The 123,301-nt window shown below is 33.9% G+C and overlaps 6 protein-coding genes and 1 long non-coding RNA gene across 9 annotated transcripts in view; 3 read left to right on the top strand and 4 right to left on the bottom strand.

The window, feature by feature from the left end:
• Positions 1–10,179: 10,179 nt before the first annotated feature.
• LOC140045008 (vacuolar protein sorting-associated protein 53 homolog) lies at positions 10,180–32,841 on the top strand. The gene is made up of 20 exons (XM_072089740.1): positions 10,180–10,290; positions 11,383–11,549; positions 12,442–12,522; positions 13,522–13,638; positions 14,627–14,713; positions 15,071–15,186; positions 15,716–15,835; positions 16,523–16,598; positions 16,821–16,888; positions 17,169–17,384; positions 18,548–18,788; positions 18,930–19,021; positions 19,409–19,651; positions 22,707–22,872; positions 23,211–23,293; positions 25,361–25,588; positions 27,746–27,901; positions 28,869–28,920; positions 31,411–31,515; positions 31,927–32,841. Exons 2-20 carry the CDS (start codon positions 11,448–11,450, stop codon positions 32,083–32,085), a joined length of 2,508 nt encoding a protein of 835 aa, XP_071945841.1. The 5' UTR covers positions 10,180–10,290; positions 11,383–11,447; the 3' UTR covers positions 32,086–32,841.
• A 1,349-nt stretch (positions 32,842–34,190) lies between these two features.
• On the bottom strand, positions 34,191–39,779 carry LOC140045007 (3 beta-hydroxysteroid dehydrogenase/Delta 5-->4-isomerase type 4-like). The gene is made up of 4 exons (XM_072089739.1): positions 39,685–39,779; positions 37,022–37,207; positions 36,409–36,573; positions 34,191–36,029 (listed from the first exon to the last, which is right to left on the bottom strand). Exons 2-4 carry the CDS (start codon positions 37,176–37,178, stop codon positions 35,260–35,262), a joined length of 1,092 nt encoding a protein of 363 aa, XP_071945840.1. The 5' UTR covers positions 37,179–37,207; positions 39,685–39,779; the 3' UTR covers positions 34,191–35,259.
• Positions 39,780–39,782: 3 nt separating this feature from the next.
• LOC140045006 (uncharacterized) lies at positions 39,783–49,764 on the top strand. Of its 2 annotated transcripts, none has more exons than XM_072089738.1 (6): positions 39,783–39,966; positions 43,578–43,754; positions 45,342–45,532; positions 45,870–46,062; positions 46,857–46,999; positions 48,659–49,764. In XM_072089738.1, exons 2-6 carry the CDS (start codon positions 43,613–43,615, stop codon positions 49,499–49,501), a joined length of 1,512 nt encoding a protein of 503 aa, XP_071945839.1. In that variant the 5' UTR covers positions 39,783–39,966; positions 43,578–43,612; the 3' UTR covers positions 49,502–49,764. The 2 variants fall into 2 exon arrangements, with proteins under 2 accessions (XP_071945839.1, XP_071945837.1); XM_072089736.1 differs by having other exon boundaries at positions 43,553–43,754.
• Positions 49,765–55,039: 5,275 nt separating this feature from the next.
• LOC140045005 (SH2B adapter protein 2-like) lies at positions 55,040–99,367 on the top strand. Of its 2 annotated transcripts, XM_072089734.1 has the most exons (8): positions 55,040–56,143; positions 86,829–86,930; positions 89,752–89,817; positions 93,841–93,959; positions 94,144–94,235; positions 94,527–94,652; positions 97,549–97,748; positions 98,351–99,367. In XM_072089734.1, exons 1-8 carry the CDS (start codon positions 55,400–55,402, stop codon positions 98,738–98,740), a joined length of 1,839 nt encoding a protein of 612 aa, XP_071945835.1. In that variant the 5' UTR covers positions 55,040–55,399; the 3' UTR covers positions 98,741–99,367. The 2 variants fall into 2 exon arrangements, with proteins under 2 accessions (XP_071945835.1, XP_071945836.1); XM_072089735.1 differs by lacking the exon at positions 89,752–89,817.
• On the bottom strand, positions 74,183–75,778 carry LOC140043277 (piggyBac transposable element-derived protein 4-like). The gene has a single exon (XM_072087778.1). The coding sequence runs from the start codon at positions 75,776–75,778 to the stop codon at positions 74,183–74,185; it is 1,596 nt and encodes a 531-aa protein (XP_071943879.1).
• Positions 76,418–77,498, bottom strand: LOC140045580 (uncharacterized). Its single transcript, XR_011844598.1, has 3 exons — positions 77,469–77,498; positions 76,817–76,924; positions 76,418–76,435 (listed from the first exon to the last, which is right to left on the bottom strand). It is a non-coding gene; the product is annotated as an uncharacterized lncRNA (long non-coding RNA).
• Positions 99,368–104,979: 5,612 nt separating the features above from the next.
• LOC140043683 (glutathione hydrolase 1 proenzyme-like) overlaps positions 104,980–123,301 on the bottom strand; it is a 19,155-nt gene continuing 833 nt past the window's right edge. The window contains exons 3-12 of the mRNA XM_072088186.1: positions 119,741–119,905; positions 119,081–119,316; positions 118,527–118,719; positions 116,135–116,295; positions 115,566–115,730; positions 108,759–108,886; positions 108,255–108,439; positions 107,306–107,546; positions 106,071–106,184; positions 104,980–105,530 (exon numbers count right to left, since the gene is read on the bottom strand). Coding sequence (XP_071944287.1) covers positions 105,384–105,530; positions 106,071–106,184; positions 107,306–107,546; positions 108,255–108,439; positions 108,759–108,886; positions 115,566–115,730; positions 116,135–116,295; positions 118,527–118,719; positions 119,081–119,316; positions 119,741–119,905 — 1,735 coding nt within the window. The 3' untranslated portion in view covers positions 104,980–105,383. The remainder of the gene's footprint in view (positions 105,531–106,070; positions 106,185–107,305; positions 107,547–108,254; positions 108,440–108,758; positions 108,887–115,565; positions 115,731–116,134; positions 116,296–118,526; positions 118,720–119,080; positions 119,317–119,740; positions 119,906–123,301) is intronic.

The following is a 123,301-nucleotide window of genomic DNA, read 5'->3' as shown; positions in this document are numbered from 1 at the left end:
CTTAATAATATGATAAATGACATTTACATAGCAATTTAGCACTGTGTTTTACTCTAACCAATTTGGTTATAGTAAAACACAATGATAAAGAATAGGAAACATTTAATAATATGATATATGACATTCACATAGCAATTTAGCACTGTGTTTTACTATAACCAATTTGGTTAGAGTAAAACACAATGATATAGAATAGGAAACATTTAATAATTTGATAAATGACATTTACATAGCAATTTAGCACTGTGTTTTACTATAACCAATTTGGTTAAAGTAAAACACAATGATAAAGAATAGGAAACACTTAATAATATGATAAATGACATTTACATAGCAATTTAGCACTGTGTTTTACTATAACCAATTTGGTTAAAGTAAAGCAGAATGATAAAGAATAGGAATTTAATAATATGATATATGACATTTACATAGCAATTTAGCACTGTGTTTTACTATAACCAATTTGGTTAGAGTAAAACACAATGATAAAGAATAGGAAATATTTAATAATAATGATTATTTACATAGCAATTTAGCACTGTGTTTTACTATAACCAATTTGGTTATAGTAAAACACAATGATATAGAATAGGAAACATTTAATAATATGATAAATGACATTTACATAGCAATTTATCACTGTGTTTTACTATAACCAATTTGGTTATGGTAAAGCACAATGATATAGAATAGGAAACATTTAATAATATGATAAATGACATTTACATAGCAATTTAGCACTGTGTTTTACTATAACCAATTTGGTTAAAGTAAAACATAATGATAAAGAATAGGAAACATTTAATAATATGATAAATGACATTTACATAGCAATTTATCACTGTGTTTTACTATAACCAATTTGGTTATGGTAAAGCACAATGATATAGAATAGGAAACATTTAATAATAATGATTATTTACATAGCAATTTAGCACCATGTTTTACTATAACCAATTTGGTTATGGTAAAGCACAATGATATAGAATAGGAAACATTTAATAATATGATAAATGTCATTACATAGCAATTTAGCACTGTGTTTTACTATAACCAATTTGGTTAGAGTAAAACACAATGACAAAGAATAGGAAACACTTAATAATATGATAAATGACATTTACATAGCAATTTAGCACTGTGTTTTACTATAACCAATTTGGTTAAAGTAAAGCAGAATGATAAAGAATAGGAATTTAATAATATGATATATGACATTTACATAGCAATTTAGCACTGTGTTTTACTATAACCAATTTGGTTAGAGTAAAACACAATGATAAAGAATAGGAAATATTTAATAATAATGATTATTTACATAGCAATTTAGCACTGTGTTTTACTATAACCAATTTGGTTATAGTAAAACACAATGATATAGAATAGGAAACATTTAATAATAATTATGATAAATGACATTTACATAGCAATTTATCACTGTGTTTTACTATAACCAATTTGGTTATGGTAAAGCACAATGATATAAAATAGGAAACATTTAATAATAATGATTATTTACATAGCAATTTAGCACCATGTTTTACTATAACCAATTTGGTTATGGTAAAGCACAATGATATAGAATAGGAAACATTTAATAATATGATAAATGTCATTACATAGCAATTTAGCACTGTGTTTTACTATAACCAATTTGGTTAGAGTAAAACACAATGACAAAGAATAGGAAACACTTAATAATATGATAAATGACATTTACATAGCAATTTAGCACTGTGTTTTACTATAACCAATTTGGTTAAAGTAAAGCAGAATGATAAAGAATAGGAATTTAATAATATGATATATGAAATTTACATAGCAATTTAGCACTGTGTTTTACTATAACCAATTTGGTTAGAGTAAAACACAATGATAAAGAATAGGAAATATTTAATAATAATGATTATTTACATAGCAATTTAGCACTGTGTTTTACTATAACCAATTTGGTTATAGTAAAACACAATGATATAGAATAGGAAACATTTAATAATATGATAAATGACATTTACATAGCAATTTATCACTGTGTTTTACTATAACCAATTTTGTTATGGTAAAGCACAATGATATAGAATAGGAAACATTTAATAATATGATAAATGACATTTACATAGCAATTTAGCACTGTGTTTTACTATAACCAATTTGGTTAAAGTAAAACATAATGATAAAGAATAGGAAACATTTAATAATATGATAAATGACATTTACATAGCAATTTATCACTGTGTTTTACTATAACCAATTTGGTTATGGTAAAGCACAATGATATAGAATAGGAAACATTTAATAATAATGATTATTTACATAGCAATTTAGCACCATGTTTTACTATAACCAATTTGGTTATGGTAAAGCACAATGATATAGAATAGGAAACATTTAATAATATGATAAATGTCATTACATAGCAATTTAGCACTGTGTTTTACTATAACCAATTTGGTTAGAGTAAAACACAATGACAAAGAATAGGAAACATTTAATAATAAGGATTATTTACATAGCTAGCAATTTAGCACAATGTTTTACTATAACCAATTTGGTTATGGTAAAGCACAATGATATAGAATAGGAAACATTTAATAATATGATAAATGTCATTACATAGCAATTTAGCACTGTGTTTTACTATAACCAATTTGGTTAGAGTAAAACACAATGATAAAGAATAGGAAACATTTAATAACATGATAAATGACATTCACATAGAAATTTAGCACTGTGTTTTACTATAACCAATTTGATTAGAGTAAAGCACAATGATAAAGAATATGAAACATTTAATAATATGATAAATGACATTTACATAGTAATTTATCACTGTGTTTTACTATAACCAATTTGGTTAGAGTAAAACATTTTAACTATGATAAATGATATTTAGCACTGTGCTGGATACAGTAAAACACAAATTAAGAATAGGAAACATATAATAATATGATACATTTACATACAAATTTAGTATTGTGTTTTACTATAGCCAATTTGGTTACAGTAAAACACAATGATAATGAAACATTTATTATATGATATTATTTACATAGCAAAATATTATATTAAACATATCTTATTATCTAAACGTTATGAAAAGAATAGGATACATATAATGTAATAATATAATAAATACAAGTTACATAGTTTATCATCTTGTTTTACAGAACCAATTTGGTGACACAGTTAAACACAGTGATAAAGAATAGATACTGTTTTAGGTTATATAACCCTAACCCTAGTTTGAAGCGACATAATAAATTCATCGCGAAAAAGTACGTATCGTATTTAGAAACTTTTGAAATTTGTTAGATATGTTTAATAGGTTCTTACGTCTATAAAACAAACAAAAAATATAAATTTCACAAAAAATTCGTGATTTTAATAATTTGCATTTCTAAAAATGTACACTTATGAAATACCATACATTTTCCAACAAATTTTTACTTCATTGATGATTCCCAGAAATCAAAATAAAACAAATTATGATATTTCTTTTACATTATAGATGTAAGAACCTATATTGAACATGTACCAAATTTCAAACGTTTTTTAAGACGATACGTATTTTTATCGATGAATTAAGTATGTGATCGCTTCAAACTAGGGTTAGGGTTAAATAACCTAACAGTTCATTCTTTAACACTGTGTTTAACTTTTAACCAAATTGGTTTTAGTACAACACAATGATAAACTATGTACATTTTATTTTTAATATTACATTATAGGATACATATAATGTAATAATAATAAATACAAGTTACATAGTTTATCATCTTGTTTTACAGAACCAATTTGGTTACACAGTTAAACACAATGATAAAGAATAGACACTGTTTTAGGTTATATAACTCTAACCCTAGTTTGAAGCGATCACATACTTAATTCATCGCGAAAAAATACGTATCGTATTCAGAAACATTTGAAATTTGGTAAATATGTTCAATAGGTTCTTACGTCTATAAAACAAACAAAAAATAAAAGTTTCAAGACAAATTCGTGATTTTAATAATTTGCATTTCTAAACATTTACACTTATGAAAGACAATACATTTCCAACACATTTTTACTTCATTGATGATTCTCAGAAATCAAAATAAAACTATTAGGATATTTCTTTTGCATTATAGATGTAAGAACCTATATTGAACATATCTACCAAATATCAAACGTTTTTTAAGACGATACGTATTTTTAGCGATGAATATTAAATAATGTGATCGCTTCAAACTAGGGTTAGGGTTAAATAAACTAAAACAGTTCTATTCTTTATCACTCACTGTGTTTAACTTTTAACCAAAATGGTTATAGTAAAACACAATGATAAACTTATATGTCAATTTTATTTTTCATAACATAAAATGTTTGATATTCTTTATAATATTTAATATTATATTTTAGGCCTACTATTAATGACGTATAAATGCACACTACATCTGAAATAACTTTCTACTTCATTGGCGATTCTTACCAAAAAAAAGAACTAATTTTGTTATGTATATAGAGCAACCTATTATAACATGTCTTGTATGATTTTTATCTCGTTTCAATGACATTTTATACTACAATTCAAATGAAAAAGCATCACAAAAAAATACGTCTGGTATTCAAAAAGTTTCTAAACTCGGTACACAGAAAAAAGGAAATGTTGAAAATAAATGGTCTTTCATAAGTGTGAATTTTTTGAAATGCAAATAATGGAAATCATCGATTTGTCTTGAAATTTATAATTTGTTTTGTCTTATTGAACATATCTATACAAAATGTCAAACGTTTCTGAATACGATACGTTTTTTTTCTCGATGAATTTATAATGTCGCTTCAAACTAGAGGGTAGGGTAGTAACCTAACAAGTATCTATTCTTTATCACTATGTTTAACTGTGTAACCATATTGGTTCTAATAAAAAACAATGATAAACTATGTAAATTGTATGTTTCATATATTACATTTTTGCCAAAAAAAATTATTGGGAATGTCAAATTTCTTTTTCATGACATATATCTACAAATTTCAGAAGCTTTTGAGTACGAGTATTTTACGCGATGTTTTTTTATCCTCATTTTAATATTTTGGTAATGTAATTCACATAAAGTTTTGTATCCAAAAATTGTTTATTCTTGGGTAGAAATGAGGAAATAAATAGTATTCCTGTATAATATAATAATCAATAATAAAGTATTAAAAAAAGTGTTGTGTAAACGAACGTTTTTTACGCTTCGAATTTTCTGTTACATTATGTTTGAATTGAAGCTACAGATATTGAATCATGGACCTATAAATTAGTAATTGATAGGTCCATGATTGAACATATCGTCACTCACCACACATTTTTTGTTTTGTATTTCGAAAGTATTTATTCTAAAGAACAATTGATGCAAACATCAACTGCGTATCTTATTTCATTAATTAATTATATTAATTATAATTTGGCGATTATTCGTCACACGAAGAGTCGAATATCGATTCGTCTCGTCATGGGAAGAAAACGTGCATTGCGCACACTGTTTACGCGCCTCAACAATAAACGGCGAATATGCGATTCGTCACTTATGGAACGCCGTTTTACACAAGTTTTTGGCGATGATAAAAATTGCGTCGATGATGAAATTGCGTCGATGAAAATTGCATCGACGCAATGTAGATTGCGTCGATGCAATGTAGATTGCGTCGACGCAATTTACATTGCGTCGATGAAAATTGCATCGATGAAAATTGCGTCGATGAAAATTGCGTCGATGAAAACTGCATCGATGAAAATTGCGTCGATGAAAACTGCATCGATGAAAATTGATGTGATGAATTTAATTGATTATGAAAATTCCAAATGGTTTTAATTCAATCAATGATGAAAATGACTACTAGTAAAGTAAATGATGATGTTAATAATGATGTTAATAATGTTATTATGTTGCTAAAAATTGACGGTTTCTGAATATTTTGATATGATAAACATGTTTACCGCTTGCGCTAGCGCGCGTTATAGACAAGCGCACAGTGATCGCGCACTAAAACAATGTTGAAATATATGCACTGATTAACATTTTAGTGATTTATTGTCAACACATTTTAGCAATGGATCCATTATTGTCCTTTCGGACACATTATATCTTCTAGCTAATTGCTTCCGTTAATCCACCAGTTCAGTACATAAAATCCAGATGTCCAGCATCCATGACATCATATTCAAATCATACCGGCAGGGAGATCGCAATTTTCATCGATGAAAACTGCATCGATGAAAATTATTATTTTTTTCATCGATGCAGTTTTCATCGATGCAGTTTTCATCGACGCAATTTTCATCGACGCAATTTTCATCACATTAACGCAATTTTCATCACATTAACGCAATTTTCATCGAGGCAATGTTCATCACATCATTACATCAATACTATATTCATCGACGCAATTTTCATCACATCGACGCAATTTTCATTGCATCATCGACGCGATTTTATCATCGCCTAAACTGGCATTCCATACTAATTGCGTGTGATCTGATTGGTGTATTATAAATAAATTCATCGCGATGAATTTTTCAGTAGATGTAATGAGACAGTTCAGTAGATGTAATGACAGTTAATTTAATTGTTCTGCTCTTTTTGTACAAATCTATACTATACTTTATATTATGGATTTTGTAGTACTGTTAAAATTATTAAATCTCTGGAAGTGTGTTTTACGAGTATGTCCGCAAATTTATGCGTTTACGGTTTTAAAATGTGAGTTTTAAATAGCGAACATGATCTTGTTAGGTGCACTACGCACGCAGTATTCCAAAATGTCTTACTAATTGGGAGAAAATCATATTGTATCATATCATATTATATCCATTCTTTAAATTCATATTCTTTATCCAAAACTAAATTGGTATAGTAAAACACAGTGCTAGCAATTTATCATATTATTAAATGTTTCATATTCTTTATCATTGTGTTTTACTCTAATCAAATTGGTATAGTAAAACACAGTGCTAAATTGCTATGTGAATGTCATTTATCATATTTTTAAATGTTTCCTATTCTTTATCATTGTGCTTTACCATAACCAAATTGGTTATAGTAAAACACAGTGCTAAATTGCTATGTAAATGTTATTATCATAATTATTAAATTCCTATTCTTTATCATTGTGTTTTACTCTAACCAAATTGGTTATAGTAAAACACAGTGATAAATTGCTATGTAAATGTAATTTATCATATTATTAAATGTTTCCTATTCTTTATCATTGTGTTTTACTCTAACCAAATTGGTTATAGTAAAACACAGTGATAAATTGCTATGTAAATGTAATTTATCATGTTATTAAATGTTTCCTATTCTTTATCGTTGAGTTTTACTCTAATCAAATTGGTTATAGTAAAACACAGTGCTAAATTGCTATGTAAATGTTATATATCATATTATTAAATGTTTCCTATTCTTTATCATTGTGTTTTACTCTAATCTGATTGGTTATAGTAAAACACAGTGCTAAATTGCTATGTGAATGTCATTTATCATGTTATTAAATGTTTCCTATTCTTTATCATTGTGCTTTACTCTAACCAAATTGGTTATAGTAAAACACAGTGCTAAATTGCTATGTAAATGTCATTTATCATGTTATTAAATGTTTCTTATTCTTTATCATTGTGTTTTACTCTAACCAAATTGGTTATAGTAAAACACAGTGATAAATTGCTATGTAAATGTAATTTATCATGTTATTAAATGTTTCCTATTCTTTATCGTTGTGTTTTACTCTAATCAAATTGGTTATAGTAAAACACAGTGCTAAATTGCTATGTAAATGTTATATATCATATTATTAAATGTTTCCTATTCTTTATCATTGTGTTTTACTCTAATCTGATTGGTTATAGTAAAACACAGTGCTAAATTGCTATGTGAATGTCATTTATCATGTTATTAAATGTTTCCTATTCTTTATCATTGTGCTTTACTCTAACCAAATTGGTTATAGTAAAACACAGTGCTAAATTGCTAAATGTCATTTATCATGTTATTAAATGTTTCTTATTCTTTATCATTGTGTTTTACTCTAACCAAATTGGTTATAGTAAAACACAGTGCTAAATTGCTATGTAAATGTAATTTATCATATTATTAAATTCCTATTCTTTATCATTGTGTTTTACTCTAACCAAATTGGTTATAATTTATTTAATTTCATTTCAAAAGACATTTACCTAAATTGCTATTTAATTATAGTAAAACACTGTGCTAAATTGCTATTGTATTAAGGACGAGTTCCGAGAAGATGTATTCAAAGCTACAACCAATCAGAACAGTGTTAATCAATATAGTCCATGGCTACAGCCAATCAGAAACGTCCAAATCGCAATAACCCCTAGGCTAATAGAAATTATTGGTCCGAGTAGCCTTTTCAACCAGACGTTGCGAGGTTTAAAAAGTAAAACATGATTTACTCGCCAGTTTGGTATAGTCAAAGAATATATATCACAAGAATGAGTATTCCGCGATTTTTGCATGAGAAATTTGTAACAGAGAGCTCCAGTGAGTGATGCCCGCCCTCATAAGGGCGGATGTATACATACTAAATAAGCGTATGTATCTAAAAAGATATCTAAAGTAATTGGCATCCTTTGTAAATTAACACAATTTTTTCCACAACATATCTTACTCTTGTAATATAACACCCTTATACAACCTCATCTTCTTTATTGCAACATTATTTGGGCAGCCGACTACCCATCAAATTTAGAAAAACTTAATAAACAAATTAAACGTGCTGCCCGTATTATTACTTTCTCTCACTATCTCGCCCCTTCCCAACCTTTACTTAAAAAACTCAATATTCTTAGTCTACATGATCTATTTACAACACAAATTGCTTCCTTTATTTTTCAATTCTTTAATACCAAACTCCCTGTGACAATGTCTAATCTATTAAGTCATCATACAAAATCACACAAGTACAATTTACGTATCGACAATAAATTTCAGTATCTTGATGTACCTCCTTTTAGACTGAAAATTTTCGAATATTTTATTTCTGTTTCAGGAACGCGAATCTGGAATGATCTTGATGACAAACTAAAGCATTTTAAATCTCTTTATACTTTTCGTAAAAATTTAAAAAAAAAATATCTTATTTCTTTATACTAATTTTAATATTATTATGATTGTAGTACACTGAAAGTATCTATTTTTATTTCATCGTTTTTATTTATTATTTTATGTAGTAAATTGTATTAGTTTAAATGACGTATGTGTATTGTTTCTGGGGTCTTTCTCGAGACAAGAAACTTGATTTCTTCTAGAGAAGACCCCAAATGATGGCTTATTACTAATGTTTTCATTTATGTACACATCTATATATAATTATTATACTGTATATAATGCCATTGTTGAACAAATAAATGGTTTTTTTTTACTTGATTTAATAGATATTATACATGTCACATTAAATAGAATTATGATAATAGTTTTTGCAATTGCAAACTATTTTATAATACATATTTATTAACAAACTAGTGTACATTCACTTTTACAGACAATTATTTACTAACATGCTAAGTTAGTTCACAAAAAAGGCCTAACACAGCAACACCAAAAATCAACGAATCGTTACTCAGCACGGCCTATTCTTTACCATTGCCCTGTACTACTCTACGCCCGGTAAATTAAGTATTGTTTTTATGATATAAATTAGTATAAAATACATGTTATTAATAGGACAAAATGTTAAAAGTCGTTAACATTTATTTTGTTTTACCAGAAACAAGTTAAATATAGGAATATTATTAAACTATCCTTCGTGAAAACGCGTAAACACTAACACGCCCGGTCACGCTATCGTAGCGCCCGGTTGATAAAGCAAACTGTTTATACGGCAGTTTTTACTAAATAAATTGCATAAAACGAACAATTAAATATCCAAATAGTATTTAACATGATGTTGGCATGTAGTTGATAACATTTTTTATCATGAAAATACTACCGGTGGTCCAGCCTTTGATTAGTGAAACCGTCACAAAAAGTTGTATACATCCCAGATACATCCACACTTATGGCGGCGCACTACCACATGGACAATATTACTGTTACAGGGAAAATCGCGGATTACTCCTTCTTGTGATATATATTCTTTGGTATAGTTTATATACCTGGCTGGCTAGAGTAGTGATGATGAAGAGTAGTGAGGAGAGAGAGGCCGAGAGAGGGTGTATACTTACGGTAATTATTAATAATCGATAACAAACTTGATTGCTACATTAGTTTCCAGCTTTTAAACGGTAACATGAAGTACCGCTAAATTGTAGGTATACTATTATCTCTTTTCTGTATTTGTAAAATATTCGTTTTAGGCCTAGGCCTACAGGACTGTTGGTGTCGACGCTAATTTTTTAGATGATTGGCTAGTAAGGAGCCTAGGCCTAGGCCTACTTACTATACTGATGTGATACTATTTTATGCCAGCCAGGCCTAGCCTAGCTAGCTAGTAGGCTACCTCCTCTACTTACTAGGCTACTAGGCCTATAGGCTACTCCTCCTAGCCTAGCCTAATAGGTAAGCTAGGCTAGGCCTAGCTTAGTTATCCCCTTAGTTAGGCCCTAGCCCAGGCCTACTTAATTACTTACTAGGCTAGCTAGATAGATAGAGGCTAGCCTAGGCCCTACCTAGAGTAAGCTAGGCTCTAGAGATCTAGGCTAGGCCTAGTAAGTAAGGCCTATAGACTAGAGACTAAAGACTAGCCTACCCTACCTCTAGCCTAATAATATAGGCCTAGGCTAGGTAGCTAGTAGTAGGAGCCTAGCTGAATACCTGCCTCTAGCTAGCTAGGCCTAGCCTGTGAGTGTGGGCCTAAATAAAGAGAGCCAGTCAGAAGCTCTGGATGGAGGCCTCGTCACAGTGCATTTTGGCCAAACAAAGGACAAAATATAATATGTTCATTACGGCCAAAAACATGGTGCGCCAATGCTAATGCACTTTTCAATTGTATGACCCACTATACGACCCCCAGGAGAGGTGCACATCGGACAAATGACACACCTCTCCCATCATTTTTCGGGCTCGAGTCTCACTCGGTCCATGGTTCTGGTGGTAGAACAAGTCTTCTCGGATAAGGAAAGGACTATAAACTGTAGGTCCAGTGTACACATCTGGCTCTGTGCACTTTAAATAAATAACCTAGTACATCTGTCGAGATGAATAGGGGGTTACTTACCCCCGGTGTACTACTGTAGTATACGCACAGCCACTGTCACACACACTTATCATAACTGATCATGAGGGCCTCCTTGATTGTAAGCATACTGTTTAGGGTCACCTATAAATAAGGTAAAATAAAATAAATAAAAATAAATGCCTTGTGCAAATCAAAAAATATTTTTAAATTTCTTTTACACAGTTCTTTGGAAGTCATTTACTCAGATAAAAAGTATCGTGCTTAAAAAAAAAGTTGTTTTTTTCAAAATGGCAAATATCATCGAAGATGATGATGTTGACGTTATTGAGGATGACTACATGAACTCTATAATTAACTTACCTCCAGAGGTCCAGCAAGCAATACAACAGGTAACATTTAAATTATCCATATAATATTTATAATGAATTCCCCATTTCAGTTGCTCCTAATTGACTTACAGTAAGATTTTTTATGTGAACATCATAATTTGAATTCAATATATGTACCACAAGGGGAGACAAATGCAAAATCTACAAACCATTATTAAATACTAGAGCAAGGAAGATTTTTTTTACACTAAGACCAATTAATAAATGGAATATAATTTTGTCTGATGAGTTTTCAATGCTCCATAAATGTTTCAAGAATGAACAGGACAAATTTTGGTCACCAAACAATATAAACACTGAATAGTTTCACAATTTTGCCATCCAGGTAAGTACTAAATCTAAATATAGTGCACAGCCTCTCTATATTTTATTTATTTATTTATTTTATTCAGTCGAAACCAACAGCGATAATTACCAGGTTTGATACAAACAAAGCCAGGACTGTTTAGAGCACCTTGATTGGTTCTAACATTGATCAAGGGCTCTGGAAATCACTTTATCAAAACTTAATAATTCAAACTGCATTTAAAATCAGTATTCACTATTTTCAGAATGTATTATCTAAATAAAATTATTATTATATCATAAAAAATGCATAAATTTGTTCGAAATCAGGAGGCGAATCCAAATTGTTCTTTGGTGGTAAGCAGGTGATCTAGAATTGTCTATACTGATAGTAGAATCCTTCCTTTAGGCCACCTCTATGCAGGGGATATGCCATATTTAAGAGACACTTTGTTGTGAAATGAACGTGGGTGTCAATTTCACAATTCAGCCACAATGTACCATTATGAAGGACACCTGAAGGTGTTCCCATAGAGTTCTACTGAAATAACAGTAATTGATAAATCAAGGACAAAAAATAAAACAATAATTTGTTAACTTTCAACAGGTATTACCAAGCAATGATCCGTTGGACAGTCCTGATTTTAATGCTGTAGAATACATTAACACATTATTCCCTACAGAGCAGGTATGTATTGGAATACAGACATTTTGCATAAAGTGTATGGAGGGTCGCATGTATAAGATTAAGATAGAAAATGTATAATTCATTCAGAATTGAGAATTATTCTACAGTTTTAATCATGTACAGTTTAACATCTTTTCATACCATTTTGTATGTTTTAAATTCTTTAAAATGTTAAATAGAGAGTAATACTGAAATATTGTTGCTTAGTGTTAGGTAATTTAATTGTAATCCTTTTTAAATATTCAGTATATTTTACTATATTACTTTAATTATTTTAGGAGTTCTGTGGTAATGTATAATACAAACTGAAGTATTATGTTAATGTTAAAAATGTATTAAAATAATTTTATGTAAGGTTAATTAAAATTGTATCATGTTAGGATAAAATATGACCAGTTTGTTGAACTTTGAATTTGAATACAAACTTAACCTTTTACACACTTGTAATCAAAATATTAAATTGTAAGTAATCCTTTGTTTGAAGTAATTTACCTCCGCCAAGGAGGTATATGTAATCGATCGCATGTGTTTGTTTGTCTGTTTGTTTGTTTGTTAGCAGGATTACGCAAAAAGTAATTACAAGATCTTTACCAAAATAAATATACAGATAGATATGTGGTCAAGGACAATTCCATTAAATTTTGGGACCATGGTCCCAATTCTGGACCACTTTTTAGTATACTTTTTTAGACCTGCTAGTGTTAAAAGATAGAACAGAATTTTTCAAAAGCCGGCGAGCAGTCTTAAAGTAACAAGTAAACTGAAATTGCATTTTCTCGAGAACTACTTGTCCAAAAAACTTCATTTTTGTACAAGAGGCAAGAGTTATAATTTGTAATTTGATTTGATGTGGTGCGAGTAGTTTAAAAAATCTATTCTTTTCAAATTTCACTCGTTTGATTTGTGAATTTTACAGTAGGCGGAGGTATGCACTCTTGGAGTGGCTTTCTAGTTAATAAATAGAATTAATCATCCATCATGATATATATTTTATTTTAGTCTCTTGCTAATATTGATGAAGTAATCAACAAAATGAAAACCAAGATTTATCGGCTAGATGACAACATTCGCACTGTAGTGCGTGGACAAACCAATGCTGGTCAGGATGGTAGAGAGGTATAACATTTTTTTTCTTTTTAATGTAATTTATATGCACTCTGTGAAAACAAGTCTAACTTTAATTGTCTGAATGGTCAAACAATCAAAGTATTACTACTATAGATACAGTCAACCTGTGTTTAACCATCCTTCAAATTTACTTGAAACCTAATCAGAAACAGTGAAATAATAGTAGCCATAGTCCCAGTAATGGAAGCCAGTTGTTTGTGTTTTGTGATCTTATAGAAACCAGTAAACAGTGAAATGAGAGCCAGTTGCTAGGCTAGTAAAACAATGTAATGTTCATGTTTTGTATTGATGAGTTGGAGATGAAATAAGCAAATAGTTTTACTTAGTTTCTTGAGCAATTATGGTTGCCAACATATCTTCCTTGAATCGATACGAATACCCATTGCTACAGTCAGTGTTGAATCAGCAGACTCGATACGAATACCCATTGCTACAGTCAGTGTTGAATCAGCAGACTCGATACGAATACCCATTGCTACAGTCAGTGTTGAATCAGCAGACTCGATACGAATACCCATTGCTACAGTCAGTGTTGAATCAGCAGACTCGATACGAATACCCATTGCTACAGTCAGTGTTGAATCAGCAGACTCGATACGAATACCCATTGCTACAGTCAGTGTTGAATCAGCTGAATGCTTATACGACTTGGCATTATTATGTACAATATGCATTTTGTTTATATGGTGTTTTTACCAGTTATCAATGGTGTATTATTTATTATATTTGTCTCTCCTTGTCTTGACTCAGTTCCACAAATAAATAGAGAGAGCAGATTGCAAATCTATTGATAGCATTACTCATTGGTATTTGATAACCTTATGTCCAGCAGCCCAAAATCTCAGAAGCTTAGGGAATTTAGTAAAAAGAGTTGAGTTAAATCTCTGACACTAGGTAAGAATTGAACCTTGAGAGTGAAAGGCAATCATGCTGACCACCAAGCTACAGCTGTTAATGTTTTTTTTTGTTTTTATAGGCCTTAGCCGAGGCACAAAAAGCTATTCAAGAACTATTCAAGAGAATTAAAGATATTAAAGAAAAAGCAAATAAATCCGAAGAAATGGTAAGTAAATGTTGACCATTAAATAGAGATCTTATATTGGTCCATAGTTTTCGCGATCTATTGATCACATGAAATATATTATTTTGTTAAATCCGAAATACATAAACATGGTAGGTTGTCTCTTGGTCATTCATACCTTCGTTTAAAGATTTGAGATACCAATATATAGTTCAAATTATTAAGGAGCTCTTCCACTTCCATTTACTCACGTTTTAAATGAGATTTTAATTCGAGATAAAGAATGTTTTTTTCAATTATTCATAATACCATTGATGCTTGGTATTTTCAAGATAGGGGTTTTTTAAAGATATAATCAATTTTCTTTGTATATAAAATATACTGTTACTCTTTTTGCAGGTAAAAGAAATAACAAGAGACATAAAACAACTTGACCATGCAAAGCGCCACCTAACAGCATCAATAACCACATTAAATCACCTACACATGCTTGTAGGTGGAGTTGATACTTTAGAGTAAGTAGCAATAGACATCCCTGCTTAAATCAGTAAGGATTCAGTGTTTTTGATACTTTAGAGTAAGTAGCAATAGACATCCCTGCTTAAATCAGTAAGGATTCAGTGTTTTTGTTTTTATACATTTAGTCAGTTGCTGATGACGATGACCATAAGCAAATTCATTCACTATCTATAGATGACATAAATTAAGCAACAATGTTGGGGGTTTTTTCAAGATATAATCAATTTTCTTTGTATACAAAATATACTGTTACTCGTTGGCGCAAATATTTCAGGTTTTCGCCAATTTTTAATGCCCAAAAATTGGTTATTTCCCCCTAAAGATCTGGATGATTTAGGCCTAGGCTAGCTAGGCCTAGATATTTGTCATCTAAGTTCACTGAAATGAAACAACATTTTCCTAAAAATAACATGCTATTTCACAATTAACACTTATGAACAAAAGTGGGTTATTAGATTTTAAGACCAGGAAATTAGTTATTTTACTTAAATAAATGTTGCAACTTTGGATACTTGTATTTTATAGGTCTTTGACAAGAAGAAGGCAATATGCAGATGTTGCCAATCTCTTACAAGGAGTTGTCAATGTTTTAGAACACTTTAATAAGTATATGGCCATTCCTCAAATTCGTCAACTCGCTGATAAGTAAGTTTTAAAGATGTATTGTTCTCCAAGAACATGAAAAATGACGATTAATTAAATCAGACTTTGAATAGGTTATTTTGTAGTTTTAATCAAGTTTATAATCACTTCTATAGAAATTGAAGCAAAAACAAATGATGTTTTCACTTATAAAATAACATAATAAATGGTTAATTTAACCAAAAATCCATTGGCTGGCAGCCAATTTGACCATTTTTTGCTTTAAATTACAGTTTTTTTGGTAAATAATTTTTTTGTTGAAGTGGATAACTATTATTATTATTAAAATGGCATATTCAACAAAAACAAATTTAAAAATTATTTTTCAGGGGGAAAATACATCTTTAATATACTTCAATTCAATATCTCATGATTAATTTTTATTTTTAAAAAAGAGATGCACAGTCAATATTAGAGAAGGGGTAGGTGCGACTAGCTCCAATAAAATCAAATCTTGAAATTCCTAGCACTCCAGTATTTTAAACATTTTTTTTTTAAATAAACTACTTAAAATTACTAATCGGATGTATTCCTCTGCAATCAAATGAATAACGTCAAGATTGATTCAACACTTCCATATTTCTGCTTCAGGTAATTTGCACATATTAACCGTGGGGTAGCACACAATTAGTGTTGATGAAGATCTACAGATATTAGATCATACAGTAATAATTCAAAATCAATTTTTAGAGTAAAGAAAATACAAGGAGAACTTGGTGTGCAGATTTTATCAGATTTTGAAGAAGCATTTGCAAATGCTAGTAAGGTAATTTTACAAGCTCTTTGGTTTCATCCTTACTTTATGTTTATGACTATGAATGTATAGGATTTGATAAGAAGTGTCATTGATTTATGTGAACTGGGAAACCTCCCGGTACTATCGTGACTATGTCTTTCACAGACATGTTGCCAGAGATGTCAAATGTAATGTACTTTCTTAAACTCGGAAATTAACAAGAACTAATTCATGTTCATCATTTCTTTTCAGCCAATTGGAAATCAGAAGCAGCTTACTGAAGCATGTCTTGTTGTCAATGTTTTAGAACCTAAAGTCAAGTAAGTTTAAAATCAGTATTGAACCCTCTGAAACATTCATAATATGTAATGATGTAAAGAGAGCATGCTGGTGCAAAATGAAGCTTTGAGAATCATAGCATAGTTTTGAATCTTGTTGGTAGAAAATAACAAATTACTGTACAAGCTTAGTTGATTATGCTGATAGTCACTTTCTAAATTTAAACTTTAATATATTTTACTCATCTCCTGCTGAAATGCAAGGTAATATAACTGTACTGTCTGTTTGTTATACTAAAAATTAATTAATATTCTATATCAGAAAAGATCTTTTAAAATGGTTTGTGAAGCTCCAACTGTCTGAATACCTTCACTTGTTTCAAGAAAACCAGGACATAGCTTGGCTAGATAAAATAGACAGACGATATGCCTGGATCAAGAGGGCGCTAGTGGAATATGAAGAGAAGTATGGACGGATGTTTCCTGCCGAATGGGAAGTCAGTGAACGAATATGTGTAGAATTTTGTAATATCACAAGGTAAAAATATTAAATTAACTTTATAATGAAATTCATTACATTACAGTACAGTTGATCAATGGAAGGTCGACGATAAATATATTTGAGAAATCAAATATTAATTATTTCAGGATTTTAAAAATTGTACAAAGACATTGTGTGTGTGTTAAGTCTACAGCGGATACTAAGTTGACTAATTTGATCAAGCATGATTTTTATTAATTCAAATGCCATCTTTATGTCAATGGCTACCAGATGTCTTTATGAAGACGGTTACTTGAACCAGTACCAGTTATGTGATATGTCCGTTTTTACAGATGTGTTATTGCAGAGAGGTTAAGGGTATTTTAACCTAATTTAAGGTGACGCACTACATTTTATGTAAAAATAAATACTACATGGACCGTTTGCAATTTTTTCGTCGTTAAACAGTTAAAAATGTGAAAAATAAGTTGATTCTCATAATTTTAGTGGCTGGCTATAAATCTCAACATGCATCGCGCGCGGATTGATATTTTCATATTGTGATGTGATGCACCCACTTCGACCATAAATTTTCAGCGAAAATACCAGGTCTTCCTCAGTTTGCAGTAACAGATTCTGCCAAAAAAACAAAAGACAATTAATTCAGCACGAGACAACATCAGGCCTACAGCTAGCGTACCATGTTCGTATGTTACCGCTTTTTACCAGTTAGGCCTACAAAACTAAGCCTAAATAGGCTAGGCCTAGAAACGTCAGAGAGAACTTTTTGACACGAGCTACTTAGGTAGTGCATTGTTTTTCTCTTTTTATCATAATTAACCTTATAACGCACATTTAAGAAATGACCTGGTTGAATATTTTTAAAGGATTAATTTTACTGGAGCTGGAAAATCACAATTCAATAGAAAAAAACATGATTTTCATGCTCGCAACATTTTTCATGTGCAGGGTATTTTTGACATGCACAAAATGTAGGACATGTAGGTACACAGCATTGATTGCCATGATTTCGTATCATCTCTCAATGCATGGCATGTGAAAAATGTGTGCACCGTTCCAGTCGATTGTGCTACACACGGTTCTACCACTTTCGCTTGCAATTGTGGCACAATGTAATGATTCAAGGCAGAATTTCATCAGTCCTATTTAGTTAATGATATGCTTTGTTTATCATTGGCATATTATCTTTCTTCTTTAAGAGATGAGCTTTCTAAATTAATGCAGAAACGTTCAACAGAGATAGAAGTCAAGTTGTTGCTTTTCTCCATACAAAGAACCACAAACTTTGAGACGTTAATCACCAAAAGATTCTCAGGTACGACACTGCTACCACCAGGAGAGGCAACCTCACCAGTTGATGTCAATGTTCTAGAGGAAACCAAAGAGGATGAGGATGCTGGTGTAGACAATCCATTTGAAGAGGGTCAAATTGAGATGAAGGTCAGTACATAATTCAGTTGTATAATATACCTCCATTAATTTCTTTGGTTTAATGAAATGATATACAGGATAAATATATAAGCATATTGCAAGTATTTAATTTTTATATATACATTAATGAAATATTGTTATTTTCTTTAGACTGCCATGAAAGCACAACAGTCACCATTTCAAGGAATTATTTCTGGATGTTTTGAATCGCATCTTCATATATACATTCAGTCACAAGATCAGTAAGTATACTTAATGGATAAATAATCTTCCCATTGTTTAGATTAAATGTGAGCACCCCAAATTTTTAAACTGGTGTAGTAAAGCTATCACAATAATAAATTGTTATTTTAAAAGATTGTAATGGTAATAATTACTCGGAAACAACACTAAAGTTGTTGCTGCTTTCAGAATACGTACAATTCTATTACATCAAATAGTTTAAATAAATTCAAATTGAAAAAAAAATAGTTATTATAGTAATTAAATATATTTGCATCACAAGATCTGACCTGTGATTATGATATAAAATTCAAGAATGATAAAGTGAACGTTCCAAAACATTTTTGGCCAACCCAAGGGTAAAAGATTTTGAGATAATAGTAAATGCCAGTGTTTTGTTTTTAAAGAAATCTTTCAGAGTTGATTGAAAGGTTTGTAGCCGACTTCAAAACAAATGGTCCGCCTCGAGTAGAGTCGGAACAGGGAGGAGCTATTTTTCCAAGTTGTGCTGACTTGTTTGTTTATTACAAAAAATGCATGGTACAGTGTTCACAACTAAGTACAGGGACACCTTTGCTGTCTCTTACCTCAACATTCCAGAAATACCTGCGTATATATGCCATGAGACTTCTAAGTGGAACTTTACCAAAGTGAGTATTGAATGGTCAATAATTATGTTACCTGTACCATGATAAATTGTAGGTAGTGATACCAAGGCAATCAAACAACAGGATGCTGAGCTCGCTTGCAAAGGCTATCACAACAGACTTTAGTATGTGAATTTATACGTCAAATTCTTTTATTGCTATTTAATTTTACTTTAAAAGGTGATCCTACTGTATGTGTCTGATTTTTACAAATGTGAAGTTTAAATAGGCATATCATTTTTTTAATTGATTTGAGCAAAGTAGCAGTATACGAATCGTATACGTTTAAAACATATACGGTGTATACGGATCGTATACGTTTTCACTATTTACATTATTTCCACTCTGTTGCTAAACAAAGAGTTGGTGTTGTATACGTTTATCATACGGACGTATACGTTGTTTATTCATGATAAAAATGCCGTATACGGAACGTATACAAATTGTATACGAACTACTGTCGCTCCCTGAAGACGATCAAAGGAGTGCGTCATAAAAAAACATACAAACAGTATCTCGTATATTTATAAACCAATATTATAGTTTACATAAAGTAAAATCAATCAATAAAATAACAGTAATGTCCATAAACTGAATTATTTAGTATGTAAGACAGCAAAATGGTCACTCCATTAAAGGCAATCCGGATCACAGTCCCAGTTCTGGACCACTTTTTAAAATTTTCAGACCTGCTAGTCTTAAAAGATAGGACAGAATTTTCAAAAACCGGCGAGCAGTCTTAAAGTAACAAGTAAACTGAAATTGCATTTTCTCGATAACTACTTCATTTTTGTACAAGAGGCAAGAGTTATAATTTGTGATTTATAATTTTAAAACATAATTAGATTTTATTTATAAGTCTTTTAATACGAGTAGTTTTAAAAAACCTATTTCTTTTAAAATTCACCTGTTTGTTGACGTTTCTATTCTATTGTTGTCAACTGATACTATTGTTGGTTGAAAGGTTGGTTACATAACCATTACACCAAATTAGCATACACATGCTTGTAGTGAAATTAGCCTAAATCACACACAGCATTAAGAAGAAATGTTTTTGTGGGAGAATTTTGGAGTGGCTTTCTTGTTTAACTTGTATTTTTGTGATTTTTTACACAATCGCTTACATTTACAACAATAGTACAATGATTTCAATGTCAAATAGTATCCACATTGTTTTAAAGTTAAAAAGTATTAAAGCAAATAGTCATTGTCTAAAAAATAAATGTTTTGCTGTATCAGGAGAACATGATTCAAGTCTGTTTACATCTTTGAGCAACAATACGTACAAATGACAGGTCCGAGGATTGATTGTTAATAAAGGGGAGTTTTAGTTTCCAGCCGGTCTTGAAAGTCTATTGATGCGATTTACTGTGCATGCATTTACATGTAATCTATTGTATGGTATTATTCAGACAATTCCCATGCAATCACTACAACAATTAAATTAAACATTTTAACTAAAAATAGGCTTATATTCAATATAAAGTATAACTGTACTATACAAAAATTAAATGCAAAATTCAGGTTACAAACAATCGCCCACGATTGAGCCAATTCAACTCGCAATCATTTCCCATTAACACTTAATTAGCATATCAATTAGTAGACAAGAACTTTAGATTAATAAACAATGTCTACCAGCAAAAAAAAGAACAATTGGACAAAATGTGAACATCCAATAAACAGGAAAACACATAATAACTGTACTGAATTGTTTTGCATTTCATTACAGTAATAATTTATCAATCATCAACAATATTATTACTAAACTAAACCTAAATACATATTACAAAAAATCAATAATGTTAGACTTGATATGTTGTCTAGAACTTAACGTAAAATGATAAAAATATATTGTTTTGCAAATCGAATTACTTAACATTTTTCATCATCAACAGTATAGTAGCTAGCTTGCTCAGCGGCGATTTTGTTAACAGAAATTAAACAACGCTTGATTTACGCCCAGGATTTACCATGTGTGCTTCGCTTTCTAGTCGAATTCCATTACCGTATCGACAGTTTCACAATCCCTTTTGTGCTATTAATTTATTACGTAAACTATTCAGTACAGATTTGCATGCAGGTATTATTTCGTGATATTTTTTTTTTTTTTGTTGCAAATTACCATCATACATTATTAAATATATACAAAATGAACAATAAAGCATAGTAAATTGAATATTATTATGCAAAAAGTGGGATATTCCCTTTTCGCGTTCGTTCTCGTATATCACGATGCAGCATATGGGTCGTATACGTGTCGTATAGAAATTGTATATGGAGGAACTTGTTTATAAATGATCAAATACGCTCTCGTATACGGTTCGTATATGGCTTTTTTGTAAAGGGCAAATTTCAGATTGAAAATTATATGTACCTTAAAATTTCATTTTGACAATGTTGACATTAAAATGCATAAAACCAGATGATGTGTTTACTCACTTTATTGTTATGTTTCCCTAAACAAGTGCCCCTCATAGTCTCATTAATTCTAGCATTGATTAATTTATATTGAAAGTGGGAAGGGTTTTAGATGAAATCAAACCATTTTGGTACTATCAGTCACATAGATCCTAATGAAATGTTGTGGAAACCAATTGGCTAATGGCAAAGCAATTGAACGTGTATGGGCTGGGCATAATCGTATCAGAAACCAACCTTCCTGTTTGATCTAGGAAAGATAAATTGAGTTGCAGTACGTGTAAATGTATTATAACACACCTGATTGTACTCTTGCAATTTGCTGTCTATAACTGTTTTACTCCGCGTCCAAAGTCGACTGCCTTTTTTAATTACCTAGTTTTCCCTGCCTAGTCTTTATCAATGATTTTCAATGGATACATTTAATATAGGTTTATTTTAAAACAGTAGGTGTGTTATAAAATAGATAATAATTGTTTTTTATTTGTTGAATGGAGAAACTATTTCATTTGATGAAAGATTGACTGGTCTAATTAACTCGGTTTCACCTTGTTAAACACAGCAGTATATCTTTAAACTCATGAAATGTATTCACCATCCAACTCATAAACATTCATTATTTGTATATTATTTTCAGAGCCGTAGTGAATACACCAAGTGTGTCATCTTTGAACATTTCAACATTATTAAAAGAAGGACTTAAAGACTCTTCTACAGAAGTGACAAGATTTACAAGTAAAGAACAGTTCCTGGTTTGTAGCATCTTGTGTACAGCTGAGTACTGTCTTGAAACTACACAACAGGTTAGATAACTTTGAAATTATTAGTATAGTTATTTAGGACACCTCCACACTATCTACTGAAACATATATTTGACACTAAGATCAACCCCTATTCAGTGACACCCCTATTAGGGGACACCTTGTTAGGTCCTAAAAGTGTTTCCTTAATAGAGGCTTTATGTACTGAATTTAAGCATAGAGTGTTTGAGTATTTGAACAAACATCCTTTTTTCCAAAAGTGACCAGCAGCAATAGTAAATTGGCTGAAATACTGTAGCCTAGCTTTTGGGGAAAAAACGAACCCCTGTCAAAATCTTGGCTTCAGGCTTAAATCATTTGTTTGAATGCATTTGTTACAGCTTGAGGGAAAACTAAGAGAGAAGATAAATACTGATCTACGAAACAAAGTGGATCTGACAAATGAGGTTGACCTATTCCACAAGTAAGCATTTTGTTACACCTCCATAAACGAAATACACAAACCAATAAAATAAATGTATATAAATAAAATAGGAAAAAACGACAAACTTTAAAAAATTCTAATGGTCTTCATCTAATATATGTCATTTGGTGATTAATGTCAGGGCTCGATTTTTGAAATTTTACTAGCTAGACCACTGGGCTTGTTCAATGTGAGTTTCACTAGCCCACTGGATGTTTCACTAGTCCGCTTATTGACTAAATCTTACTGGGTATATACCGCACACCTGAATCAAAACTAACTAAACTACTGTAAGTTCTAGTTAGTTTATACAGTAGGCCTATGCTGTAGTTCAAAGGTCAATAACCATACTATCGGCTATTCTTGTACAAAATGTGCCATTAGACTGGATAGAAACACACATGTTTTAAACAATTTAAAACGAAAAAAAAATTCGTAAGACCACAATTTTCAAAGTTATTATATTATTATATTTGACTAATAGTTCAAAGGTCAATAGTTGTAGAATCGGCCATTTTTTGTAAAAACATTTCATTATAATAAATATGAATGTATAGTTTTTGAACAATTTGAGCCCTATTTCGTGTCTCTCCGATTATTGGTTACTGAGATACGATAAATCAAGGTCAAAGGTCAAAATGCCAGAAATAAGACTTGCATCCATTTTTTGAGAAAATGTGTCATTAAAGTGAATATAAAAACATATATTTAAAACATTTTGACACCAAAATTAATTATCTGTGACAAGTGGTTCTCGAGATATAGGGTAATTATAAAAAATGGCCGCCATTTTTAATTATGCAAATTAAGGGCTTAGATGGCCGAATTTCGCCTGGGATCCGCCATATTCGTAATCAGCAAGGTCGAAATATCCTAAATCAAGTGGATCCCAGCTTCTACCCAAAAATGCTTCTTGATTCGTTTTCTAGGCTGTTTTTTCAGAAATGGAACCTGTCTACTACTAGGCCTATAATAAATAATATAGGGCTAGGCCTAGAAATTAAAAACAAAAATTAAGTACCTGTATTTCACAAAGTAATACAAAAAAAATATTAATGACAAGTTACTAAGTATCATTTGAATATTACATCTTAAAAATGTAATTAAGGAAAGGGTATTTGGCTGTGTTTACATACGGCGGTCACACACACGCGATGCTTGCTAGAAGAGCTAGACCAGCTGCTGGGATGGTGAGACTAGAGCACATGTTTTGTCACTAAATTTGGGTAACCAAATTGGTTGATTTTTTTCGGAGAAAAAAATTAATTAAAATTCCAAAGACAGAAGTGAAGCATCTTCCTCTAATTAATAAAAATAGGCCTACTTCTATTAACATTTTTTTTTTATTAACTATATTTTATACATTAAAATTGATTTGTTCAATAAAAGCAACCATTTGGTTGTACTTGTTCTGGCTTAAAAGACTAGTTGAGGCATTTATCTGACACCGCACTGGATACACTGTGAGGTGTAATGGAAGTAAATTGGCACTTGAAAGCAGACAGGGGAATCCCCTTATTGGTGACTTGACACGCTGATTTAAGGAGCGTGATTAGTTGCTCTCCTTCGTTAACGTTAACGAGGAACGTGATTGCGAAGGCGCTCTATAAAAATGATGGACTACAAACAATTAGGCCAGTGGCTAGAGTATTTTAATAATGCATTTTAAAAGTCTAGGCCTAAATATTCTCTAGGCCTAGCCTAATTATTTACACACTAGACACCCGGGCTTGTTGGGTGGAAGATTGACTAACCCAGAGCAGTTTTAACTAGACATTGTACGCCGGACTAGTGAAATATCGAGCCCTGAATGTTTATATTTTCATGAGATGAAGCAAAATGAAAAGGTTTTCATTTTCACTGAAAGAAATTATTTGTTCCACAAACATTCATACATCTAGTTTTAACAGAGGTTAAAACATTTGAAAGCATTGCTCCAATTTCGAATGCCGAGTATAATTATAGATGACGCACACAATAGGTTGATAGAACAGGATCTGTCACCCTAACCTCTTATTGCATGTGTGGTTGGTCACAAATGGTTACACTTTTTTGTTATATTCACAGTGTTATAGCCAACTGTATTCATCTACTGGTACAAGATCTTGAAGCTCTTTGTGAACCTGCCTTGACAGCTATGAACAAAGTCAACTGGTCAGTGGTGGAGGCTGTAGGAGATCAAAGTAGCTATGTCACCGCAGTCACCTCGCATATTAAGCAAGTTCTACCAAACATAAGGGATAATTTAGCATCGGCTAGAAAGTATTTCACACAATTCTGTATTAAATTTGTCAAGTGAGTATTTAACTTGTACATGTATTTATGAATGATCATGCAAATGTGAGAGACATCAAAAACACAATATTGAAAACAATTCAATGAATTACAAATCAAAATTCAATTAAAAAATAGGGTGACTGTATGGTTAATAACAAGGTAGAAGGCTTCACTGTGTTTCCATGCCCTTTTAATTAGGAACTTAGGAAATAGTATCAGCTTGGACCAGGTCCATGGTATCAGCATCAGATAGCTCAAATTGTTTATTTCACTTACCTTTTTATCAGCCGCCTTTTGTTGCTTATTGCAATTTCCTTTTGAGTTCTTCGGTGCTGACGCCACGACGGTAGGTGGCGCTGCGTTGCTAGTCAACCAAAAAATACGTTCAACCTGCCTGTGTGACTTCAAGGTCACCAATGGTTTGGAATAGGCTTATTAAAGTAGTCATTTTAAAACTTTTAAATTTTCAATAATTTTCAATAAAAACAAACTAAAATTTCAAAGGATCAATAAATATTTGTTTTTAATAATCTATTTATTCTTCAACTACAGTTTAGGTTGAAAAAAAAATCAAGCTAAGATACATAATTTGATAGAAACAAATTTATAATGTTTATCAACATAGTAGCGTTGAACAAATTTTTGGTTGCGATAGCAACCATGCAGCTCCATCTATCGTTTATTATTTACTCCTTTTACATATGGTTCCTTGTCTGCCTTTTTTAAAAAAACTTCCTCTCTCATTCTCTTACAGTAATTAAACCATGAAACTATACTTTAAAGGTTCATGATTAAACCTTTTATTTTATTTTTTGATCTAATATCTTCTAATACTATATACTAATGAGTGTGCATTTTTCTTAAGGTTTTATGTATGCTGTACATAATGTGTAGATTATATTTTACTAGTATTGTTGAAATAAAGTTAAAATTCTCAAATTTACAGTGGTATTGAAAATATATATTGTACAGTATCTTATACATTTTAGAAACAAGCCAAACGTCTTTTGCACTTTTTAAAAATAGCTTACATCAGCTGCTGCTGCTGCGGATTTTGTTAAGGGCTTTCGTAAGTCCTTGATTGACACCAAAATGTTTAAGGTGATGAAATTTTGTTTACTGCATTGATCTAGGCACAAAGGAATTCCTTTTGATCTTAAATCCATGTCATCTATAAATTTAATTGTGGGGGCTGTGATGCATCTTACATCAGGGAAACTTTCCAACATCTAAAGACAAAGACTCAAGAACATATGGGTGGGGATTAAAATTCACATACAAACACATTAAAAATAATATCCTAGGTCAATAACTACAAATTAAAAATAAATGTATAATAAGTATATATAAAACAAAATAACCCATCTCTTAATAAACAAATAACTTATTACAAAATCCATCTGAATATTTAAATACTCAGCTGTATAAAGGTATATATAACTAAAACGTATTAAATTGCACTGATGATGTTGTTGTGCGGGACAAACTCAAGTTTATTTTAATGTTTTTAAGTTGTTGAAAGTTCGGCAACCTTAATCACCTTAAACACTTCGCTGTCAATCACAGACTTACGAACGTTGGAAAAGCTCTCGAAAAAATCTGTAAAGCAACAGCTGATTTAAAATATTATAAAAAAAAATAGTATTGTATCGTTTTCATATCAGAGAAAAGAAAATAAAATGTAGAAAATAAAAATGATAGGTAGTATGCTGTAACAGTGCAATACATTATATAAGTAAAAAGTGGATGAAATCAATTAGCTGTAACAGTGCAATACATTATATAAGTAAAAAGTGGATGAAATCAATTAGCTGTAACAGTGCAATACATTATATAAGTAAAAAGTGGATGAAATCAATTATCTGGATGTACATTTCCCAATTGTTCCTAAATCTGTCTAGAAAATAAATTTTAAAAAAAATAGTTTTATGTTTGGTAAAAAATACATTACACCTTTCCACTATTAGATTTGCGTAACAATTTTGAAGTGGCAAGATTTTAAAACAGTACAGTACAGTAGGACGTGTTGCTTAGAATAGAGTGGGTACTAGGTAAACAGAATTTAGACTAAAAGATTTGTACAGTGACCCTCAACTACTTTTACACAACATAACTTGATACAAAAATTCATATTGAAACTTAGATTTATAAATATTTCACTAATTCATTCTACAGCTCCTTCATTCCTCAATTTGTAAACCACTTGTACAGATGTAAACCTATCAGTACAGTTGGAGCTGAACAGTTACTCCTTGATACTCATTCTCTAAAGACAGTTCTACTTGACCTTCCTTCCATTGGGTCACAGGTCGCCAGAAAAGCACCAGCTAGGTAAGTTCAAGCCAATACCCTTTTCTCACTTCATAAATTAATAAACATTTTGATCTTATGATTTATTCCACATTTTTCGTGCCTCTCCTTTAGGCAATTATATTCAAGAGGACGGAAGTATTAGGAAACTGTATTACAGAATTATGGAATTTGTAAACTTGGACTGAGCATGCTCAAACCCCATATAGTCCATGGGATTTAGCTAAAAAATGACCCTGGGATTAATAATACATGTTTGTTGGCCCTGTTAATAGTGTCAACACCAACTTTCTCCTAAGTAAGATGTAAGACCTAATTTAAAATGTATTAATAATCCAAACCTATAATGTATGTATACATAGTCTAATATTTTTTTCTTAAAGTGAATATTTTCAGTAATTTGTATATCTCTGATTAGTGGTTGCTGAGATATGAGAATTCAAGGTCAAAGGTCAATAATGTTAGAAATAGCACTTCTATTCATTTTTGGACAAACTTTTTCATTACAGTGAATATAAAAACATATATTCTAACGATTTTAACACTATAATTAAGTATCTGTGACTAGCGGTTTCCAAGATACATAGTACGTTATTAATGGCGGCCATTTTTAATTATGCAAATTAGGCTACTTCCCGTTGTCGAAAAATGTCCTAACGTTGATAAATGTGTTCAGTAGGGTCTAAAGAACACATTTCATCAAAAAAACCTTTTCTTGCAATTTGTGTGAGTTAAAAGTCTAAATCCCATGGACTAATAGTACATATGGGAGAAGAGAGTCTATGAGATGTATACAGACAGTAGACTTATTCAATAAAAAAAATGTTTTTGTTTTGGCTGTCAACATAGCCATTTATCATATGTTGATAATATTCTTCAGTATTTACTTCAAAACCATTTTTTTTATAATATAATTGGTTTGTGTTCCAAAATATAAAAAAGAATAAACAAATTCAGTTTTGTTAATTTTTTTTGTTTTATCTTTCAGTTTTACCAAGATAGTAGTCAAAGGGATGACAAAAGCAGAAATGATTTTGAAGGTTTAAATGTTTTCAAATCACATTTTTGATCATATATCATTAAAAAAAATAAATAAATAAAAAATAAATAAAAAAAAATAAAATAAATGTTACTTACACTACAAAAATCAAACAAACTGAAAATGTGACTCTTTCTGTCCATTCCTTGTGTGCCAGCAATTTCTCTAATTCGTCAACTTAATGTACTACAGAGAAACACAGATCTCTGGTCAACTAGAAACTCACTCAAAATCCTGAAACAGAGGAGTTTTGCAGTAAAAAGATAGTAAATACTGCTACAGTATGTGTCTACCTTTCAAAATTACGTCCCAGTGCATTTCACCAGAGTGGAGTGCCTTTAACCTGGTGTTTTGAACGTATTTCACCAGAGTGGAGTGCCTTTAACCTGGTGTTTTGAACGCATTCCACCAGAGTGGAGTGCCTTTAACCTGGTGTTTTGAATGCATTTCACCAGAGTGGAGTGTCTTTAACCTGGTGTTTTGAACGCATTCCACCAGAGTGGAGTGCCTTTAACCTGGTGTTTTGAACACATTTCACCAGAGTGGAGTGCCTTTAACCTGGTGTTTTGAACACATTCCACCAGAGTGGAGTGCCTTTAACCTGGTGTTTTAAACACATTCCACCAGAGTGGAGTGCTGTGGAGCCGTGAAATGTGCAAAAAGTCACATTTGTGCAAACAACCACATTTGTGCAAACATTTTACCTTCAAATGTGCAAACAACCACATTTGTGCAAACATTTTACCTTCAAATGTGCAAATCTGTAAAAATGTATAACCTGCAAATGTGCAAACATCACGACGTTAAATGTAAAAACGATCCGTTTTGACGTTAAATGTGCAAATCATTTATTCAGTCAAATTCCTATTACATTTTATATTTTTGGTTCGTAGGTCTTTCAGAGTAGAAATAACAATAGGTAAAAGAGTCTAATAAATTTAAAATGCTCAATATCATAATAACTAGGCTAATTATACTGTTGTATTTTATTATGATCAAAGGCTTTAACCCGTCTAAGTCAAATTCAAGTCGACCCCAAGTCAACTCGCCCACAAGTCAACTCGCCCTGAAGTCAACTCGGCCTCACGTCAACTAGGCCACCTTAAAGTATGAAACGCAAAAAGTGCAAATGAATGGGACAAAATAAGTCTACTGAACAGAAGAAAAATAATAAAAACGAAGTGCGCATGTTATAGGGATGAATATTAGAATGAATATGAATGTTAGTTGACCGATTAGTTTTTGGCCGAGTTGACTTGAGGCCGAGTTGACTTCAGGGCGAGTTGACTTGGGGCCGACTTGAATTTAGCCGAGGCGATTTGGAGCCTTTGATTATAATAAAATACAACAGTATAATTAGTTATGATATTGAACATTTTATTATACTCTTTTTCCTATTGTTATTTCTACTCTGAAAGACCTACGAACCAAAAATATAAAATGGAATAGGAGCTTGGTTGAAGAATGCTTTGCACATTTGTAGAATACCTTTTGCACATTTAACGTCAAAACTGATCGTTTTTACATTTAACGGCGTGATGTTTGCACATTTGCGGGTTATGAATTTTAACAGATTTGCACATTTGAAGGTAAAATGTTTGCACAAATGTGGTTGTTTGCACATTTGAAGGTAAAATGTTTACACAAATGTGGTTGTTTGCACATTTCACGGCTCCACAAGTGCCTTTAACCTGGTGTCTTGAACTCATTCCACCAGAGTGGAGTGCCTTTAACCTGGTGTTTTGAACACATTCCACCAGAGTGGAGTGCCTTTAACCTGGTCTTTTAAACACATTCCACCAGAGTGAAGTGCCTTTAACCTGGTGTTTTAAACACATTCCACCAGAGTGGAGTGCCTTTAACCTGGTGTTTTAAACACATTCCACCAGAGTGGAGTGCCTTTAACCTGGTGTTTTAAACACATTCCACCAGAGTGGAGTGCCTTTAACCTGGTGTTTTAAACACATTCCACCAGAGTGGAGTGCCTTTAACCTGGTGTTTTAAACACATTCCACCAGAGTGGAGTGCCTTTAACCTGGTGTTTTAAACACATTCCACCAGAGTGGAGTGCCTTTAACCTGGTGTTTTAAACACATTCCACCAGAGTGGAGTGCCTTTAACCTGGTGTTTTAAACACATTCCACCAGAGTGGAGTGCCTTTAACCTGGTGTTTTAAACACATTCCACCAGAGTGGAGTGCCTTTAACCTGGTGTTTTAAACTCATTCCACCAGAGTGGAGTGCCTTTAACCTGGTGTCTTGAACTCATTCCACCAGAGTGGAGTGCCTTTAACCTGGTGTTTTGAACTCATTCCACCAGAGTGGAGTGCCTTTAACCTGGTGTTTTAAACTCATTCCACCAGAGTGGAGTGCCTTTAACCTGGTGTTTTAAACTCATTCCACCAGAGTGGAGTGCCTTTAACCTGGTGTTTTGAACTCTGCAGTTTATTATATTCATTCTTATTTTTTCCATTTGTTGTTCATTCATTTAGGTTGTGATGTCTCCAGCTGATCCCATTCAAGCATTTGTTGATAATTACCTTAAATTACTAGATGATACAGATACATCAAATTTCCAAAAAGTTCTTGAGATGAAGGTATGATTGTTGAATTTATCTTATTTTTAACTTCTTTGTTAATCACATAAGGTGTGTTTTTACTGGGGATAGAAAAATATGTTTTAAACAGCTTTTCAGAGTGTGTTTTTATCCAAGTGTTTAGAAATGCGTTTTGTTTTAAACCATGTTTTGTGGTACACCTTATTGCTACAATGCAATTAATTGTGCTATGGTTGTCACCTACACTTACTTCTTTTGCTTTGATATGTACGTAATATCAGTAGGATTATGCAGGGAAATGTAAAATGACATGAGATAATGTCAATTTCCAGTTGCCAAAGTTGTTTAGGTTGTAGTTGATGGAGACAATTTTACTTGTAATCATCCAGTGAGGTCTGGCCTACATTTTAAAAAAAACATTCCAATATTTTTTTGTTTTGGTTTATAAAGGGGCTTAAGAGAAGTGATCAAAACATGATGTTGGAGTTATTTAAAACTAGATTACCATCACAGACAACCACTGGCAGGGGACAGCATGGAGCAACAGCAGTTCGTGAAGAAACTAGCAGAATTAAAAGATTGGAAAAATTGATTAAAAAGAAATTATAAAAAACGTCTCTTAGAATACTGAAATAATAAAACTGGAATTGTTGAAAGAAATTTGTTAAGGAAGTTTCATTGGGTCCTAAATTCTTTCCTGCTAATTGAATCTTTACGGGAAATATTGTTTGAACCAGAAGAGCTTCCGGTTTTTTATATTTGACTCTACTCACTTTACTTTCTCCATTGTCAACTTTTTTTGTTAAACATCTACCAATAAAGTAATTTTGGACAAAAGAGTAAATATTACAGTCGTAATTTGCTTTGCAATTAAAGAATTGAATGTATTTTACAATTTATTATTGTATTCGATTGCAAATCATTCATCATTAAATGTAAATAAAACAACTAAATTGTTTAGTTATATATTTATTATAATGCAGTTAAGTGGTCATATAATATATGTGTATAAGAATTACCAAAATTAGTCTTTCTTAACATAAAACTAACCCTCCCAATATCCCACAATAATAACAAATGAATGGTGAATAATTTCGGACCTATATACCTCTTACCAATTAGGTACAGGGTAACCAGGATACCTGTGAATGTATCATCATGATTGCTAAGGCCAAATAAAGTCCTAATGTCTTAATAATGAAATTAATTGTAGGCCTACAGTATGTATGTGTAATTGATAAGTAATTTATGATTATATTAATAATGCATTAAAAGTTCTAATTCTGTTAAAATTCATATGAATACTTTTTTTACATATACTTTTTATTTTAAATGTGGGAAATGGTTATTGGAATAAACAACAGTACATGTATTTTTTTGTTTTATTTATTTTGTTCCATAAAACAAACTGCTTCAATGATGTCCAAAAAAAAAAATTAGATTATGATTATTAACTTCCAAGTAGGGCTATATAGTGTATTTCAAATAAGATAAGTCACTCATACACACATTCCCAAAGAATCTACAATTATAATTAATCAGAAAGCTACCAAAATGGAAAGAAATCACGTAACATAAATATTGAGTAAAGCTGCTTTCACTTCATGCCCAGATTCAGTTCGGTGCCCTGAGAAAAATATTGTGGAAAATGAGTTCAGTGGTAAAGCATACAGTAGGATCGTTACACCAAATTTGTTTGATTTGAATCTGGTAAGAAAAGCCATTTGTTTTCTGAAATTGTATGATTTTATTTCTTTTGTCCAATCGGCAGAACATGAGCATGAATAACCTTGCTTGACAATGGATAACCAAATTTGTGCTCGATGTGCAAGCACGCTCAACGCTCACGACATTTTTCTCAGGGTGCATGCCAGTGCAAGGAGAGATGTGAAAGTAGCTTAATGTTTACAAAAATTATCGACAATTGTCATTATTTCATTATCTTTTTATAATTTATTATCCGTTTGATAATGTAAAGAATCTATATGTCCAATGCAGAGTATAAGATTATTTTGTAAAATGGTTAATTCTTCCATTTGTATACAATCAAAATGCTTTATGTTTATTGCAATGGCTATAGACAATGTTAATGTAAATTGACAATCCATCAGTTGAGAATAATTAAAAGTCGCCCCCAATTGAGATTTGAACCCGGAACCTTCTGCTTGATATGCAATTGTCCTATAACTATTAGACCATGGGGCTTTCATGGTATTGTTCAAACTCGATTGGATAGAGACTCTTTAACACTCTTGGTGTGGTACGGCGGAACAGCACTAGTGCCTTCATTTTACGCACACGCACCAGATATCAAATTGATACACCCTTATCTTTTAGTTTTTAATTCACGAAGCGGGATCTCCAAAGAGATACTTTTATATATATAAACACCACAGGCACAGAACAAATTCTAAACTGCCTGGTGATATACTAAAATTAACATTGATTAATTTGAAACGATAAGATGAGGAAATCTGTGAGAAAAAGTCGCTCCAACCGAGATTCGAACCCGGAACCTCCTGCTTGATACAGATGTCATAGCCATTAGACCACTTGGCTTTGTGAATGAACAGTTGGTTAAAAATGACAATGGTAGATTGCCAATAGCAATTCTTTCACTTTGACATTTAAAGTACAATCATACTCTACATCTTATGACAAGGATTTCAACACTGGGTTTTAATACAGTGAGTAAGCAACACAAAGCTACGTCTGTATAATGTATTTATTTGACCAAAACTTCAACAAATGAATCAGAAAAGATCACTATTACAGTAACTCAAGGCAGTAATTCCAATCATACAAATATAAAAATACATAAATTTAGTATCTAAAAATAAAATGATTTTAATGGAATATGAATGTAATAGCTATACTATAATTTTAAAATATACAAAATATAAATCTTAGTATCTAAAATATAATTGAATATTATCAATTATATAGAAACAGCAAGATTGTATAGCACACTTGTAGCAACTTTAAATTTTTTACTACACAAACAATACTGACTATGCCCGGGGAAGAGTGAAATTACAATTGAACTCTTCCCTGCCAGGCGTTATGGTCAAAGATAGTATTATATATAATACTGTAGAAAGTAATTTATTGTACAAAAGTTAGCCTTGTATACGTTTTGTTAATATTTTGTATATATAGGCATACAGTACTGTATTCTACTGAATACAATTACATACACAATATTGATAAACAAAAGCATTTTTGTAGCACACCTACCATCATGCCAATTAAATTCCATCTCATATTTCTTACAAACAAAAATATATTTCGTTAGATAAAGTATAAACTAATTTATTATTTTTTTTATTAAAAGAAACATTTCTTTTTACTGCACAAAATAGCAGTAATATATATATATAAGTCATCTCCCTAATTATTAGGGGTACTTTCTATTTATTTATATTTATACTGTATTTGCTATGTTACAGTGCGACCCAGCACATTTACATTTATCTATGTTGACATTTATTTATAGCAAAATAGTATTATTACGATGTACTGGACATATCTGTATGTATTTGTACCACAAATTGTTATCACAAATATTAATATTTATTCTAAGGAATGTTTAACATTCTAATTGATTTTAAACAAGCCATTTCACAAGAAACTGTAATATGTTCAAATAGGCTATCAATTTAATTTAAAGCTAGATACCATAGTATAGGGCTATAGTCTTGAAATACGCCATAAATGACTGTATGTTGCTACCTGATGCGTTATAGACTGTTAATAGAATATGTACAAAGTACTTGTCTTGCACTAGGGACTTGAAACATATCTACGATAATATACCAAACTTTTATTTAAGGATTCCTCATATGTGTATAGAGGTTTATATCCCAACTCTAATTTGGCCAAGTTAGAATTGAAATATACAACTGAATTAATAAATTGTACCACACGTCTAGTGAATATAGGACGGAATATCTTGAGTGGTTTCGTAATCCAAGCAGCTAGCTCAGTAATAAACGCCAGTAGGTATAAAAACCAATAAGGAATTGTGTATGAATACGTCTTTACACCTAAGTTTTCCAAAAATGGATGTAAAAATGCATTCAAACTAGAAACTGGCGTGTCATCAGTAATGAAGTAAGCTTGACCGGTAGGACATACAGGATTGCGAAGTGCATTTGCAGCAACAACATGGGCATAACCAACATTACCCGCATATATGTGTTGTAGTTTTGACGACTCGTTTGAGATACGCATCATCTTTCCTTGCTTTTTGGCAGATTTTAACTGCTTGCTAAAATTTGGATCGCCTTCGCCATAAACAGGTGATATGCGCAACGCACATGTCTTTAGCTTTTTTTCATTCGGGAGAATGTGATTGTTTGCATGTAAGATGACTTTCTCTGCTTCAGATTTGGTGTGGGCGTATGGCCCAAAGTGGTGCGATGATGGAATCCAAAGTGTTGATTCTGTTCCATTTATGATTGGTTCTTCACCAATAACAACATCAACAGTACTTGTGAACACCAAAATATTGATACAGTTGTCAATACAAGCTTTAACAACATTCTTTGTTCCTTAAAAATAAAAAATAAATATGCAAGCATATATATATATAAATTATCATTTTTAGATAGGTGGACACAATGCAAAAAACTGTTTAGTGTAAATAACTATCTCGGATACCTGCTACCTTATCTTACTGTAGATATTTCGCAAAAAATATGTTTGAAAACATTATATAGTAGTTGAACTACTGTATATGGTATTTCCATATTTGTCTTTTAGCAGAAAACAAATGTATGTTTTTTTTTATTGTATGTAAAATTAAATCAATAAAATGAATACTGTAAATTAACTGATTCTTTCATAAAGTCACTTTGAGGAATTTGTAAATTCACATTCGTATCATTTAAAATGGTTTTAATTGTATTAAGGATACAAATAATGATATACCTGTTAAATTAACCAAATTGAGTGCCTCGACATTTGGACATGCAGTAACATCCACTTTGCCTGCAGTGTGGATAACCATTGTGGCACCTCTGCATGCTCTACTGATATCGTTCAGCTGGGTGATGTCTCCACAGATGTGATTCACAGGAGTATGACAATCTTTCACTAGAAGCAAGGTACATTATAATGATTACTATTAATTGAGTAATTAAACACCACTACAGTACTTACTTAATTACAGAATAACAGCACTCACAGCACAAATGTAATCAAAATAGTGCATACTTGTTTTAGAGGCCTCTATACTGTAGGCTTTGGGCCAGCTGCTTTAAAAAGTAAGTCCAAAAAACATCCATTTTTTCAATGAGTAAAATGAGACCAACAGAACAAATTTGATGTTCTCAAAACAATGTTACAATTTTTGTCTGAAATGTTGTACCGTATTCAATTTCCAATTTTTCAACTGCATCCAGCCTCTTTAAAATTCAGGATATTCCAGGTATGTGGAAAACTACCACAAGAGCTTGATGCTTTAGAAAAATTCAGAAATTTCCCCAGACACAACATTCCAGTTAATAAAAAGACATAGTAAAGACATTATTTAATGGCATACCGTTTAATTCATTAATGCAGCAAAATTGAGAAGATAGGTCAAATACTCGAACCTCTTTAACTGGAAACATTTCTTGAATTAGGAGATGTTTGATTACATGTTGACCAACAAAGCCACATCCACCAGTAACCACGACAACTTCTTCATCTTTACCCATGTTAATATTTACTGTAATGGTATTAAAATCTAAAAAGGGGAAGTAATTCTGTGTATTAACATAACACTCCTGTTAAACTGATCTGTTGTAGGCAACATCCACCATTACAGACTATTTCAATGGAAAAAGACATAGGCCTAATCAAATAGCATAAGGTGTTTACAATTTCCAATGTAGTTAAACAAGTTGGTGCAATAGGTACAACATGGTGACAGATAATCACATAGGTGGCACATTTGAGAACAGCTACTTTAGGTAGCACTCAGAAACAGTGAGAGCAACCCTGGCAACTACTGTTTCCAATGTTTGATAATTTATTGTTTTAATGATACAACATTGATTGCCAATGTTTTATTTGGTGAACGTAGAACAGTATAGATTGATTTGGTTCCAGGACGATTCGACCCTGGACGATTCGGCCCGGGACGTTTCGGCCCGGGACGATTCTGCCCGGGACGATCCGGCCCGGGACTACTACTACTACTACTACTACTACTAGGGATAAAGATGCAATAAAGCAAACAGTTTGGAAACATTGTCGAAAATCATAATTTTTTAATCACGCGAACGATGTTAACAAGTTACGTCCTCTGTTGGCCACTTGACGAATGCACGAAAAAACAAAGTTTTCGCAGTAATAAATTGAATATAAAAAAAACGTTTTTCTAGTAATTCATTTTATATATTATATCAACATTGTCAATATCAACAAAATACGGATTGTTAAACCCCTTTAAAAACTTGATAAATACCAACAAAAATGAATGTGAATTTGGTCTAAAGTGGGCCGAATCGTCCCGGAACAGATTGATTTAGGCACTGTATTGTGGCATTTGGGTACTCGAATATTGCTGAACTGATTTGGTTGATATTTACCAGGTTTTTTTATTTAGTGGCAAGTAACCTCATTCGGTCTTGGTATCACTTTATGATATTATTTGCCATGAATGCTGTACTGTTGGATTAGACTGGACCACCCACAATGTATTAAAATCATTTTTTGCATTGCTTTACCTTAATGTGCAATTTTTATATTGATAATATTGTATATTAATTATATTGTGTTGTGCTTGTATTTTATATTCCAGACCATCAATGTTATTGTACAGAATGAAATGAGTGCGATAGTACAAATAAATGACAGTGAACAACCATTGCTTCGCTCGCGTACCATCTGCAGTAGGTCATGCCCACAGATGGTTCTTGAATACATAGTAATTTCAGCGTAAAAAAACTGGCGATTTCAAATGTACGTACCGCATGACTATAAAACATTGTCGTCTACAGAAACAAATAAATAGACACAATGATTTATGTAGTCAACCAAAATTAGCACCCTGCGAATTACTTCCAAATGAGAAACTTAAACTTAACCTAATTTGTGTTTTGTATCTAACATTAGGGTTGAGGGTTGGGAATGAGGATAGATACAAAGAGGAACAATTTTTTAATATTCTTTATATTAAATTATTCTTAATAATTCTTTATTATCCACTAAGTAACGAAATATAATTTGTATAGGCCTATAAATAATTTACCACTAAATAGAGTAAAACATTTCCGATTTAATAACTTTGGAACTAGATTATTTATGTGGATATTTTTTATTTGGTTAATAAATATCTCCAAGACCTGTGGAATAAAAAAAAAATAATGATTGACAATAAATATTTATAAACCAAATAAAAAATATCCAAATAAATAATACAGTTCCTAAAAAATATCAATTAAATCTATATAAACGAAGAAAATGTATATCCCGCTAGTATGCATCCCGCTCCATACAAATAGCGCGACCAATGTCAAACGCGGCCGATATCATCAAAAGTATAGCTCTAGTAGCGCACCATATAAAATAGCGGAAGTTGTGTTTATCGCGACCGATTTCAAACGCGACCGATTTCAGACGCAACCGATTTCATTAAAACCGTCATAACTGTGGGCAAAAATTACACCTCCAACTATTTTACACAACAATTTTGAAATAAATAGGCCTACAAATCACACAAAGACAAAAATGTAATAATAGTAATACACTACCTTGGGCCTAGGGCCTAAATACATTACATACTGGGCTAATTTTATTAAAAAGGCTAATTTTTTTTAAAAGACAAATTAAGTAAAACATGTTGGTACTACTACGGGGCGCAACGGCGACACCCTATTAATTTTAAGGTGTGGTATTTACAATAAGTTACTTAACAAGTTTGGAGTCGAAAGGAAGTTGATTCATCTCTTCTGCATTGGCATACAAACATAGGCCTAGGGCTAGGCGTACTAAAATTATAATAATACTAATACTAATAGCCTAGCCTAGGCCTGGGCCTAGCTAGTAGGCCCCAGGCCTAGCCTGGCCTGGCCCTGAGTGGGACGTACAGGACCAAATAGGCCTAGGCCTAGGTAGGCTAATAGTAGGCCTAGCCTAGGCTAGGCTGTATGTAATATTAGGCTAGGTGTGACCAAGACAATCAAACAATTGATTGATGGGAACTAAGCTAGTACTTACATTGGTAATAATATCATCTCAAAGTCTTCTCAAAATCCTTTGTACTACTGTACCAACAAAACCGCAACTGTCTGTTTGCGATAGACAGATTTTGTTTTGTGTTTGCGCCCCGTATTAATTTAGTATAAAATTATTAATTAACAAAACATCAACATCGTGTCGTCACCAAAATCTGTGAAAATGACGTTTACACAAGGTTTGCTTTAAATTAAGTTATATTTCATGTTTCAACAACTCCAAACAGCAATGGACCCTGCAAATGGGGAAAGAAATACATTTATGGTATGTGTCATAATGTGTGGTGTAATTTATTTAGCTAAAGTTGTCTATGGTAGAATCCTAGGCTTGTTGTGTCCAGCCTCTTGAGTTCATCTCCACTTCAAGTATGCAGCCAAAAGGGCTTCTAGGCCTATACCTCTCTGCTGGGAAGAAGCTTGAACTGGGTTGTGGGCCTAGGCCTAGGCCTAGGGCCTAGTTCTTCTAGGTTGGAGGGGGGAGGGTGGGTGGACTAGGAGAAACGGGATGCTAGTCAAGTCGCCCAAAAACAAATTCGGCCCGGTGATACTAAACACCACCAGATACCACCAGATACCTACTACTAGAGCAATAAATCCTACCACCAGACAGACAGAGAGCAGCCACCTGTTGAAATTGATTATTAAGGGTATATTGCAAATTTCAAAGCTTAATTCTTTCAGAAACTGATAAAATTGAAGTTTAAAGTTGAATTTCTCGCCGTCGTATTCCAGAACCGAATGCGTTTGATAAACATTGTAGCAATGAAACGAACGCATTCATTCGTGTCTCTTGTGTATTGTATTCAACGGTCAACTATATGAGGCGCTACCGATGCTTTTGTTACTTAGTCAGTCACATAAAATACACCAATCGATTGCGCGATTAGTCTTTCTTTTGACATTATGTTTTTATCATGTTTTGTATGTCAAAATCGGTAACAATAACATAACAAATTATAATAGCATACGATTTTTTTTTTTTGCACATTAATTTTAATTATTTCCCTTTGTCATCGTTTTCGTGCACTCTGGGTGCTGTACGAATTGGTTGATGTTTCATTTCGCGATTTCTATCATTTTTTTTTCATAATGTTTTTATCATGTTTCGTATTTCAAAATCGGTAACGATAACATAACAAATAACATACAGTACGATAACATAATAACGGATACTGTTGGAGAAACTGTGATAGGTATAGGCACAGATTGCATGCATATTATACTGTGATAGGTATAGGCACAGATTGCATGCATATTATACTGTGATAGGTATAGGCACAGATTGCATGCATATTAATTATTATACTGTGATAGGTATAGGCACAGATTGCATGCATATTATACTGTGATAGGTATAGGCACAGATTGCATGCATATTATACTGTGATAGGTATAGGCACAGATTGCATGCATATTATACTGTGATAGGTATAGGCACAGATTGCATGCATATTATACTGTGATAGGTATAGGCACAGATTGCATGCATATTATACTGTGATAGGTATAGGCACAGATTGCATGCATATTATACTGTACACCTCGTTCGGAGTACCTTTGTATCAGTTTCATGGGCACACGAACATTCATTATATCACGATACATAGACATTAAATACAATAGTAAAACAAAATCAATGCAGTGGCTTTTCTTAACTTTTAACTTTAAATTTTAACTTTTTTTTTAGCAACAATGCAAATTAGCTCTTTTTAAACTCCGATCTTTTTTCCCAGGCAACTTCAAGAAAATGTTTACAATATTTATCAATGCTGCCAAAGACAGCTTTACTAAGATCCATGTTAATGTCCCCCCTAAAACTAAAATTGTTTTTTCATTAACATTAGCATTTATAAAATATTCCCATGTTGCAGACTCATCCAAAATGTCAAGGTCATTATTTAGCTTTACTAATTCAATCTCTCTTATAGCATTAAGAAGAGCTTGGCAATTAAATAACAAATGTTGTATGTTTTCTATTTCACCACTCTGACATAGTGCAGTGGCCAGACATAAAATACACGGTAATATCAAGTTTAAACTTCTGTTTTTATTTTCTCTTTCCACATTCCTATTCTATAATGAGTTTACTCTATTTTAACATACAATTACCATCACTGACAAAAGGTAGCATTAAGTTTTATTTATTTTTAATAAATGTTATAGTGTACAGAAATGAATTTCTGATTTTATTTGACCAAATAAATTCATCGGTAGCACCTCATAGTTGACCGTTGAATACAATACACAAGAGACACGGATGAATGCGTTCGTTTCGTTGCTACAATATTTATCAAACGCATGCGGTTCTGGAATACGACGGCGAGAAATTCAACTGTTTCTGAAAGAATTAAGCTTTGAAATTTGCAATATACCCTTAATAATCAATTCCAAAAAGGTGGCTGCTCTCTGGTGGTAGGATTTATTGCTCTAGTAGGTATCTGGTGTCAATTCGGCCATCGCAAAGACACCCAATGCAAAATCCCCCAACACAGTGACCCATCGCAAAGTCCCCTCCTAACAGTTAAAATAGCTTACACGTGCATAAATTACCTAATTGATATTCTTGCGCAATTTGAACACAAAATAATACAGAATTGTACAGTAGGCTGCATAAATAAAGGGGATGCCCCTCTCCCTTCGTGTAGTACTGTACTTTTACAGTAGTAGTAGTCTCTGGTCACAGTACATCGATTTTGTTCTGATCACAGTACATCAATTTTGTAAAGCGTTGATACAGTAGTCTTAACCATAATAATAATATTAAATAACAATAGACATACTGTATACTTGTCAATTATGCAAATCAATAAGTAGCCTACTCATTGTTTTATATAACACTGTTTGTTTTAACTGATCGATAAGATATGCCTATATCATTTATACATTTATCATTATATTATCCTAAAAAATGAGCTGCCAGAATAATACACTTTTGTTCCATTTCAGTTGCAAAGGAAATTATCAAATCGGTTGATTTTATTTTTGTGTTGACATTTTTTTTTAGGTGTGCTACGGCCTATCCTCTATATATAGTAATTATTTTGCTATCAAGTTAACTTTTTTTCAAATAATATATTAAATTTTCTCTGAAACCATTTTGAGAAACTTTTAAAGTAACAAATTGACAACAACTTTTTTTACAATGTCCATTTCAAAAAGCTTGTTATGTCCTTTTTTCAGGACCCATAAAAGACAAAAAGAATCAATTAAATTGGCATTATGATAAATTTTCATATACCCAGAGAAATAATCTACCTAATAAACACATTTTTAAAAATACATAATAAATGGCGAAAATATTGCAGATACCTAATAATACAAAATAGCACTACCAAACGAATTTGGTAAAACTTACTATAGTTGGCGAATATCCATACAAAATACCGGAAGTTAATTTTACCGCAACCTAACTAACCATGAATTGCACCAGGCCTTTGGGATCCAGGGCACCAGAGATACAACTTAGAACCAAATATTAATAACTACACATGTCAAGTTTTAGGTAGATCCCACCTCTAACTAACCCCCTGTCCCCAACCCTCAATTGTGACAAAATGAAACATTCCAAATTCATTAACATACTGTACTACGTTGTTGTGGCCTAGGACCAGTGATTATAGGTAAAATCAAACTATTTCAAGAAATTCAACAAAAAAAGATTTGTGAAAAAGTGAAATTTTAGGTGCACGGCGGGAGAGTTTGGGTTAAATAAAAGCAGAGCCAAATGCGTGGGACTTGACATGTATGTAATTATAACAATAGACAAGTAAAAAGAGAAACATTTAACTATTTTTATCATGATGTTGAGACTTACTAAAAGAGCTGTTTGAAATGTTGCTATATTTTAATAGACACACCCTTCTGTTCGAATCAAAGGCACTGAGCTAGAATGGGCAGCAGGAGTATGTAGGATGGAAGACTGCGAGGGTAGCACTTCAAAAGGACAACATATGCATTGTCCATTTTGTCCTGTCAAGTGTGTTTTTACTGACATGTTTATACTGAGGGCACATTATAGAGTAAAACATGTTGATAAAGGAGTGGACTTTGCAGGTGAGTATATAAACAAGAAAGAACCTGTTTCTGTCATCAAATGACCTAAGTACTACTGTAGTGTAAGTACTCCAGAATGTATTATTTGTTTCCCCTATCATTCTAATAAAGCAGAAACCATGAGTAATTTATGAGATTATATAGAGCTGGATAGAGAACATGTATGTCAAAATTGTTCTGTTGCATAAAGCAGATGTCAAATAATGAATGTTTATGAGTGGAATGGTACAAATAATGGCATGAAGTGAATGATGAAAGGTCTATTTATTTCAGTTTTGTCTGGTAAAAAATATTATTTATAACAATAAAATACCATATATTTTTTGAAACCAATACAATACCAGTAATAGAATCTTGCAAGAAGAGATTACTTGTCATGTAAGACCCATAAACGATAAAAAACAAAATCCACTTCAAGAAAAGAAAAGGAGGTCGTGACAACAAATGTTTAAATTCGGGGGACAACTAACAAACAAACTGAAATTGTCTCTTTATAGAGATTTTTGTGAGAAAAAACAAGTAATAAAAACCAAAATGTAGAATATTGCGCTGTGCTTTGCATCAAGTTCTATTGTCTACTGATTCAAGCTAATAACCTATACTGTTACAATATTATACTCTAACTATATTACATACAGTATAATGTCAAATGTTATTATTTTGATGAATTGGGAAGCAATCCCTACTTTTTTTGAGGAGTGAACTTTTTTCTTTATTGTGTACATGACCTACAGCTTAAAGACCCTTCCCTGCAATTTTGGACGTTTTTTTGAAAATAATACATATATATCAATTATCACTTTAAAAACATTAAACCATGTCATTCCTTGTCTTAAATGTACGTTTTATGGTAAATTATGATAAAAAGTGAACAACAATGCACTACCTAAGTAGCTCGCGGCGATCGACCTCTCGTGGACGGTCTTAGGCCTAGCCTAGCTAGGCTTAGTTTTGTAGGTCTAGCTGGTAAACATCGGTAACGTACGAACATCGTACGCTAGCTATATACCTAGCCTGACGTTGTATAGTTGCTGCATTAATTGTCTTTCTATTTTTGCCAGACTCCGTTGATACAAATTGGGGAAAACCCGGTATTTTCGCTGAAAAGTTAGGAGTCTTCCATTTGTTTTGGCCTCACGATCGATCGAAAAGTGGGCGAATTACAGGTGAAAAACAAAAATATCAATCCGCGCGCAATGCATTTTGGGATTTATAGCGGGCCGCTATAATTATTAGAATCGACTTATTTTTCACATTTTTAACCGTTTAAAGACGAAAAAAGTTATCGCAATAGGACCATATAGTATTATTTTTACATTAAATATAGTTTGTGATCTTAAATTAGATCTAAAAAACGTAGGGAATGGGGCTTTAATATCTTATCTGAAAGAGTGTGCGCTATCAACTATGTACCACCATTACTACAACCAGAGATTTAGCATACTACGCAATATGCTGCGGCTCAAATGTGTATGTCGGCATATAAGATAATCTAATACATGTTAATGTACAAGCAATTACTTATACAGTACAGTATATTATAAGTAATTGCTTAGCTTGAATAATGATAAGATTTTTTTTAAATAGGTCTCCGAATACTACGCTGTTCCAACAACTGCTTTATTCAGGGAGTTATCAAAGAAGAGAAAAAGTTTAAAGGTGCTCACTGGCATTGCTTTCGATGTAAAAATGCATTCAATCGTAAAGATGAGGCACTCAAACATTTCAAGACACATTTTAAAAATCCTGCAACTACATTCCAAATACAGATAGCACAAGTATGAACTAAATAGATTTTTGTTTGATAACAAATATGTAATTAAATGTTATTTTTTTATTATTTATTACCCAGTATATATATTTCTTTTGATATATTGATCACAGTCCGAATAAAAAAAACTCATGAGTAGTAACATTTAAAAACGCATTTCAATAAACCTAAAGCTCATTTGTTAGAGTGCACTACTGAAAAGTTTTCTGTTATAATACAACATACTATACAATAGTTTATCATCTAAAAAATATTAAAAGAAAGGAAAATGTTTAAAAGTGTGTTGCTAATGACACATTGTTCATGTTATCTTTGTTGATGTGTTATACTCATTCATCTTTCAGGATATTAACCAGCCCAACATTATTGACATGTACAACAAACAGAGCGGTCCAATGAGCTTTAAAATGTATGCTAAGATGAACGCACGGTCCAACTTACAACATGGATTAAACAGCTTTTTTCATGTTGAGCCTACCACACTTGAAATTGATAAAGATGAATACATTATATCTGAAACACATGAAGGAACTGTTGGTTAGTTAATAGGAAGGCTTCGCAACCTTGCTAATATGAATGAATCGAATTTATCACAAGTACCTCTTGGTCTTCATAAACCAGTATTCACATAGATAGCAAAAAAATATTGAGCGTGCACTTGTATTGTACTTGTCTTACTAGTTCTAGTGTAAAATGAGAGTGAGCAAGAACTTCTATTTTTAAAAAAAAGTCAAATTGACAATTTTTAGTAAATTACTTCCAATAAATTGTTTATTGTAATCATATATTCTTGATTCAATGCAAAATGTGACAAAATAGATCTGTAATTACAAATAGGCTGATATTCAACAACACAAATACACATTTACAGTACAACTCAGGGGATCAGCTTAAAAGTTTGACAAATGTAGACGCATATCTATTTTCATATTTGTAAGGCTGCAAAACTTCCCCATTATTTATCAAATCACCTTGATTTCTTACAATAGATAGAGTTATATTCACATTAAACAAAAAAAAACTACTGTCAACTCTCAATCAACCAAACCCATTTCTTAGGTCCAACGTCCAAAACTTTTTTTTAACATTAAAAACACATTCGGAATGCCGAAATTTCTGGAAAACCTGACATTGGACCAGCTTAAAGGTGTCCGGTATTGGAAGAGTTGACTAAAATTTACAAATTTGTTTTTTTATTTTACAAATTAAGGCAAAGTGTTTTTTTTATTTTTTCATTTTGTAGTAATATATATGGAATACATTTTTTTACAAATGTTTTTTAAATAATGTATTTTAGTGTATTTATTTTTTTAATTACTGTGTTGTTTCAGGTAGTAATGGTGAAATAGTTTTGATAACATCTGAAGAAACAGGTGAAGTGAGAAAATCAGAGAGAATAATAGAAGAACTGCAAAAGCAGATAAGCACATTAAAAGAAGAAAAAGCAGAAATGGAAAGACAATACCAACATAGGGTACTTTATGACTTTATTATATTAGGGAGTTTTTTAAACAATAACTTATAACTTTTCTAATGTTGTGTTCTTGTTGTAATTAAAATGGAAGACAAAAGCAGACCTCCCAACTCTCCTGATAATGGCAAAGTCTCCCAATATTTCTTGTAATTTTCCGGTCTCCTAAATCTGATAAACCAAAAGAAAAAATGTATAAATTTATAATCGTTACTACTCCAGATATTGATAAGAGAATATAAAACATACTAATATCGGTCCGTAAGATGTTTAAAATCACTTAAATCGTTGTTCAATAAGTGAAATAATGAGTTTACACATTTACAGCTCCCAATATACAGTACCCATAGCCAAAGAAATTAGTAGATTTAAGTAGTCGTAAGTAGAAATAGCTCTATTTTTAGTAGCCCTAATAGTTTTTAAGTAGACCTTTTTATCTCGCCTACTAAGGATTTTAACTCAATGAGTCAACGATGGAATGACTACTTCCCAGCTATATAAAACAGATAGTTGATTAATAGTTACTGGCTATTAATTATTTGTTAACAGTCTATTGATAGGTTATTGGTAGCCTTTGTATAGCTATTATAAGTAGACAGTTGATAGATATGATACTCATAGATTTCTAATAGCTATCTGGTAGTCCATATATTGTATAAAATAGATTGTTTATTAACAGTTACTGGCTATTATCAGTTTGTTTATGTCTATTAATAGGTTGCTGGTAACCCTTGGTATAGCTATTGTAAGTAGACAATAGATAGATGTATACAACTGTGTTACTCACAGATTAAAAATAGTCAAAAATCTATCTAATACTATTAGTGAGGATTTTGAATTATGCTAATGAGGTAAAACCTATTAGGACCTATCTAAAATCGGCCTAAAATCTACTTATTAGTAGGTACCTTAATAGGTAATAAAGCTATATCTATTAAGGCGATAACTTATAAGGCTAATAGATATAGAGCTATATCTACTAAGACTTTTTGTAGCACCCTCAATGGTTTGACCCTGTTTTCTTAAAACCTCCCAATATCTCATATTTCCAAGTTTGGAAGTCTGTAAAAACATCACTATTAAATTGTATGGGTACAATCTATGGGTACCGCAAGCACTACCGCTGAAGTGCGCACAAAGTTTGTTTTCCATAGACAAATTTATTAATGTGAATCAGACGCATAGCATTGGTATTTCCATCTTCCTTTCTGCAATGACTTCTAGTTCCTTAAGTTTCTCCCTTCAGTAAAATTAGTAGGTCACACAATAATTTTGCCAATCAGTGATCAGGAAATGAATTGTCACATGTTCATAAGCAATCTTTCAAATCAAAAAGCTTAATAGATAGGCGATGGAAATGAAATTGCAGTTACTTACTCTTGTAATAACAAGGCCAACAGCCATAAGTCGCGTGCTAAAACGCATAGTGATACCGGACCGACAGACAGACCGACAGACTGACCGACATAGTGAACTATAGAGTCGCGTCCACGCGACTAAAAAGTGTAATGTGATTTTTTTCTCTGCGAAACATTGGATTTATGTGACTAAATACACTTAGTGGAAAGCAGGCTTTAATGGCAAAACTTGCAAAGACACTTTTTTGTATTATTGTTTAAATAATCTTACTACAGTACTTGTTTATTCATAAATTTTTCACAGATTGAAATATTATATGAAGAAAAGAAGTTGTTACGTGAACAATTGCAATCACTTCAACAGGGGATCTTGAGTAAAATGCCAGCCTCTGTTCTTCTAGAGTCACAGTTCATTGCTCGAAGTTTAGAGCAACAATTCAAAGACTTTGTACAGTTTAATATGAGTAAACTTAGTCAATGCTTTCTTGGAATGACATCATCTGACATGACAATGAACCTCATTGACAATAACCAAGAAGGACTTTACAATGTTACCATACAATCTCAAGAGCCATGTCAGGAGTTTGTTAATTCAGATAGCGAGCCTACAGATGATCTTGTTCAGAATGTCATTGAAACTCATGATTGCGTCCACATTGGTGGTGCGACATCAAATGCTATTGGTCACCAAACTGGTGATACTACAAACACAGTAAGTCAGCTTGGAACCGATGGGAACATATCTGTACAGCATTTTGTACAGAGTGATGTTATTACATCAGAAGAACTGGTACCATCTGTGTTGACATCAAATTTGCAGCAAGTTGAGGCATCTCAAGAATTTGAGCATGATTCCAGTGAAGGAACTCAAGAACAACCAAATATAGCAATACATCAAGATCCGACAATTGTTTTGAATGTGGGGACAGATCACAATAATCCAGTTGAGAAAAGTACAAATAATATGAATGTGATTACTCCATCTACTGAAAATGGAAGCATTCACTACATTCATGAAGAAATCATTGACATTTCGTCACAGTTCCAATTGTCAAAGACCAATCAAAAAGAAGGAACCATGCAAAAAAGAACATCCAAAGGTAGAAGTACACCACCTTTGACAAGAAAAAGATGCAAAATTAATTAACTCGGATAACAACACAGTATGCTTAGAAAATTATCATTTGCCAAATTGAATAGTTTACAACAATGGTGTACTTTGTCATGACTACCATAATTATTATCAGATGAAGAAGAGATTTAAAAACAAAAAGAACACGTCTAGACCACTGGATTGCATTTTTGTGTATTGAAAGTTGAAATTTTGATACAAAATGTACAGACCTTGCAGCTGTGGAACTATGCATAATATTACAGTATTAGTTATTAAAAATAGTTTGTTTGATAGTTTCATTGTTATTTTGTGTGTACTTTTCGCCCGTATACAAAAACTATTCCACACAAGTTGGGTAATAACTGGATACAGAAACTATTCCACACAAGTTGGGTAATAACTGGATACAGAAACTATTCCACGCAAGAAGCCAGTGATAAGCCTGTATACAATACTATTCAACGCAAGCTAGTCATAACTAGATTTTGTACTTCCCACCCCTATACAAGAACTATTCCACACTAGCCATAACTGGATTTTGTACTTCCCGCCCCTATACAAGAACTATCCCACACTAGCCATAACTGGATTTTGTACTTCCCGCCCCTATACAAAAACTATCCCACACTAGCCATAACTGGATTTTTTATTTCCCGACCCTATACAAGAACTATCCCACACTAGCCATAACTGGATTTTTTACTTCCCGCCCCTATACAAGAACTATCCCACACTAGCCATAACTGGATTTTGTACTTCCCGCCCCTATACAAAAACTATCCCACACTAGCCATAACTGGATTTTTTACTTCCCGCCCCTATACAAGAACTATCCCACACTAGCCATAACTGGATTTTGTACTTCCTGCCCCCGTTCCTGCCCCTATACAAAAACTATCCCACACTAGCCATAACTGGATTTTGTACTTTCGGCCCCTATACAAGAACTATTCCACACTAGCCATAACTAGATTTTGTACTTCCCGCCCCTATACAAAAACTATCCCACACTAGCCATAACTGGATTTTGTACTTCCCGCCCCTATACAAGAACTATCCCACACTGGCCATAAATAGATTGTGTACTTCCCGCCCCTATACAAAAACTATCCCACACTAGCCATAACTGGATTTTGTATTTCTGGGTCAAACGAGCAAGGTACCAATATCAGATCTGCATGTCTGTCGCGGTCTCTGCTGCATATGAAGCCATGGTGTCAAAAAAAAGAGAGGATACAAATTTGCTAGACCAAAACTTGTACAGTATTGGGATACCACATGAAACAAATTGAAAAGAGCCAACACATCTCACTGAGCATTAAGTCGTCACTGCCAGACACATTTTCCTCTGCATATGGCCCACCAGACCTGATCCTAAGGAGGTCCCTCCTCTGCATATGGCCCACCAGACCTGATCCTAAGGAGGTCCCTCCTCTGCATATGGCCCAGCAGACCTGATCCTAAGGAGGTCCCAACATTTGCGCTGGATTAAACATAACAAATAAAAGTATAAGTGAATTAGGATATCTTGTTGATGCGTCATCGAATGACCAATTTTCCTCCGTGAACATTCATACTATGTACTAAACTAAGCCAAATACAATGAATTCGGTTTTGCCCATGTTTGTTTACCTAATTCACATTGTTGCTCATTTCATTTATACAGTTTTGAAGACGTTAAACAGCAAGAATGTTTCTCCTTGTTTCTTGGTGTTATATTCACAGTATATTTGAGTCTCATTGGCATAAATATGGAAAAGTAAATTTTGCTTGCGAATGATTATATACAAATTAGTGCAGCCATTACAAAAATCTTTTTACCCCCTATTACCACCAATACCAATGATATAAATCAACAAACTCAGTACGTGTCTCCCATTTTTCATGGTCAAGGATCGTTTGAAGCACACATATTATTATGTAAATGACAAGTTAGGCCTATATTAATTGTATTCAAATTATTGCCGGAATTGTGGATTAAAAAAAATATGCAGTAGGCCTCCATACTGTATAATTATGTTGGTTTTATGCAAATTATGGTTTCCATTAAACCAAATAAATCAAGATATCTTTACCAAATAAAATTATATCTCGACCAATCCCACTCTTCCTCATGGTGGTTAAGATACAAACGACGGATAGGTTTAACTACATTGGTTTGTTTTTTTTGCATTAACTTGGCACGGACAACGTTAGAAGATAAATTGCTGAAACGCATGAGAGGTACGGACCATTTGTCAGTTCTGGTGGGCCTACGTCGTCCATGCTAAACTACAAACAACAAATTGTTGGGGAAGGCAAATTGTTGGGGAAGGTGCAGATTTGACTTCCTACCAGAAGTTGATCTTCGCCTTACTCTCTGTCGTGTGGATTTAATTAAAGACTAACATCGATCATGTTAAGCTCTGTCTACACCAACAAAAAAAGTATGATGTGCCCAAATGGTAGTGATATGCCCAAAAATTACATTTTGTTGGCACATAAAGTTTGATAGTGTAGAGATAGCTTTAGTCACCGTGTTTATACTTCGTATAAATAATACAAAGCCGAAGCCGTAGGCCTATACGAGGAAGAATTGGATGAAAAGAGACACCTGAGGATTTTTGGAACCAGTGTTCCACCAAACTCGTTAATCTTTTAAAGCATGATGAAGAGGAGAATGTAGAAATTAAATCATTTTGGATGAAAATAGATTTAGAAAAATTTATTACATCTTGATTTTAAATGTCATTATTTTATTGCAGTATATTTAGATAGGAGGCCTATTGTCCTTTCAGTTTCTCCAAATTGGCAACTTATTGGCTCAAAGTTTTTTAAATGTTCACAAAATCATTCTATTCTTTATCATCTTATAACGAAAAGTTTATTTTTGCGTAATAATATCACTAATTTGCATAAAACTGATATTTGTTAGTGAGATATATAATGGATTCACTCCAACAGTGGTCTTAAATGGTTGTTGGCATTGAAAACACGGGTCTAGAAAGTGTTTTGACCAATCAATAGAGAAAAGTTTGTTTTGTAATGGAATCACTAACTTTGCATAAAATCATTCACTAGATTCAAGATTCAATTTATTGTCACATAATATTGCATACATGATATTTGTTTACCTGAGCTTAGAAACATAGAAGCTTAGAAATACAATTTAAAACACAATATGGAAACGTAACTCTTTTACTAATTATCTTGAAAAATGTACATTATATAGATATAGCCTATACAAAAAAGTATACGACGGGTGCAAGAAGCTATTCTACTTCGGCCAGTTCAATTCTCTATACAGTAATTGATCCATCCGGCGTCGTCTTCTCACGTGTGAATAGCTGGATGGTTTGTTGTTTGCAGGTACGGTATTGCACCATAACTTGATGACCTTTAATTAATTAATTAACAGTATACACAACTCCATGATAAAGGCCTCCGATTACTAAATTTATATATTATTTATCAATATGTTAAAATAAACAAATTTTAAAAACAAATCATGATTACAACAAACAGTACAGGAGCTGTTTTATGTTTGTAGGTTATGGGCCTACAAATGGTTGCCAGAGCACATTGAGAACTGTTCAATAATTAAATATGCAGACGATACTGTTATAACTGGATGATGATACATTAATTTCTAAATTGATAACTTTGTACGGTGGTGTGATACCGATTGTGAACAGGCACTTCTATTTTAATTCTATATTTAATGAAATGTACTGTGACTTCGTGCTCCTGTCATCAAAATCAAGGTATAAAGTACGGTACATTACCTACCACCACGTGTAAAATCAAGATTTGTCTAAATTGCGCCGGGAAGTCAAATTCCTCAGAAAAAGCTAAACGCACCAATGTTATAAACCACTCTTTATTTTATTTATTAGTGTTTATTTAATTATTGACTGTAGCCTCAATGTAATGTTTTTATATTTTGTTAATGGTGTTCAATTCTCTGCTTAAAGTCTATTCCTATACTTATTGTGACCACCATGATCCAGTACATAATATATATTATACTGATTTATTATTTGCGAACTGGAACTTTTATAAATTACATAGAAATAGAGAACGATATCAGGTGACATCTTCAAAGAGATTATTCCCATTCTTCTATTGCTAATAATAGAACGGATAGTAAGAAGCTATGGAAAACTTGGAAAGAAATTGTAACGAGTACAAAAGGAAATAGTGTAATAAATCTCATTAATGAATCGGCTAACGGAAACATTACCACTCAGATATTCATCGGATTATTTCTGTACTATTAGAGAATCAATATTAAAATAAAAATCATAATACTACTTATAGACAACCAATTTTACAACTCACTCAGAAATTACACGATGCAAAGCAAACAAAGCATTTTTAAAGAAAACTATTAACGTAAAAAATGATTTTAAAATTAGTAGTTGTCCTCAGCATTTTAACTTTAATTTAAATTGTAGATGACGAAAAAAACAACAATAAAACTTGAAAACTTATAATAATAATAATTTGAACGTTCAATATTGAAGCTGCTAAACGTAGGCCTTAAAGGGTTGTTTTTTAACCTTAGAAACAATTTATACCAGATTATTCAAGACAAAACAAATTCTCTAAATTCATTACAGTTATCAATTTTATAGAATGGCATATTTAAATTATTGTGTACCACCTCGTACTACTAAAATTCTTTTTACACAAATTCAATTTTATTCAACAATCAATTTTTTGATAGGCCTAGCGCCATTCTAACAATCGTTGCTCAGATGCTGAAGTTTTTACAGCGGTAATTTTATTATTTACCGTAACGTAGGCCTACTCATTTGTATTTAATTTACTTTTACTGTTTTATGTATGTAACTGTATTTTAATGTGTCAATGCAAAGGCACACATTTCCAAAAATTTTCACTAGATGCCTAATTATTATCGTATAAATATATATAAATCCAAAGGCAAATTACTGAAAAATGACAATGCTGTGGGTGTCAGTGGCTGGATCTCAATGGAGATACAAAAAAAAAGCTAAATCAAAACGATAAAGTAAAACAGCCAGAAAAGTTATAGCAGAGCTTTCGGGCAACTAGTTCATCAGTTCAAGTGAAGGAATTTGGATAACGTTAGTATAAAAACTGGCAAGTGCTGCCGTATAAATATATAGGCCTATATATATATAATAATTATATAAACACATTAGGCAAAGGACATTAATTCTAAACCGCCTATATATTATTGTCATTTGTAAAAATGTTTTGTAAAATTTAAATAAATCATAATTTAATGAATATTACAAATATATAGGCCTATTTTAATTTAGCAAAATCTTCTGATATAAATTTAATAAAAACAATTTAAAATATTCACACATAAATACTAGATTATCATTATTTTTAAATAAGGGATAAAAAAAGGTAAACGCATCAAATTCAGTACAATTATTATTTATACAGTAAACAACTACTGTATAAATATTATTTATTTATTATGATAAATAGACTAAAAACTATTCAACCATCACATGCGCAAGTTAAATTCACTTTTAATGGGCTATGCGCACACCCAGTCGTCGTTTCCCTGTCTAGCTGCTGCGCGCTGCATGCTATGTGTGTGTTTGTTGTTCCAAGAATTTCTCTCATCTCCTCTCGCGTTTTTGCGAAATAAAAATACCAATTGAATTGGAAAGCAGGAAGTAGGTTAGCCTAGGTTTACTTTATTATCCTAACAATTTTGGAATATTTAAATGTGTGTTAATTTAGCTTGAAGAAAGGTGGTTAGACATATTGATTTATAAAGATGTAAGTGTGGTCGTTACTTATAGTAAAAAGCCAAAATTGTATTGCATGGCGGAGAAATGCTTCGTGAGTACTGCACTGCTGCTCTGTCTAGCCTCGGCTCGAAGGATCGCGAATTCGTAGTAGGCTAGGCCTCACATGTCAGGCTAAGGAGAGGCAGAGCGTAAAATGGATATGGCGAATGGACATTTGTCGGATCCTGGTGGATCAACGACTGTCAACAATATGGATTCAAATGATTTTGTCTCCCCATGGCCGCAATGGCCTGCATTTTGTGAGACTGAAGCTCATAAGTCTGCAGTTATTTTTGCCAACTGCTTTGGAGAATATGTAATGGATCAGCCAGAACTGAGAACGAAAGATAAGGCAAAACAGTATGCAAACAGATATATTAAACACTTCTTAGAACACTTTGAACATGAAATAAACAAAACTCTGGGTAATGTAATTATTGAAAATCATCAACCAAGTCCACATTTCAACCGGAATGAGATTCCACGCTCTCGACAAGGGAGTTTTCAGTCATTATCACCATCTTTGCCCCCTCCAGATTCATCCTCACTTTTAAATCACCCAAATGGAAATGGAAACGTGATAAACTCTGCAATTCAGTCGTCACATTCTCAAGATGACCTTTCTTCTGGAGCACGAATTAAGAAATCTGCGTCACGTAAAATGTCATTTAGGAAATTTGGACATAACATAAGAAATAGATTTCGTAAACAAAGTTCAGGTGATGTTGATACTAGTCGTTTTCATCGTACTAAGGATTCAGATATTGTTGTAAGAGAAGGAATTGTAAATAATTTAACAGGAGAGGATCAGCAAGGTAGAAGTCAATGGGAAAAGTCTCGACTGCTTCTGGTAAGCAGACCAGAAGGACTAACGTTGGAATTTTATGCACCGCCAAAGGTAGGATTTTCTTTTTTTTTAATTTGCTTCTGACATCACAGTTGAAAAGATTTTAGTAGAGACTTTACGCAGATATTTTGGTTTTGGTCTACAGGCTTCCTTTTAATCATGCGCGTACCAAATGGTCTTTATTTTAGTAGTAGTGGTGATGGAATGTACCATTAGCTGATATACATAAAATAACTGTTTATATTCGAGTCATGGCTCTTTTATCAGACATTATAGTAGGTAGGCCAATATCGGTTTATCCAGGTAAGCGGCACTTGACTACCAACACCATTTTTGGTTTGTGCAATTCTTTCTATTAGTGTCCAGTGTTCTCCCCAGGATTCACATCAAGCGTCGCGTCACTCAATCTGTCTGTCTATGATGATTCTTAATAAATGGTATAAAGCAAAGTTAATCATGTATTATGTAAATTAAATATTTATGTACCAGTTACTATACCTAGTCTACATTCACACTATGTGTATTCTGTATACTGTAGGCCCTACAGTGATACCTGACCTTATACCAGCCCACCATTTCCTGATCTTTCCAACATTTAAAAAGGCAATCCTTGTGCTCTAATCCTTTTTTTTTCCAAACTTTTCCTGTTCTTAGGTTATTCAAGAATATTATCTTAAAAGGAAGTGAACTATGAAATATTTGTCAAATTATTATTTTTTAAACTTATTATTATAATAACTGTAGTGTTAGGCCATATAAAAAAAAACAACAGTTGATCGTCCCCGCCCGCATGCTTTTTTCAGGCCGCATCAATTTTTATTTTATTTTTTATTTCGATATTTTGTATAAAAAACATTGATTTATGTTGTACCTTTGTCGAAAGCTAGGCCTAGCTCTTTCTTTTTTCGTGATCCACAGCCGTCGGGAGCCATCGATACACATCGTCGACTGCGATAAATTTGAGGTCATATTCTTTGATTATAGGTCAGCGATGATAGAGGTATCACTGCCGTTGAATGTATGAATATTTTGAATTACACTCATCATGGGTATAATATTTTACATAAACGTCTGGATCTAATTAGAATTTTCACAGCCGCTATATGCTCGCTACTCCTTAAAAATGTTGCCGTGAAGCAAAAAACGACTGGATTTGGAGAACACATGTTTTTGGTTCTACCCTGTTTCTATCGCTATATTCTATACATTTTGAGTTACAGTATACACTAGTATTAATATTTATAATTATTGGTTCCTTGGTGGGCCTACTTTTTAGTCCTTTTATCAATTGTTACATAATAATTTGATCTAGGATAGTAGGATACTGCTAGACTAGATAGTAGATAAACAACATGGTTTTTATTTGTGTTTCGATTCGGACTGCAACAAAAATTGTGAAGCCGGCCCTTGGCTTGGTATGCGAGAACGGTGTAGTGGAGGGCCGACGTACTCTCGCAGACATTTTCTCTGATTTTGCAGGCGGCGAATTCGATCAAGGTGGACCAATAGATACCAAACTACGGAGGTGAGTAATTGTTCGGTAAAAATGTTCATATAGAAGTAACAAAACTGTAGGCTAGCATATTGTCGCGAGAGAGTGTAGAGTTTGCCTATCCATAGAGGGGCGAATCGACCCGGCTGGGTTGAAACTGTCCCATATATATAGGCTAGATGTTTACGGACGTGTTCGGGTACATGACCCACGTCCTGTTTTAAAATATGTGTGTATGCATTGATATTCCCTCCCTCTTTGGATGTCATATTATCATATTATTGTCATGTTCAGAATTCTTTCAACACAACTGAATTTACCATATATTTACCCCTACTCTTTTTCATTCTTTATTCTATCTAGTGTGAAGAATGCCTCAAGTGGCGAGTATGTTATGCAGCACATGTTCTGAAGCGTGACCAAGGGCAGCTCTTGGAACGAGAACTGGACACACTGTCGTATTCATGTGGAACTTGTTTTCAAGACATCCTGGGAGAGGACGATTCTATTGTTTTTGTCAATGACAAAATGACATGTGCCCTGCCTATCGAAGCAGCTTATTACATAACATTCACAGACCCCCTGTGCTTTTATTGTGGAACTGAGCACAATGTATCAATTGAGAACATGAATTATCCACTTTGTAGTGAATGCAAGAAATCAGGCAAAACACCCAAAAGGAAAAACACTAGAGCATTTGTGCCACAGTAGGCTAATAATATCCAGAAGTTTGATATAAAGTCAAAGTGTACAAAAAGGACTTTTATTGTGACCCCCTGATAAAATAAAAAAAAAGGTGTATTTTAATATTTGCTGTTCTGTATACTTATGTTTGTTTAGACATCTTACAGTACTTACCATATTTATTTGAATTGTCAGGAAGGGTGTATGCGAGGGGTGGGAGTGATTTTTATTCATAGCGGCATGTTTATTCAAGAAAATACGGTAGTGAGTCGCCATCTTGGAAAAATAAAAAATAAAAAATAAAAAGAGCCTCTTCCTTCCTTTTTTTAGAAAACCAGGACGATCAACTGTTGTTTTTTTTTACATGGCCTTAGTAAAGGTACATAATTAAACATGCCCACAATCTACTGTACTGTACACAAATAAACTATGATTTTAATGGATGCTTTGAAATAGTAGTACTGTAGTAGTAACATTACAAGCAGAATGTCTACTATACACTGTTAAGTCTAGACTTTACTGTAAAATGAATCAATTTTCATTTACAGAGTGAATATTATACACTTAAATAAAGTGGATCTAGCATGATTTATTTTTTATGACATAAAGGGCCCTTGGTGACACAGTCTATCTGGGTGAACCCCTAGAAAAGTGGCGTTCTGGAGGTTTCTGTTTTAATCGGTTATTGGTACATTCGTAAATACAGTAAATTTTAAGTAAGAATTTGATTTGGAAAGCTAAATTAAAAAAAAAGACATTATCCAGTACTGTATGTTTGTGTGTTTACCGATTATGAACCTCAATGTGGTTGTGGAGTTTTCTTTAAAAATAGTTTTAACTTAGGGTATGTTCAGACCTACGGAGTTATGCTTTCGTATCACAGCCAAGGTCATATTTTAATGAGCGTCGTAATAGCAAAGTGTTCAGATTCATTGCAACGAAGTTGTGTTACAAACGGATATGATGTCACTCGCTGGCGATTAACCAAACTCTAACGCACGTATAGACCTAGGCCTACCTTCGTTGTTATTAAAAGTAGTAGTGGTTGGGGTAAGAGTTACAGGCCTAGACCGAACACTTGGGCTCGGCATTATCGATGGGTTGTCAGGCATACCAACCAGCCGATCGTTTTGGGGTTTGTTTTTATATTTGGTCTAGGCCTAAAATATCATTTATGGCAGAAAAATGTTCAAATCCCGTACTTGCACCGGCTCCAGACTTATTTACTCGGTCTTTCGCTGCTTTATACGACGACCCCTTCAATTTCGTTTGGATATAATTTAAATCCTTCTTTATTATGAGGATGGCCCATCTGCTATCTAACGTGTCCGCCATCTCGTTGAACACAGACATCTTGTTGCCGGTGCTTTTACGCCAGTTTTTCACTTCCAACCGATCTCTAAACTCAGGGCTTCCCACCAATGAAATAAGGTATTTTACTTCGGTTTCTCGCCAATGCGCACGCTTCGATGACATTTAAATTAATTAATATAATAATATTAATAATAATAATACTGTATACCTAGTGTAACAACAAACAAAAGGTATGATTTTTTCGCACGTTCACCGATCACAACAAATGGATCAGCTTGGCTGTACGATGAGGAGCACATGTCACGATGTGATGTGGCGAATATTGTAATTTGATTGGCTAGATATCTAACCTAGGTCATATTCATCGATGCGTGACTTTCGTATTGTAAGCGACGTCCACTAAACTCATACCTTGAGCTTTCGTAGCGTACGAAATATCAGTGTCGTACGAGGTGGCTTCCACTAATCTTTTCCTGGTTCAGACCTATGGACTTGTACGCCGCGTACAATACGAAAGCATAACTCCGTAGGTCTGAACAGGCCCTTAAAATTCAGTTTTAAGTGCAATTGGATGAACACTACTGTACCTGTTGTACATTCCATTTCCACACCCAACAGAGATAAGTAAAGACTTGACACTTGATACAAAGCTTTCCCCCATAGTGTGATGGAATCAATGTCTTTATTCACTTGCAAATTAAGATGGTATGCAAACCTTTGATCTTCATGTAAATTTTAAGTTAGACTGATATTAGTATACTGTACATTTTTGTGCAATAAATGAATGAAATTTATATTACAATTACAATTTTTTTTTCAAATAATTTGCCAGTTCTACAGTACTTTACTAACTGTATAGCGATTAATTAGTAAAGTTTAGTTATATATTGTATACTGTAGGAACTGATCCCAGATTTCTCAACTTGCTATATAATTTCTAAGTTCAAAAGTCTTAATCATATTCATAGTAATTAAATAACAGGGCTCGCAGAATCGCTTGCCCGACGTCCCGCGGCAACCAAATAAATACGTCGGGCAACTAAAATTTAACATGTCATGTCCCGACGGGCAACCTCTTAAAATCACCGAAAATGTCCACGATGTTTTACAGGGGTTGTGAAAAACTGTAACAATGAAAATAATAGTCGCGCACGAACGAATTATCTTGACGTCGAGACCAGTGTAGTGTTTGTTAAGTAAATGTATGGATCGGAATTCGGTGGTATGGAACGTTATCTCCAGGAGCCAAAACACGTGTTTCTATGCAGTCGGGCGTATCAAGTCGTTGCGTATAGAGTTTCCAGGTCTGTCATATAGCACGCGGTCTCTTGCGGCATCCATTGATCGCGAAATAGGAAGCGTTGAACTCTCGGCTCTTATTTGAAGTTATTATACCAGGGAGTTTCTAATTAACAACTCCCTAGTTATACTATAAACCAAATAAAATAGGGGCTAGTATGTTTTTGGTTTTTGTTTTTCTCAATTATCGACATCATTTTACGGTGGTAATAAAATCTGAATCTACTACTTAGTATTAACATTTACTCCATGGTATTAATTATGTGGCCTACAGCCTGATAGTAGATTAGGCCTATGTTTAATTACATTCATGTATGTATTTTGTGTGTAATAAATAATTTGCTGAATTACTGTAATTATTGTTCAAATGTACAATACAGTATATTATTAAATTATAATAGATACGTCATTTTAATTGTCTGTGCCAAATAGGCGGCGGCCGATGTTTTTAACACAGGCAAGTAGGCCTACCATTTTTTTAATAAATATTACAGAATATAAATTTAATAGGCCTAATAATTTATTTAATAAATACATTGAATACTTAAATAGTTACAGTATATTTTTTATTATCAACATTGAAAATAATACACTTCTTCGGGTATCGCCGAGAGTTGAACTTTCAAAAACTCCAACTTGGCGGAGCACGTGGTTTTCACCACAATTCGGCACAGTTCCCTTGTGTTGTTTTCAATCACCAACTTGTGCGAGCAGATGGTTGTTTTTATCCAACCTGTGCGAGCTTCTACTGAAACAACAAGTAAACCTCCACAAGCCCGCACTCTCCACACACCGTACCCATGTGCTCCTACTACGTACGGCAGCTGCTGTGAGGTTTTTTGCTATACGCATGCGTATTGTTACACGTCACGTAGACGGACGTCAGTTGATGTTTGTTTGTTTTTTTCTTCTCTATGATTTCAACTAGCTCATCACCTTCATAAGTACTTTGTTTAAACTTTTTAGGCCTAGGCCTACATTTCTATAGGCAATATTTTAGATATATCTATTAAATAATTGTAAGATAATTAGTGCCATGTCTAGGCCACTACATTTTAAATATCGCAAAATAGCTTGATTTCGGAATTTCATTGCACAATAGAAGCAAAACGTTTTTGCTCCCAAAGTAAACCCACGTGAATACGCCTTTTTCATTCACGAAACGGAACACATCTTCGATCGATGACAAACAATGCCGTGCAACGAAGCGTAACCAACAGAAATAACATAGCGTTTTCAAGGGATTTCAGGACACCATGTTAATTAAACAATCGCAACTCTTGTACGGAGGATCGTATGAGAAAATAAATTACTGTAAAATGTTCTTAAAAGATTGGCCTACATCACTGTGTAATTGAAAAAATTTGAAAAATTGTTTTCACTACTTTAAAATCCATCGAAAAAAACACCACAGTGTATTAAGCATAGGCGTTTTTCACCGACGTTTTTTCGCGGTGCAGTCGCGGTATAAAACGTTAAAATTAAGTTAAAATAGTGGGCAAGTAAAAAAATGATGAGGGCAACCAAAATCTAAAACCTACTTGCCCGATGGGCAACCAAATATTTTAGGATTCTGCGAGCCCTGAAATAAAAATTTCAATAAAAATGTAATTGTAATGGTTTTCATGAGTTAGACTGTGTTTTGACACTACAGTGTACAGGATTAGCAGAGCCGGGAAGCATGATTTTTCCCATAACTTTAGGCCAAATCATAATTTTGCATACTGTTATATACTGTAGTGTAGTAATTGGGCAAAATTGTCTGAGTTTCCGTAGATGTACAGTTGAGAAACCTTCATACAAAAAAAGATAAAGCCTTCATCCTACAATATTTGTATGTACAGTACAGAGGTCCTGTATCTGACAGTATATGTACATCAAGACACTTGTATGTACAGTACAGAGGTCCTGTATCTGACAGTATATGTACATCAAGACACTTGTAACAGTACAGAGGTCCTGTATCTGACAGTATATGTACATCAAGACACTTCTTAAAATTCTCTATGATCAGTTAAACCAGATACAGTACGGTACATACTTCTGTACAGTACAACCTTCATTGAACATACAGTACACCTAAGTAATTACTTACACTACTCTTGTTTTGCATATTACAGTAAATTTTATTGCAGTACACAAAGAATACTGCAATTGTCAATAAGGATGTCTAAATAACAGCAAATATGCAAGAAATACCAACATGTAGAAGCTACTGTATCAGTGTACAACATTATGATCATTTCTTTCATTGAATGAATGTATTACAGTTTACTGTACTGTATGTCAACTGAGACAGAGACTATGATTGTTAAAAAATGCAGATTGTGACACTATGTTATTGTTTAAACATAAAACGAATGATGATTTTGTTAGTTTTTTATGAATTTGTTAGCATTTCTAGATATTGGATTGGAAATTTGATATCTTTCATCCATAACTACTATTACTACAGTAATGGTAACTATTACAATATGCTAATTTAAATATTGTTCAAGTCATTATGACCCGAACAATTATAATGACGTTGAAGCCTACAAGATGCCTTGTGCTTATACACAGTGCACCATGCATACATTTTAAGAGCTCAATTTAGTGGTGACTATTGTGAAATGCTAACTGTGCATAAAGAAGCTTTGGGATAAACAAAATGCATTGTCACATTGCATGTTTATTTGAATAATAGGGGAATGCCCAAGTACTATTATGAGTATTTTGAATTACTTATTGATATTATATTACAAACACTATAGTTGCATGACATACAGTATGTTGACAATACTGTATGCTTTCTATAAGTGTAGTTCAAAACAATATTTATAATTGTATCCAGATTTCCTTGAATTTACTATATAATTTTTAAGTCTACCTCGTGCCTCTTTAGTATATGATGACTGTATGATTAAATCTATCGTTCCTTTCCTAAAGATGCTACTGTTTTAGCAATCTTCTTAAAATTATAAATTACTTTAAACTATTGCTATTAAGCATGGCATATGCTTATCTTTACAACAGTGCGTCATTCATGTTGTTTCTAGTTGCATATTCATGTGCTTTTACTGACATACTGTACTGTACCCAAGTGTTTTCATGAAGGAAACAAATTTATTGTGCTTGGTCAGTTGAAAATAACCCTAACTTGCTAGTTTATCAAATTTGTTATTGGTCGCCTGTTGTTCAGTAGGTAGGAATTACTGTGGTCGCTGGCCTGTTGTACAGCAGTAGGTAGGAATTACTGTGGTCGCCTGTTGTACAGTAGGTAGGAATTACTGTGGTCGCCTGTTGTACAGTAGGTAGGAATTACTGTGGTCGCCTGTTGTACAGTAGGTAGGAATTACTGTGGTCGCCTGTTGTACAGTAGGTAGGAATTACTGTGGTCGCCTGTTGTGCAGTAGGTAGGAATTACTGTGGTCGCCTGTTGTACAGTAGGTAGGAATTACTGTGGTCGCCTGTTGTACAGTAGGTAGGAATTACTGTGGTCGCCTGTTGTACAGTAGGTAGGAATTACTGTGGTCGCCTGTTGTACAGTAGGTAGGAATTACTGTGGTCGCCTGTTGTACAGTAGGTAGGAATTACTGTGGTCGCCTGTTGTACTGTAGGTAGGAATTACTGTGGTCGCCTGTTGTACAGTAGGTAGGAATTACTGTGGTCGCCTGTTGTGCAGTAGGTAGGAATTACTGTGGTCGCCTGTTGTGCAGTAGGTAGGAATTACTGTGGTCGCCTGTTGTACAGTAGGTAGGAATTACTGTGGTCGCCTGTTGTACAGTAGGTAGGAATTACTGTGGTCGCCTGTTGTACAGTAGGTAGGAATTACTGTGGTCGCCTGTTGTGCAGTAGGTAGGAATTACTGTGGTCGCCTGTTGTACAGTAGGTAGGAATTACTGTGGTCGCCTGTTGTACAGTAGGTAGGAATTACTGTGGTCGCCTGTTGTACAGTAGGTAGGAATTACTGTGGTCGCCTGTTGTACAGTAGGTAGGAATTACTGTGGTCGCTGGCCTGTTGTACAGTAGGTAGGAATTACTGTGGTCGCCTGTTGTACAGTAGGTAGGAATTACTGTGGTCGCCTGTTGTACAGTAGGTAGGAATTACTGTGGTCGCCTGTTGTACAGTAGGTAGGAATTACTGTGGTCGCCTGTTGTACAGTAGGTAGGAATTACTGTGGTCGCCTGTTGTACAGTAGGTAGGAATTACTGTGGTCGCCTGTTGTGCAGTAGGTAGGAATTACTGTGGTCGCCTGTTGTACAGTAGGTAGGAATTACTGTGGTCGCCTGTTGTACAGTAGGTAGGAATTACTGTGGTCGCCTGTTGTACAGTAGGTAGGAATTACTGTGGTCGCCTGTTGTACAGTAGGTAGGAATTACTGTGGTCGCCTGTTGTACAGTAGGTAGGAATTACTGTGGTCGCCTGTTGTACAGTAGGTAGGAATTACTGTGGTCGCCTGTTGTACAGTAGGTAGGAATTACTGTGGTCGCCTGTTGTACAGTAGGTAGGAATTACTGTGGTCGCCTGTTGTACTGTAGGTAGGAATTACTGTGGTCGCCTGTTGTACAGTAGGTAGGAATTACTGTGGTCGCCTGTTGTACAGTAGGTAGGAATTACTGTGGTCGCCTGTTGTACAGTAGGTAGGAATTACTGTGGTCGCCTGTTGTACAGTACTGTAGGTAGGAATTACTGTGGTCGCCTGTTGTACAGTAGGTAGGAATTACTGTGGTCGCCTGTTGTACTGTAGGTAGGAATTACTGTGGTCGCCTGTTGTACAGTAGGTAGGAATTACTGTGGTCGCCTGTTGTACAGTAGGTAGGAATTACTGTGGTCGCTGGCCTGTTGTACAGTAGGTAGGAATTACTGTGGTCGCCTGTTGTACAGTAGGTAGGAATTACTGTGGTCGCCTGTTGTACAGTAGGTAGGAATTACTGTGGTCGCCTGTTGTACAGTAGGTAGGAATTACTGTGGTCGCCTGTTGTACAGTAGGTAGGAATTACTGTGGGTGGTTTTCAGCATTGTCCAGTCTACTGTAGTCTGCCTTATATAATTTTATGAAGTGACTTGATGTCCCACGCTAGTTTTTAGTTTGAATGAAAGCGTGAATGGCTCTATAGTAGCAATTCTTAAGAAAGACGGGATAGTAGTCCCAATGTTTAAATACAGTACAAGGTGAATTTATTTATTTCAATTAAAAAAAATAATGGTAGTCAGTTTTTTACAGTTGTATTGTTTGTAGTCTACAGTAGTTAGTCCTTATTCTGGCCTTGTTTGTTGATGATACAGGATGTCAGCCTAAGTCAAACCAACTGTTCAGACACATTTTTATCGTACGCTATAACGCCATGGTCTGAACAGGGCCTAAAAACATTTTTCCTAAACTGGTATGTCCAGTAGCGTTGTATAATTATGTGTCTACTGTATATGTAGTAACTCTGATTACTGTGCAAAAATAAATTTAAAAAAAAAAATTTTTGTAATTTCCATTCCTTTCATTTTGTTGGTTTAATATAACTAACCCCTCTAGGAAGTGTACTGTAGAGAATGGTTCTCGGAATGATAATGACCAGCCCTTAAAATTAACGTCGGCATTGCCGACGTAAGGTCGCCAGACGCCGGCAAAAAAAATCGCAGACGTGAGCCTGCAGTATAGGCCTAGCTAGGCCTGATAATTAAATTAATATCTATGCGTCGATCGTAGGGTTAGTAAACATCATTGTCCTCGCCTTTAGAAGCATGGACAATGCAAACAAACAATGTATTGTTCGCTATTTAAAATCCTATCTAAAGCTAGAATAAATGATTTTCATTTTTGTAGAGCTGTCCTACGCATCGGTTATCTTAATTTGGCCGGACGTCCGCCGACGAGACGACATCAGCTCGCGCAGAGAGAGTTTTGGCAGCCTACACTATAAATTATTTAATCCTACCTAGGGTTAGCGTATTATAAAAAACAATGACACCTAGGCTAGGAACAACAAAATATGCAAAATAAATATATATTCCCATGTTAAGATTTAAGATACTGTAGGCCTTTTAAATAATTTTTACATGTGTAAAAAAAATGCCCGACTAGAATTTGGATGGAGGGGGAAAAACATGTGAATCGTGGGAACAGCAGCTAAGAGAGTATTATATTACGTTTCATGTCATGTACACAAAATCCAGGTACACGATCTTAATTAGCCACCCCTCGTACCGAGTTAAAAAAACATGTGAGAGGTTGCGGTAAACAGAGAGTATCGTGTTTTATGCCATGTGACCAAAAAAAACTAGGTCTGTATAATTACGGTCTTCTGTCGGCAGTCTTTTTGAGCGACCGACTGAATGTTCTGATACTATTTTTAGAATGAATTTTTTACGATCTTTTTGTCGAGGTCGTTTCTGGATCGACTGGACGTTTGCTATATTATTTTTATTAGTTAGCCTAAATCATTGTGTTGGATGTGACTCTACATTCGTTTACATCGTGAGAAATTTATATTCGTCGTTGAGTAGGTAAATTGAGTTGTTAATCCCATGACGACGATGAGTTGGTATAGGGCCACCAATAGGTCCAAAAGGACGTGCCCCCTTCTCCAATACAGTAGTTGATCATAAATGTGTGACAATTCGTGGGCTCCTTCATCTCTGTTCATGATTTTTCCATGTTTTCTGACCTATTGGTGGCGCTATACCAACTCATCGTCGTCATGGGATTAACAACGCTAGACGATGAAACGCCAGTTGAGAATGAAACCTGATAGGTTTCGAAACGTACTGTAAGTTCGTTTATACTATTCTTTGGTTGTTCAAAAAGAAATTTCATGTAATACCTATTCCACAACCAGATGAAATTCTTCCAACAAGCTTTTAAGACTGTTTTAAAACTCCTTCAAGTACTGTAGGCTTCAATTTTAAAGACCGCTTACAGGTTAGACCGCGGTATAGCGCTAAGACCGTTTATAGAACACTTATTTATAGCAATCCATCCCAGGTCTTTAATCAAACTTGGTGGGTGCAGCTCGGTATAAGGGTCTGTTTCTGCTGCATAGCGCCCAATAAACTGTTTATTTCCAAATAGATTAAAAATTTTACTGCATTTCTGCTCACTTTTTGCTCCAAAATAACCGTTTAAATCAGTGGCTGGTCGTTGACAGAAGTTGTTAGCATTACCCAAATGTAATTATTTAGATAATTATCTTCAAAATAGTTATCTTTATATGTCAATTTGATGACGTCATCATGGTTAGAAATTGGATTTAAAAGATGGGTCTCGTAATTTCAACTATGCTACACTGTATACAGTATGTGGCACATGCAAGGGAAATCAGAGAGATCCCTTACGAGAGATGGTCTATTATTAGAAGCGTTCCCTTAACAGAGATGTTTGCTTACAATGTGTGGTCGTTTTAGAAAGTTGGTTGCTTACAAGAGGTGGAAAGACTGAAACTAAGTAAAGATTGATGCATTTGCACATGATTTAGACATTTTTGTAAAATATATAACATTTTCTACATTAGGTGGCGATTGTAACCACATAAGCTGGGAGGCAATTTTCGTTAATACATACGGTTGACGGTTTCTACATTAGCTGGTGGTGATTTTTTTTTACTACCTGTAGATAAGCGGTGGATTGTTCTACATTAACGGTTGCTTTGACATTAGCTGGCGTTTTCTACATTAATGGTTGTAACAAGCCCTATGTACAGAATACTATACCAGCATATACTTACTGTAACTTGTTTATTACAAGATTTTTTTTGTGAATAATAAAATTTCACATTAAACCTTCATTTTTAGTTAATGCATCCATCCGGTGCATCGGATTAATACACATATCAGCTTTTACAATTTTATTATAAAACAGAGGTCCCAACTTGAAAATGTGAGATCTCGGTAATTAGAATTTATGAAATCATAGGATACTGTATGTTCAGACTCCCCATGGTTCATTTATAGGCTCTAGAAACTAAAGATCATTTGGATTGATTCATAAAATGGTCATACTGTACACATTTACAAGGTATATTTAAATGTTAGTGAGGTAGGTTTCGCAACGCTACAAAGACGAATATGCCACGCATACTTGTTTTCGTTAGCCAGTAAATGGGAATTATATTTCGCATGGCATTGAAATATTAAGGCCACCGTCCAAAATATAATTTGAATGAAGCGCATTTACAGTATGTGTTGCTTGGCTGCCTAGGCCTAATGTAACATCAAAGCGAGTGAGGACTAAAAAAAAATGCTATTATCAAAATTAACGTGGTATTTTCACGCTGCTGCTTTAGCCCGCTACGTCCCAGGAGGATGACTCATTAAGAAACCGAAAGTAAAGCAGCAGTTATAAATCTAAGGTTGACAGTTTTGCTAAAATGTATACTCAACTGTAATTTATAGGTACCACCAAAAAACGTCTGGGAAAGAGTCTAATGGTTGAATGATAATCCCAAAGCATTTGTGGTATTTATGAGTCCCATGATATTATATAATTCACTGTCAGAGGATACTTCACACTTGAATGAAGTATCTAAGCATGATGAAGTGACCCCCAGACTTGACCTTAGCAATAAAATAAACTAAAGTGTGACTGATATGAAACACAGACTCTGTAACAAAAAAATAATATTTTTTCACATAAAAAAAGAAAAGAAACGTTTAATTACAACTCAAAAACCATTGTCTGACAGACAATTTAAGTATTTTTTGCATTAAATTAAATTTTTTTTAGGTAAAATAACTATTACCGTATATTTCGGTGTATAAGTCGCACTTTTGACACGCAAATTTGACCTCTAAATTAAGGGTGCGTCTTATACACCGAACATAAATGCCTCACCCCACAGATTGTACATCATAGGCCTAGGCCTAGGCTATCGTCACCTCGTTTGCTAGGCGTGAGTAGGCTAGGCCTGGCCCTAGCTACAGTAACTAACTAACGTAACGGCAACCTGCTTCTGCCTAGTTTTCAAGGCATTTTAGCATGATGTTATACTAAATATGATGAAAAGATTTGTTCATTATAGCGATAAAATTTCATTTCTAAACGTTTACGTACGATTGGAATAGTATTTATTTATAGTAATACAGTAGTTATACGCACGATCGCCGTACCCCCAGCGCAAGCCCTTCTTGGCGGCCACATGGTGTACGGTATTCGACTAGTATATTCTCCCAGGTGATTATAGCATGGACCTAGCGTACACACTTCTCGGATACACAGATACTAATCGAATACGATTGTCCGTGAAAACGTGCGCCCTCTCGAAATGATCGAGCGAGGCTAGCCCACACGTACGTGTTACACACACGGTCATGCACTCGATGTTGCGGCTGTTGAGGCTGGGTGCGGCCGAGCCTAGGTAAGAAAAAACCTAAATAAAGGACGCCGTTGCAGATATAACAAAATATATTATTACAATAATATTGATTACAATTTAAAAAAACATTGTTTTGATGAAATATAAGGTGCGTCTTATACACCGACGATATAAAAAATACCGATATTTTACTCTCAGTTTGGGGGTGCGTCTTACTGTATACACAGGTGCGACTTATACACCGAAATATACGGTATGTGACAATAAAATGACACATTCAAACACAAATTTAAAATAAAAAATATTTTTCAGATGGACAATATATCTTTAAAACTGTTATGTCAATAAGCGAGCAGAGTTTTTTGTAATCACTTTTATTTTAGTACAGTAATACTTTCAATAAATCTATAATTAATAATTCCTGATGACTCGTTTTGTAGTTGAATGAATAGTGATATTCGTCAACACAAATACGCTTTACGAATGAAATGTGGATCTGCTCAAAGGTTTCACAAATGTGTGACATCTCCGTTTTTGAAACCATATTTGAAGCAATGCGAAACCTCACTTAACACTTTGACTGCCAGGGCTTTTTAGCGTTAGTAACTGCCATCGCCAGTATTTTTAGCAAAAATTCAAAGATTTTACAAGCTCCTTGAGAGTACGTATGTGATCAGATTTATATGTAAAAAACACTAAAAGAACCACAAACATTTCAGCTTTACATTGGTACCAATCTCGATATTCAAATCAAAATATATCAATCGTAATTGTAAAATAAATTCTACCCACTTTTGGCGTTTTACGCATTTCGCACAACAAAGCCGAGTTATTCGCGATTTCGTGCAGGTCATGCATGAATTACCCCGACCCGCCGCTGCACACAATATGAAAACCAAAAACCCACACTCACAGCGCGGAGAGGCGGCGCGGCGGCGATTTATCCACACACAAACAGCGTGGAGTAAAACACTACTTCCAAAAACGTAAACACGGCACAGCTAGGCCTAGCCTAGGCCTAAACAAATCGCCAGCTTCATATACTTGTATTATATTTTATAAATCTTATTTCATAATATCGCAAAATAAAGAATCCACACCAGGTCTAGTCAGCACGGCCTAGTTCATTTATTTAGGCCTACAACTTTATACTGTATATATTATTATTCCGTAGCCTAGGCCTAGTACTACTAGGCCTAGGCATAGCCTAACGGGCTAGTCTGCCTAGGCCTAGCCTACGGGCTAGGCCTAGGCAGACTTTTGTTGACTCCGAGCTTAGAAGGTAAATTTCCCATGCCAACCATAAATAAAAGGTTCTTTCAGTGAAAATAATCTTTCTGTGATACTGTACTAGCAAACTACTGATGGATGGAATATAAGACTGACCAGAATAAATGAAAAAAATACTTCATTTCTTTTTCACAACATGTTATGTTGTTTATTGATAATTCAGATAATGCAATATTTTCCTATTTAAACTCAGCACCCTCCTAGGCCTAACTCTACATATTACATCTGCATTCATAGATATACTGAATACTATTAGTTACACCCTCCTTGTTTACGGAATACGGGAAATATCTACATTCTGGTTCCATATTCCATGAGGTCGAACCCATAAGCCCTAAAGCTTGGTTCCCACTAGGACGTAACGCAACGCAAAGTGATTTGTCCAATCTCAAGCGATGAATTACTCGAACAAACGCGTGTGACTGGTCAACTCTCTTACGTTGCGTACTAGTGGGAACCGAGCTTTAGCGTACACATATAAGCAATTGGACCATATTCGGTGGTTGAAATCACAACTAAGCATGCGCTCAACGATAAAAATACAATACATAAACAACGCGCGCATAGAAACATCGAACAGGTAATACGGGATATATTACCCTTCTGATCCGCTTGACTAAGTAAATGGGCGTAATACGGAATTATATCTCATACATATTGACCAATCAGATTACAGAATTCATGTACACTAAGAGGTAATATTAGTTGCACCCTGCTTGTTCACGGAATATGGGAAATATCTACAATCTGGTTCCATATTCCATGAGGCCGAAGACCGAATGGAATATGGAATCAGAACGTAGATATTTCCCGTATTCCGTAAGAACAAGCAGGGTGCAACGATTTTATCTCTTAGGCCCTGTTCAGACCCATGGCGTTAGACCGTTTTAGCGTACGACGCTAAAAGAATGTGTGTCTGAACAGTTGGGGATTAGCGTACAACGCGTTGTACAACGGTTGTAGCGTTGTAGTGGAAAACGGTTGATAGTACCGTTTTAGCGTACGACGCTACTGTAAGTCAACGTTGTATCCAATCAGAACGTTTCCTGTTATGACGCGAAACAAGGTTTGACCTAGGCTGACATCTTGTATCGTCAATGTGCGAGATGGATTTCAATAACAAAAAGGCCAGAATAAATAAGGCCTAACTACACTACAAATACAACTGTTACAAAGGCTACAAACTATTATCAACTGATTACCATTATATTTTCTAACAAATGACATAAATACATGCACCTTGTATTTAAACAAAGGGACTACGATCCCATCCGCTTTTAGGCCTAGCTAGGCCTAACTAGGCCTAGAGCCATTCACGCATTTCATTCAAGCTAAAAACTAGCCTGGGACATCAAGTCACTCATTCATACAAGGCAGACTAGACTGGACAAGTTTAATGCTGAAAACCCCCTAACTCCTAAAAAAATCAGTAAACAAACAAGGGGAGCTGTTTCCCTTTTATTAGCAAGTTAAGGGTTATTTTCAACCGACTGGACCAAAGAATATATAATCTTTGACTGGACTGGATAGACTAATCACAATCATTTTTTTCTTCATCATTACGAGGCCTGCTTTATTTTCGTAACACAAGAGCCTGGGGAAAATGTTTTTTACTACAAAATAAAAACAATAGAAACAGAAATTTGGCTTTACTATATTTTTCTTAAATAAATGCTGAGGTATGTTTTATTTACGGCAAATTTTGTCATAATTGTAGGGCTGAGATCTAGGCCTGTATACAGTGGAAATAATGATGAAAACACGTGTGTAAGAGCACATGAATATGCAACTAGAAACAACCTGAATGACGTACTTCCGTTGTAACGATAATCGTACGCTATGGGTCTGAACACCTCGTTTTTTTCTCTGCGGTTTGTAACGTGACCTTGCTAGTAACGTTGTACGCTAAAACGGTCTAACGCCATGGGTCTGAACAGGGCCTTAGTGTACACAACCAATTTTGACCAAGAGACGTGTTCATATTCGATGGTTGAAATCACAACTACGCATGCGCTCAACGATAAAAATACAATACATAAATAACGCGCGCATAAAAACATCAAACAGGTAATACGGGATATATTACCCTTCTGATCCGCTTGACTAAGTAAATGGGCGTAATGCGGAATTATATCTCATACATATTGACCAATCAGATTACAGATTTCATGTACACTAAGAGATAATCGGGTATATCCCACCTCCCACTTATTTTTTACATCCGATTTTATGAACCATAGTCTAATCTACAGTCTCTCAAAAAGTAAAATTGAGTGGGAATTACACCAAACGATACGGTATAATCTATGTATAAAATCTATAATAATAATTATAATAGTAACATAAAAAGAACAGTATAATTAACAATTTACAAAAGAACAGAATTAAATTTTTGATGTGGTCACCAGAAACCAAGAACGTCACAAAAAAATATGAACATTTCATAAAATTATATAATAAATATTGAAAAATGAATATGGAAACACAGCAAGAGCTAACCTGACTACATGAGACTGGCTAATGTTTTTTTTTTTTTTTTTTTTTTACTTTTTTTTTAAATTTTCAATATATTTTATGATCTACAATTTACTTACCTTATATTCTACTGTATTTTATCAATTTCTAATATTGATTTATATTTTTTCAAGGGAGAATTTATTTGATCAAACACGTTACACCCAAACAATTAAACACCTATAAGAATTAATTACACCTTATACACTGAATCAGTAATATTTTCTTAGCGAGTGGTAGTTGGTGAAGCATGCACCTTTGTGAAGGGGTATGTTGCATGATCCACAGATATATCTTGTCTCACTTCTTAGACCCTTCTTTTTACAAACTCTGCATACTCGTGTGTGATAAAGCTTATTTCCATTTCCAACTATCAGTTTAAGCGAGTGGTTACGCATAATACCATCTAGTCGTGTTGCAGGGTCATTTGTAGGCGTTCGTGGAGTTATCACCGCTGCATCTTCATCTACAGGTACAATATTTCCTTCTTCGTCTTCCATTTTAATCATGGACCTAATGACACTTGTAATGAAATCGGATAGTGATTTGCATTGAGGACTTTGAAGTTTGCATTTGTACAAAACATATGCGTTGTACATTGCGATTTGCAAAATATAAAAAAAAAACTTCTTCGTCCACTTGACCGACTTTCTGGTAAATGGATAATATCCAATGCACTGGTCTAGCTTATCAACACCATTCATATATGTGTTGTAAAGTGTAATGCAGGTTGGCTTCATCTTGGCTATTCGACCCCCCGGTACCCCTCTTTGCTTCACATTTACCTCCACCATACCATTTTCTCCTATTGTCGTGATAGCCTTCACAACACGTTTATCACGCCAGGCAACACACAACACGTTCTCTTTGTGCAAAGCAATTACATCGCCCACTTGCATATTGCTTGTACTGGCGTTGTGCACAGCAGGTGGCTCACCCCTATTCTTTCTAAGTGTGCCGCACACATGGGTTCCCAATTCTAAAAGTCTCTTTGATAATCTTACGGAGTTGTAGAGGTTGTCCATAAACAGATGATACCCCTTATTTGTTAGGTTACCAAGCAAAGTAAGAATGGTTTCCTCGAGAGAAGCGGCAACTCCACAATAAGTCTTAAGCTGCCAGCAGTAGCTTGTGGCTGAATCCGTTAAGACATATGACTTAATTCCGTATTTGATCGGTTTCTCTTTATTGTAAACCTTAAAACCTAATCGGCCCCGCCACGACAACATCCCTTCGTCTATTGATATATTTTGGCCAGGAGTGTATAGCTCTCGAAATTTGGTCAGCATGTGGTCCAAGATAGGCCTGACTTTATAAAGCCTGTCTGTGCAATCTGCTGGGCGTTGACTGTTATCGTTAAAGTGGAAATATGAAAGAATAATTTCAAAGCGATTTCTCGACATTACCTTACTGAACATTGGGGTTAAAATGAGTTCGTCAGTGGACCAATATTGCTGGAGCTCTGGTTTTGTAATGATGCCAGTTAGGAACATAAGTCCAAGAAACTTCCTTATATCTTGGACAGTAACTGGTTTCCATGCCTTGGAGCGTGAATGTTCCTTCTGTGCATTAAGGCGTTGTTGTTGTTCGATGCTTTGATCAGCGTACAGATTGGTCTGATCTACAAGTTTCAGGACAAATTCATCTGTCAAGAAAAGTTCAAAAAATTTGATTGGCTCATCCCTTTCTATATTGACAGAATCCGTTGGCCCTGGTACAGAAGTGAACGGGATATATAATGGTTGCCAGTTGTTAGCTTCCCAATCACCATCTTGATGTTGATTCCCAATCACATCTTGTCCACCCATGGCACCACGTCCTCCTCGCCCACCGCGTCCTCCTCGCCCACCGCGTCCTCCTCGCCCACCGCGTCCTCCTCGCCCACCGCGTCAATATCCTCTTCATCTACCTATTGAGAATATAAGTACCAAACTCAATAAATATTATGTGTGTAAAATACAAATTCATTTTATTTTATTCATAGCAAAATGTACATCATGATTCATAATTTATTCACATTTTTTTTGTAATTATTTGAAATTGTTTGTATGTAAATAAATATTTAATAAATAAAAGTACTTACTGTACATCATATTCTAATGTACACCATATTCTAATGTACACCATGATTCCCTCACACATGATCACGCATTGTGAATAATAAAAATTAAAAAATATTTTAGTAAAAATAAAACAAATGAAACATATTATGTCTACAATTCAGGAGCGGATCCAGGATTTTTTGAATGGGGCAGCGCTAACATGTAACATTCATAGTCTCTCAAAAATAGGTACCAAATAATAATTCATAATTTTATTTTAGCTGTCAAAAGCGAGGATTGCATGAGTCAAGAACTATCACCTAGATCCGACAATTGCATTATGTTATATTACTAATGTTACATTACTATATGTTATATAAAATATGTACTTACATTTTATTCCAATGCACATCATCATTCCATCTCACAATAATAACAAATAAAAAATTGTTATAGAAAAGAATAACACAAAAACAACATATTATTATTGTACTTTTTGTTATTATTATTGTACTCATTTGTTATTATTATTGTACTCATTTGTTATTATTATTGTACTCATTTGTTATTATTATTGTACTCATTTGTTATTATTATTGTACTTTTTGTTATTATTATTATAATTTTTGTTATTATTATTATTATAATTTTTGTTATTATTATTATACTTTTTGTTATTACTGTATTTTAACTTTTTGATTTTGTGTAATATTAATTTTAATACGAAAAATACATAAGTAATATTATTATTATTATTATTATTATAGAAAAATACTTTTTTGTGTAAATAAATACTCTACTTACATCATATTCTATTTCCAAACTACCTCCTTCATTTACATCTTTTTCTTCTTGTTCAACAACAACACCGCCACTGTCCGAATCATCGTTTTCTGCTGTACCACGATCCTCCTGTTGAGAATACATTTTAATATGTGTGTAAGATAGGCTACCCTACGTACTAGTGGGATGACTAACACATTGCATATTCCAATGTACATCATTCTTATCTCATTCAATTTTAGGCAAATTGCCAAGGATAACCATAATTGAACTCAATCACTGTCCTTCTCTCAAAGGTGGCTCTCCAGTTCACAGAACAAACATATACACAAGATGCTCTACAAAAACTTATTACAAGTATTTGGGAGTGGAGTTGCAATTAATAGTTATGAGAAAAAATCCTGACTTGAACCCAGGACCCTTAGATTGATAGTCAAGCATCATAACCACCAAGCCACAACTCCACTCCAATTTCCTCTTGTATGCATTGTGAATAAAAAATAAAATTATCTTTATTGAGTAAGGAATAAAAAAAAGAAACATATTACTTTATGTCTACACTTTATAAATTTGTGGTACAAACAAAAACGGTTGAGTTTACCAACATTTTGATAAATATACTTTGATTGTAAACACAAAAGTAATTTTGTGTAAATAAATACTCTACACTTACATCATATTCCATTTCCAAACTACCTCCTTCATTTACATCTTCTTCTTGTTCAACAACAACAACAACACCGCCACTGTCCGAATCATCATTTTCTGCTGTACCACGATCCTCCTGTTGAGAATATATTTTAATATGTGTGTAAGATAGGCTACCCTACGTACTAGTAGGATGACTAACAAATTGCATATTCCAATGTACATCATTCTTATCTCATTCAATTTTAGGCAAATTGCCAAGGATAACCATAATTGAACTCAATCACTGTCCTTCTCTCAAAGGTGGCTCTCCAGTTCACAGAACAAACGTATACACAAGATGCTCTACAAAAACTTATTACAAGTATTTGGGAGTGGAGTTGCAATTAATAGTTATGAGAAAAAATCCTGACTTGAACCCAGGACCCTTAGATTGATAGTCAAGCATCATAACCACCAAGCCACAACTCCACTCCAATTTCCTCTTGTATGCATTGTGAATAAAAAATAAAATTATCTTTATTTAGTAAGGAATAAAAAAAAGAAACATATTACTTTATGTCTACACTTTATAAATTTGTGGTACAAACAAAAACGGTTGAGTTTACCAACATTTTGATAAATATACTTTGATTGTAAACACAAAAGTAATTTTGTGTAAATAAATACTCTACTTACATCATATTCCATTTCCAAACTACCTCCTTCATTTACATCTTCTTCTTGTTCAACAACAACAACACCGCCACTGTCCGAATCATCATTTTCTGCTGTACCACGATCCTCCTGTTGAGAATATATTTTAATATGTGTGTAAGATAGGCTACCCTACGTACTAGTAGGATGACTAACAAATTGCATATTCCAATGTACAGTACATCATTCTTATCTCATTCAATTTTAGGCAAATTGCCAAGGATAACCATAATTGAACTCAATCACTGTCCTTCTCTCAAAGGTGGCTCTCCAGTTCACAGAACAAACATATACACAAGATGCTCTACAAAAACAAAGACTTATTACAAGTCTTTGGGAGTGGAGTTGCAATTAATAGTCATGAGAAAAAATCCTGACTTGAACCCAGGACCCTTAGATTGATAGTCAAGCATCATAACCACCAAGCCACAACTCCACTCCAATTTCCTCTTCTATGCATTGTGAATAAAAAATAAAATTATCTTTATTTAGTAAGGAATAAAAAAAATAAACATATTACTTTATGTCTACACTTTATAAATTTGTGGTACAAACAAAAACGGCTGAGTTTACCAACATTTTGATAAATATACTTTGATTGTAAACACAAAAGTAATTTTGTGTAAATAAATACTCTACTTACATCATATTCCATTTCCAAACTACCTCCTTCATTTACATCTTCTTCAACAAAACCATCACCAATGTCACCGTTTTCTGCTATATCATAATGCTGCTGTTGAGAATATATTTAAATATGTAAATAGTACACAAAAAAAACCAACATATTATATTAATTAGCGTGTATGTTATTTTTCCTAGTATAGTAGGCTAACATTGTTTGGGTTTGACATACAGTGTATTATACATGTCATTTCTCAACTATCAACTGAACCTAACCTACCATTAGCTTGTTGCGAAGATCGCCATTCGTATTAGATGGCTATGATGTAATGACATTTACCATACAAGTAGAAGATATATATACATGGTATATGGTATGTGGTACCGTATTTCTAGCTAGGACGTATATGTACTTACAGTACAAGAGGATACTACTTTACTTACATCATGTTCCATTTCAAAGCTACCTCCTCCATAATTTACATTTTCTTCCATATTATCAATATCATCTCCACTATCCAAGTCATCATTTTCTGAGGTACCATGATCTTCCTGTTGAGAATATATATTTTTTTATTCGTCTACCTACCCTAGGTAGCTAACCAAGGTCTAATAGAGACTAGGACGACAATACTTGGCCAAGAGCTACCGGTAGGAAGGCCTGCTAGTCCACTAAAGCAGAGAGACTAACAAGTACACTTATTAGAATGCCTACTATAGTATAGCTATAGGCTATGTCGGAGTGTGTATAGCCTAGTAGTAGGCCTAGGCATACCTACTATTAGTATTACTAAACCACAGGCTGGTATCCCTAGGGCCTAGGCCTATATAGGCTACATTTAGTATTCTAGGCCTAGCCTATCTGTATCTCTCTCTGTCCTATGCTAGCTAGGGCCAGGCCTAGCCTAGTATCTTGGGCCATCGACAACTAGCTAGAGGCCTCTAGGCTCCTACTAGGCCTAGTTGACGATGGCCCAAGAAGTAAGTTTCTACAGGCCTAAAAAGGGTATTATTAGTAGTAGGCCTAGGCCTATACTACTAGGCCTAGCTAGGCTATAGGCTTCTTAGGCCTAGCCTAGCCGACCTAGCCTAGGCCTACCTAGGCTAATCCGTCCTAGCCTAGCTAGCCCTAGCTAGCTAGGCCTATAGAATAGCCTAGGCTAGTAGCCTAATATAGGCCTAGGCCTAGGCCTAGTAGGCCTAGCTAGTAGGCCACCCTAAAGGCCTAGCCTACAGTTTATATATTTTATAAGTGTTATATATGCATGTTGTAACGACGCCTTTGGCGTGCCATAATTGTTCTCTCTCTTCTGAATAAATGTTTAGTTGTACACGCTGTGTTTAGAGCCCTTACTTTACATTATAATTTACTATATACAACATAAATTTTGGCGACGAAGATGAGCATGGCAGTTATAATAGGAAAGGTGGAAGAATTTGATTCATCTTTAGAAGCTTGGGATTCGTATACCGAACGGTTAGATCAATATTTTGTAGCCAACAAGGTCGATGATGATCGGAAGGTACCGGCATTGCTTGCACTCATCGGACCGAAAACGTACACGCTACTAAAGAATTTGTGTTCACCGGAGAAACCAGCGACACTGTCTTACGCAGATTTAATTACAAAGCTCACGACACATCTTTGCCCAAAGCCATCGGAAATCGCTGAACGATTTCGGTTCTACAAAAGAGAACAGCATAGCGGGGAAAGCATTGCTTCATACATTGCTGAACTACGAAGGTTAGCCATTCATTGCAATTTCGGAAACACTTTGACCTCGACACTGCGAGACATTTTCGTCTGCGGGTTGCGTCAAGAGAACATTCAGAAACGTTTACTGGCGGTTCATGACCTTAAATTAGATGATGCAATTAAAACCGCTGTAGCTATGGAAACAGCAAGTCGTGATGCTACAGAATTTCAGAAAACAAGGACACCAAATACTACAGGTGAGAGCAATGTAAATAAGTTTACTACAAAAAATTACCAATCTAAAAGACACCAAGGTCATAAACAAAGTAAAGCATCTACACACTGTTACAGATGTGGTAATACAGGCCATAAAGCTGATCACTGCAGGCACATACATACTGTTTGCAATTACTGTTCCAAGGAAGGACATCTAGAAAAAGTATGCATGAAGAAAAAGAAAGACAATAATGTGTCAAAGCCTAACACTGGTAACCTTAAAAAGAATGTACAGTATGTACAGGGAGAGGAAGTCAACTATGAACCTATGCTATATGCAAATCATAAGTCAAAAGTGGAGCCAATTATAGTGGTTGCATCTATAAATGGAAAGAAAATCCCTATGGAATTGGACACTGGATCATCAGTATCACTGATTCCAGAGTTGACCTACAAGAAAGCATTCCAGTCGTTACCATTACAGAAAACTACAATTAGGTTGAAAACATATTCTGGTGAGACTATTGTACCAATAGGCATGCTAAATACTAAAGTGTGTCTTAACAATCATGAAGAAATTGCAGAGTTATTGGTCGTTCCATTGAACGGACCAGCCTTATTCGGACGTGATTGGCTAAAGAAGTTTAAATTAGATTGGCATGAAATAAAAGCCATTGATGAGGCAAAAGCAACAACTAAAGGTCTGGATGAAATTTTAGAAAAACATAAAGCTGTTTTTAAAGATGAATTGGGGAAACTGGAGAATATTAAAGCTAGTATCTACATAACTGAAAACAGCAAACCACAGTTCCACAAGCCAAGAAATGTCCCATATTCAATGAGGGACAAGGTCGAAAAAGAGCTTGGACGACTACAAAATCAAGAGATTATTAGCCCTGTGAAATACAGCGAATGGGCAGCTCCCATTGTACCTGTACAGAAGAAGTCAGGGCAAGTTAGAATCTGTGGTGACTTTAAAGTTACAATTAATCCTGTGATGAAAGTAGAACAGTACCCATTACCTAAAATAGAAGATATCTTTGCATCTCTAGCAGGAGGTCAGAAATTTACAAAAATTGACCTTAAACAAGCATATTTACAGATGGAAGTGGAAGACACTTCAAAGGAACTGTTAACTATTAATACGCATAAAGGGTTATTTAGATATAACCGACTTCCATTTGGTGTAGCCTCAGCTCCTGCAATCTGGCAAAGAGCGATGGACCAGGTACTGCAAAATGTACCCTTTACATCTTGCATATTGGATGATATGATCATCAGCGGAAAAACAACTGAGGAACACTTAAAAAACTTGGACACAGTTTTAGAGAGATTAGAGAAATACAACTTAAGAGTAAATCGTGAGAAATGTGAGTTTTTCAAAGAGGACATCACATACTGTGGTCATGTGATAACTGAAAAAGGGTTACAGAAATCCCCTGACAAGATACATGCAGTTATCAATGCGCCAAAACCTGACAACAAACAGCAAATGCGATCATTCTTGGGTTTAATAAATTACTATCGTAGGTTTTTGCCAAACTTATCGTCCATAGTCGCACCCCTGAATGAACTCTTACAAAATGAAAAAACTTGGAAATGGACAAATTCATGTGATGAAGCTTTTAAAGCGGTCAAAGAACTTATAACTTCAGACCAAGTTCTATGCCACTATAATCCTGAACTAACAGTTAAACTAGCCTGTGATGCATCGCCATACGGCCTTGGTAGCGTTCTTTCACATATTATGCCAGACGGAAAGGAAAGACCAATTGCATTTGCTTCTCGCTCCTTAACAAAAGCTGAAAAGGGCTATGCCCAAATAGATAAGGAAGCATTAGGACTTTATTGGGGAATACAAAAGTTTCATACTTACCTGCATGGCCGACATTTTACTTTGGTGACAGATCATAAGCCGCTAGTAAGCATCTTGCATCCACAAAAGTCAATTCCAGCAATGACTGCTGCAAGACTACAAAGATATGCCCTTTACCTATCTGGACATACATATGATATCGAATATCGCAACACGCACGCTCATGGGAATGCTGATGGATTGAGTAGATTGCCTATACCTACAGATGTGATTGATTACGTCGATGAGGCATCTACATTCTACACCTCCCAGATTGAAAGGTTGCCGATATCAAGTACAGAAATACGGAAAGAAACACAGAAAGATCAGATTCTGTCACACGTATTAGATACTGTTTTAAAAGGGACTAACAAACTTCCTGACCAAGAAGCGTACACACCCTACAAGCGCCGTCTTACAGAACTTACTTGCCATCAAGGGTGTTTAATGTGGGGAAATCGAGTACTAATTCCAGATAGACTTCGTGCTGCTATTCTTAATGAAATACATGATGGACACATTGGGATTGTTAAGATGAAAAACTTAGCTCGCTCTTACATCTGGTGGCCTAACATTGATTGCGAAATTGAACAAGTTTGTAAATCTTGTATCGGTTGCCAGCAAACAAGCAAAATGCCAAAATCCGCACCAGTACACCCTTGGGAGTGGCCATCTGCCCCATGGGATCGCTTACATATAGATTTTGCAGGGCCATTCATGAACTCTATGTTTTTAATTGTTGTTGACGCCCATAGCAAATGGCCAGAAGTTTATCCAATGAGATCTACTACAGCACAACTGACTATTGAGAAATTGCGAATTATGTTTAGCCAATATGGTATTCCCAGACAAATTGTATCGGACAACGGTCCTCAATTTAAGTCGGAGGAATTTACAGATTTCATGAAAGCAAATGGTATTCGACATACCACATCATCCCCATATCACCCCAGAACAAATGGCCTAGCAGAGAGATTTGTGCAAACGTTTAAATTGGCCATTAAGCAAGCAAGAGGAAACAGTTGTTGTTCATTACAGCAACATCTGAGTACATTTCTGTTTAAGTACAGAACAACTCCTCATACACTTACCAAGGAAACACCTGCAAAATTACTCTACGGACGCAATCTACGAACGCGTTTGGATCTTTTGAAACCGGATCTAACAGCTACTGTCTTGAAAGGTCAAGATCGTATGAAGTTTGCAAAACATTGTGGAACCAGTATCCGAGAGTTTCAACCCGGACAATCAGTAATGGTCCGTGATTATCGTAACACAAACCAGAAATGGATACCAGCTCAAATACAAGGAAAAACTGGTCCACTATCTTACACAGTTGACACAGGACTTGGAACAGTATGGAGGCGTCATGCTGATCAACTACACCCAACTATGGTGAATGTCACTCCTACAGAAATATTCACCCAGGATGACCATGTTCCAGAAATACTAAATCCAACAGACGCTCCACAATCAGATAACCTTACTCGAAATGTTAACGCCGACACACCTGTTACAACTGGCAGCGCATCTCTTACACAAGAAACTGCACCCATACGTCGATATCCAAAAAGAAATAATATTCGCCCACCAAAGAGACTAGACTTGTAAATAGACATGAAACAAGAAGTTGATTTTAGTTGAACTTTATTATTCATTATTGCATTGAAAGATATTATACAGAAAACTTTGATTGAAACATTATAATTACGAATGATTACAGAACAGTACAGAACTCTAGAATCTAGTCTTTACTATTCTTAAAATGGTAGGGAGGATGTGTTATATATGCATGTTGTAACGACGCCTTTGGCGTGCCATAATTGTTCTCTCTCTTCTGAATAAATGTTTAGTTGTACACGCTGTGTTTAGAGCCCTTACTTTACATTATAATTTACTATATACAACAATAAGGTGTGTTTACTTACATCATCTGAAACTAGGATGTCATTTTCAGAGTCAGAATCAGCAAAATACTCTGCAAATGCTTCGTCCGCACTCATACGACGCGCCATGGTTATATAATACGCTGTATATAATAGCTCAGTATAGTGATCGGCTTGCGGCTGTATCTTCCCGCCGCTTCTTGCCGCCGACCAACCAAACAAATCGTCGTTAGGATCGTTACAGTGTATCCATTTTTATCGTCAGGTACTTTCAAATAGTAAAATATTTGTGGTCCAGACCGAATATAGTGTTCAAATTTGTAATATAAACCAATAATTAACCAATATATCGGATTCATTAAAAAAACATCAAAAACGAAGATCTTCGTGTTTGGCAGTCAAGCGTTGTATTTCTAAAAACGAAGATCTTCGTGTTTGGCAGTCAAAGTGTTAACAGTATGCAATGAAAGACGTACATGAGGGTTAGCCTCACCACACAGTGCATCGTAACTGAAGAATTGTGGGGATTTTTATTTTCGTGGAACATTCACTTTATAGTAGAAGACCCCTGATTATGATGTAATAAAAAAGGCAATCAAATAAATGAAATTATATCATCTTGAACAAAAATACGTCTGAAGTATCATTATTTTATTAAAAATACCAATGTTTTGATTGTAAAATGTTTAAATTCCGGCCTAGAAATAAGTGTATCTTATAAATTATATACTGTATTACGACAAAGAATAATGTTTTGTTATTATTTGGGTGTGTTTTATACACAGGTGCGACTTGTACACTGAAATACACCATACAGTAATATTCTTATACTGTAATGCTTACTGAAAGACCTAACAATATTACAGTAATAGTAGACCTTTTTTTAAATTTTGATAATTGATTAGCAATACTTTTTTTAAAGTTTTTATGTTGAGATGTTATTTCAGAGCTACAGTACATCCAGAGAGACAGTGTATACTTTTATAGTATACCATGCCATACCATTAGAAAATGTAAATGATTTATGATGATATCAAATGTTGCTTCAATATATTCTTTACAATACTGTAGTCAGTCTAACAAACATATCCTACTAACTGTTCATTAAACTTTATTGCACAAAAATGGTTGGTGGTAATATTAATGGTGGCCCAATGGCAAAATTAATTATTGTGATACTGTACATAAACAAGATATAAATCAGTATAAAAATTACTTTATTATTTTTTACTAAATTTTGCTTGTCCACCACAGTGGCTGCATGAGCCAGTACACAACAGTACAGGGTAACCTCCACTCATATCCAAAGATGTACTTTTTGTTATTTAAGTACACATGAGTATAAATATGTGTACACTTGACATATGGTTTATACTTGTTCTATCACCATATTTGTTTTAGTGAGGCTTGAACCATTAAAGTTATAAATACGGTTCCACTATAAGATTAAATGTGCACTTATTATAACTCAACGTAACTCAACTGAAAGAAACTACAGTACTTACTGTATGTCAACTTTCTAGCAACTGGAAAAAATAAAACATGTCAACTAAAAGTTGCATTCAGTTGAGGTCAGTTGCAGGCCAGTTAAGGTCAGTTGCGTTCAGTTGCAGCAACGATGAAGATGAAAAAAGCTGTAGTGGTTCATTTCACATTTACTATCTATAAAGATCATCGATAATTGGTTCTTTTAGTGTACAATATCCCTAGTCTAGTATACAGGTTACTGTACTGTACTGTATGTGATTTTTTAACCCCAGCGCCTTGTGTGTGCAGTTGTTGAATAATATACCTTTTCACGCTGCTGCTCTAGCCCGCTACGTCCCATTAGGACTACTCAATCAGAAGCTAAAGCAAGCAGCAGTTATAGTTCTAAGGACGACAGTTTTGCGAAAATGGAAACTCCACTATAATTTATTGATTCCAGCTGCTACAGTAGACCCAAAAAACGTCTGGGAAAAGAGTCTATTAGGACATGTCATGCTAAAATTACAAATCCCAAAGCATTTCTGGTACTGTCAGATATTCATTTAATTATTATCAAAACAGTCCATTAAAGTTTGTGTTTGTAATAGGATACTTCACACTTGAAATATCTAGAGTTGTGAGTGACCCCCAGACTTGACCTTAGCAATAAAATTAACTAAAGTGACAGAAATTGAGTATTTAAAAAAAAAAATTATATTTATTCACATATAAAAAGAGAAAAGAAACCCAAAAACCATTGTCTGACAGACAATTTAAGTATTTGTTGCTTTTAATTACATTTTTTTCAGCTAAAATAACTATTATGTGACAATAAAATGACACATTAAAAAACATTTGAAATAAACAATATTTTTCAATAAGCGAGCAGTGTTTTTTGTAAGAAATATTTCTTGTTTAAAATGTTAATCTATTTTTGCCCAACAGTCATCAAAACCAAAAGCAGGAATATACTGCTTCCTGATAGAAGAAGTTAGAGAAACAACGGAGCTTGAATTACCTGGAACGAAACATGCTTTTGCTTTAAAGGTAAATTTACTCATTGTCATCCAGAAATGTAAATGTCTACTGTATATCATGCCTAGCTTTACCTGGATAAAGTGAAATACAATTCAAGATGAAGTAAAAATCTTATGTTGTAAATTATTGAGAAATAATTTTTTTTCAGTTAAAATTGTCAAAAAGAACCAAAAAAAATCCTCCATTTTCAATATTCAAGAACAGTATTTTAATTTTTTCCAAATTGAACAAAAGAAGACAAATTTAACATAATACTCATTATTAGCAACTTGACAATAAAACAAATAAAGTTTAATTTTAGTTTGTGTTACTTTTTAAATTTTTAATTAAATTGGTTTGATCAATTGTACTTTACAAAAATTAAAACGTGTCATGAACATTCAAATTACTCTTGGTTAGTGTCTCATCTTGGTCAATCTTGCCAATTAAATGCAAGTTTAATTTGTATGTTCACAAATGGGTGACACCTTTACTACACATGCTTTAAATATTATAACAGTACAAAAGACCTTTTGTACAATGCTGTATTCACATCAAATGTCATTCTGATTGGTTAATATCTAATAACCCTTTCTAGAGTATGGATCCCTTTATGTCACTAATATTAGTAATTTGCAAGACTATTTTTTGCTTTAATTTACAGTTTTTCGGGAAAATTATTTTGTTTCGATCCAATTTTTGGTTTAAAAAAAAGGAATTTTTACTATTAAGTGACATTAAAATGGTATATTAAAAACTATTTTTTCCAGGGGGAGAATCAATACATCCAACCATGCCTCATTGAAGTACAGTAGGAAAAAAAAAGTGCCTGCAAGATTTTGATTATGCCAGGGCTACTGTATAACTGTACACAATTCAAGTACATCACACAGACATACATTTACATATAAAACATTTACACACACGGTTTACAAATTACTTCACATTGTTTCACATTCATGAAAAGCCAACACAATGCACAGAGGTCCCAACTTGGGAAAGTCCATTTGCAGGAGATTTTGTCGTGAACCACATTTTCGTAGGGGCGTCAAAAGTCAACGCGCGGGGAATCGAAAATCAACGCGTGTCGTTTACGTCTCTTAATTAACTAAATATGTTACTTACATATAGTCAGTATACAATATTTACACATAAGTTGGCTTAATTTTTACATAGGTTTATCCATCAGTATTTTTACATTCTTATTTTTTTTATGGACACATCCTCAGTACAAAGAATTTTAAAAATATATACTGCATGTATTTTATTAACTAAAATTCAGTATATAAAATAATTTAACTTAATTACATAATGTACAATATTTACACATGATAGTATTGCCCAATAGAATTTACTCATTTTTTTTAGGCACAGGCCTAGCCTAAGGGCTTCTACTTCTAGGTCCTAGCTAGCTACCATTTTAAAACTCAAAAACAATCGAAATAACTATTCCGAATCCGTCTTATGCTACATTACGCGAGTTAACATATTATTTCAGATGAAAAACATTGAGTTTTATATTGTTTTATCCATACGTAATTACACTGGCATTAAAGATAACATTAAAATGTAGGCCGTTTATGAGCTATTTCGCCGATTTCTTATCGCCGGGAAATTTTCCACCACCAGCGACATCGATCGATCGAGGAGTAGGCCTAGAGGCTAGAGCCAGAGGCCTAGCGTGCATGCCGGAACGGGTGGATTATTGCTATATAAATAACAAGTTTGAACAAAAGAGCTTACGAAAATCTTAGGTAAATTTTTATTAAACGTAGGCCTACTTGCTTGGCGAATCCATGCCTTTTAAATCATTTAACATGTTCCTATTATCGAATCGTACAGTAAAACCAAATAAAACACCGCCTCAACAACCTCGTGCGATGTGCGATCTGTTGTTCTTTGCAGCGGATCAACATTGGTAGAGTTCATTAATTATGAGGGTGTTTAAAAATGTAATAACTATTAAAAACGTGTCTCAACCACTGTGCAAAGCGTTTATTTAGTTAAAACTTGGATCCTCCCCAAAATTGATAATCGCGTATTCCGGTTACCACGTGATTGATTCACGGTTCGTTGCACGCTTCTTTTTTTCTACGTCCGGCGTCGTGTAGTACCGTGCATGTTTATATTATTGTTACGGTTTAACAAAGGCAGTGCATACAAATAAATATACAATAATAGACCACGGAGACTGCATGAATAGACATTGTTTCAACATCCTGCCTCACTTTTGTATTGTTGATCTGGGCTGAGCCTGGGCGTAACCGTAAATCAATTTGGCCAAAAATATGGGGAAATTTGAAAATGCTGTAAAAAAAATCAAAATGCGGTAGAAAACGTCGAGATAGCGGTAGCGCGGTAGACTACCGCGAGTAGCGGTAGACTTGTTTATTTTTATTGTTATTAATATTATATTATTATACTGTTTATTTCACTGGTCAGACCTTGATTCATTGTAAGTGTAGTGAATCAATAGAACTTTGAACTTTTAATTGTAGCTTTATTTACTACAGTATAATACTTTACAGTATCTATTTTTTTGTCAAACTTCCTATTGCATATGTATGGTAAATTATTTTATGTCCTCAATACTAACATTTTGATTTCATAAAATTAAAATCTAATTTAAAAATTCAATTACTGTAAAATTCAAATTTATATTAAATATTACATACGGTGCAGTACTACTAGTCATCTGACGTCGTTTTATATTGTCATATATTTCTGCTGGGTACTGTACGTCAGTACTACCTCCACCCACTGATTGATTTTATTATCTGTATCTTTCCTATTTTGAATTTTTTTCTTTAAACTTTTCTCTAAACTTAACATAAATGTTGCAATGGAACAGCAGCCGGATATGTCGTCCATGAGGAGACGGGCACAGCATACAGGAGCCATACACGGATTACTTCATGTACTGCAGTAATAATGTGTTATTATACTGTGTATTGTAATAGTTTGTTGTATTTACTGTTGTTCCTGTCTATGTTTTGTCGTGATCAATATTGTATAGTATTTTTAATTTCATTTAAATTGCATTTAATAAAGTGTCCTATATTTTTAAACACTTTTTATTACTTACAATTACATGTAGATTTTGATGGAAAACCTACAGTATAGTACTCACTGATTTTGGGTGCCCATAATATAAATCGCATTTTAATCTTTAAAGCATTTAAAAAATCTATTTTTATGTGGTACTTTAAAGGACAACTTTACCGATATCGTTGAGTGAATCCATCACATCATCACATACGTCATTCTTTTAGCTACCTCGGGGGTCAATACCAAAGTGTGACAATTTCTAGTAAACACACGTTTTAATAAATAAATCGTAAAACATATAAATGTTGAATTTTGTTGTTTTTTTTTTTTTTTTTTTGCCTATCTGCATATTGAAGTGTTTCTTCAAAATAACATGTACTGTACACTAAAACATTTTGGCAAATTTAAGCCTAATGCAGGTCAAATTAGCAATTGAAATATAATTAAATAATATGAATCTTGTACATTAACAACAATGAAAACTCATGAGGTAGATTTTGCTAAGCACACTTGACGTCACAGCAATTTACAGCTACGGCTGTATGGCGAGCGTGTGTTGTGATATTGTAATGTAAATCTCACAATTGTTCTGAGATCATATACATACTGTACATCCCTAAGTTGTCAAAATAATATTTTTCTTGGTAATGTTGTCCTTTTAGTTTCAAAATGTCGTGTTCATACATTATCATACTTGTCTTATCTTAAACAAAATTTTAACTCCTACTTTAGTATTAAATTAAGCATTAATTTATAATGTCCTTAATATATTGTATATTTTTAGAGATGTTTTGATTGATATTGGCAAAGATGTGTTTGTATAGTAATGCTTGACTGTAGAAGGAAAATGCATGTTTTCGCATTATATTTTCAGCAGTTGTTTTTTTTTTTTTTTCAAACAAGGGGGAAAATACACCTTCAAAGAGACACTTTGTTTAGGTTTCAAATAGGTGTTCTATGTACTGTAGTACAGGTACAGCATAGTTTATGATGATGGGTGGGAGAATATTTCTATGTGTTGAAAGATTGACTGTTCTATTCAATAAACAAGACTATGAGATTAGATTGAAAATATTCTTCCCATTGAATGATACAACACAATTACTATTTGTTCCATAACACATCATTATTTAACTTTTATTCAGCTACGTCCATCTTAAATTGAATGTAAGCTACACAGTACAGTAAGCCAAACATTTGGCTTTAGAAACAAAGCAATTTCAGATGGTGCACCTACTGGTTGGATGTTTATATTTTCACTACCCTACCTACAGTATAAAATTCTCTAAATTTCAAGGCTCTGTCTACAAAATGCATGTGTTATAATAATTTATTTTTACATATTTTTATGTGTGTATGTGTGTTATTACATTTTTGTTGTGTTCATAAAAATTGTCTAATTTCCTTTTTTCGCACTATTTAAATGATGCTACTTGTTTTATGTTTTGCATTTAATTTGGATAATGATGAAGGGTAGGGAATTCTAAAATTTCAAAATATAAATAAAGGTACCCATTGAGAATGCACTGCTGTATGTTCAAAACTGTACAGTACTTATATGCCAATGAAAATGACCAATTATTCCAAATTTGACCTGAAATTGAAAGTTATTAAACTTCTTATCGTAATCAAAAGATGCTGTGCAAATAGATTAATAAGTTATAATGGTTAAGGAAATACAGTTATACAGTACTTCAATGACAAATTTAAAATGATCTTCTTCTGTATAGCTGCATTCGCACAGACTAAGCACCAGGGTGTATGCAAACCCAGGTTCATCGAATCAAGTGAGTTCACACAGATGTAAACCAAACTCCCATTCTATTTACTTTTTATTTGTGAATATTATAATTGTTTTATTATAATCTGGTTATGATGAAGTTTTGTAATGCTTATATATATTGTAAGATTACAGGATGTTCTGTGCAGTATGGTATGCTGTAAGCACCAGTGCATCTTACTGTACTTACTGTACTAAACTCATAGTCTATTTCGTGCCTAACTTACCTGGATAAATCAATAGCCCTTTCTACTCGAAGAGCAAGATATGCCTTGAAAAGTAGAAATTTTTATTGAACACCCCTTTCCACAAATGCTTTAGTCCACAAATCACTATCATTTTTTTTTTATTTCGAGACATAAAGAGTAAACATGTCTTCAAGAGAGCTTGTATGTACAGTGGTATGCTGTTGCAATATATATATATTACATAGCCTATGTAAATACTGTACGTGAACGTGATTGGTTGAAATTGGTTTCTGAGGGTCCGCCCATTGTCAGGAGTTACAATTTGGACTAGACGGATGGTCACGCTGTGAGGAGTTTGTTGCTTGAGCGTGAGGGGCCTGCGGTAGAGGACCTAACAGGCACTAATTAATCGCAGGCTATGGCGGTGCTGCTCATTCATTCGAACACTGCTCCTCCATTAAAAACGCAGGATAATGGTGACCCATGAGAACTCTTCCAAGAAAGAAGGTTCCTCAGTATTCCTCCCCTCATATCATACCAGTTGGTACTGCCTTCCCATATTATATCAATAATACAAGTGTTGTCGCTGGTATACGACAATTACAGGATCTTTCCATACAAAGATTAGAGGAATATCATAGTGAGAAGACTTGCAGGTTACTTGCGGGGTTTGTGCGGTGCTTGACCAAATTGTCATCCACTGCAGGGACAGGTGGAGCGTCGTGTTGGTACTACCGTCCCTGATGCTTAATGTCGTCCAGCCGAATTTCTTAAAGTGGTGCACATGCCAACTAACCTGAGGCGGTACCTCAGGCCAATTATGTGCTGCAGTGTCCATGTGTGAGCTGATGTGCTCATACTCGTAGTTTAAACAAAAGCAGAAGGCCTGCCACCTAGGTACCCTGTTCGGTGTACCTAGTTCAGAGTGTTCGGACGGTTCCAACAGTTCTCGAATTCCTACTGTATAAGTCGACTGCTGTACGTGCAAAGTCAACAACTGAAAATTGAGTTATGCGCTTTATCGGTCCCTCCTCCACCACCAATTCACATGCATCAGTTGCATAGGTGTTGTATACAGGTAGTGCCAGCTAAGTGGCAACACAGTCAACATTCACCCCATCGTTATCTCCATCTATCTTGTCGGTTTATCCAGATAAGCTAGGCATGAAATAGACTACACAAACCAACAGTGGTGTTGGTAGTCTATAAGTGCCAGCTTACCTGGATAAACGCCCTCCCACCGTCCCCTCAGACAAGAAGTCTGGCGATGGGGAGGCTCCCACCTGAGGACATAGTTCATGTACTATACCATTTGTGGAGAGGGGTGTTCAATGAAAATTTCTACTTTTCGATGTATATCTCGCTCTTCAGGGAGAAAGGGGCTATTGTCGGTTTATCCAGGTAAGCTAGGACTTATAGACTATCAACACCACTGTTGGTTTGTGTAAATTTAATCCTGTATTACTTTATATTGACTTTTATAAAGACTACCTAAATTTGCCATTAACATTACAATCTAAAAAATAATCATGTAAGAAGTTGATCAGAGAATTATTTATTACCAATGTATGTACATTGCATGCTATACTGTAGCATGCATCTCAAATCTATAGTAAAGTACTATAGATTTCTAATATTGAAAAGTTTAAGCTATGACATGCTATTTGTAGCATTCAGTAATCATAATTACGGAGCTTTCAATTTTTTGAATTCTGCTAGTTTATTAGTACACAAGTGCAATTCAACCTTTTTTAGGTGTATAGGGTCATCGGGCAAACAAGAGTTGTTGATGTCATCTGTAAATGTTTTAAATGTCACTAGATTTTCAAAAATCGAAAGCTCCTTATTATTCAAATGTTGGTTTTATTATTAAATGAATTCATATGAACATGTTTTTAAATGAATAACAACGTTGCCTTTTTAGGCTGAGAATAATCTTGAATTTGTGATGGAAGCTCAGAGTATTGAGGACATGCAAGCATGGCTAGCCAGTATACAAGAGTCAATGAAAGTAGCACACAGAGGAGCTAGCTTAGATCGAAGGTAATTTTACAATTTTCTTTTATTAATATTAATTACATAAATTATCAAAAAATGATGAACACTACTACCTATTACACATCACCCACACACAAGATATTATACAAACAAATAATTACTGTTTATGAGTACAGTGGTACAAATAAGTGAAAGGAACTAATAGCAATTTTGTATCCTTGTTTTATAGGCGACCACTTCCCTCTGTTCCCGTTGATGAAAACCATCACATGGACTCACAACTGATGAGGAACAGCTTAGCAGTAGAAATTCCTACTGATGGTAAATATAAAATCATCTCATTTTTTAGTTTGGTCATGTACAAAGTCTCAAAAAGTTTTTGTCGAATTTTGAGGACATTTTGTTGATAGGTTAAGAGGGCGGGTGGCTCTCAGATAAAATGAATATGTTTCTTCTAGTATTCAACTTGAGCTCATCCATCGGTGTGAGAAGTATTCATAGAACAGATCTCTTGCACATCTCCAACAACTGATGGGGGCCGATGTCCAATTATTGTTTTTCTCATAGACATACAATATCTTAACAAATTTCAATTGTATTTCCGTCTTATAGGTTCAAGTCCAGATCGAAGTCCTAATACATCACCCCCACCACAAATACCACCCAGAGAGCCTTGTCCGCAACGGGCATCAAGCAGTGCAAGTTCAGAGCAAGCTATTACACCTATCACAGCCCCAGGTATAGCATGATACACTAAACAAAATGTTGAATAATCAACTTGAAAGTATTATACATATTCCATGCAATGAATTATATATCATGGAAAATTAGGATACTGCATGTATTCAATGGGTTGGTGCATGTAAAACTCAAGACAAGGTATAGACCAAATTGTATAGAGAATCACGGTGCTGACGTCATGACGATAAGTGGCGCTGCGTGGTTGCTAGCGCAACCAAAAATGCGTTCAGCCTGCCTGAGTGACTTCAAGGTCACCAATGGTTTGGAATAGGCTTATTCAAGTAGTCATTTTAAAACTTAATCATCTTGAATAAAAACAAACTAAAATTTCAAAATATCACTAAATAGTTGTTTTTAACAATTTATTTATTTTTCAACTACAGTTTAAGTTTAAAAAAATCAAGCTAATTAGATACATAATTTGATAGAAATACAGATCTTTACTGTTTATCAACATAGTATTAAGGCTGAACGCATTTTTTGGTTGGCTAGCAACCATGCAGCGCCCTGTATTGTTGTGACGTCACACCGTGATACTCTATAGTATTTTCGTGATCATGAACAAAATGCAATTAAACTGAAAACTTAAATAATAATAAACTTAAACGGTTTTGAAATGGTAACCACTCATGAGCTACAATTTCTGATATCAAAATATTGACTAGGTTTTTAAGACTCCCTTAAAACTTATAAACATACAGTAGTCAATATTTGTTGTATGTACCTCGATCATACCATCATATGAAGCTTGTTTTGCCACTACGTGAATTTATTCATACAAAATCAAAAAAATATAAGACTAGAACGAATAATTGAGATTTTCATTTATATCAGTCAGGTGATGCTTGTTTATGATAAAAATTCTTTTTGTTTGACTCCATGAAAAATATCAGGATGGAATTATATAAAACAACCCTCTAATTTGAACTTTACACAAGTTTAACTTGTAGTTTAGTACGTTTCTAAAGGCCATAATAGTACTTTTAATTCAATTAATATTTTATTCAAAATAAATGTATTTCTCGAGAAAATACCATAGAAAACTAATATTTAACAATAAACTACATCCTGAGAAAAATGAGGGATCCAAAAGTTAGCTACAAATTATACTTAATTATTAACAAATAAATAAAATCTAAAATGTTGAAAAAGACATGAAATTTGACATTTTTTTAATCAATTGTTTAATAACAGAATACAACAAGGGTATACAGAAAAAAGTACAATATAAAATGATTGTTTTAGGCATAGTAATTACAATAGCAATGATAGATTATTGAACTACTAGAAGGCAAGCCTTGTCTAATTGGTATATTTTACTTAATTATTAAAGAAAACAAATGAAATAGATTAATAAATATTAAGTTGCATAAAGTTAGAACAAAAACTTTAGAAACAATGCTTGAGTTTATTTTTTAATATCAATTGAGCAATAAATACAGAAACATGGTTTACATAAAATTTGAACTTTAAATTTGTTACATTAAAGTAATTATTTCTAATTCGTGAGATAGTGAGTACCATGTTTTAGGACCTTGGAAACCTATCATGCCTGCTAATTGTCTTTTTGGGGGCTTAAAATTCTATGATTCAGTAGGTTAAACCACGTCATTCAGGTATAATTTCCTATAACTTTTTGTTACACTACCGGATGTAGTTATCAGGAAATCAATTGACAGCAACTTGCACATTTTGGTATTACTACTAGGCCAGTAGTACTGTACTTCCTGGTTTGATAATAATATTTAAGTTTATTGTTATCACCGAGGTCTCTGAGTTTCTAACATAAACAATAGTGAAGTACAGTAGTCAGGCCTTACAAAATTAAACCCTATACGAATATGGTGCAGTCCACTCATGAACCATACAAAATATAAACGTGACCCTTGTGGGATTGTTAGCTTACCAAATTTACAAAAGAATTTTTTTTCTGACTATTTTTATCTAATATTTGTTTTGAAAATAAATTGGCTTACAGTATTCAAGTAGCTTCTAATATTTGCCATCTAACACAATCCCTTGAATGCTAAAAGTCAAATAAATAAATTAATAACAATAATGGATGGTTTATACTGTAATGTAATCTATATAATACATTTGTAAACTTTTGTTGTTTTGATTGCATAATTTAGCATAACTGTCCAAAGTTATGTACAGTATTTACGTTAGTGCATCAATATTGAGATATTCATAATAGAGGGCTCACTTCATCTAATCACTTTTATTGAATTCTGTACATTACTCATTTCTGATTTTCAGAAAGTGTTGTATCATCAGAAAAATGAGAATGACAAAGATATCTCTGGCCATGTTGAAAATAAAGAGTATTTAAGTTTTTAGTTTTATTTAGAAAAAAAAGTTGGATACAAAGAAACTTGCCTTTATTTACAAATGTACAAAGCAAGTACAGTTCATTTTACGTACTGTACGGGACCGAAAGGCATACGTAAAATCCAGGTTGACCTTAAATTGACCCCAAATACGTAGATCGTAGCTAAAAAGTCTGCCGTGTTTGCCTACTTTACTGTGTACAGCATGCAGGCAGTTGGTCCATAGCTAGGCCTTGCCTGGGCTAATCTAGGCCATGCTAGCAGGCCTATAAAGATGTGAGGCCTAACTAGAAAAGTACAGTATATACTGACTGTGATGATGTTTAAATAAAATATCAATGTTCTTGTTTTTTCTATAAATGAAAACATTCGCTGCTGTAGAAGGAATGTATGTGTGTAGCTTGTCTCACAGAGTTCCTCACACAGCCATGGCTTTGTGCTATGTTGTGACATCATCAGTCATTTTAGCGTACGTAAAATCCAGAGAACGTTAAAATCAGGACACGTAAAACAGAGGTTCTACTGTATTTGCTATATTGCATTATACTCTTGTTGTTTTGTAGAAGGCATGGTGTTAGTAAGTCCAGAGAATGACCATGTGTTAGCTAGCTACCCATGGTTCCACGGTACCTTGTCACGTATTGATGCAGCTCAGCTTGTACTACAAGGAGGCCATACATGTCATGGTGTGTTCCTGGTACGACAAAGTGAAACAAGGCGGGGCGAGTGTGTGCTTACATTTAATTTTCATGGCAGGCCCAAGGTACAGTATTACTTGTTATCAATTCATATAAAGAATATATAGTAGAATTTAGTGGGGAGATTCTAAAAGCTTAATGCAAGATACGCATGATGCAAGATACAATGTAAATTAGCTTCTGTTGTTTAACTAAAGCGTGGAAATTGATTGACTTCTATCCACATCATTGACCAACTCGCTTCCTCCATCCATTTCAATTAATATTGTTTTTCTTTTGAATTGGAACTCTTCTTTTTTTATGCCCACAACGCAAGAGAAGATTATTCTTATGCATGCATACTTTAAAGTAGGGAAACCCATTTTGGTATTTCTATAGAAGGTTTTGTTGCCCTACTATTCACTAAAAATGAGTCACAGTAAGCCAAATTTTAAATGCTAAACTGAATAAAAAAACAAGGAAAATTGGATTGCTGGATTCACCATAAGGCCTAGAAAATTTGCTATGTTCAAGCACTACCCTCTAATACTAATCAATTTTTGGGACTATGCTGAATAACAACATTTGAAATTTCATAATCTATCATAATAATAATAAATAAATATGAATAGATGAACAAATAGAGATGATATCAAGATGAATTTTTTTATTTTTTATCAATCTTTAGCATTTACGTTTACAACTTGATCCAGATGGAAAATGCAAAGTTACACACATATGGTTTGACAGTATATTTGATATGCTCGACCACTTTAGAACACACCCTATCCCATTAGACAGTCGTGACGGATCCAGTCAACCGGATGTTTCCCTCACAGTTTACGTACCAAACACTATACGTCCAAGAACACCGAGTTCGGCGGAAAGCTCCGATGGTAACGTATCATTCAATCCTGACGGCATGCCAATGTCGGAATTCACGGCACCTGGCAATAGCTTCTTCTTACCGATCAATGATCCGATGGCGAGGCCGCCGGCAAACGGTATAAATACAGATGCTGCGGATGACAATCATAGAGGAGGGCGTGCTGTGCGAAATCAGTATGCATTTGTATGATAGTGTTTTTCTAAGTGTGTGGGTTTTATGTAATTTGTTGCCATGCTAGGACATATTAGAATACATTGAATGTATTAAAACTGAGTTTGGAACGGACAGACAGACAAGGACGGGTCTATGCATCAGTTGAGGTTGGTAGGATTGCTCTTTGGGTCGTTTAAGGAATAATCCATCTATTGGCTTTATCAACATTTAATTTTACTATAAAACATAAAGGACAATTTATTGAAGATAATAATAACGGTGTAAACATTATTAATACTGTTATAACATCTTATTATTATTATTATTATTATTATGTGAGGACTCATTGTAAAGTGAGCAGCATTATTGTTGAGGTGCAATTGAATGTTTGTGTTCACCAACTTCCCACAGTTTGTTTTTGTATCATGTAGTTTGTTTCCTTTTAGTGATTACATTTATTTATACAGTATTTTAATCAATTTACTGCTAATCTTTAGACCAAACTACAGATTAAAGTTTAGTCTAAGAACGTATTGATTTTAATATGAGACATATTTTAGTAATGAAACGTTGTGTTCTACACTACTAATTAAACGCTGCTTGTAACAAAAATACTGTAGCATTTCTGTTACAAAATACATCCTGGCAAATAATTCTTAGAATACACATTTTGGTAATTTATTTGTGCATGCATTTTTGTTTGTGCAGTGGTATTTATTTAAATACACTCAAACATTTAAATAATAATAATACCTGTAAATTCTTACTGGATAGAACATGTTTACAGGGCATTGAAAATTCCAATACAGTACAATTTTATTTTTACAGTCTGAGAAATTATTAACTTAAATATTATAATTTTATCATAGCAATTGGCAGCATACAAAAATATTAAATTTTAAAATAAAAATATAATAAATAAGTATTAAATAATTAGTTAAATTTTTACAGGTAAACATTCTTTTCGATATATGTTGTGATCAAAAAATGATTGGTTATATGAGTGAGTTTTCATGCTAAGAATAAGTATTGATAAGATGTGATCATGGATATTAATAACATGCAATTCAATGCAAGTATTGATAAGATGTGATCATGGATATTAATAACATGCAATTCAAAGCAAATATTGATAAGATGTGATCATGGATATTAATAACATGCAATTCAAAGCAAGTATTGATAAGATGTGATCATGGATATTAATAACATGCAATTCAAAGCAAATTATTTGAGAATGTCAAGTATTGCTAACTTTGCCTCTTTATGGTATATCCCAAGCAAAACTTGAATTTCAAATGCAACGTAAAAGTACTTGGACCAATTACTAGTGATACTGTAGTTCAAATGATCTGTCATTGGTTGCATTGTTAGTATATCCTAGTTGTCAAGTTAAATCATCATTTCATTAGATTTCATTAATCACCATCAAATACCAAAATCAGGGAATTAGAGACCTCTTTTTACTGACGACACAAATTCACTGATTATCAAATATGTCAATATTGCTTATAACAATCAAAATCAGGCTCATGTAAACAATATCGCAGTTTTTGTTGCAGCTAAAAATTGAAAATTAATACTTGGAATATTTTCAATTCAAGTTCAAATACCAAATTTTATTTAATATTTACATTTAACACTCAATTTCTACTGCCCATAAATAAAAATTAATGATAAAAGTTTGCAAGTTGAAAGAATAGGTGCGGGTGTAACATTTCTATTATCTTTTCAACAATATTGATTATAACCAGACTTATTTTCTGACAATAGTAAAGCATGCTTCGTCCCTTCTTTTTTAAAGTGGTACAGTAGTACCAGACTTTTTTCTTGCCTTAAAAGTCCTTTAAAACCATTTTTTTATAAAGGGCTTGGTCTGCTTCTCCACTGTCAGAAAGTATTAGTGTTGTTATGAATGTTGTTGCAAAGGTTTGTATTTGATAAATAAACAATAGAAATGTTAAACCCAGAGCTAGCTACCCTATTAACTTAGATAGCACAATAAGGTAACATTAACCACAGGCTTAAATTGTATTGATAACAATAGTAGCAATTTAATATTACCAAATCACATAGAATTTGTTACAGTATGTATAATAGAAAACAATTAAATATTGTAAAATGATATATATTATCTATTGGCAAGGTTAACACCCATAGTGAATAAATATTCATGTAATTATGTTTTTTAAGACATTAAAAGCAACTATTAAATCAGTTACATTACGCAAAACAATTTGATTAGCTTTATATTTTATTTTAGCATTCATAAGCCACAGTACTTTTGAATATTGGTTATCTCATGATATTGATAGTTATACATTTAATCGAAGGTTAAATTGCAAAGATATTGTACGTATTAATATATAAATTAATTATTGTTTCATAACCTGAAATATAAACATAGTTTTACATAATATGCCCATTAATGGAGTTTCCATGTTATATTAGCTTGTGAATGTTTTAATCATCATCCTCATTAGTCATGTAAATCATTGTCATCTTTAATCATCTTCACCATCATAACTATCTAAATCATCTATATCATAATTATCTTTACCATAATAATCATCTCTATCATAGTCATCTTCACCATAGTCATCTCTATGGTAGGTATTATAATATAGTAACATCATCATCATAATAATCTTGAGATATCATGATATAAAGTCATTCAATCTGTTGTTATTCACAATCTTTCCATGCTATAGATTTTATATTATTTATAGCAATCCATTATTGGCTATTTAAAAATTAGAAATCAAATTGGTTCAGGTAATTGAATAAAATACAGGAAATAATTGTTGTTTTATTTGGCTGATGAAAAACAATAAAATAAATTAATTTACATTAATTATAATGGTATTAAATTTAGTTTCTTTTAAAAATTAAACTATAGCCAAGATCTATACATATCAAACAATGTTCCCACATACATGAAAGAAAACATATCAAATCAGACTGTGTTTTTGTTATTTTTAAATACTGAAAGTTTATATATAATAATATAAGTGTTATTATTAATATTTATTACAAATATTTTTTATTGTGTGTGTCTAATATATAATGTTATGTTATTTACCATTAGTAGAAATATTAGTATTAAAACTATACATATTTTTGTATTTAACCTAACTTGTTACAACTATTGTTGCTAAACAAAGTGGACATTTTGTCCAATAAGCAATTGCAACTCTGTAGAGGATAATTTGGCTTTAAAGTGTAATTCATATGTTTTCCTTCTAAAAGTATTAGTTCTGTTAATTATTATAGATTAATAAAACATTTATATAAAGTTTCATGACCTAAAAAATGCTTTCACACCAATCCCACATCTGGTCTGGTGACCCGACACAAACAATATAAAAAAATAAGAGTTGTTAGTGTGGAAGTAAGTTTAGATTTAGCTTGCAAGTACACTACACATATTTTTATTTATTTTGTTTTAGTTTGTGTATGCTATTGTTATAATTTTAGGCTTTTTTTTACTGAAATATTTATTTTGTATGTCCCTTTTAGTTCTTTTAAAAATACAAATATTTTTCTTTGAAATAAACTAATAAGCTGCAATTGAATTTGTTATTACATATTAAGCTGCTTTCTTTAAAGCTATTTTGTGTTGATTTATGAAATGTATGATTTTATTTAGATGTAAAACATTTTTATAATGTTTTCTGAGTTTGTTTAAATATATAAATTGCAGAATGATGAATCGAAATAACATGTGGACAAGTATGGTGAACGTAAACAACTCAATCAGTATATAATAGTTTAAAGAAGTGGTTCATTTGAGCCAACATAAGACAATAAGTAGAAGTGCAATTAGCCTATAGAATCCACAATACGGTTTATCGTATACATATCTGTTTCATGTTATTTTAATTATTTTATAATTGTGTTTAAAAAGAATGTTTCGTTTTGGTTGTTTTTTGCATTCCTCTATTTGTCAACAGTAGTCAATATAGAACAGAAAGATATTTACCTTTGATCATTAACAAACTCTCTGAAATGTCTCTTTCACCACTTAAGATATCTGGATGTCTGCAAAGCTTTGTCCAATTGATCCCTCTTAAAGTTCTGTGTAGCTTTGACCACTACAAATCTATCTGAACAGTATACATGACTTTGAGCGCTACGCATCTTTCAGGAAGGTCTTCAGTAACTTTAATCACTAAAGATCTTTTTTGGTAGTCTTCAGTAACTGTGACTACTAAAGATCTTTTTTGGTGGTCTTCAGTAACTGTGACTACTAAAGATCTTTTTTGGTGGTCTTCAGTAACTGTGACTACTAAAGATCTTTTTTGGTGGTCTTCAGTAACTGTGACTACTAAAGATCTTTTTTGGTGGTCTTCAGTAACTGTGACTACTAAAGATCTTTTTTGGTGGTCTTCAGTAACTGTGAATACTAAAGATTTTTTTTGGTGGTCTTCAGTAACTGTGACTACTAAAGATCTTTTTTGATGGTCTTCAGCAACTGTGACTACTAAAGATCTTTTTTGGTGGTCTTCAGCAACTGTGACTACTAAAGATCTTTTTTGATGGTCTTCAGTAACTGTGACTACTAAAGATCTTTTTTGGTGGTCTTCAGTAACTGTAACTACTAAAGATCTTTTTTGGTGGTCTTCAGCAACTGTGACTACTAAAGATCTTTTTTGGTGGTCTTCAGTAACTGTGACTACTAAAGATCTTTTTTGGTGGTCTTCAGTAACTGTAACTACTAAAGATCTTTTTTGGTGGTCTTCAGTAACTGTGACTACTAAAGATCTTTTTTGGTGGTCTTCAGTAACTGTGACTACTAAAGATCTTTTTTGGTGGTCTTCAGTAACTGTGACTACTAAAGATCTTTTTTGGTGGTCTTCAGTAACTGTGACTACTAAAGATCTTTTTTGATGGTCTTCAGTAACTGTGACTACTAAAGATCTTTCTTGGTGGTCTTCAGTAACTGTGAATACTAAAGATCTTTTTTGGTGGTCTTCAGTAACTGTGACTACTAAAGATCTTTTTTGATGGTCTTCAGTAACTGTGACTACTAAAGATATTTTTTGGTTGTCTTCAGTAACTGTGACTACTAAAGATCTCTTTTGGTGGTCTTCAGTAACTGTGACTACTAAAGATCTTTTTTGGTGGTCTTCAGTAACTGTGACTACTAAAGATCTGTTTTGATGGTCTTCAGTAACTGTGAATACTAAAGATCTTCTTTGGTAGTCTTCAGTAACTGTGACTACTAAAGATCTTTTTTGGTGGTCTTCAGTAACTGTGACTACTAAAGATCTGTTTAGTTGTGTAAAGCCTCGTAAACTAGCTCACTTGGAATTTGTTCAATGTTTTACGGTATATTAACATTGAAGTGGAAGTTATGTACACCTAAAATGTGTTACTTTTTAAAAATTAAAGCGAGAGTAGATTACGTTAAATGTGTTGTATTTTGACCAAAATATATAATATATAAAGTATTATGCATTGATATTCCAATAAATGTAGGTAATTTAATACTCTGAGTAATGGATATTCAGATTTAATTTTATTATTTTTTGTTAAAATACAGTATTTGACTATTTTATGGAAATATTTGATGTATTTGCTCTCTGTCTTTGGAGTTTGTTGATCATACACATTTAAAAATAATTATGTGAAACCAGCTATACAGAATTAGACATCTATGTGAACCAAAACATAATTAATTTGATAAAATAAACCGTTTTTAACAATAGCTAAGGAAAGGTAAAAGGAAAAAGTTGTTTAGAAATTATAGTGTATTCAAGGTAAATTTTCATTCTGTTATTGGAATTTTATCTATTTTAATTAGTAGTAAGTAACAATATTAGTTTAATCATAATATTTTCTTGTAGCAGATTGTATTGCCAACAAAATTGTAACTCTTAAAATGTATACATTATACTGCAATGGAGAGAGCAGGGCGGTGATGGTAAAATATGGTTCGTGTTATTACATTTTTACTAAGATTATTAGTGAACCATTGTAAAGTGGAAATTATAATAGTATCATCGCTATTGTTAATATTCATATTTTTGTTGAAATTAAACTAAATTTGAATATAGTATCACTTTTCTCCAAGTATTCGTTTGTAGTGTGGTATTGATTTTTGCTTATACTGTATCATTATAGCATAATTGATTAACTGAAAATAATATTGATATTAAAGATCTTTTAAAAATTATAACGTATTATTTTATGAATGAATTTTGATTACAGGTTCTGTTAGCACTGGTGCTGACCCGCATACAAATTTATGTGAGTTGATATTGATAACCAGTCGGGCTTCATTAGGCATACCTCATTCACGCCGTTTGTGTGTGGAAAACTTCGGGTAACACTTCCAATTGTAGTGTGTACAAATGGAGCGCAATGTCTTGAAATTAAATGGGTTTCATTTACAATCAATTGGCGTTAAGGAGCGGTGGTTCCTATCCAGTAAAAAAAGTGGTTGTAGTACGTAATACCATTTCCAGGGTTTCCCTCGTTTATTCATTCTTTCAATCTTTTGTTTCGAAACAGAAAAATAACATAATTACAAAACACAATTTATATGACCCGCTCTCATCTCAGGATACACTATTTCATCTGGAGAGCATCTTTGACACTTCAAGACATTATCTACTAACGAAAGTCTACACATGAGGCAATGTATTGGTTTTCTAAAAATGTACTGGTACGTAAATTAATAGCCTGCTGGTTTTCCTCCCTTCCTATCATCACAATAAGCAGTTAGATAGTTGTTGGATTTCCTCTTAATTCCTTGTACAACACTTGAACTAGAGGATTGCTTCACTTCGTGTAGTCTTGATTCCAGACCATGGAGTATTTCCTGTGGAAAAAGTTGTAATCGACATTTATATTTAGGATAGATAGATCTGTAATCCCTAATAACGAGTCAAACGTCCTCAATTACCTTTTCCTAACACCGTAATTATTTGCTACCGTTTAAAACATAGTGATGAATCATTTATGCGTTTGTTAAAGTAACCTCCATTTCTTGTGTTTTGAAGTTGCAAGGAGTTGAGGGTTAATTTACTGTCTCGCTGAATTGGCGGCCTAGTTCATACAGGAAGAGTCACTTTTAAACCACGAGGAACTGTCACAACTCAGAGATGTTGTTATAAATAAATAAGGGTTGTCCGAAAGAATGGGTTCAAGTTTTTATTCTCTTATTTTTGTATTTATATAATGTTTTATTAGGCCTAATTATAATTTTTTTGTAATATCACGAATTGGGTAAAAACAATCGATGTTGATTAACCGATTTGTGCTGTATACTTCAGTCTCGTGAATAAATATAGTTTATATAAAACTAACATTAATAATATTACAATGCACTGATATCTAGTTTAAGAATTACCGCATTTACCTTGCTGAATTCCTTCTCGTATGCAATGTAGATCGGCACCAGTTGGTGGTGGATTCTTGGTTCTTTTATTGCATTTTCAATGTTTTTGCCAAACCACAAAGTATTCATTGTCGCCTAAGATCGAAATCAAATATCAGAAGAGTTCTAAAACTAAAGGCAAAAAAACACACTACCAATAAACTCGGTGACAATCATTTATGTCAGCAGAACCGCAAACATATAATGTTTCTTGTGTATATTTATATGTTTAAAGTCTCGGTTTTTAATCATTTACCTTTTAAAAATGTAACTACTCACATTTTCTGATTTTTATGTGGCACCCCAGTGGAAATAAGTCAGTAACTTGTTATGCCGACTTAACGGACCACAACCTCAACACAAGTGACATCCCGACAGACTTACAGATAAGTAACGGATCACCACCACAACACAAGTGGCATCCCGACAGACTTACCCATAAGTAACGGACCACCACCACAACACATGTGGCATCCTGACAGACTTACCAATAAGTAAAGGATCACCACCACAACACAAGTGGCATCCTGACAGATTTACCAATAAGTAATGGATCACCACCACAACACATGTGGTATCCTGACAGACTTACCAATAAGTAACGGACCACCACCACAACACAAGTGGGATCCTGACAGACTTACCAATAAGTAACAGATCACCACCACAACACAAGTGGCATCCCGACAGACTTACCCATAAGTAACGGACCACCACCACAACACATGTGGCATCCTGACAGACTTACCAATAAGTAAAGGATCACCACTACAACACAAGTGGGATCCTGACAGACTTACCAAATAAGTAACAGATCACCACCACAACACAAGTGGCATCCTGACAGATTTACCAATAAGTAATGGATCACCACCACAACACATGTGGTATCCTGACAGACTTACCAATAAGTAACGGACCACTACCACAACACAAGTGGGATCCTGACAGACTTACCAATAAGTAACGGATCACCACCACAACACAAGTGGCATTCTAACTGATGTACCCATAAGTAACGGACCACCACCACAACACAAGTGGCATCCTGACAGACTTACCAATAAGTAACGGACCACCACCACAACACAAGTGGCATCCTGACAGACGTACCCATAAGTAACGGACCACCACCACAACACATGTGGCATCCTGACAGACTTACCCATAAGTAACGGACCACCACCACAACACATGTGGCATCCTGACAGACTTACCAATGAAGTTCCAGTAGTTATCCTTGTACCTCCCGACGCTCCTATTATCAAACGCACTTTTTCCTCCTCATCAATAAATATGGATGGGCACATAGATGACATAGGCCGTTTTCCAGGCTTGATAAAATTTGATGGTGAGGCAGGTACACCAAACGTGTTCCGTGTACCAGGTGTTGAAAAATCATCCATCTCGTTGTTGAATATGATTCCTGTTCGTGTCCCACGAACTTTAGAGCCAAAACTTATAACAAACATATAGAAGCTATATAAGTAACTTGCAACTTGCAAGTTCGGGACAACTTTATGGTGGTATTAAAAGTATCGCTTTTATTTGCATAATTTCATTATAATTTATTTTGTTAATATGTAAATAAACCACCAAATTCAAAAGGAAGATACATTTGTAAATATTAGTGGAAACATGAACGTAACGAGAATAGTCAATATTGTCTATCGATGTGAAGAGATGGGAACAATTTTGTATATTATTTTGTTTATTCCAGCTTTATTGACTTTTTTTTAATTTAAAATAATTTTCCGTTGGCCACTTTTGGTGGTTCTATTTGCTTAAACTGATTTCTCTGTGTTGGATTAAAGCGAAGATTGTGGATTAAGGGTACCGTTTTTGGTACCCTTGGTGAATTACTAAACATTTGAGGAAGCCAAATGGCCAATCAAAATTCAGTCAAGCGTTTAGGGGGCGGAATGTGATTCGAAACTAGAGGTAAACCCTTTGATCTGGGTGAGCTCAGCGTCATGTTGTTAGATTGCCTTGTTTTCTAAGGTGACCTTCTTTCATGTTTAGTGTAACTTTATTTGTGCAATTAAACTTATTTCTTTACCATGGCTACGTTTTGATTTTGTAAAATGTATTTGATGAACCAATACTGGCCGTTAGAGTGAGCGTTACTTTGTTTTAGTATTACTATTAGTATCAAAATCGTCTTACTGTGTGTTAATTGTACTCGTCACTGACACCGCCATGCCATCTTCATCCACAACAGATAGATGCGCCGTCCCGAAATCTTCATTATTTGCAAATAAAGGTCCATAGTATGACGTGTTGTGCGTGTAGTATGTTATCTTACTTTTCAACTCTTTTGCATATATGTCTGAAGTCATATTCTTAACGAGCTAAAATTAGAAAAATTATAAATTTATTGTTTTTTTACTATAAGACTTATCTAAAAAAGGAAGTTAAAGTTAGTGAAATGTAGAAATCATCTATATTTCATTATTTTGACAACTTCTATAAGCCAGTTTAATTTGAGGCGTTTTTTATATACAATAAGTCAGTCAATAAAAAATAAAAGCAGACTATGCTACAACATCGCCAACGATACAAGACCACTCAAGATAGTACTTCTAGCAGAAACGGGGGATTAAAAATACGGTATGAATACCGTATTCTGAGGATATATTTATGCAACAGAAACTAAATGTAAATATATACCTCGACAACGTCAACATAATCCTCATCTCCAAGTGCTGATCGCTTAGCGTATGCAAATTTAAATGCTTCTACAATGTGATGATATATTTCCACCTTATCTTCCAAACTGTCTTCATTAAATTTGTATTCTAGAATATGAAAACGTTAATTAGTTGTATAAAACGATGGACTAAAGAATATTCTTTCATTCATAATATTCCTCCAAAATCAATACAAATAAAATCAACATTTTGCATAATATTGAAATCTGGAATCTCTAATTCAATTTATTTAAAAAGAAATAACATGTGTGTGAATTGGACCAATGTATTCTATCAAGGGTTTATCTTTGGCTGCGACAAAATCATTTCCGCACTCCATAGTACACAGTACTGCTGGAATTCGTATTATCAAACTAGTTTGACAGAAAAATGTGCCCAAATATGATAGTGTCATAACGTCATCATGTCCAATAGGTATATCATATTTTTTTGTCGCAAAAAGTTTGATTGTGTACACAGAGCTTAACACAGTCATATTTGTACCGCGAAAGTTCTAAACTATATTTAAACATCATCTGTCATATAGGATCCAAGTTAGGGGCCAAAATGGCACACTTTTCCCCACTTTCGATGTTTGTTCGGTATACAAATTCCTGTTTCTGTACGTAACCATACATATGGGGTATCAAAAAGACCGAAATTGTACCGGAAAGGTTTTAAACTACATTTCAAAAGGTCAGAGGATTTGGTGGGAGAGGGGGTGGGGAAATAGGGTGTGGGAGTTAGGGTTGAGAGGATAGTGGGGATTTTGCTTAGGCTAGTAGTAGGCTATCAAATTGACCAGAATTGTGGTATGAAGTATTTTAATTATCCCTGGGAAGGGGCTGGGAGTTTGGGTGGGAATGTAGGCCTATCACCATGACCGAAACTGTACTATATTTGAAAACTGCCACTGAGGGAATATTGGTTGGGCGTGATGGCTAACATAATTTGTACTGGAAACGTCTTAAACAAATCACCCTGTATCTGGGGTGTGTTGGGAGGGAGGAGGAGGGGTGTAAATACTGGCGTAATGAAGTATAACATGATTGGAATTGTATTAGGAAAAATTACTACATTTTATCTGTCCAGGGGAGGAGTTAAGGTTTGTTAATTGTGACTGGGATGGTGATAAGAGAAAGAAGGCTGGGGGCCGCATTATCAAAATTAGATATTTTAATTATCAGCCTATATGACACCTATTCATTTACACTGTTTACAACGTACTTAAACCAGGCCCCTCTTGAATTGAAATTTGACCTGGGAAGAATTTGTTTATAAAGTGTGTGTGGGGTGTTATTGAAAAGGGTGGAGGTTGGTGAGTATAGAGAGGTATTGGCGTCGGGTGTTATGTACTGAGAAGGTATATGGCCTTGTTTTATTATCATCGAAAAATTTACAAATGCCAGTAAATTCAGCTGACCACGACAATTTTCGTATATCGAGTTCAAGAGAGTTTGTACGGGCTTTAAATTTGAGGTTGATACCCAAGACATTAGTCTGACCTAATAAATACTTTTCACAATTTGGTTCTCGTTTATATTTTACACAATCACATCAGGTTCAGTGAATTAATCCAACAAATTACACCTACAAAGATTATCTTTTATAATACATGGTCATTTCCATTTTAAATTATCCTGAACTTGCATAATGGCCTTAAATAATAACTAATATACTATACGATACAGCAGGTCATATAGCAAGAATAGAAGACAACAGATGTGACCAAAAAAGATTGATAGAATGGCAGCCGAGAATAAGAAAAATAAGAAGAGGAAGGCAAACACGAAGATGGAGGGACGACATCATATCTTATACAGGTACAACTTTGGTCAGGACAGCACTGAACAGAAAGAAATGGCAAAGGTTTGAGGGCCACATCCGACTAGACAGGGGATGCTAAAGGTAAGGTAAGTATACGATAGGGGATGCTAAAGGTAAGGTAAGTATACGATAGGGGATGCTGAAGGTAAGGTAAGTATACGATAGGGGATGCTAAAGGTAAGGTAAGTATACGATAGGGGATGCTAAAGGTAAGGTAAGTATACGATAGGGGATGCTGAAGGTAAGGTAAGTATACGATAGGGGATGCTGAAGGTAAGGTAAGTATACGATAGGGGATGCTAAAGGTAAGGTAAGTATACGGTAGGGGATGCTAAAGGTAAGGTAAATATACGATAGGGGATGCTAAAGGTAAGGTAAGTATACGATAGGGGATGCTAAAGGTAAGGTAAGTATACGATAGGGGATGCTAAAGGTAAGGTAAATATACGATAGGGGATGCTAAAGGTAAGGTAAGTATACGATAGGGGATGCTAAAGGTAAGGTAAGTATACGATAGGGGATGCTAAAGGTAAGGTAAATATACGATAGGGGATGCTAAAGGTAAGGTAAGTATACGATAGGGGATGCTAAAGGTAAGGTAAGTATACGATAGGGGATGCTAAAGGTAAGGTAAGTATACGATAGGGGATGCTGAAGGTAAGGTAAGTATACGATAGGGGATGCTGAAGGTAAGGTAAGTATATGATAGGGGATGCTAAAGGTAAGGTAAGTATACGATAGGGGATGCTAAAGGTAAGGTAAGTATACGATAGGGGATGCTAAAGGTAAGGTAAGTATACGATAGGGGATGCTGAAGGTAAGGTAAGTATACGATAGGGGATGCTAAAGGTAAGGTAAGTATACGATAGGGGATGCTGAAGGTAAGGTAAATATACGATAGGGGATGCTAAAGGTAAGGTAAGTATACGATAGGGGATGCTGAAGGTAAAGTAAGTATACGATAGGGGATGCTAAAGGTAAGGTAAGTAAACGATAGGGGATGCTAAAGGTAAGGTAAATATACGATAGGGGATGCTAAAGGTAAGGTAAGTATACGATAGGGGATGCTGAAGGTAAGGTAAGTATACGATACGATACGGCATACACTTACTACACATTCTCAAGCTACCGTAACTTACATCAATTGTCTGAGAAACATGCTGTATTGCTAAAAACCAAGAGGACAACAACATGAAAAAAAAATCTAGTGAAATTTGAGTTGAAGATGTTTACACTATTATATAACAAGGCCATATAGATGGCTGCAGTCGCGTTCTCAAGTTAGTGTTTACCGACCGACCAATCGACCGAAATTGCTGAACATGTTTAAAAATGTTGAAAATGTTTAAAAACATTTATATTTTTTTTAATTTACACGTGCGTAGTCTGTGACTTTTGACGTGCTCGTATAACGTAATGTCGAGTTGAAAAGTGAGTTAAGAAAACAGAAATCGGGCAAAAAGAGTGCGTATTAACATTTAACGCGCAGTGCGCATGCAAACATCTGCGCACGCATGGCAATTTTTTTAACGCTTAAAACTGCCTGAAACGTACTCTTATTTCATCGAAAATAAATTTTGACAATTTTGAAAATTTTAAGAGCGCGTACGCATGCGTTACATGCGCTACGCACGTAATTGTATTGCCATATGATGATTTATGCCCTTAGAAATTTATGAGATTAAACTGATATCAAGACAAGGTCATATACAAGTTAGTGTTTACCGACCGACCAACCAACCAACCAACCGACCGACATAGTGAGCTGTAGAGTCGCGTTGCACGCGACTAAAAATAAATTCTTAAAGTCTTTTGTTTTTTTTGTGCAAGCCTTAGGCCTACTCTACCTGATCTGTTACTAGGATATCTCTATGGAGCAGATGTGTGTGGGATTTTGTAATAAATGTTGAAATTATCAATATATTTGACAGAAATCAAACCCTTTACTATCTTATTTAATTTATATTTGTCATTTGAATCAAGATGTGGAAACAAGTAACGTGATAAAGATAGAATAACCGATGAAAAGAACATTATAAGCCTACATGAGTGACTCTGAATAAAACGGTGGAGAAAATACATTGTTTATTTATTTATTTATTTATTTAATACGTTGGCCTAATTCATATGGTCCCGGTGAAGTTGGTTGTCTGTAATAATGGTTGTCTGCAATCTTTATTTTTAATATTTTTATTTATCTTTCACATCATTATCGGAGATAAGGTTAGTAAGATTCGCAAATTTCTTATGATAATCTTGATAAACTCTTTGGTTTTGTATCATATTTAGTAATGAAAATAATAACATGTAAAAGTTAATATAGGAGGTAAAGGGAATAATATATTTAGCTTTTAAAAAACTATTTTTCTTAATTGCACTATAAAGTAAGTATGTAAGTACTTTATCAACCATTTTTTGTTATCTTAAAAGCAATATGATCTGTAGATTGTTAGCTTAGTGTTGTTATTAATAAATCTAATTTGACAAAGTTCAATTTGGTTTTGTTTAATAATCAGACTAGACGTATTTAAAAAAATATATAGTTTGTATCTGTGGACTTAGTTCCAAAACAACCAGATGAGAATGATCCTAGAAATAAGTTTAATAAAATGAATGGCCTTTCTGCCAAATTAGATTTGGTTTGTAAAGCGATAGCCCTCTAATAAACAATAATGTCGGAAGGATAAAGTTCAGACAGATATAGACCTACGGGTGGAGTGAACGTAACGTCGTTTCACTTGACCTAATACAAATTTATTGGGAAAACGTCCTTCAAATATATTTAGTGCCAAGTTAAATATTTGATATTTGATTAAAATGTTTATTATGATATGTTTGTATAATAATTGGGCTAATCTGACTAAGTTGTCGATTTGGCTCCTCGAGAACGTACCAATAAGCATTGGCCTACTGTTTACTCACTAAATAAAAGTATGTTGCTCAGCATAATCACTCAAGTAAAAAAGAGAAGAAGATATCAGCTGCCAATTAATGCAGTCGATATCATTCAGGAATACTCAGGCTATGTATTAAAGTTATTCAGTTTATACACACAGAGTATTCTTAAATAATAAATATAATACATAAAATAAAGATTATACAGCGGGTTTCCGTTGTGTCTGAAACTTTAGCACTGGTTCCATCAGAAAAAAAAATTAGAATCAAACTTATGGACAGAGACAAACAAGGGTTGGGCTACAGGAGGCACACACAAGAGACAAACAAGGGTTGGGCTACAGGAGGCACACACACGAGACAAACAAGGGTTGGCCTACAGGAGGCACACACACGAGACAAACAAGGGTTGGGCTACAGGAAGCACACACAAGAGACAAACAAGGGTTGGGCTACAGGAGGCACACACAAGAGACAAACAAGGGTTGGGCTACAGGAGGCACACACACGAGACAAACACGGGTTGGGCTACAGGAGGCACACACACGAGACAAACAAGGGTTGGGCTACAGGAAGCACACACAAGAGACAAACAAGGGTTGGGCTACAGGAGGCACACACAAGAGACAAACAAGGGTTGGGCTACAGGAGGCACATACACGAGACAAACAAGGGTTGGGCTACAGGAGGCACATACACGAGACAAACAAGGGTTGGGCTACAGGAGGCACACACACGAGACAAACAAGGGTTGGGCTACAGGAGGCACACACAAGAGACAAACAAGGGTTGGGCTACAGGAGGCACACTCACACACGAGACAAACAAGGGTTGGGCTACAGGAGGCACACACACGAGACAAACAAGGGTTGGGCTACAGGAGGCACACACACGAGACAAACAAGGGTTGGGCTACAGGAGGCACACACACGAGACAAACAAGGGTTGGGCTACAGGGGCACACACACGAGACAAACAAGGGTTGGGCTACAGGAGGCACACACACGAGACAAACAAGGGTTGGGCTACAGGAGGCACACACACGAGACAAACAAGGGTTGGGCTACAGGAGGCACACACAAGAGACAAACAAGGGTTGGGCTACAGGAGGCACACACAAGAGACAAACAAGGGTTGGGCTACAGGAGGCACACACACGAGACAAACAAGGGTTGGGCTACAGGAGGCACACACACGAGACAAACAAGGGTTGGGCTACAGGAGGCACACACACGAGACAAACAAGGGTTGGGCTACAGGGGCACACACACGAGACAAACAAGGGTTGGGCTACAGGAGGCACACACACGAGACAAACAAGGGTTGGGCTACAGGAGGCACACACACGAGACAAACAAGGGTTGGGCTACAGGAGGCACACACAAGAGACAAACAAGGGTTGGGCTACAGGAGGCACACACAAGAGACAAACAAGGGTTGGGCTACAGGAGGCACACACACGAGACAAACAAGGGTTGGGCTACAGGAGGCACACACACGAGACAAACAAGGGTTGGGATACAGGAGGCACACACAAGAGACAAACAAGGGTTGGGCTACAGGAGGCACACACAAGAGACAAACTAAGGGTTGGGCTACAGGAGGCACACACACGAGACAAACAAGGGTTGGGCTACAGGAGGCACACACACGAGACAAACAAGGGTTGGGCTACAGGAGGCACACACACGAGACAAACAAGGGTTGGGATACAGGAGGCACACACAAGAGACAAACAAGGGTTGGGCTACAGGAGGCACACACAAGAGACAAACTAAGGGTTGGGCTACAGGAGGCACACACAAGAGACAAAGTAAGACATATAATAAGGTAAAGTTAAAAGGAGTTTGAAAATGCTAAAGTTAGAAGTAAAATATTTATATTAATTTGTGCTTTGATAATTTGTTTTCGTGTATTTTGATTTAAATATGATTAAAGTTGATTAACTAAAGACTTGTGTAGCTAACTGTAGCAAACAATCATCCAAACAGGGAAATGTGTTTCAAAATCATATCATAAAACACTAAGGTTCCTTAATTAATTTAGGTCAATTGATTGCACTAACCATCCAGAATATTTAGTATCAAAGCCATGACTGCTCCACTTGACGGTGGTGGCAGAGAAAACATTCGAAGTGACTTCTCTTCATTTGTCGTAGTGATGGTGATTGATATAGGTTTTCGTTCTTTACATGAGTAGTTATTCAAATCCTCTAAGGTGATAATTCCATCTGAAACAAATAAATACGAATTATTTATAACTTTGGTAAAATTTGGTGTTTTGCCACCTACGCGGTAAATGAATAACAGGTTGAGCACGCGTAACATTTTATGTGGGATCTAGTTGAATGTTTCAAAAGTATCACACCATCTTCCATATATTACATTTCATCAAAAGATGAACTGGTGATGAACACTCAATTCTTTAAAGAAACAAGTGTCCGTGTTCAAATGCCTGGTCGTAGCATATACAGGGGACCTGGATTGTTTTTGCTGTTTTCTGTTCCGTTTGTTTTTGATGGATTTTTTTATCTTGTTTTGTCAAAGAGCTATGGAAATGGCGCCTACAATAAATAAAAGCAAAATGAGTGAAAGTTTTTTCAGAGCCATTAAAACCTACAAATACGAGCAATACCTCTATCATTAATATCTTTTACAATGTCTTCAGCTAATTCTCCTTGGTAAAATTCATCCCCTCCTTCGTTTGCAATCCTCTCGTACGTCCTTGCTAATTTCAATCGGTACATAGTATCTCCTTCCTCAAACAATCGTCCATCGGGGTGCACAAACACTTCACTGTAAAAAGAATGTCAAAATAGGAATTTATAGCAAATGCACATAAACTAACCTTTTTAATAAATTAACAGTGATGATGTAATACAATCTTACAGTGAACATTGAGATAGAACTAATTTAATATAACACAGGATAGTAAAAACAAAAAACACAAAACACAAATAAACACTGAAAAGAACCACATTCATACAAATGAACGCTGAAAACAATCACATTATACCAATGAAAACATCAAAATAAAGCACAGAAATGAATCGATCGCACAAATGAACATGGAAAGGAATCGGTCAAACAAAATGAACATGGAAAGGAATCTGTCACACAAATGAGCATGGAAATGGAAATCAATCGATCGCACAAATGAACATGGAAAGGAATCGGTCAAACAAAATGAACATGGAAAGGAATCGGTCACACAAATGAACATGAAATGTAAATTTGCTAAATTTTAGATTTCACTATGAAAATTTATGTTTTGTTTGTGAATATTAAGGTCATCTATATATTAATGCTACTAATGTTAACAAAAAGCACACACACATACAAATATAATGATGATTCCGAAGTCGTGTTTTCACAAAATATCAGATATAAAAGTTTTTGTCTGACGAGCGCATCATCTAATTTCGAGTAGTGAGTGCACATTTTGTGTTGATTTTGAAGTCCGTTTTATTATTCCAATATTCTTAATTCTATAACTTAATTCATATTTATATTTTATCTTTAACATGTTTTAATCTGCCAACTGATGATGATGCGTACCCTAATTAATATTCACACAGCACAAAGTGCAACATCCAGTATTGCGCTTTTATAGGCCTAATACTTAACCATCCCATTCGAATGATTATTAAGGTAGACAAGACCGTGTGGAGCACAGGCTATTTCTAGAATACAAAATCACCCAAACCAACAAAAATTGCAAAATATTAAAACCATTGAAATAACAAAAAATGGAAATGGAAAAAAACACACACACAAACAAACAAAACAATTCCAAATTGTTAGATACATTGTTGAACATGAAAATCAAATAATGAATACACCACGAAAAACACGAAACGAAATATAGTTTGATATTTTATACTTTCGTTAGTGTTTGAGCGCATCATCTAACTAATTCACACAGCACAATTTTTGTTCAGCGTCTTTTATTTTCGTAAAGTCTGAACAGTAAAAAGTAAAGTCTAAAGTTCCATATCCAGTATTAATCTCATTTTTAAAGTGAAGGGACAGTGCATACAAAAATTAATGGCCATAAAACAGTTCCGAAATTGATTCTTGATAGGCCTACAAGTTTTTTTTATTTTGATAATTTGTCAAAGTACTTTTATCAGAGTGCGCTTTTATTATACATGCAAAGTATAGGCCACATATTAAGGCAGAAAAGACCATGCACTGGTTACTGCTAGTTGTTTTTTTATTTGTACAATATGTTCATTGCCTGTTACGTGTCTGGCTAAGATAAGATAAGATAAGATAACTTTTATTGATCCTCAAAAAGGAAATTCATTGCTCATCATAATAACAAAGAAAACACAATAAAAACAAATATAGCATAAAACTATTCATATAAAAACATCTAAAAAATTACAAGATAAAATTATCTTCTTGACTTTCTGTTGTACCATGGAGTAATTACTCCATGGTTGTACTGGATGATATCGGAGGGAATAAAGGATTTAGCAAATCGATTTGTTTTCACACTGAGGAGCCTCAATCTACCACTTGGATTAAGTTGGTCTATGATAGACTAGTACAAGTACTTACCGAGATAATTTGGGGTCTAAGGTTATCAGTTTACAAGACTAATAGAGATAAGTCCTGATTGTTTGTAGACAAGCTTCGGTAATGGTTAATTATTGTAAAAGATACGAGGTCTACACTTTGTAAATGTGATAATTACAGATGAGGTCGTAGAATAAACCGACCTGTGGTATTGGTTTTCACCGTGAACTTTTTCCATTACAATAAAAAAAAAACAATGATTTTTTCTTGTTGATGTCACAATAATAATTCCATCTTACGGCATGCCAATTTGCCAACAATACTATAGGTCTATAACATTTATTATTTTATTAAGGAACATTAACATGAATCCTCCACCTACCTCAGACTAGGATCTTAATAGTTTAATGATATGCTAACTTACCAACAACTACTCTGTAACATTTACTATTCTATTAATACAATTATCAGTAGTTGCCTTCTTACTCCTACTGTATACCTACCTTAGGCTAGGATCTTCCTCTATGATATCTTTTTTGCCTCTGATAGCATTTGCAAGGGCCTTATTGACGGTGAAACCATTTCGAGCTAATTCAATATTAGGAACAAATAAATTCTTCCACGGCAGACGACCATGCTTCTTGTGTACAGTCCAATAGCCATTTACTTCACCAGGAACACCAATAGCTAGGCCACCTAAAATATTTGATTACAATTACGATATTTGATTATTATTTATAATTGTGTAGATTGTTCGATTAAAATGGATCGATTTAAATACGAAAATATGATATGAGTAATGAATGAATGAATCTGCAGACTTTGGTTCACATAACTTAACGAAAAGTTGAATCTCAAGTTATTTAAATCATAAAGATCTAGTTCAATTTAAAAATGCATATAATAGACTTAATGGAAATTTGAAATGGAAATTAAAGTTATAATAAACATGGATTGTTTAAAGATAAGAAGCTTATATGTATAATAAAAAGGTAATTTACGAAGATTATCGTTTAAAATAAAAACATTATGTTGTCATTGTTAAACTGATCCTTACCATAAACTGAAGCATCTGTTGTATCGTTGACAAACATGTTTTGGTTTGCTTGTCCTGGCGCTTCTTCACGGAAGTCAAATGCGTACATTCTGTAAGACTGGTCTTCTTTCTTCTTGTCTGCAATGATCATGAAACTACCACCCCCAATGCCAGCACTATGCGCATTGTGGAGTCCTACACATAACAGTGTTGAGATTGCTGCGTCAACTGCATTCCCCCCTTGTTTTAATATATCCCTATGTAAAAAAAATAGACTTTACGTTAGTATGATATGTGTCCTCTGCAAATACTATTAACTGTTGACGTTAAGTCTGTTCATTTTCTGGGAAACTTTAAAGAAACGATATTACGTTCACCGTTTTTAATACTATGAAGAAAAATTTAAATACTAATAAAAAAATAAATATAAATAAAGAATAATAATAACAAATTTTAAATTTTGAAGAGAAATGTTATGAGTTTGTCTTTTAGGCACATGCCATTTTTCCGGATAAATCAGTGAGCCGTCTCAAAATTCGATGACAGATTCTCGAGTATTATATATTGTTTAAATGGTTTTTACATGTAACACCGTACATTGAACTATGTCACACACGCAGTGTATAAGAACATGTATGTTAGTGGTGCCACTACGATTTGATCGTTATGATCACGACTTACTTGCCTATCGTTGAGCACTGTGGATTGTCTGAAGCAACCGCAGCATGTTTGTATTCGTATGATTCCCATTCACGTGCAAATAACGTTCCAATAATGACACCAGCAATCACTCCAAGACACAATAAGATAAGAACTGCAACTTGCCATTTATTTATTTCTTTTTTCCTAAGACAATAGCAAACAACATTCATTAATCACATTTTGTAAAACATCATAGATCCCAGATAAGAAAATAATTTCCATCTGTGAGTTTGTTGTGTGATCAAAATGCCTCAACGATCGACGAGAGCAATTGATCGCAACGTCGAGAAGCTCAAAAGTTCTTTTCAGAATTACTGTACATAACTGCCAGTACTCCTCCATTATAACAAATATTAGGCCTACTAGCTGACAAACTGACAATTCCTCAATTAAGCAAAATCAATTGACTGACCTCTCGTTTTCCGTTGCTGGAACAAAATCTGAAATAATTTGCTGAATTAAAGACTTTTTTTTTAATCATAGAGGAAAATAAGTAAGACTTATTTATTTCCACCATGTTTCAACCAATGTATGATTGTAAAGCGCTGCTGATTAGGGCCTATTCTATGACATATCATAGAAATGTGCGCTATATAATAAAACTAACTTTGGGTCCTCATGTAATATCATTTTTTTATAATTTATTTGATTTTGAATATAGTTCCATGATGGTTCTGATACCTCAATCTCTTTCTTGTCATTGAATTTTGTATTGAACATTTTTTTGTTAAATCATTAGTCTATCCGGGATATTTAATCGGATTTTAGCTGACTCACTCCACGCTGACTCACTCCACTTAAACCAACACTAATAGAAGTTAGACGTGTTGTATCTGTTCGTATCAATATTCAACCTCGTGATTTTGTTTTTCATTTGTAAGTTTTGTATATCGTAAACTCATTAATTTATATATTGCCTTTGGATATATATATATATATATCTGTGCCTTTGATGTATATATATATATATAAATCAAAGGCAAATCACTGAAAAAAATGACAATGCTGTGGTATCAGTGGCTGGATCTCAATGGAGATACACAAAAGCAAGAAACTAAGTTAAAGTAAAACAGCCAGAAAAGTTAGGCAGAGCTTTCGGGCAACACTAGCCCTTCATCAGTGCAAGTGAAGGAATTTGGATAAAGTCATAGTATAAGAACTGGCAAGTGCTGTCTGGGTGGACAGGAATAAAAGAAATACAACAAAGGGTGACAGGGTGGAATCTGAATAAAAATAGAAAACAAAGTAGGTAGCTTGGTAGAGATATAAACAATTTTGGAATGGAACTAAAAACAGCTAAAATGGTGGTTAATATTGAAACTTAAATGTTGGTAGTCAATGGAATAATTTTACCGATCTGGGAGTATGTTCCTAATGTTAAGTCCAAAAGGTTTTGTGGTTTTAAGTAGTAATACGCAGTGGTTTTCTTTGTCTTTGCGAGTTTTGTCGCTCCATTTTACATCGTGGTCTATTACAATAACTCTGAAATTTACAATCGAGTGACCAGCTGAATTAAAATGTTCGGCTACAGGTTGATCAAACTTTAATGTTTTGCTAGCTGATCTGTGTTGTGTCATTATTATACGGAGAGTGTTTTTTGTTTCCTCGACGTACTGTTTACCACAAATATTACATTATATGAGATAAATGACATTTTTTTGTAGATTGTCCTGTCCGAAAAATGCGGCCAGTTTGGTTACTGTTAAATTTTTCAGTAGAATCAACCAATTAACATGTTTTGCAAGATTTGCCGCAAAGGCGACTGCTCAAATTGTGGCTGTCATGAGAGTTAATTTCACTCTTAAATTTGGATCTGACTAATATATCACGAAGGTTTGGAGGTCTACGAAATGCAATAATGGGTGGTTCCGGAAAAACAGTCCTGAGACGTTCTGTGGACTGTAGAATGGGCATATGTTTCTCAATAATAGCCCGTAATGGAGGCAACCTAGGGTGATAGGTTGTGACCAATGGCACTCTGGTCGAATTTGGCTGACGTGGTTTGTACGTCGAGGAATATCTTGCTTTCTTTATAGTAGTTTTGATGTATTTCTTCTTGTAATTTCTATTCCGGAGATGTCCGGTTAGTTCTTCGGTACGATTCTGAAGATCTAAATCTGAAGAACAGATACGTCTGATACGTAATTCTTGACTGTACGATATGTTTTTAATACAGTGTCGGGGATGACAACTGCTAGGGAGCAGGTACATATTTTTATCCGTGGGTTTACGGAATAGGTCAGTTTGAGTGTACCATTTGCTATGGTCACTATAGTGTCCAAAAAATTAACGCTACTGCCTACTAGTGGATTTAGTAGCTGTAAATTTGATAGTTGAGTGGGCTGAATTAATATTAAGAAGAAAAGATTCCAAATTATCTTCACCATGGGTCCAGATCATGAAGATGTCGTCAATGTATCTAAACCAAACAAGTGGTTTATTGGGTTAGAGGGACAGAAAATTGGCCACAAATTGTCCCATAAATAAATTTGCAAAAGATTTGAAGGTAATGGTCATTTCCAAAAACAAAATTGTTGTTGGTTAAAATTAACATGACCAGTTCTCGTACATGAGCTTTAGTAGGCGTTTTGACTGGAATTTGTTTCTAATTTAAAATACATACGTCGGCTCCTTCTTCGGATAGTAAACAACGATAAATCATCTAATGTAGCCAGAACTAACAGAATCATTAGGTAAATTTTGAATTTGGTTAATTTCCGGATGAAGTCCGTGGAGTCCTGTGTATGAATGGAGATCAGTCACATATGGTCTAAGTAAGGACTCCTTTTCATAAAATGTGATGTCCATAGCAACAGTGGCAGAACCAAATATATATTTGAAACGATAAGATACGGAAATCTGTAAGAATGAGAAAAAGTCGACCCAACCGAGACTCGAACCCGGACCTTCTGCTTGATACAGAACTAGTCGCTCAATTGTACGCACGCGCACCAGAGATCAAATTGATATGCCCTCATCTTTCAGTATTTTATTCACGAAGCGGGAACTCCAAAGAGATACTTTTATATATATAAACACATCAGGCATAGAACATTAATTCTAAACCGCCCGGTGATGTACTGAAATTTAATTAATTAATTCATTTGAAACGATAAAGATGAGGAAATCTGTGAGAATGAGAAAACCCGAGATTCGAACATATCTACTTGATATGCAGCTGTCCTAACCATTAGACCACTGGGGCTTTCATGGTATTGTTCAAACTCGATTGGATAGCGACTCTTTCACATTCTCGGCGGGGTACGGCGGAACAGCACTATATTATTATATAAAGGTCTGTGTATATGACTTTGAATATAATTATATCATAATAATATTTTTTAGATTTTATTTGCTGGCGGGTAATGAATCACACAAGTCAGATTATGGCTGCCATTGACACAAGTGATAATGTTAATAATTATTTTTGATTGTATACAAATGATTATTGTGCGGGCCATGGCTACCTATTTTTCTACGTTAATATCTTTTTATGTACAGTGTGTTGTTTACTGATTGCAATAATAAAGATTATTTGAA

This window comes from Antedon mediterranea, chromosome 3 (assembly GCF_964355755.1).
Source record: "Antedon mediterranea chromosome 3, ecAntMedi1.1, whole genome shotgun sequence".
Taxonomy (NCBI): domain Eukaryota; kingdom Metazoa; phylum Echinodermata; class Crinoidea; order Comatulida; family Antedonidae; genus Antedon; species Antedon mediterranea.
The sequence above is the reverse complement of the archived record's forward strand: the minus strand, read 5'-3'. Positions and strand labels throughout refer to the sequence as shown.

What these genes read in the sequence shown, in the direction of transcription:
- LOC140045008 (XM_072089740.1), top strand. Translation starts at nt 11,448, where the DNA reads ATGGCAAATATCATCGAAGATGATGATGTTGACGTTATTGAGGATGAC. An exon ending in CTGGTCAGGATGGTAGAGAG is followed by an intron (nt 13,639 to 14,626) that starts GTATAACATTTT and finishes TTGTTTTTATAG; the next exon opens with GCCTTAGCCGAGGCACAAAA. An exon ending in AAGCAGAAATGATTTTGAAG is followed by an intron (nt 28,921 to 31,410) that starts GTTTAAATGTTT and finishes TCATTCATTTAG; the next exon opens with GTTGTGATGTCTCCAGCTGA.
- LOC140043277 (XM_072087778.1), bottom strand. Translation starts at nt 75,778, where the DNA reads ATGGGTGGACAAGATGTGATTGGGAATCAACATCAAGATGGTGATTGG.
- LOC140045005 (XM_072089734.1), top strand. Translation starts at nt 55,400, where the DNA reads ATGGATATGGCGAATGGACATTTGTCGGATCCTGGTGGATCAACGACT. An exon ending in GGAGCTAGCTTAGATCGAAG is followed by an intron (nt 93,960 to 94,143) that starts GTAATTTTACAA and finishes CTTGTTTTATAG; the next exon opens with GCGACCACTTCCCTCTGTTC. An exon ending in ATTTTCATGGCAGGCCCAAG is followed by an intron (nt 97,749 to 98,350) that starts GTACAGTATTAC and finishes ATCAATCTTTAG; the next exon opens with CATTTACGTTTACAACTTGA.
- LOC140045006 (XM_072089736.1), top strand. Translation starts at nt 39,907, where the DNA reads ATGTTTCAACAACTCCAAACAGCAATGGACCCTGCAAATGGGGAAAGA. An exon ending in GGGAAAGAAATACATTTATG is followed by an intron (nt 39,967 to 43,552) that starts GTATGTGTCATA and finishes ATATTTTAATAG; the next exon opens with ACACACCCTTCTGTTCGAAT. An exon ending in AACACATGAAGGAACTGTTG is followed by an intron (nt 46,063 to 46,856) that starts GTTAGTTAATAG and finishes GTGTTGTTTCAG; the next exon opens with GTAGTAATGGTGAAATAGTT.
- LOC140045007 (XM_072089739.1), bottom strand. Translation starts at nt 37,178, where the DNA reads ATGGGTAAAGATGAAGAAGTTGTCGTGGTTACTGGTGGATGTGGCTTT. An exon ending in CTGCATTAATGAATTAAACG is followed by an intron (nt 36,574 to 37,021) that starts GTATGCCATTAA and finishes CCTTGCTTCTAG; the next exon opens with TGAAAGATTGTCATACTCCT. An exon ending in CAATTTGGTTAATTTAACAG is followed by an intron (nt 36,030 to 36,408) that starts GTATATCATTAT and finishes TTTATTTTTAAG; the next exon opens with GAACAAAGAATGTTGTTAAA.